General features: G+C 43.4%; 2 protein-coding genes, 2 long non-coding RNA genes and 1 other non-coding gene across 12 annotated transcripts; all 5 read left to right on the top strand.

The window, feature by feature from the left end:
* The first annotated feature begins 43265 nt into the window (after positions 1 to 43265).
* Positions 43266 to 47078, top strand: LOC117048682. Its single transcript, XR_004426865.1, has 2 exons — positions 43266 to 43559; positions 46768 to 47078. It is a non-coding gene; the product is annotated as an uncharacterized LOC117048682 (long non-coding RNA).
* Positions 47079 to 63387: 16309 nt separating this feature from the next.
* LOC117048681 lies at positions 63388 to 68423 on the top strand. Its single transcript, XR_004426864.1, has 2 exons — positions 63388 to 63801; positions 68135 to 68423. It is a non-coding gene; the product is annotated as an uncharacterized LOC117048681 (long non-coding RNA).
* An 11106-nt stretch (positions 68424 to 79529) lies between these two features.
* On the top strand, positions 79530 to 92173 carry LEMD1 (LEM domain containing 1). Of its 5 annotated transcripts, none has more exons than XM_033152820.1 (8): positions 79533 to 79635; positions 83096 to 83282; positions 83975 to 84082; positions 85479 to 85552; positions 87082 to 87165; positions 88394 to 88489; positions 89988 to 90049; positions 91846 to 92173. In XM_033152820.1, the coding sequence occupies exons 2-8, from the start codon at positions 83114 to 83116 to the stop codon at positions 92060 to 92062; spliced, it is 810 nt and encodes a 269-aa protein (XP_033008711.1). In that variant the 5' UTR covers positions 79533 to 79635; positions 83096 to 83113; the 3' UTR covers positions 92063 to 92173. The 5 variants fall into 5 exon arrangements, with proteins under 5 accessions (XP_033008716.1, XP_033008711.1, XP_033008715.1 ...); XM_033152824.1 differs by lacking the exon at positions 79533 to 79635 and adding an exon at positions 79699 to 79758; XM_033152821.1 differs by lacking the exon at positions 79533 to 79635 and adding an exon at positions 79755 to 79856.
* TRNAW-CCA lies at positions 79742 to 79813 on the top strand. The gene has a single exon. It is a non-coding gene; the product is annotated as a tRNA-Trp (tRNA).
* A 5158-nt stretch (positions 92174 to 97331) lies between the features above and the next one.
* On the top strand, positions 97332 to 124035 carry KLHDC8A (kelch domain containing 8A). Of its 4 annotated transcripts, none has more exons than XM_033152816.1 (7): positions 97332 to 97627; positions 115077 to 115129; positions 115845 to 116260; positions 117840 to 118004; positions 121702 to 121917; positions 122531 to 122632; positions 123589 to 123782. In XM_033152816.1, exons 3-7 carry the CDS (start codon positions 115882 to 115884, stop codon positions 123780 to 123782), a joined length of 1056 nt encoding a protein of 351 aa, XP_033008707.1. In that variant the 5' UTR covers positions 97332 to 97627; positions 115077 to 115129; positions 115845 to 115881. The 4 variants fall into 4 exon arrangements, with proteins under 4 accessions (XP_033008707.1, XP_033008710.1, XP_033008708.1 ...); XM_033152819.1 differs by lacking the exon at positions 97332 to 97627 and adding an exon at positions 105021 to 105285 and having other exon boundaries at positions 123589 to 124035; XM_033152817.1 differs by lacking the exon at positions 97332 to 97627 and adding an exon at positions 105021 to 105281.
* The last annotated feature ends 20144 nt before the right edge of the window (positions 124036 to 144179 follow it).

Raw genomic sequence — 144179 nt, 5'->3', positions numbered from 1 at the left:
TTGCCAAGGCCATAGCATTTCCACCACCTAGTCACACTGGTGTGAAGTGTGTCTACTTGAACTGCTGCTGTCTCTCTGGGTTGAGTTTATGGTGCTGTTACAGAGATGAGTGAATATGTCAATGTCAGTTTCTCCCACATTTTTTCAATCTTAAATTGGGTTCTCCATATTTCTCCCATCAGTTTGTGAGTGGTGTGTTTTTTTAAAATCAACCAGCATGAAAATCATGAAAATCAACCAGCATTTCAGCATTAATTTATCCCAATACACCACAATTTTGTTAGCAATTTTACCTAATATACATACTGTTGCAAAGAATTTTTCCCTAATACAGTGAGTTTTTCTGTTATTATTTTCAGTAATATATACATTTATATGCACACTTTACCCTTGTATATGCATTTTGATACACATTACTTGCCTGGAAAACTACATTACAAAATCCATAGCATTGCAAGTTTTGAAGGATTGATGTGTTTCATTTTGCATATTGTGTGGATTAGGTAACTTCTCATTTAAATGTGAATTGAATCAAATTTCTTCCCAATCTCTTTCCAGTTAAAATGTTGGCACATTTTTTTTAAAAAAAAATTAAGGCCCCTCCCTACAATCCAGCCCACCTCATAGTTTAATAATTAAATTGAGCTATTCATTTCCAGGCTGGTTTCAGGCTTAGCCTACTTCACCCAGCCTGTTCCTAGATTCCATCTCTTTGTCACACACTAGCAGGTGGGGCCATGCAGATGTCAACGCTGGAAACAGCACCTTCTTCTGCGTAGTTAGTATTGTGCACTGAATGCTTGGGAACGGCGATATCCCCCACAGCAAATTACAGCCCTAAAGGAACAAGATGGGGCCGTGCACAATGAATGAGAAAAACACATTTATTCTGCAATAAGCTAATAGTGTGAAAGCCCCCAGTCAGTTATGTCTTTTGCAATATATTACATTTTTCCAGCTTCTTCGCCTCATTCAATAGGTGTCCACTTTGCAAGGAAGTCATAAAGAGAAAAACCTGCTCTGGCTTCTGCAAAGGGGTTAATCAGTTTCTCCCACATCAGACTGCAAACTCATCTTGCCATTGTTCTGAACAGCACCCGCCCTGTACCCCTACCTATCCCTTTTCAGCTATGCCTGTGCCTGTGGAGCCACTGAATGCCTTCTGTTCTTTGCTTCATACCCAGCAGCACCAGATGATTGAATCTTGACCTTTATTGTTGTGCTTTATTAACTCTCTGTCTTACTGTGTGAGGACTGAGCACCATGGCAGGTGGACAGGGAGGCAAATGCCATTTCCAGTACATGCGCATACCTGGGGGTTGTTGGACCACAAAACAAGAATTTCAGAGTGAGCTACTGTTGTGGATTTCTCAAAGGCTTTCTTTTAAAGAGGCTTCCAGTTCTTCCTGCCTCATTCTCGGGGCACTTTAGAATGTCTTTAGACCGTCAGTGGCTTTTGAGCTTGTTTTGTTGTTGCAAGGTGGCCGAGAGTGGCATGTGTGTTTTTCTTTCGTGAAAACCAGCACCCTCAAGCATGCATGCTCCTGCAGAGGCCTTCCTTAGCACTCGCAGGGTGCCTCTGTTACTGCTCAAATTAGGCTTGAAAGAAGCATCCTATTATAGTCAATAAGACAGGCTGTAGTTTGTGTTTGGTTGTGGACTGCTTCCTATGCTCAGAATGGCTGAATTGCCCTCATGACAGCAGAACCGGGTGGGAACCTGTGTAGCTACTAGGGCCTACCCTGGTATACCTGATTGCAGTTTGTGCATTGCCCATGGTATTTCTCCAGTTTGCAAATATCCCCACAGACTCAAAAAGGCTTGGCGACCCCTGCAGTAAACATTTCAACAACACTCTCCCGCTTCTCAGTCTTCCTTATTTGAAAAAAGCCCCATGGGTGGAGTTAACACAGGAAGGCTTGCCCTGGTTTTTAACTGAGGGGCAGGAGTGTAAAGTGAGATGATTTGTAGAACGGGAGAAAAGGGCACTCAAAAGCATCCTTCAGCTACCCCATAAATAAGCACGACAAAACCCTTTCATCCCATTTATGGGATTTTCACCAAAATTTTCTCTCCTGTTTGGAGATTGCCTGATGCAATTTCTTTCTCATTAATTGATGGAGAATGGTAGTGCGTGTGTGTGTGTGTGTGTGTGTGTGTGTGTGTGTGTTTGGCACTAGCAAGATTTGTGACTGGAGTGGAACGAAGACACATTTAGGGATTTACTCATTGAATAGGAGGTTCAACTTCAGCAAAATCTTATTGGGTAATTTTAAGCAATCTGTCACAAAAACCATGATTCTGTCTTCTTGGATGTTATTAATGCCCCTTTCATGCATTATGCACATGTAAGAGTTTCGATGAGGGAAAGCAGGACCATGCTCTTCACCTTGCCCCCAGCATTGTTCCTCTTTCCACCAGTGCCCCTTGATGTCTGTATCAGAGCCATAGCTATGGGGAGGCTAGCCGGGATTTTTGCCCCAGGTGAAGCCTCCAGAGGGGTGCCATTGAGGCTCCCAGCCCGTGTGTGTACACAAATGCACATGAATGTGTGTGTGCCAAACCAGGTCTTTGACCTGGGTGAAAAAAGCCTAGTTTCGCCCCTGGCATGCACATTGAGCATGGAAATCTGAAGAGGGGAAGCCTTGCGACTTCTGTTTCTGTGTGATCTGGAATACTGCTCTCACAGGGTTGGAAATGCATAGAGCTCTGTGCACATAGGCCCCGCTTCTTCAGATGTCTATACTCAGGGCAAGTGGCACAGCCCTCTTCCTCTTCATTGCATGAATCTCCCTTCCTACGTCTGGTGCCCCAAGGGGGTTTCAGACCACATTCAGAGAGTAGCTTCCTCCAGAAATCACAGCTCTACATGAGAAAGGGAACCAGGTTTTTCTGCCAAAGTGGTACCTGCCAACTAACACAGTGGTGTTTTTGTTTGCTTCTGTTTTTTTGCTAGTAACTAGTTTAGGCAGTGTTATCTGTGCTTTCGGGGATCAGCACAGATTGTATGCAGCTAATGGTGCCTTGGTTCCATGCACTTGGGACTTTCAAAAGCCTCCCGGAAAAAGCACAGACATTATCACAGCAAATAGAAATGAAAACAGGTAAAAGTAATCCGAGAACCAGAACTGGCTATAGCTCCCTCCCTGTCAAGTGTAAACCCAGGTTTATTGCCCTGTAATGTGTGAAACAGCCAGCTGTAAGCCAGCCCCAGTGCCCCTGTGTTGCACATATTAGTGTTTGTTTTGTCCTTCAGTGTTACCTTTCAGACACTTCCTGCACATGTTGTGCTTCTTCTCACATTGTGGACTGTTAATATGGGTCAGGTGAGTCCAATTCTGACTCGGATTTTTTCACCTCTGAGGGCATCAATCTCATAGCTGGAACCATCCGGAAGAGGAGCAGCCTGTCTGCCAATGGTGCTTGGGCGCCGGCCACATTCAGGGAGATGATATGCAAATTGCCTTAATTATGCAAAATATAATTATATAAAATCAAAATTACATGAAACGGAATTATGCACCTTAGCCGCAGCCCTCCAGCTCATGACAGATTTCAGATATGCTTCTCTGTGCAGAACAAGTTGCCCATTGCTGCTTTAAACTCCAAGCTTCTTTCTGTTATTTAAAAATTCAATTTTCCCCATAGAGGTTTAGAAGTATTAAACAAAAAAGGGAGGGGAGTGGAAGGTCCCAATATGTTTGGAGTCCCAGGACTAAAAAATCTGAGGAACTACATTTTTAGATGATGCAAATCAGATGTAGTGCTTTTGCAAGCCACATCCACTACACTAGAAGCACAGCTATAAAAATAAAATAATAAAATAAAATAAAATAAAATAAAATTCCAGCCAGCTGAAGTAGAATTGGCCTTGTCTCTCATTCCTAGATGCTCTGGGAACCCTAAGATTTTGTATGGTGAGTACTATCCACTCCTCACCCTTCACCACGCTCGGGATCACACCCACACACCCACACCCCTAGCAGGGAAATGGGAGTCAGTTGGGATTCTTTGAATCTTTTAGCAGCACATGATACCATAGTGGTAGCAATTTCACCATGATATTAGCTGTAAAGTAAACTTGTGCCAGCAGGTTTAAATCTGAGACCATGAGGACTAGAAACTAGGATTTTAAAAAAGTATAAAGCTGCAATCTGGGCCCATTTGGCACACATGCTGACTTATACTTGCAGAGTCCCAAGTACTGTCAACAAACCTAAAATTTGACAAATAATTTGACATACACACAAATTCATGAAGAGGCACGCAGACACCTTGCACAATTCTGAACCATCTAACATAACCGTATCATATATTTGTTGGCAGTACTCCAATAACTGACCCAGCACAGTTCCCTTAGTGAGGTACAGCTAAACTTAGTCACATACTGCTGATGAGAGGATGAATGTGTGTGTGTGTGTTTAAAGAGAGAGAGGAGTGAATGTGCCTCTGGGAGCGAAGGCCCCATTCCCACAGGCAATACCAGAGGTGGGGTCTACTTGCTAAAGCATGACAGGCAGCTTGCTGGCCGCAAGGGAATATTGATTACTTTTACAGTGTAAACTGACAGAGCCTATTTGGATGATGTAATGAAGACAGATGATTCTGGTCTCCTCTCTGCTCAGCTTGGAGGAGGAGCTGAGGAGGGGGAAAGGAATCATCAATCAGATCCTGAAGACACACTCCATCGCTTTCTCCACCTTTGCTCCCCCCCCCCCCGCCTGGTCCCTTTCTCCCATCACATTCCCCGAGGCCTCTTTGTTCACACCTCTAGGCTATTCCGCACCCCTCCCTCCCTTAACCTTCTTTTCCATTGCAGCTCATTTTCGCAGAAATGACCTGGCTCCCTATTAATTGCCCTGCCTTCACTGATGCAACAGCCGCTGATCATTCCGTGCTCATTAGTGCAGTCTCTGCCCATGTCTCTGAGAGCTGGGGGAAGCCATCCAAACCCCTTTTTAATAAGCGAGGAGATGAAACAAGGTACTGAACGACTGACCCAAGACCTCACAGCACATGAAAGAAGACAGGGACCTGAACCAATGTCCACTGTGGATCTTGCTCTTGCAGGAAGTAGTGATGACCACCACCTTGGATGGGTTTAAAGGGGGAATTAGACACATTTGTGGACTGTCAATGGCTGTATACCTGTATACCCGAAGAAGTGTCTCCACCCCCATCGTTCAGGCCGGACACTGAGATCCAACGCCAAGGGCCTTCTGGCGGTTCCCTCACTGCGAGAAGCAAAGCTACAGGGAACCAGGCAGAAGGCCTTCTCAGTAGTGGCACCCGTCCTGTGGAATCCCCTCCCATCAGAGGTCAAAGAGATAAGCAACTACTTGACATTCAGAAATAGGGAAGCTTTTAATGTGTGACATTTTAATGTATTTTAATATTTGTTGGAAGCTGCCCAGAGTGGCTTGGGGGACCTAGCCAGATGGGCAGGGTACAAATAAAATATAATAATAATAATAATAATAATAATAATAATAATAATAATATGTCCTTCCTCCACTGTTGGAGGCAGTATTAGTTGCTGGGAATCGGAAGTGGAGAGAGTGCTGTTGCACTCAGGTCCTGCTTTTGGGATTCTCATAGGCATCTGCTTGGCCACTGTGATAACAGGATGCTCAACTAGGTAGATCATTGGTTTAATCTAGCAAGGCTTCCCTTGTGTTTGTGTATAACCTAGGCAGCCATCTTATTTTTGACCAGTGAACTTTTTCTTCACTACTTTGTCAACAATTCCCCTCCCATGAGTATATATGTGTTGTTTGTTTAATAATGGAAATGATTTATAGCCAGCATTTTCACACTGGATGCTCAAGGCAGCTAACATCAATATAAACACAAAAACGCACAGCAAAATGAATGAATAAAAAGGAGAAGATTTGGGGAAATGTCCCCTAGTTCAGTGGTAGACCACCTGGTTGCATGCAGAGGATGCCAGGTTTTAAACCGCTGCCAATCATTGCCGATAATACTGGACTAGATGGGCCAGTGATATTTCACAAGGATAATCTATACCACAAATAAAGTGAGGAGAGGGAATGTGGCCTTCAACAGGAAAGAGGAAAGAGTTCCCCACCCTTGGTGTAAATAATGGGGAAAAGATGGCTCTACCCTCTCTTGGAAACTATTGTCTGTTTCCAGCTTAATGAGGAGATGGGAAGAACTGGAGCAATGATGACACCCCTGTTCCACTGCCCTGTGCAACATGCATGAGACAAATGTTCAGAAAAGTAATGAGTTTGCACATTAATTTCAGGAGCTACCGACCAATTAATACCTAGGATGGGTGGAGGGGATGTGCCTGCAGGGTGGACGGCTGTTCTGCAGCACAAAACCTGCTAAGGATTCTGCAGCTTTTACTGTGGGGGAGACCGATTCTGAAATCTGCCTTTCCTTCCATGTGTGATGGTCAGTACTGAATGCCAGGGATGCATACGTGACTCAGATAATGTCGACCTCATTGGTGTTGTGCAGTGCAACTTAGGACGCACCTTTTCCTTCCAACTTATGATGCAGAAAGAACTATTATTCCTTACTTGCTATCGGCTTCTACCGCGCATGACTGTTAGGACCGAAATTGCATTCCAGCTTCTCCCCAGGTGCCCGTGCTTCCTGATTTCGAAAAGACGCATGGGAAAAGTTACTTTATGGTTCTTCCCCTGAGTTTTATTTGAAGTGTGGGAAGCTGAAGCAGCAAGGACTCCTGAGAGCAGCATACTTGCTGATTTTGTTTCTAAGTTTTTCTTAGAGTGCTGGACTAGGATATGTGAAACCAGGGTTCCAATCCTTACTTGGCCATGGAGCTCACTGGGTGACTTTGGGGCAGTCATTGTCTCTCAGCCTAACCTACCTCACAGGGTTGTTGTTGAGATGAGAATAAGCATGTTTGCCACCTTGAGCTCTTTGGAGAAAAGGTAGGATATAAATGTAATAGCAAATAAATAACAGTGGCAGACCAACTGTATTATGAGGATGGGGCACTGAAAATTCATGCTATGTGTCACATTAGTGACCTTTAGGGGCAGGGAGAACTTCATTGGGGATTACTTAAAGGCCTGGATACCTCTGTCCGTTGTATGCAGGGATTAGGATTCTGCTATAGCTGTGATGCACAGCACTGCTACTAAAGCAGAATTATAAAACCAGACTGTTAAATATCTCTCCATTCCAACTCCTGTTTCAAATAGAGAACAACTAAATATTCATAGACAACTTTCAATCAATCTGATTGCTCTACTGAATTTTCATGGTGCTTCCATCAAGAACTTTAAGTTCAGATTTGCCTCATATGTGCTCATGAATGATGCTTCTGAAAATACCATTATGTTTGCAAATGCTGCCTTTGAAGTTCACAGAGGTGCAATAATTTTGTTGCTCATTAGTTCTCATAGTATTTGAGATGCTTTAATCGGGTGTTGCTGAATGGTTAATTCAGTGTCTACATCTGATTACTTTGGGGACACACAGTCTTGATTATGTACTTTGTGGTAGCTTGACTCCATCTCAGGTGTGCTATGAATATAAAAACAACCTGCCCGCCTTGATTCTAGGTGATGGGAAGTTCTGAAAGAAAATGAATAGGCCACAATTTAGATTTGGGTACTTGTCAAAGAAAACCACAAACTGCACATCTGTACAGCACATTGAACCTCTGGCTGGCATAGTATCTTAAATTATATTCAAATTAGCTAATATCTATGCAAAAAAAAAAGACTTTGACTATTTTATTTAGCCATTGTTAGAGTAGGTTCTTGGATGAGCTATTATACATGGTATAAATTCAGTGGAGAACCTGCTAGTGGAGAGTTTAAGGAAGTTTCAGAGTGTGTCCCTTCACTGAATTCCTGCTCTTTCACTCTTGTCTTGTGAATTTAGTTGATCCACCATTGTACCTTCCCTATTGTGTGCATCATGCCTTCTGCCTTCTGTGCCCTTGGTGCATCAAACAAAGTGGCATGTGTCGAAGGGCATGTTTGTGTGTGTTCAGATGAGACCTTTTCAGAAAGGCATTACAAAAGAGGAGAAGTGCTGCAAGCCAGCTCACTGAGAAACATGAGACATGTAGACAACAAAATACCATGGATAGAGTAAGAGGTCAAAGAGCACACCATCTTGCCAGCCATGCATTGTTGTGGAAGTGTTTCTGGTGAGTGTGTGGAACGTGATGTGGCATGATAGCACAATATCTTTCCTTCTACTGGAAATGTGGCTCCAGGTTTTTCCTTCAATAATACCAAATTTGTGTAATTGTGGCTATGAAATCACACGTTCTTACATAATTTTAATACATTTCTGCAGTGCACCGGGGTGGGGGGGAGGGGTGGGGAGAAGAATCTTGTGATACAGCTGTGCTGAGTTCTGGGACAGGGTGGTGCCTACCATACAAGTTAACAAAGTTAAGGCATGAATGAGCAGATAGAAGAAGGTTACTTAAAGGGCTTTTTCCCCAGCCAGAACTCACCAGAACTCAGTTCCGGCACTTCTCAGGTGGGCGCCATTGCCATTCTAAGAGAACGAGGGAGATGTTTATGGTGAGTTCTGGCACCTCTTTTTCTAGAAAAATAGCACCGGTTACTTCTATTCTGATTCCACTATATTTTTGATGCATCAAGCTTGGGGAGGGGCTGTATGGGGTGTTAGGGGAGGTATAGCACCTCTCTGGTGGGGGACACATCATGCTGTTTCTGGGGTAGTTTGTCCACCTCTGGTCCCCACCCTGCACTCAACTCTCACCTATGGCTCCTAGAAGCTGCCAGCATGCAACAGCGACCACACCCCAGGAATGGCTTTCACTGGCTGGCTATACCAGGTGAGGGTAGCTGATGGGTCTCAAACCTTCGGCGAGTTAGGGACTGCCCCTGCATGTGAAGATGGATTGAGCAGACAAGACCAATAGTGGGTCCAGTCAAGAAGGTGGTTTCTGCATTTGCTATAGATGGAGGTGTGGGGCAGATGGGGCTTGTCAACCTGGGCAGGTAGCTCATCTAGGAGAAGGAAAACTCTGATCCTAAACCTCCACTGCCTTGTGGGATATCTTTGGGAGAGAAAAAAAGGCTAAGGAAGGCTTACACAAATCTGCAGTGGAGTCCCTAAGGTGGTTGGATGGTGCCTTGTATACCTCCCTCTGGTAACTCCTGCAGCCAAACTGGTGCCAAACATATTGCTCTACTTTCCTTTGGACCACAACAGTGAGGCTGAGAGGAGGATCTTGTCATCTGGGCAGCTCATACACACTGAGCTCCATACACACTGCCCAGGCTTGTGCCCCGGGGAGGTCACATTGGTGCTGCTAAAGCAGTAGTTTGGCTTCACCCCGGAGGCACACTCCATGGTCTTTTGAGACAGGCATGAAGGAAAGAGACAGTTCAGCAGGATACAAGCAGGGGTGGAGGAAGGGGGGGTGCATTCCACCCCATGTGTCACCACTGAGGGGAGTGACAAGATGCTGGGTGGCACTCACCGCGGGGCCTGCAGCGCACCCAAGCCACACGTCTCTCTTGGGAGTGATGTGATGGCTTGGGCGTCCTCAGACTCTGCGCTGCCCCAAACGATCCACCCGCCACCTCCCCCTCAGCTGTAGGGCAGCTGAGTGGGAGCAGGCAGGCAGACTCCACGGAGCATCCTGCCCTGGCTCGTCCTGTCCCGCGTGCCGCCCCAGGCGCCCAATTGGCTTGCTCTGCCGCTGGATACAAGATTTTACATTGGAAAAGAGGGCTGTGGACCGAGCATCATAAGCAGACTGCTGGGTGAAATGTGTGAATGAGTCCATTTACTTTTGCAATTATCGGTACCAAATCTCACAAAACAAGCTGTGCCATTTTGGATGCACCCAAAAGTGCCAGAGCCCCTTTTGTAGAGTTCTGCATTCATCTACATCTCCCTTTCCTACCATTTCCTTTGGGTCTGTGGGATGCCAATATTCTGTATGTGCCCTGGAGATAGTGAGATCTGTATCTACAGCCACCAGTGGCAATCGTACTAGGGTCTAGACACTAGATAAGCATCATTCTCCAAACTGTATTCCCCTCTTTGCCAGGTGAGCCATAGGCAGAGCCCTCCATCTCTGGGTAGATCAGCCTGGTTCTGCAGAATTGGGCTCCTATTGCAAAACGTTTCTTAATGGCAATTCACTTGATGAAAAGAATTACAGAAGCAAATCTTCCGCGGCACAGTTATTTTTAGTGACCATTCATCCACTAAGAACAAAAGTTCTGTCGAGCTCCATTGTGAGGATCATGCAAATGAAAGTCACCAAGCCAAATAATAACAATAATTTATTTTTTTTAAAGAAGCCCAGCTAGGAACAAAGTCAAAAAGAATGACCAAGAGCACACAATGTTTGTACCATCATTGCTGCTTCTGAAAGTTGCACAGATGCTGACGGGTAGAAGGGGGAGCGGTGGCTTCTGTTTTTCTGCCCAGCCTAATAAGGAAAGACCCCAGTGTGCATCACTCAGTCTTGAATGTTCACAAGAACACCTTTATGTGAACCAATACATTTCAAAGATGGACCAAATCCTAGATTCCTATCAGGTTCTCTTTACATATTCAACTCCAGAAAAGTGATTTGGATGACCTGTCCTTTAAACAGTCCCCCACAGATCTTGTCACTCTTTACAATCTAGTCAGTGACTGCAAATTGCCACCTCAGAAACAGACCTCAAGGGAAACTAAAAGATACAGAGGAAGTGCTGGTGGTGAACAATAGATGGCTAGCTACATTTTATAAAGGAGGCGCCTGTTGTGTTGAAATCATAAAATAAATTGAGAGTTGTGATTTTTTAAAATCTGGTCGCAGGGAGACAGAAATAATATAGTATGTGTGCCTGAGGGAGAGTGACTGCAAATTAATTTGGTGCTTTTTCACTTTAGAATTAATTAGGTTCTTAATTGAGCTTCCTAACTGGGTAATAATGCCCAGATCCAGCAGCCCCTGCCTTAGCAGAAGGTAACAGTGTGGAACTGTGCGGTGAATGTAAAGATCTCATCATAACACCATTGATGCAGAAGTCTTGCCTGTGCTGCGGCCCAATGAGGAGAGAGCACGGGATGGGGAATAATGTATTCAATAACCTCACTTTCAGGTTGCAAAGCTCCTTTCCATAGCCTATGCAGGAGGGAGGGAGGCCTCTTCATATGCACTCGTCCAAGGGCTTCCCTCCCCCCTTCCTTGCACACACACACACACACTCTTCCCTTACAATTAGGAAGATACCTATTCAACACTGCTCTTATTGCTAGGCTTTGTCTCTCCGTCCTTTCTTTGCTAGCAAGCTCTATCCTGAGTGAATCGGTGTTCTTGCGCTCAACGGTTTGGTTAGTTGCTTTTGTGCAATCTCTGCCCAAGAATTCCAGCTCTGCTGAAGTCTTGAAATTAAGGCACCAGGGAAGAAATCACATAAAGAACGTGAGAGGGGGGAAAAGTAAGGCAGTGTTCTTCTCTTTCTTTGTTTAAAGTCTTGTCTGGTGGAAGAAAGAATGAGTGACATTTTTGTGAATGTGTGTGCACTGTGTACTATATAATGTTACAATCTCTCTCTCTCTCTCTCTCTCTCTCTCTCTCTCTCTCTCTGTGTGTGTGTGTGTGTGTAGCCCTTTATTCTTATTTTAAGCAATGAATCAAATGCCAGTGCCTGTGAATGATAATCATACGTTCTCATTTACGCACACACCCATTTGTTTGAATAGTGTTTTGTTATACCTGCAAGCAGTATGTTCACATAAATCTGTGGATCGTTGATGAATAAGAAGAGCTATATTGTCATTCCCAAGAAAGTCACCCTAAGTGGATGCGAAGACAAGTAGCTGCATGTGGATAGGGTCTTAAACATACCCATATGTCTGCAGTGGAAAGATAAATAATGTGCATATGCACACACAATAAATCTTATTGGATCAGAGCTCTTTGGCTCAATTTAGATTTGTTTTAAATGTAAGAAAATTGTATGTAGGCATATGGGACCATTTGCTTATAATATGTTTACTCTTGCTCATGGTATTATCTTTTTCAGATAATAGTTTTATAGGAGTGTGTGTATACGTGTGGGCTACTAAAATGAATTTGTTTTTAATAAGCTCTCAACTTTTTGATTTTTTGCACTCTATACGTATCTTTGTTTATATGCTATAAAGAAAATTCTTATGTCTGCATGATTAAAATGCTGCTGCCATGTGTGAAGTATGCATGCCTTTATAACCGTAAGTTTATTTCTGTAGAGACATGCAACATATACTAGGTATGTTGCTCTTACATACATTTCTTAGAAGTTATTTCGAAATGAATGCGGTTGACTTTAGACTGAGGTGTGCTCATGGAATCAACCCAATCAGGCACAAGTCCTTGCTTATTGTCAACTACCATCTGTGTGTATGAGCAAAGCCTTTGTTTTTTCTGATGCTGTTTGCAACGAACTGATGGCTGCCTGTATATTTTTGTGATCAGATAAAAAGTTCCTTAATCTGTTGCAGTCAAGTATCCCTCTTTGACTGGAGGTGAAAGAGAAAGACACACAGTTAGCAATTACATCTCTTTAAAGGAGTGTGACCTGGACAATAGATAATGGTAGGTAGCTTGATTTTATTTAAAAAGTAGCATTTCTTTGGTTACAGTTATAGAGAAGGGTGATGACCACCTCTAAAATGTGACATTGTGCTAAGTAAAAGCTAGAACTTCAGCGTAGCAATTGAGATTTTTGAAAGGAAGTCTTTACGAAGCCCAATCAACAGGCATAAACAGGAAAGATGATTTAATTCTCGGAAGGGAGAACCTTGATTAAAGTCATTTAGTTATTATAATTACTTCAAGGGTGTACATAAAGATGCACTCTGGGACAGCCTTCACCAGCCAGGTGTTTGGGACTACAGTTCCCATCAATGATGCTGGTTGAGCTAAGGGGAATTGAAGTCCAATGCAGCTGGAAGGCACCAGCTTGGCAAAAAGATGCTCTAGTCTAGGTGTATTCCCAACTGCCAATTTAAGAGATAACAGTTCGGTGCAAAGAGACTAAAGACTTTTCCTTGATTTACGCTCCTACCAGTAAGGAAAGATAGTCAACATGAAAGCTCATGAGATGAATACCTGTATTCTTTATTGGAAGCTTACTTGAGAAGGACACAAAAGAAAAGGATGAACATGGAGATAAAGAGTGAAGAGAGAGAATGAGAAAGCAAAAAAGAATAGAATTTGAGGCTGCATTAGTAGTGCATCTTGGAAGAGCGTGTGTGTGGGGGGGGGAGGGATCTCACCCACCACAACCCCATGGGGATATTGATTTGTGTTAATAGTGTTTGCCAGCTGGCATGATTGTGAGATGAAAGAGTATGTTCAACTTCAGATAGGATCTCCCTTTTCCCTTGATTTTGCCTCACATTTCCAGATCCTCTGCAGGTTCGCCCAGGATAAGATAGACATGGCATTATTGGTCATTGCCTTGCTTGCTCCCACTGGCTTTATTTGCAATGAAGGTGGAGAAATCTTGTTTGTACTCCATACTGTGCAGTGGAATTTGTCTATTAAAAGCAAGCTAGCTGGGGAGACACCGTAGTCTCGGTGCAGACACATCCCTGCTGGGAAGAAATCTGCACTCCCTTTGTTTCTGCCTTAATATTTTTTTCAATAAGGAGAAACTGCTAGCCATAGATTACAGACAGCTCCGGCACACCTTCTAGGTGAAGAGAAGTGCACTGCTTTGGGGGGGGTACATAGAACATTTGCTAACTATTAATTGTTGAGCTATAGGATCCTAATGTGATGGAGCTGGGTGGGTATGTTTAGACTGGAGAAGAGAAAAGTAAGTATAGAAGGAACAGCGGAAGATGGAGGGGAATTGGTCTGTTTTGTTCCAGAAGGCAGGACTAGACCCAAGAACTGGAAATGGCAGGGAAGCAAATTTTGGCTAAGCATGAGGCAGCACATTCCCCCAATGGTGAGAACTGGTTGGCAGTGGCCCAGTTTGCATGTAACATTGAGCCAAACCATAGCTCAGCAGAAATGAGGAAATACAAATGAATTTCTGGTGTGAATATTTCCGCCACTATGTGCTCTTTCTCTGGTCCTGTTGCTGCCATGCTACTTGGAACTAGTTTGGCGTAGCATTATGACCAAACCCAGGTTTGTGGCTGGTCGCTGAGTCTGGTGTCATGAAGGAGCAGCAAGCTGTTAAATATTTAATTTGTAATTGTGTTTTTTACAGCCAGGAAGGAGAAGATTTTCTGCCTCAGCTGCCGGCCTTGGGTGCCATGCACCTTGACTTAAGGTGGAAACAGGGCACCATTTACTGCTTCATTACAGGCAGCAAAATGTCTTGAGCAGCCCTGGGAGGGGTTTTTTTCCTTCTCGGAGGCATTTCAGCAAGGGCCAGGGAGCCTCCTCTCAGTGGTGATCTGGTTGCACGCATCCTGCACTGCAAATCCTGCACTGAGCAAGGACTTGAACTAGATTATCTCTTAGCTTCCTTCTAACTCCTTGTGTGGTATTCAGCTCAGTTTTACCCAGAGTACGACCGTACAACTGAATGAACACGACTAAGTTAGGTCCATTAATTTCAATGAGTAAAACTTGGTTGAATGCCACCCTGTGGCCCTAATTCAGCTAACCTGGTGTGCTAGTGGAAGCCAGCGCATGAGATCTTGCAAGTGCAATGGGATATCCCCCCTGCACATCCACTGCACCTCTCCTAAATCCACTCTGGAGGGTCAGTAGAACCCCCAGACCAGTGCACAGGCAGGGAGAGGAGAGGGGGGATTGTTCCAGCTGGCTGGGAGAAATGCTTGCACTGAAGAAGCAATCAGAAGGTTATGACATTGAATTCCACCCTGTGTTTCTGTGATTCAAACTTGGGATACAGATCAAGATAAATGTGAAACTCCCGCCCCCCATGCTCAGAAAAGAAGGTTATGAATTCTCTAGAATGAGCTAGATTATAGCTGTGAAAATTAGCAGAGTGAGCCTAAAGATGATTCAGAACAGAGTGTTCATATTTCCAAAACAAAAAAAGAGGATTTGCTGATGTCCCATTGCAAGAAAACTGAAATAGCAAAAGATCTTTGTGTGTGTTTTGAAAATGTATTCTGTAAAAGAAAGGGGGGGGATCTCTGAGTGGTGTGAGATTCCAAGGGTTCGTGTTTCCACCCCCCCCCCCACATTTGCAATCTCACACAGAGCCCCTTTCCTTTGCTCCCTTTAATGGCCCATCACCCAGACCATCGCCTCATCAGGAAGCTATCCTGAGTTATATTTAAACACTTGCTTGATCCAGGGGTTGGAAGGGTCTCACATACAGCCTACCCCCACAAATGAATAACACTACACTCCCCCCAGAACAAGACATTTGTTCCCAGATGTACAAACAAACAGCAAAATACAGATTCTCTGTAGAAATATAACAGGCAAGTAAGCAAAGGCATTAGAACACACATCATTAAATCAGCTAGCAAAACACAATTGCTCTTTTAACCCAATGCCAGTGAAGTAACAGCTTATTCAAGCAAGTTTTCAGTCCATCAGGATCCCTTCAGGCCTTCCTCTTTCTCCTTGGTGCACACTTCCAGCCACATTTCTGCATCTCAGAGCTGCTGTCTCCCACATTTGGCAGCCCCAAATGGTGAGTTTTGACACGTTTAAGCCAGGATGGAAGACTTGGTCCCAGAGCTGCATTGCTCAAAGGCCTTGCTCATTCTTTACACTGTACAGTAAAATTAAACTGGACTCTTGGACAGTGTTCCAAGAGGGGGCTAGGGATCTCTGGCACAGATTCCTATCACCTTTGAACTAAATTCCCAGCATTCTTTGAGGGAAAGCTACAGCAGTTAAAATGGGACAAAGCCTATGTATGTTCTGAAGATGGTGAAGCCTTGTGTATTCTATCCCTTGCCCACCCCCCAGCAGTCCTGATCTTATTGGGGGTTGTTTCGCAGAACTGAGACTCTATTGTCCTCATTGATTCCTAAATGAGTTTATCTGTCCATCCCTCCCTGTCTGCTCTCCCATCTCACCTGCCATTAGTCTGTGTATAAACCTGCTGAAGCTGCACATGCAGACCCTATTTTACAAATATGATGTGGATGCCAGTATGAGAGGCCTCTCTCTCAGTCCTCCTTAGGGTACTACTTACATGTTGTCAGACAAAAAGATGAAAGAGGATGTGAATTTCCTTAACATTTCCGCATGTTAATTCATATGTATCAGTGCAGATTTCAAAATGTTTGCTAACATTTAAATAGAAATACCATGCGTCCTTACCACAGTGGGGAAGCCCCTGGGAACTGAAGTTTACCCCTCACACAGCTACAGTTCCCAGCACTCCTTAACACACTACAATTCTCAGGATTCTTGGCACGGTTGCATGTTTTAAATGCCCTTTAAGTGCATGGTTTGTATGCAGCCTTGGATTAGGGTAGCCCTTCAAATAGCAGACTCCTCCCAAGTGAGGACTGTGCTCTGCAAAGTCAAAATTTTTGGCCAAAAATGTTCCTGGCTTTTAAAATTTTCCTGAAACCTGGATATATTTGCAGTAGACAGATATGTGAGAGAATGGATACAGCTTTTGCAGTTTGCTAACATGCTCTTTGAGGTCCCCTGCACTTATTATCCCTCACCTCCTTTCATCCTGATGCTTCCAGTTCTTAATCCTATCGGGAATTTAGATCTCTTACGTGGATGAAAGAAGGGGAAACTTCTGGTCAGGTCTGGGCCTGGCAGGTGCAGGTCTGCTCTCCTTGCATTTCCATAGCATAAATGTCACCGCTCACTGAGACCTGAGGCCAAACTGCACAATATGTTAGGCACACTTTTGAAAAATGAGCCGACTGTCAGCCATGGCCGGTGAGGAGAGATATTAAACAGAAAACAGTAATTGACAACTTCTCTCCTCTCTTTACTGCAGTGCTGCCTGTTTGCTCATCCTCTTTGTCTCTAGGCCAGGGGTTTCCAAGCCCTAGTTCAAGGGTCTAGTCAAGCAATTTTAACCCCCCACCACCAAAAAACAACAACAACCCACATTGCTCATGGCAGTGGTGGCAAAAATGGCCTGTTTTTTTTTTCACTAGACACAGCATTCTAGTGGGTGGAGCACGTACCCCACAAATCACCCCCTTCCTGGCCAGCAAATCAATCATTTGATGAGTGGAGGGGGAATTGATAACCCTCCTCCTCAGCTGGTTTGCCTGGATCAGTTGAGGAGGTGGGCTATGTGCCTCTGTCTGTGTGGCAGTATGTGTTCAACATTGCTTTGACCACCTGCAACAGTGACATGGGGCCCTGGGAAAATTAGTGAAGGGTGAATTTGGCTGATTTTGGTTTTGGTTAACTTTTGGTTAGCCATCTATGCTCTCGGTGTTGCACAACAGAAGGCTGGTGGTGGAAGGATCAGCCGCAGTTCATCTGCAGTCTCCCTCTGGGTGGCATGGCAAAGACTGAATTCCTCATCCAGCCACCCTGTGGAAGCCTGTTCTTCCCACCAGAATGAAGAGGGTTCATGAGCCTGCCAGAGAAAGAGAGCAAGGAGGCGAGTCATCAGAGGTGGCAGCAGCCCTCACAGAATCCTTGCTGCCCTTGTTTGTGTTCAGTGGCTAGTCTTATCTGATCCAGCTCCAATGTATTAGCGCCAAAATAGCCTTTAAAATTGACAAATGTGCCTTTGTCCCTTAACTCGAACAGTTAAACTTTGTCCCTGCTGATTATAATTGGGTTCCACTGATCATCCAGTTATCAATATATCCAATTATAAGCTTACATGCCTAGCCAATTATGAAATTCATATGCAGTGCAAGGCTGAGCAGTTCTGTATTGCCCACACTAATACAGCTCACAGGGGCTACTCTACCTTTGGGACAACTTTGCAGTGGCATTTTAGCATGAAAAATTCTGCCAGTGACCTTTGGCTGCTCAAACGTCTGCCGAATATTCTCAGGATGTTTGAAAGCTACATTTGAGACCCAGTGATACTTGATTTCATTTTTTTGATCAAACAGTCAATATGTTATAGTATCCAATTGTTACATGCATGGAGCCTTTGGCATACATGCATGCATGCATGCGTGTAGTATTTGACTAGGTATGTCATCATGATATTTCAATGTTGTCAGTCTGTCTACAGAGAACATAAGGAACCCTTTCAACTTTGCACAGGATTTTAGGGTATTCAAATTCAATTTGTGTGGGACACCACTTGTCTTCACCACCAATCATTGTGAAGTGAGAGTATGCTCTAGAGCAGAGCTATGGCTGGTTTGGAGCCCTCCAGTGTGAAGCACACTCTGGCCATGGGAGTTGTGGTCCAACAACATCTGGATGGCCGCAGATTCTCCACCCCTGACTAGAGTGCACCCAACACTCACCTATAGCTGTGCTTTACATGGGAACAGTGGCAGTGATTACGGTAGCTTTCTGTCAAATAATTTATCCCATCAACACTAAGCTTCTCCAAACACCCTACACATAAAGCCAAGTTCCCTAGCAAATACTGTAGCTTGAAAACCACTGTATGTGGGGGGTGGGGGTGGGGGGTGTATGATGGCTAGACAGCAATCATATTTTCAATATGCAACAGATGACATGCAATGGTCACCGGTGTTTGAGAGCCTATGAGATTTCATATTTTGGATCATTCTTTTTGCAGCCAAATTGGGTGCCTTTTATCTAGCAGTTGGTGGGAGTGTCTAATTTTGTGCCCCCCACCCAAGTCACAAAGAGAGTAAAGGTAGCCATGTTGGCTCATAAAAAATATTTCAAATTCCATATTACAACAATACCTTTATTAGGCCTACCAAAATATCACAAAACAGTGTGCAAACTTTCAAATTCCGCAGAACTCTTTGTCAGGCCAGATGGTAAACATGTGTGAGGCGGTGGAGAGCAGGGAGAATTTTTTTTCAATTGATGCTGAAACCATGGAATCTGCATCTGGTCACAGTCTTATGATGGAAGGGGGAAAGAGGTAGCAGACATTCAAATGAGGTTCTTTTGAATGCACACGCAGGGAACAGAATTACTAGGGGAATTGCCATGTGGGTGTTAAACAGCAGCAGTCGGAGCAGGCAAAGGAGGGAGGGAGCACAGCAAAAGCTCAAATCAAGTGAAATGGAGCAAAATGAAATTCATCTAGTATCATTTTAATCCAACGTTCCAGCAGCTGCCTTGGCTAATTATTCTTCAGCTGGTGCTGGTGGAATGTCAGCAGGCGGGCGGTGTCCGCAGGGAGGTTGGTTCGCAGAAAAGGGAGCTCAGAGATTCTGCCAGCATTCTTGTCTTCCCGTTTGCCTTAATTTGCTCTCCTTCCTACTGAAAACTTCTCTCTCTTTTTGTAAGGGATAATGGTACATGAACAGAGGATTTGGGGTCACTATAATGCTGAAAGTTCATGTCATATCAGATTGGATCAGATTTCAGGAAGTGGGGCCAGATTTGTTTTTGAACTAGGAGGTAAACCATTTCCCACCCACCCCACCCCCACCTTTCCTGGTCAAAGTGGTTTAGTAAAAATGCTCCAAATTAGCCTGACTCCCTGTAAGTGCCATAGTTCATCTAATCCAAGATACTCGACTCCAACAGCAGTTCAAAGTAAAGCACACAGGCCAGTTTCATCCTTCGAGATATGTGTGGGAGCACTTAGTTTTCTCATTATTCCCCTTAATTTGTTAGCATTCAGAATTATAGTAAAGATGTAACAACAGAGAAATCATCTGTTGCACTGAGCGCTCAGTTAATTGCCAGTGTCACTTCAATTTCACTCTGGGGGTGTGCAGACATGCATATTTTTGGGCAGGGACCCCACCTTAGAAAAGCACTCGCTGTTTTTCTGACAGGGAAGAGGAGCATATAGCTCTCCAGATGTTGTTGACCTCTCCTTAGGCCCAGCCAGCATGGCCAATGTCCAGGGATGGTGGGATGTGTTACAGCTGAATTAGCTGTAGAATGTGGCCCTCAGGATGATGTGGGACTCCCAGGAGCCACATTAGAAATGAAAGAAGGGCTTGGATCGGGCCAAAGGGAAACCAGATGACCCAACGAGGAGTTTACAAGCAGGACCTTGTGGAATAGTTGGGGGAGTTGAGTATGTTTCAGTCTGAAGAAAAGAAGACTGAGAGATGATATGAGGCCCATCTTCAAATCTCAGAAGGGCTATCAACTGGAAGATGGAGCAAGCTTGTTTTCTGCTGCTCCAGAAGAGAGGACCTGAACCAAAGGATTCAAGTAACAAGAAAGAACTTCTGATGGTAAGAACTGTTTGACAGTGGAATGGACTCCCTCAGAAGGTGGTGGACTCTCCTTCACTGAAGGTTTCTAAACAGATTTTGGATGGCCATCTGTCAGGGATTCTTTAGTAATGATTTCTGCACTGCAGGGCATTGGACTAGATGGCCCTGGGGTTCCTTCCAACTCTACAGCTGTCTGATTCTGTAAACATCGGGAGGGGCACGGGTTCCCCACCCCTTTTCTTCAGGGCCAGGAGGAGCCTGTTGTTCATGTTTGAGTAGAAGCCAGATTTGCACAGTGCTGATTGTTTGAGACTGTATTCAGGCAGCACTTTATTCCATGTTCATGATGTTTCGTTACCTCATAATTTCCGTGCTTTATGGTCCATAGCACATAAAAGGAACATTAGAAACTGGGACAGAAATGCTAGCATTATAATCAGGATAAACTAATGCAATAGACCCCAAGTCTGAATGCAGTTTGTTTGGTTCTCAGAGCAGGGCTGTGCACAGCTTTGATTGGCTGGTCTGTGCGTCAAACATGCTCCCCCATAAGCAGCGGGTTTTAAAGTGTAAAAAGAAGTGAAAATGACAAACAAATAAACATTTGAGCAGATAAACATGCTGTTGCTTGGGGGTGGGGGGGCAAAAACAAAATGCCACCTTGCACAAGGTAGAGTTCATGGTTACTTCTCTAAACTTTCTCTTATCTTAACCCAGATACAACCCAAGCCCACTTTTTAAGTGTGGACATTCCAACCAAGAAATCCATAAACACACCCTGGGTGAGAATTCTAGGCTGGAGGCTGCAGTGCAAGGGTTACGCTTGTTTTCTTTGTTCCGTTCATGGAAGATAAATGGCCAGGTATTGCTAGGAAAATGTTTTCCCTCATTTCCCCTTTCCCTGTTAGACACTCTGGAGATTAAGTTCATGAAAGTGATTCCTTCGCAGTGTGTGCGAGAGTGCAGGTCAGAGGCATCCTCAGAAATAGCTGGAATTTGAACACACAGGGTTCGACCAGTAGCATCGCCATGTTTCCATCCTCTCCCTGGAGTTACTCTCGTTAAGCTTGATATGAAGAAACGGTCATATGCCCTTTGCTTTGGGAAGTATGTGTTTGTGAAAGGGAGGTGGGAGAGAGGGAAAGAAAGAGTGAGTGAGATCTGATGTGCTCCTAGTACAGCAGATGCAGGGGTTTTCAAAACCTTATTTTTCAGCTTCTGAAATGCTTATAACAGAGAAGCCCCAGATACCTCTGTCCCCCAATAAACATTCCATGTATATACAATGTACACCATACAGTCAAACATTAGGCAGGTCCGTACAATAGTTTAGAACTGATTATAACAGTTAAGTGTATTCTACTCTCTGCCTTAACAGACTGTCTCAGAATGAGCCAGAGCCATGCTTAGCTGGCGGTGAAGAGACAACATGGTCATTTCCAGTGTGCTGAATAAACATGAACCATACCGTTTTGAAATTATCTTTGGCCTTTGTGTTCCTTCATGAGCTGTTTTGTTAGTTTCTCCATAACAACTTTGTTCTATAGTGCATCTCACCATACCTCTAGAGACAAGTTAGCAGCCGTTTCCCAATATTGTGTTAATATATTTCCAGCTGCACACATGAAAAAGATCAATAGGTCCTTAAACAATCAGTACTTATGGCCATCTATAAACATATTAGATAACAACCGCCATGATCAGCTCCACCCCCAGCTCCTCCTGACGCCACACGCCTGCAACGTTGCCCCCCACCCCATCGCCCTTGCAAGTGGGCACCTCTGGACAGGTGTAACCTGCAATGTATACTGACATTTTGTCAGTCACACCACTTTGTAGACCTCAGTCTGACTCCTCCTGTGCTCTTCTCCCTCTTTTTAATCCCCTTCTTCTAATCTTCTTTCCTCCCTGCTCTCCTCAGTCACATCCAGATCACTGAAGCATAATTTACAATGTTGCTTCTTCCCTCACTCTCTAGTTGCTAGTCAAAATTAAGAAGCGACCTAACAGTTTAGTCCTTCTTTGCATTTCTCTTTTGGGCACCTGAAAATGACGCCCCTCGTTCCCCAGCTCTTCCTGTCCTTTCCTGTGTTCCTGTTTGACTCCACTGTGTCACTGTGTTCTCAGATGAGCCACAATTTTCCTCCAGGGGACTTGAAACCCAGACTGTTCAGTCTCATGAGGAGAGGTGCTCTTGCTGCTGCAAGGGAAAGACAGAAAAGTTCTCAGCTTGCTGATAGGAATGTAATAGGTACTCAGAGCAGCTTTTCCTTGGGCTGAATTGTTGTGGTGTTTTGGTTGTGCTAAGTAAGGGAAGAGACTGAGGCTGCGTCAACATAAATCATGAGGAGGAGGATGGGCAGGAGATGGGCAATACAACATCCCTCCCTGACCAGATTGGCTTTTGAATCTTATTTCAGCAGCAGGGATGGGACAGCATCTTCCACCACATCTGAGGACAGTAAGTTGCTTAGGGCATAGGAGAGGAACCTGGTCTGACCTTATCTTCCCTATTCCCTGCAGGCCACCCACCTGTCAATCACCTGATGCCATAATGCTACCAGGCTTCAAAGCACCATGCAGGGTATGGAAAGAGCCTGATCAGCAGCCTTGAAGTCTTGATCCAGCAGCTGATGGGTGGTGATTTCCAGCCTGTTTTCTGCATGGATTGGCTATGCAATTGAGTTTCCCACTCCTGACATCATGCCTTATCTTTAAAAACTTGTTGGCATACCATCATCTCTTTCGAACTTCTCTCCTTTCCCCTGAATTCCTGGATTGTGACCAGGGGCATTCCTAGCCCCTTGGCTGCCCGGGGCGGAAAGCCAAGAGGCACCCCTGGGGGCGGGGCATCGTGATGTGTGCGTGCGTCATGATGTCATGACGCACGTTCACAGCGCAAAGCCACGCCCCCAGGAAAAAAGAAAGAAACATAGCAGGCACTTGAGCGCGCCCGCTTTGCTTCCCCCCTTCCCTTTCGGCTTCTTTCAGCGCCGAAAGGGGAGAAAAAAAGGGAGCAAAGCGGGGCGTTCAAGCGCCGGCTTTGTTCCCCCCCTTTCCCCCTCGGCTGCTTCTTTTGGCGCTGGCTGGACTCCGCAGCCCAGCCAGTGCCGAAAGAAGCAGCCGAAAGGAGAGAGAAAAAGGAAGCAGCTTTTTTCTCCCCTTTCGGTTGCTTCTTTCGGTGTGAGGGGCGGGCCAGTGAGGAGGGGGTGTCACGCTTGTCGCTGGCATGACACCTCCTCGCTGGCCCATCCCTCGCGCCGAAAAAAGCCGCTAGAAGGGGGGAAAGGCGGCATGCCCCCATTTGGGGCCCGCCTGGCGGGGCGGGGTGAAGTGGGGGAGGCCAAAGTGTCACCCCCCTCCCCTGGAACCCGGGGCGGCTAGCCCCCCGCCCCCCTTGCTATGCCCCTGATTGTGACTCCCGAGTCTGTGGTTCAGCCTGTGCCATTACTTGCTTGAACAAAACCCTCCTTCTTACTATAAGTAAGAGCCTTTGTTTGCATGTTTTGAGGGAGGAGCCAAGACCTGCTTCTCCATGGTCTAGTGGCAGCATACATGCAGAAGAACCACAAAGATGGTCTACAAACCCCTGCTATCTGAATGAGTCTGGATTTGGAGAAAAGCATGTTAATAAGGGGATGCGGGTGGCGTTGTGGGTTAAACCACAGAGCCTAGGGCTTGCTGATCAGAAGGCTGGCAGTTCGAATCCCCGCAATGGGGTGAGCTCCCGTTTCTCGGTCCCAGCTCCTGCCCACCTAGCAGTTTGAAAGCACGTCAAAAGTACAAGTAGATAAACAGGTACTGCTCCAGCGGGAAGGTAAACGGTGTTTCCGTACGCTGCTCTGGTTCGCCAGAAGCGGCTTTGTCATGCTGGCCACATGACCCAGAAGCTGTATGCCGGCTCCCTCGGCCATTAACACGAGATGAGCGCCGCAACCCCAGAGTTGGACACGATTGGACCTAATGGTCAGGTGTACCTTTACCTTTACCTATGTTAATAATGGGGGGGGGGGTGTTACGGTTCCTTAATGGTCAATGGCCAAACTGTGCATGTTATGTCTTTTATCAGGGAATTGACAGGCAAATGGCTCAGAATAGGTGGTGGCTGTCTCTTTATTGGAGCTAACTGCTAGCAGAAAACAGTTGTGGGTGGCATGCTCACCTGACTGCTGGTTGGTTACATTGCTGCTGCTTACTTGGAGGTAGAGCAAGCAGCAAGGTCAGTGTGGCACAAATGGATCAGTGGGCTTTCAAGTCTGAGTACTAGTTAAAAATATGAGATTAAAGGAAAAACAGGAATTACAGATTCAGAAAAAAGTAAAATATCTGGGAATCTGGCTGTCAAATATATATATCAATTTATACCAAGACAATTATGTTAATTTATGGAAGGACATAGGACGCAGGTGGCACTGTGGTCTAAACCACTGAGCCTTGGGCTTGCCGATCGGAAGGTCGGTGGTTCGAATCCCTGCGACGGGGTGAGCTCACGTTGCTCAGTCCCAGCTCCTGCCCACCTAGCAGTTCAAAAGCACGTCAAAGTGCCAGTAGATAAATAGGCACCGCTCTGGTGGGAAGGTAAACAGCGTTTCTGTGCGCTGCTCTGGTTTGCCAGAAGCAGCTTAGTCATGCTGCCCCCATGACCCGGAAGCTGTCTGCGGACAAACGCCGGTTCCCTCGGCCTATAGAGCAAGATGAGGACCACAACCCCAGAGTTGTCCACGACTGGACCTAATGGCCAGGGGTACCTTTACCTTTTATGGAAGGACATAAAGAGGGACTTGGAAATTTGGAGTAGGCTCCATCTCTCCTTTTGGGGCAAAATTTCTGTAATTAAAATGAGTGTTTTGCCAAAACTGATATTTTTTGTTTCAAACCATCCCAATTTTGGGAGGTATGAACTGTTTTAAAAATTGGAAAAAGGATATAGCAAAATTCATCTGGAATGGCAAAAAACCAAGACTTAAACATCAAATTTTAATAGACCAAAAGGAGAGAGGAGGATTCGCCCTTCCCGACTTGGAATTGTACCATGCGGCAGCTGGGTTAGTGTGGACCAGAGAGTGGATTGTCTTGAGAGATACAGATTTACTTGATTTAGAGGGCCAAAACTATCGTTTTGGATGGCATGTGTATATGATATATGATAAAGTGAAGGTCCACAGGGGATTCTTGAATCATATAGTAAGAAAATCACTACATAAGATATGGAACAAATACAAAGATCTTTTGGAACCCAAGACCCCCTGGTGGACCTCCCCACTGGAAGCAATGGCTGTTAAAAAGAATATGCTAGGAGAATGGGCAACATATGGAATGGTCCTGGAAGAGAGCAATAATAAATTAATGCTGAAAAAAATTGAAAAAATTAGGCCATATTTAACAGACGGGTTACAATATTTTCAACTGAACGAGAGATTTAGCTTAGTTTTTTTTTAAAAAAGGATTTGCCTATGAGACCTCTAAATTCGAAAAAGAACTCCTCCAAACTAAGAATAAATATATCACAAAGATGTATAACCTCCTTTTAAGTTGGGAAGTAGCCTAAAGGAGGAGGAAGTGAAAGGATCTATGATACACTGCACCCAGGATCTATATTTACATGAATCAATGGGAAAAATTATGGAGAATGGATATTAAATTTATGGTCTGTATCAATTTAAGAGAAAATGTTATGAAAATATTATATAGATGGCACCTGACACCAGCAAAGTTAGTCAAAATGTATAAGAACATGTCAGAGTTATGTTGGAGATGCAAGAAAGGAATTGGAACATACATGCATATGTGGTGGGATTACGAAAAGATTAAAGGTTTCTGGGACACTGTCTATAATGAGTTAAAGAAAATGTTTAAGATCCCATTCACTAAAAGACTCGAGACATTTTTATTAGGAATCATTACATCAGAAATCAAGAATAAAATTAGACCATTATTCATGTATTCAACAACTGCATCAAGGATTCTAATAGCAAGAAATTGGAAAAGCGATACCATCGCTTCAAAGATTGATTGGCAAGCCAAATTAATAGAGTATTTACAGCTAACAAGGAGAACTGGGACAGTGAGAGGAAACTCAACACAAGATGTTAATAAGGAATGGATAATAATTAAGGAATATCTCAAAGGGTACTGTTATAATAAATGTTTTCTGGCAGATATCGAATGAGTTTTGTGATATAAGGAAGTGTTAGAAAAAGTTTAAACTAAGATATAGAAAAATATTAATAAGAAATTTTGTAAAAAAATTGAATGCAAAATAGTACAATGGGTTTAGTCGGAAGTTTCTTTTCTTTTACTATTTTTTATTCTATATGTAATTAAGTTCTTTTTTCTTTTTTCTTATAGAATGTTAGTACTGTATGTATGACTGAACAACAACAACAACTGTATGTTTGTTTTGTTTGTATTTTAAGATATTTTCTTGTTTAATAAAGTTTATTTTTTTTAAAAGAGCTCAGAGGGATTTACATAAAGTTCCTCTTACTAGCCCACCATCCAGGCAGTTGACAGTCTTTAGAGTTCCTTAGCTTCTTCAACTCAGTAGAGGTAAGTGATGTACCTGCAGACCATTTTCTGGGTCCTCAGTAGGGAAGGGAGAAAATCTGCCCCCCATTTAAAGGCACTGTTTACCTAATTTGCGTTTTCTGAAACAATATGAGAACTGAAACAGTCATCCTTCAAAATATGTGCTTCTCTGAATTATGCAGCAAAGTACTATGAAGAAAATGCATAATCTGGGGCAAAGTATGCATTTATTATTGAAAATAACATACAAAATGCATAATCTGGGGCATAAATATGCATTTATTATTGAAAATAACGTACAAAATTAGGAAGTGCTTCTTTCTTAAAAAAAAGTTTAGGGGCACTCTCATTTTCCTACTCATATTGAAATACTGCCCCGCAATGAGGCCAAACATAGATTCACAAAATGTTTAGGGGTATGCATACCCCTGCGTCGTCGTCCCCCCCCAAAAAAACACTGATTTTATGGGATTATGGCTTTGCAGAGATATGTCTATTGGGTGAAATTGCATAACATGTACCGGTATATATTAGGAGAAATTCACACTAAAATGCTGATGAATTTCCACAAGGACTTCCTTTTTAAAGAAATCACAAATTGATGTGAAAATGTGGATGACTCAATCTGAAATTAGAAAAATGATAAATTGTGATTGTAGCACTGAAAATAACCTTTACAGAACAGAAAAAAGGTTACTGCTATTGGGGAGAATATAATTTTGAAGTGTTTTATTTGATGTGGTAATTACAGGGATTTTCAAAGAGGAGACATTTCAGGCAAATGGCTCCCCATATGAAAATAAGGTGGGAAACACCTCGTGTGAGAGTTTTACCACTTAAAAATAAATGTGTGAACCAGTCCTTTGCTCTAGTTCCCTCCTAGGGCAGATCCATTCATATGCCTTGGCTCACATCCCTTGTTTAGTTGCTAGTAGTATATGAAAGAAACAGTATTTGTGGCCATTTTCTCCTCTAGGTGGTAAATTTTGCCGTCATAATGCAGTGTGCTTCCCAAGGTACCAGGTAATCATCTGAAATGGACCGATGTATATGGGGCTTAGTGTCACTTTATCCAGTGGTGGCGAACCTTTTGGAGACCGAGTGCCCAAACTGCAACCCAAAATCTACTAATTTATCGCAAAGTGCCAACACGGCAATTTAATATGGGATAATAATTAATATACTGTAATAAAATGAGTGGGGGGCTGCCCTGAGTTGTTGAGGGGGGGGGCTTGGAACACAGTTGTTTTTTGGGGGGAGAGAAAAACACTCACATGCCTTATAAACGCGGAGCAGAAACAACACATAGAGCTTGGGGAGGGCATTGCCCAGAGTTTTTTGGGGGGAGGGGGTTGCCAAGACTAGCAGAGCTTTTGGGGGGGCTTGGATCACAGTTTTTTTGGGGGGGGGAGAAGAACACTCACACGAATTATAAACGCTTCCTATGGCACAAGGAGCAGAAACAACACATAGTCTCAAGGATCGCAGGCAGCAACCAATCAACGAAAACCCTTGACAAAGCCACCAATCACATGAACTACAGCCTGCTGGCTGTAAAAAAAATCCCACCAATGGCGGGGGCGGGGGGCGGGGAGGCAGGAATATAGCTGCTTTGGGGAGATAAACTGCCTCTAAGCTGCTGCCTGCCGGCTGGGAGCAATTTACTGATAAGGAGGTGTGGGGGGAAGCTGCTGGCCAATTTGAAAACCCCAAACAATGGCACTGCTGGTGTGATGGCGCGTGCCAACAGAGAGGGCTCTGCATGCCCACTCTGGCACCCGTGCCATAGGTTCGCCACCACTGCTCTATCCCATTTGGGGCAAGCTAGATTGTTTCATTGGTTGTTTATAGGAGAGTTCTCAAAACTCTAATCTTTTATTGCAGAGCATTACCCTCAGTATTTTTAGGCTATGTCAGAATCTGCAATGCAATTTAGAAGAATTGTTTCACCCCAATGAAAGACACTCTAGAAGAGAGGTGGTTGGCCTTCGTTGGCCTTATACGGTCACATATGCCTTTGGCAACCTTCTGAGGCCTGCATGCTTGTGGTGGATGTGGCCAATATGGAGGGGTGGGGAGAATGTTCCATTGCGCAAGCAAAAATATTTGTAGTGATTTGTACGGTGTACATTGCAGCATGTACCTTCATTCTACATTGGACCTTAGGGGAGTCAAGAAGGTGGAAAGGAACCTGCCTTTTTATTGGAACAAAGGGAGCTGCCTGACACAGAGTCAGACCATTGGTCCATGTAGCTCAGCATTGTCTGCAGTGTCTCTCCAGCATTTCAGATGGGGAGTCTTTCCCCAATTCTACTAGGAGCTGCCAGGGGTTGAACCTGGGACCTTCTGCATGCAAGGTGGAGGATCTTGCACTGAGCTGTGATCATTCCCTTTTATTTCGCAGGGATGGCCCTACTGTTAGGCAGAATGAGGATGTCTCAGAGGCTGGATGCAGGGGTGGGGTGGCAGTGGCTTCCAAGTCTAGCTTGTACAGGCCCCCCTTGACTAGCTTACTGCCCTCATCTATCTCAGCACCAGTACTGAAGTAAGGGTTGGTTGCTGATCTGCGCAGCCTTTTTACATGGAATTGAGGGAGGTTCTGGCGCCATCTTGTCCTCCACCTCAGGCCAGCCCTGAGGAATCAACACAAAGGACCGTGTGTGCATATAACTGAAAACTGAGAATCTGGGAAGCTCTCATTATGCTTAGACCAGGATTAAGGTGCTCATGAAACTGATGCAAATGTGCTTTTGAAGATTTAACAGCCTGGCAGCCTTTTAAGAAAAAAAAATGCATCGATGCCTCCAGAATATCAGCATGTGGCTTCAGGAGTCAGCCAGGCATGGTGGGAAGCGGGACTAGGAAGCCTTTAATCTCTGAAAGAACCAATGTGGCTAGAGGGTTGGACTAGAGTAGACCCGTCACAATTAATGGCCCCAGCTTAGGACAGGATTCACCTAATGAACCCTGAGAACAGAAGCCCTGAGAAAGGTGTTCCCCTTGTGCCACAGCGATTTCCCCATGTCCTCCCCTGCATGCTCCCCAAATGGGCCCTGGGGGAGTCAGGAGAACCCCCAAAATGCCACACGGGGCGGGTATTGTTCCATTTGGCAAGCTGAAATGCTTGCACAGACAGAACATTCACCATAGCAGTATGATGAATTCCATCCATAGTCGAGTTCATTTCGGTGTGTGACCCCTGTGTAAAAGCCCTGTCTCTCAGCTTACTCCTCACAGGGCTGTCACAAGGCTAAAAGGCAGGACATACAGTAATATGCTTTAGAGGAAATATTGGACACAAATCTAATAGATAAAACATCTTTATCCTCTCTGGCCCCACCACACACAACTCATTAAGAACAACGTGGGAAACTGAGCACCCTCCTCCACTTCAGATACCTGAATAATATGCACCTCCCAAGCCCCCTTGGTAACGTCAGCATCCCATGTGCTGTTTGCGTGTATTGGGGGAGGCAGGCTGCATTTCCATTCAGTACTGGGAGAGCTTGGCTGCCTTGTGTAGGTGGTCTGCTCCAGACAGCCCACCAGTTGATTGTTTAGAGCGTTAATCAAAAGGGGATGCTTTCCCTTGCACAAAGATTTGTGTGAGGCAGCCTCTGACTCCCCTCTCCTCCCCACTTTTAAGGAGCTTAAAATCTTTAGTAGCTCATTGTTGTCATTCTCTGTATTAGAGTCCATTACTCATCAGGGCTCTTTTGTGCTGTTCCTGCAGATCTAGGTGAATTCCCCACTGGTTGTATCATCTGGTATTGCATTTCCTAACTCGCCGCCTAGATTTAATTACAGGCAGTGCTGCAGAGAGATGAAATGTCTGAAAGACAAAGCAGCGCTGAGAGACACCGGGGCATCCTGACAGACTGGGCCTGGGCCTGCTGCTGCTGCTACTACTTTGAGCCAGCAGGAAACATGACAGGGTTCCTTGTGTCTTGAAAGCCAGAGATGGTGTAGCCAGGGTATACAGGTATATATACCGGTACATATTGAGCAAATATATACACATTTCAGTGCTGATGGTACCACTTTTGTGTGAGCCTGTGATTATGCTGGACTGCTATACAGAGTGCCTCCAAGCACATCTATTTATTTGTTTGTTTGTTTGTTTATTGAATTTCTATTCCACCTTTTTCTCCAAGGAGCTCAAGGCGGCGTACATGGTTCTCCCTCTCCTGCATTTTATTCTCCCAACAACCCTGTGAGGTAGAATAGCCTGAGAGACCATGGTGAGCATCATGGCCAAATGGGGATTTGAACCCTGGTCTCCCAGGCCATACTCTGGAATTCTAACCACTGTACCACACTGGCTGTCATGTTTGGCCAAAGCAGAACTGTTGTAGTTGTTACAACATGACTAACCAACACAGATATTGTTGAACCACAATTCCCATTATCCCTGATGGTTGGCCATGCTGGGTGTTGGTACAACAATATCTGGAGGGCAAAAAAAAGCTAACCTGGGTTATGCTGTTAGACCAGGGCTAGGGACATCCAAATTTAAATTCAGCTGCAAAGCCCACAGCCAGTCCCATCTGACACAGCACAATCCTATGCATCTCTAGCTCAGTGGGGCTTACAACCAACACAAGTGAGTATAGGATTGTGGCCTTAGCCTAATCTATGGTACAGGGTTGCTATGAAAATGGAACAGAGATGAGGACACTTTGTTTGCAGTCCTGAGATCCTTGGAGGAAGGGTGAGATCAAGATGGAATATTTTTTTGAAGATGTACAGCCAAGATACTGTAGAAGTGTTGCAGTGGTGGAGACCCCTGGCTTTACTGGTCTGCTAGAGGCGTGCTCTGTTTCACACAAGTAACAAGCTAATGGCATGGTTTGACCTCTGCCTTGTCCTGTAGGTACACCTTGAGGGGGAAGTAGCTAAGCATTGTAGCATACTCTGTTATTTATCAAACAAAGTGTGGAATTTAACACTTCTCCTTGTTGCACTGAAATAGTAACACCTTCAGCAAGCACAAGCAAGTCTACTAAAAGTTGCTTTAAGGCATGCCTGATGAAGACTGAATAAATCCACGCTTAGTGGGTGAGATGCATCTAATTTACACAGGGAAATTGGTGCCCAAATTAAAGTAAACAATTGTTTGGGTTTTCATTTAATTGGGGATGTTGTTCTTTCAGCTTTGACCACAGATTACCAGGAACAACATTTACTGATTTTACTTACTGACAATGAAAAGGTGATTTGGCATATTTTATATCATCAATTATTTCTAAAGGTCTTTTGATGTGGAAATGGGTTTTGGAGGAATGCTCTCTTGGCAGGATATCAGCCAGCCTTCTTACTCAAAGATCTTTCCTGCAACCACCTACCTACCCACCCCGCTCCCAAGTGTTATTGTTGGAGCAAAACAGTTTTTACATATATTCCTCTGTGGGAATTATTTTAAGGCACTCCACTGGAGCAACTGACCTGTGTTTTGTCAAAACACAAGGAACCTGAGCATAGTAAAGAGGTTACAAGTAGAAATCCAATGGCTTGCTGACCCAAATGGCAGAGGTAGCTTGAGCAAGTATATGGCAAATAGGTGTCCTGCTTTCTGTTTACTTTTATTCCAAGTTTCTAAATGTCAGATGGGGGCTAACTTCCATGATATCCTAGGTCCACTCTATTAATCTTCAGGTTTTGTGAGTCATGCTGCGCTCTTATGCCAAATACCTATTATTGTACAGGAAAGCAGAGTTCTAAATCTTCTAACAGAGTGCAGCCCTCTGGATATTGTGGACTACAGTTCTCATCTTCCCTGATCGTTGGCTATGCTGGCAGGGGTTGATGGGAGTTGTGGCCCCAAACTTCTGGTGGGTACCACATCAGCTGCTCCAGGAATATATATGCCATCTATATTTCAAAAGTTTGGGAGACGAGAAGAACGCTGCTGTCTCAAGGACAACTTCTATTCTTTTGTGCTAATATGAAGTCATTTGTTAGGAAGTGCCACAGGAGTGATAGCAGCTTGCACTCTGACCCTGGATTACTTGTGACCAAACTTAGTTGCAAGGCTTCTCTCGCTGGCATCTCCTAAGCAGGACCACAAAGCAGCTGGCAGGGAAAGATATCACGGCCTAATAGACAGATAAAGTGTCAGGCTGAGGCAGCCTTCATCAACTTGGTGCCCATCAGCCCCGACTTCATTCAACACCTTACCCAGCCATGTTACTCCTTAGGTGAAACTGAGCCACTCACACACACTCAGCTTAACTTACCTCATAGGGTAGTTATGAGGATAGTATGTTATGCATGCCACCCTGGGGGAAGGATCGGAGCCAGCTAAAATGAGAAGCTTGTTACAAGTTCGTTAAGGTTATTGCCACTGTTTCACAGTAACAGCTATCTAATTTGGTTTTCGCAATTAGCATATGTATTAAACCTCTTGATGACTATTATCTTTATTGTTCTCATAACATGCACATTTGGGGAAATACTACATAATGGCTGCTCAGCCTGTGCAGTCTGTGCACACATTAGAAAGATTTGACAATCTTTGAGTGGCCAGTGGACCAAATCCTTTTTGAGGGTGCCTCCGAACTGTCACTGTTTTGCATGAGAGATTCAAGCACACACCAGATTGAGGGTGTCACTGTTTTGCATGAGAGATTCAAGCACACACCAGAACTTTAGATTTGAGCCATTGAATTGGATTAAGGTGTTCTGTGCTCTGGTGCTACAAATCTACTCCCCCCCAAACAACAACAACAACAACAACAACAACTGGGAAATGCACTGAAAAGTGTGGGGCGAATAGATAGATGATTAACAGGAAGACGTATAAACACTTCACACAAGCAAATCACGATGGATGCTCTTTGCCATATAACTGCCCTGTAAACAAATCAGAATGAATGTTCAACAAACACCAGACATTCAGTGAAAGAGTTCCAGTAGTGCAAGGCCTTTTAGCTGTGCAGTAGCATTTCCCTGCCCTCTTCCCTGCCATGTGCTGTTAAAAGGATCAGGTAGTGGGAAATGGGAAAGAGATCTGCCTGATATTCTGGGGAGCTGCTGCTGGTCGGAACAGGCAGTGCTGGACTAGAGGGACAAAGAGTCTGACCTGGTAAAGCAGCTTCCTAACTAGTGCTGAGGCTTGGTATGGACTGGTCATAGTTGGCAGAGAGTGGACTCTAACGGGGAATTAGGCTGATCTCGCTTGCAGGTGGGTTTGATTACTCTAGGAGTAGTCAACATGGTGCTCTCCAGATGTTTCAGACCATAGTTCCCATCGTTTCTGGCTTTTGACCACACTGACTCAAACCCACTTGCAAATCTGATTATTTGGGGAGTAATCAATGTGGCGCTCATTGTCATCTGATTAGACACTGTGAAAGTAGGATGCTGGACTAGGCGGGCCTTTGCAGACCTCCCAAGTGTCCCTATTTTCAAGGGATGTCCCTGATTTAGAGAAGCTGTCCAGGTTTCTTATTTGATCCTGGAACGTCCCGCTTTTCCTTAGGACGCCCCTATTTTCATTGGAGAAATGTTGGAAGGAATGGAGTTATCCGACCCCCCCAAACCACCTGAAGGCAATCCTGTATAGAGAAGGTTTATTAGGTTTTTATATATGTTGGAAGTTGCTCAGAGTGGCTGGGCCAACCCAGTAAGATGTGTGGGATATGAACAGTAAAATAATCATTATGGAATGGGACGTCCCTATTTCCATCAGAGAAATATTGGAGGGTATGCCTTTGGTCTGATGCAGCAGGGTTCTCCTTGTATTATTATGAATTTAATATAATATAAGGATATGATCCTGCTGGATCAGACCAATAGCCCATCTTATTCAGCATCCTCTTCTCACTGGAACCAAAGAGATTCTTGTGGGAAACCTGCACACAAGTGAACTCTCCCCTTTTGTGGTTTCTAGAAACTGGTATAGCAATACTTGGATTTGGGTAGGAGACAGCTGTTTTGGGTTTTACGAAATGGGACAGACAATGTGCTGGGAATAGCACTGCCTGCCTGTTTGCAAGCTTCTGCACCTCATAATTACATAAACGTTTCCAACGTTTACAGCCTCAAAGTGATTCTTATTCTTTAGCCTGGATTTCTCACTGCTTGAGGAAGGGAAACCATCTTTAGAAGGTATACACCTCCCTAAAATGACTGGATGGGAAAGTAATACGGATAGTCAACAATACCACTATTCTATACCACTTTTCAATGTACAGAATGCTTTGCCGTTCTTATCTCGCCACTCTGTTATGAATCTGTCACATGAACCTTGCAAACCACTTTGCTTGTCAATGAATAATTCAGCTTTGTCAGCCAAAAAGTGGGCATCCCTCCTAAAATAAACAATCTCAGCTGGTTTTCTTCCAATAATAATTCACAGCCTAATGTGTTGATTCAGATCTGCGATGGTGAAATGTGACATTATTATGCTACTGTACTGCAGTATGGTGCGCAGTGGTTCGATAGATCCACTTTATCTTTTGTCAAGTTAGACAGGAGATTCACTGTTGTCTAGGGTCGGTCTGTACTACGTTTTTATGATGGATTAGTTTTTACTTGAGGAAGGGCTGTCGCTCAGTGGCAGAGTACATGCTTTGCATGCAGAAGGTCCCCAGTGTACCAGCAGGCATGACTAGGAAAGATTCCTGCCTGGAACCCTGCCACACAGTAGACAATATTGAGCTAGATGGTTGATGTGGCAAGTGCTAAGATTAAGAAAGATCATGCCAGGGCATATTATCTTCAGTTGCTGACCTTTCTCCAGGGCCTTCACAAAACTTAGATTTCAAGTAATGCCATCTGTATATCTTGAAGGGAATAAACAGTAGGAGCAAAAACCTTTTGGGATGTAATCATATTGGGCATATAATTCACTATTTGCTATTCTGTCCCTTATATGACCACAGCAATATGACAAGTATTTCTTGATTTCTATGTAGACTGATGTGATAATGAAGGTACTATACAGATGTACCACTATGCATAAGGAGGAAATTTAGTGTCCTCCAATAATAATAATAATAATATAATTATTTTTCTCTTTCTCCTCTTGCCCTTTCCCCTTTTTGTTATTGCCTTCCTTCTGGGTGTGTCCTGGTTAACATATCCTTTCACCTAGTTTTCCTCTTGGTTGGAAGATTTCAGTTTCAGCTTTATATATATATATATAGATATGGTTTGCTTAGCCAGAGCTCACACAAATGAGCAGGTTCCTGGGCTGAAGATCACAGCTGCTGCACTTCTCCTCTGGTCCTGCTGCTGGTTTGGCTTAGTGTTACTTTCAAAGCTGGGCAAGTGGTTTGTCTCAGTCCAGACCAGGTGTCCCCAGACTTACCTGGCCTTGGGCCGCTTCCTCCAGCGCCGATCGCATGGCGGGCCGGAGGGCAGGGGAGCACTCGCCCACATGCTATTTCTGGTGCACTTCCGGGTCGACGGAGCGCCGAGAATAGCTTGTGCGCATGCGCAAGCATCATTTCTGGTGCACTTTTGGGTCAGCGCAACACCAGAAATAGCTTGTGCGCGTGTGCACGGGCCTCCGCAGACCCAGAAGTGCGCCGGAAATGACGCTTGCCCATGCACACAAGCTATTTCCATCACTCCGCTGACCCAAAAGTGGGCAGCTGCACCGCACTGCACCAGTAAGAGCAGGGGGTCGCTGGGGGCCGGATAAATGAGCCCCTCGGGCCGCATCCAGCCCATGGGCCTTAGTCTGGGGACCCCTGCTCCAGACAATCTGCAAGCCGCCATCAGTGTTTGTTCTTGGGTTATCACTTGTGATTTGTCTGGGAGGACACAAACCATGAGGTTGGGTTCAGATGTAATGCTAAGCCAAACCATGGTTTAACTCTGGGTAGTGAGGCAGCAGCAGGACTGGGGGAGAAGTGCTATGGGGAATTGGTTAAGGGGTGTGTTGGGGATGAAGAGTGGACATGGCAACATTGCAGCTCCTCTTATTTACAGCATCTCTGCACCACAGTGGAAAGTTCTGCTTAATTTTTTTTAATCAATAAAATGTTAATAATAACAACAAAAATCAAGTATTTCCCCACAGTATTGGGTTAAAACATAACAATAAATTATTTGTAAATAACCAGGTTTATATTACCTATATGCTGCCAGGAAACAATGCATACTTTTTTCAAAATATGGCTTTTTTATAATAGATGTTTAATGAATATTGTAAATCTGCATTATATCTTGCTGTTTGCTACTCTGTTGAGGTTTCGTTTTTGGTTAGATGCAATAAAGTACATATCAAAACTGCCTCGGACCAAGACAGCTTCCTCGGTTTAATGTACTCCTAGCTTTTGGAGACTAATGTGTTAACTTGCGCTTCCTTGATGTGGTTCTGTAGAAATTTTTCTTCATCCACCACCCATGCTTTAAAAATTGTTCTGAACATTGGTTTTAGATTTCCCCCACCCACCTTGATTATGTTTTGTGCAGCTGCATTAATTAGACCCCAATTGTGAGCATCCCGAGAGATTTAAATATAAAAGAAAAAGAAGCCTGTGACAATACATTTTGCTGTGTAGTTGCATTCCTCCTTCCATTTCTTTGCCTTAAACATATTCTGTGTTTAATTTGTTAAATATATTCTTTGTTTAATGCTTAATTTCCCAGATGTTGGGACTCAAGCCTCGTTTGAAAACTGTATGCTCCGACATGGGATCCCTTCTCTCTAATCCTAGATGAGAAAGGGTTACCTATGATGATTCGGAGGGTGGAGGGAAGTGAATATGGCCTGCCCTTTCCCACAGTGTGTCATGTCTGAACACTGGCACTGAAAACCAGTGAGCCCAGGAGGGACGGGTTGTGACTCAGTGGCATAGCTGTCACCTTTTCCCTTTTCTTGTGAGAAATCCTATTCAGAATAAGGGAATTTCCCTTAAAAAAGGGGGAAAGTTGACAGCTATGCTCAGTGGCACATCTCCAGGTAGGGCTGGAAGAGAAACCTGTCTGAAATCCTGGAGACCCGTTGCTAATCAATTTTATCTATCTATTTATCTATTGCATTTATACCCCGTATTTTTCTCTAAGGAGCTCAAGACACGATTCTCTCCCTCCTTATTTAATCCCCACAACAACCTTGTGAGGTAGGTTTGGCTGCAAGGCACTGAGTGGCCCAAGGTCAACTGAAGAGTTTCATGGCCAAGTGGGGATTTGAACCCTGGGTCTCTCAGCTCCTAGTCGAACACTCTAACCACTACACCACTCTGGCTCTCAGTCAATGTAGACAATGCTGAGCTAGATGGACCCAGCAGTCTGACTCCGTATACAGCAGCTTCTTGTGTTCCTATTTTCCTATCCCCTTTTGCTCCCAGCTCATTATGTACTTCAAGCTCAGCCTTTTATCGTAAGAAGAGAATACAGACAGATTCCTCCCCTCCCTTCTAAATAGATGTCGTCCCCCCCCATCCTTTTCTTCTGAAGCTCGGGGAGCTCTACAGCGAGAGGAAAGAGCTCTGGTGGGTGGCTGTTGATGTGGGCCCAGTACGACTGTCAGTTGCGTTGCCAGGAGTTCTTTTCCTCCCTTGGCATGTACTGTTTAACCTGCCTCTGGATGGTAACAAGGGTCTCATCAGAAGCTCAAGAATGTGTGTAGTCATGGTAAACAATGAGCTCTCAGAGGGGACAGAGCTGGGAGAAGAATGGGCATTCTGTCACACTCCCTGCAATCTCTCAGCTCCTTGGAGACCAGGCGTAACCTGTGGAATGAAAGCACCTGAGAGGCTGGAGGGAGAAGGGAGAAGGCAGCTGGGGACTAAATTAACTGGTGCCTCACAATATTTGGGGCACACAATAGGACTTGAGTTTTAGAAACTAGAAACTCACACCCCCAGCTGCCATGGAACAAAACTGCTGGGGGCTCAAGACGTTCTTGCTGACTGAAGGCCTCATGAAAGCCTTATAATGTCAGAGACTCAGAGCACGTATATAATCTGTGAGATTTTTGATGTCCAGTTTTACACACAGTTTTGCTATTTTATATCCCAGCCCCTCAAAAGGAGGCAGTGAAAGCTTGTGGATGCCCTAAACCTAAAGGCTGATAAATCACCTGGGCAGTTTTCAAAGCACACATGGGTAGGCCATCCATATATTTCAAATATACAGGAAGCTGCCTTATACCAAGACAGACCACTGGTCTGTCTATCTTAAGTACTGTCTACACTGGCTGGCAGCATCTCTCCAGGTTATCAGGCAGGAGTCCTTTCCAACCCTAACTGGAGATGCCATGGATTGAACCTGTGGTCTTTTTCAAGAAAAACATGTGCTCTACCACTGAGCTATGGCCCATGCATATACAAGTGAGATGGCCAGCGTGGTACAATTTTACTTTTCTTTTTTGGCAGACAGGAATTATAGCCAAATTCCCCTAAAGGGCATCTTCATTGCATCCTCAGAATAAAGCTTGGTAGCGCATCCTCCTCTGACAGCCAAAATAGTGGATAGCAAGCTATTAACAAAAGTAGGATTTCTATTTCTCCTAATTTTATGCTGTTTTAGACAGTAGAAAACAGCTTTACATAGTCCAGCACAAAGGTCCATCTAGCTTAATTATAATCTTCTGTACTGAGAAGGTAACTGGGAAAACAGATAAGAGCCTTTCTCTTCTCCTCCTTTCAATTGCAGATGTATGTTAGGAAAAAGCAATGGAATAAATATGCAGAGAATGCTGCAACTGAAATTGCATTGCAAAAACACCATGTCCAAACACAGATTTTATTCCATTCTTTTTTTGGACTATGCACTATTCTCCTCCTCAGACTGGCCAAGTTTTATTTAATGCTCCCACTTGAGTTTTGATACGGATGTTTTGACTAGGGATATGCAAGCTTTCTCTGGTTCACTCAAAAAAATGACTTGAGCTTTTGAAATGTTCAAGCTGAATGTCCGGGGGGTGGGGGGAGCCCCTGATGTCTCTTCAAGCATTTAACTGTGAACACTTGAAAAGCCCAATATCCTGCTGCTCTGCCACCCATTCTGCAAGTCCTCCCACCCATGGGGTGTCCATGGGTGTGGACAGAAGACAAGGGGACAATTGCCCCCTCCCAGATCTCAGGACTCTTCCTCATCGACTGAAATGGGGAAATCAGCAAATACCTTTAACTTTTTCTTTTCTTTTCTTTTTTACAGAAATGGTCAACATTAGCAGGCATGCCAAGGCCTTTAGAGGTCATCTTATGAGATCAAGTCTGTCAAATTCTACACAACTAGATACAGAGTTTTTGTGTGTGTGTGTGTGTGTGTTTCTGTGAGACACCTTGACAAAATCCGAGGCTTTTAGAAAAAGAGAGAATAAAAGAAATGACTGTAACTTTTTAATGAATCAGATGAAATGGTGTCAATATTGGAATAAACAACCTGGGTACAGAAAGTTTCAGTATGTGACATTTTAGAACTGCATATCATCATTCTTGCCACCATCCATTTTCTTCATTGCCACCACCAGGGGACTAAGGCTGCAGCCCTACGCCAGCTTACCTAGGAGTAAGCCTAGCTGAACTTAATGGGCCTTCCTTCTGAGTAGGCATGTATAGGAATGTGCTGTGAGGGGCAGCATTGGGATCCTGCAGGGTCTGCATTTCATGTTTATCTTACAAGTCTATCCAACTGAATCATGAAAAAGTTTTCAGGCAGACACCATAATTGTGAAAGGTTGTCCTCAGCTTAGATCTGTGAACTTCATGGAAAGTGGATTAGTGCCAGCTATTCGCAGAGTTTAGTTCTGATGACATAGGCAAGGTACTTTCCATGCATTTTCCAGGAATAAGAGAATTTTTAAATGGGGCTAGTTTAGCCTAGCAATGAGTAGTCTTTCTGGACTTCACACCTGAATGTTACCAAAATCCCCTCTCCTCAAACAGGTTTCTTATTTCCATAACTGATGTTGTGGGGAAGACATTATGGACTCCCAGCCTTCCTTGCCTAACCTGATTCTTTGGGCACACATTAATGGTACCGGTATATTTTCCATTGTGGAACTTAATCTTCTTTGCCAGGCTGAAGTGGTGGCAGCATTTCCAGCTCTCACAATGCAATGCAGTCTACATGAGGCTTACGCCCATGTAAGTGCATGAGCTTTTCTTGGAACACATTGGCTACAAGCATTAGTTAAAGGCGTATTGGTGGTTCAGTGGTAGAATTCTTGACTGCCATTCGGGAGGCCCAGGCTTAATTCTTGGTCAATGCAACTCCCATTTGAGCGACCCTCACGTGGCACAGTGTATCAGTGGATCTGGCTATTAACCAGAAGTTTGGCAGTTTGAGCCCACCCAGGGACGACTGTGGGCAGGGACTTAAACTAGATTACCATTGGGGGCCCTTCCAATACTACAGCTCTTTGATTCTGTGCTCCTAAGATCACTGAAATAAATGGGCTTGGATGCACTTGACTATATGTTGAACTGAGACGTCTAGGTCAACAGAGTTAATGGAGGAATTAAGTGTTGTGGCTGGTAGGAGTGGGAGGTTTGGAAGTCACATTCTTAACTACCCGGTACATTCTCCTCCAGTTCTGAAGTTCCCCTGTGGGACATCTTAAAAGCTGTGTGCAAAAATAAAAAGTATGCGCCCAAGCAATCCAAATCCTGCACCAAGAAAAACTGAATACGTTTAGGGTGTAGTGGGCCCAAACCTGTGGACCTTCTTCCATGCAGGGACCGTCCTTGCTGAACTTCAGACCCATGACTTAGACCTGCTTGTTCCAGCAGGCATGTTAAGGTAGTGTTCTGTTTTATGATAAGTTTGCATTATTCTGTTATTTCATTCTCTGTATGTTCTGTTTTTATGTACCCTGCTTAGAAATGTGAATGATTAAGTGGTATATAAACATTATAAATAAATACAATATCCCACCTTTCTGCCAAGGAATTCAAGGTGGCCTGCATGGTGTTCTTCCCCTTCTTGTTTTTCCATCACAACAACCTTGTGAAGCAGGACTAAAGAGATCATGCCATGCTCCGTCCCACAACCTAACCTACCTCACAGGTGTGCTGTCAGGATAAATGCTCTCTTTGAACTTTCTGTTTACTATTTTAAAGCACATTTTATACCATCCTTCCTCTAAGGACCTCATGGAATTGTTATTTCCTACCCTTAGTTCATCCTTACAACAATCTTGTTAGGTAGATTAGGTTGAGAGACAGTGACTGGTCCAAGGTCATCCAGTGGACAATCCAGATGTCACCCAGATGACCATCAAGCCACTATACCAGCCCTACCCAATCTAGATGTTTAGATGGGACTACAACTCCCATAACCCCAGGCCTGCATAGCCAATGGTCAGGGATGGTGGGAGTTGTAGTCCAACAACATCTGGAAGGCACTAGAGGTTGGGGAAGACTTCACTGCACCATACTAGCTCTCAGTTTTTTCTTTTCTGCACTGGAAATAAGACAGTGTAGGAGGGTGCCAAAAGAACGGAATAACTCTAAAATTCTGAGGGACTTGCCTGCACTTGGTCAATGGAAAACATAAATGTGTTCTCAATCATTGACAATACACTGATCTAAGCTATTAAGGCATTTGTTATCAGTGGGGGGAAATTCTGGTAGCTGTTGGAGGTTAGCTCTGCTTATTGGGTCCCATAATCCAGAAACCACATCCTCTTAAGATATATCTCCCCACAATGCCTTTACCCTCCCCCCCAAAAAAAGTTTTTTTTTGTGATAAAGGAGGCACATCAGAGGATCTTCGCAAGGCAAGAGTTTAAAAAGCACATTCAGTACCAGAAGATCTAGGCACCCAGTCAAATATTTCCTTTGTTTGCCCCTTGTCCAGCTGCCAGTAAAGCCCTTTTGGAAAAAAGAAACGCATCCACCAGCTTCAATGTTCTCAGGATGCTAAGCCAGGACTGAATGGATTTTGCAAGGTGCTTAGTCACAGCAAGGGGAAAAAAAGCTCATAATAAAAGGGGGCTCTAAGACATAGCGGAATATTGATGCTGTCACTTCAATGGTTGGGCGAGTGATAAAAGGCAGGGATAAGTGTCTGTATCTCATCCTTGAAAATCTCAAGGCTCGGAAAGCGCTGCCTCCTGTTTGGGGCAAGGGAAGGAGAGGCTGTAGGGCAGGGAAACAGCTGTGACCAGACAGGGATGGGTGAGCCCTTTCTGCCATGCCTCCACGGAGCAGGAGAGGCCTTCCAAAACAGGGGAAGCTGGGGAGGGGTGGAGGGGAGCTTACACCCCAGGTTTTTGGCTGCAACAGCTTAGCAGGAGGGACATGACTAATACACATCCCACTGGGGGAGTTAGATCAAAGGCAGTGAAGTAGATACAAGAGGTTTCTGCTTCACAGGATCTGGTTAAATAGAGCCTTTGTTACCAGGGCCCTCCAGAGTCAGGAATGGAGAAATACCTGAACTCTCCCAGCCTCCCCCCACCCAGCCGCCTCCACCACCGCCAAGAGCCTTGATGCGGAATCAGTTGAAGTATGAAGCACAACAGTAGCTGCTTGGCTACTGCTGGAGGAACCCAGAGGGAGGGGAGAGGAGGGGGGGGGATGGCGGGAAGGGAGGGGTCCGGGGCTTCACCACACACACACACACACACACAAAATGAGTCAGGTTTAGTTGGACACACAGCTCAGATTTCTGAAGCTGGAGTGGAAAGCAGCATGCTCAGGGCTAGCCACCAGCTGGATTGCTTGGGTGCTTACAAGCGGGACAATCTTTTTCTGAAGCTTTGATGGGAGGTCTAGGAAGGACAAAGCCTGGCCTGGCTTCTTGTCACCAGCTTGAGGGCTTGATGCTGCTACCTGGTGCTGTCCTTAAGGCCTGCATCCTTCCCACCTGCCTTCCTTGGCACCTTCTCCGCTGCCAGGGGGTTTTGTCTGCTGAAGGTGAGATCATCTGCATCTACTGGTCAGACCAGAGACTTTAGAATAAGTCTCAGGTTCAGTCCTTTTATTTGGAGAGGGGAGTGCATGTTGTTGTATGTGCAGCGTGGCTGCGAATGGTTTGGCAGCAGGGGGGAAGTGGAGGTGGTGGTGAAAGGTGCGAGAGCTTAGACAGCACCAGGTTTGAGATAAACTCTGGTTAGTTTATGCCTTGACCCGCTGTATCTACCCTTACTTGCAACTGCACAGCCAATACATGGGGGCTGAAGTGTGGCAAAATTGCTGGAGGGTTTGTCGGCTTTCTGTGTATGTTTAGGTGCAGAGCTGGAGGGTTTATTCTTTTTCACACAAAACATTTCTATACTGCCTTCTATACAGTACTGCCGCAAGGCGGTTTACAGTAAAAAGAATAAGAACAAATAAATATTAAAATTACGATACAAACTAAAACAGCAGCCGACAGACCAGGGAAGGAATAAAATTAAGAAATACAACCAACTGGTACTAATGGCCAGCAAACATCAGAGAAATTAACTGAGTTTTTAGCGAGGCCTTTAGAGGGGAGATGGCTCCATAGAGAAGACTAATCTGTGTTAGTAATTGAACATAGAGTTGCAGGTCATTTGCAGCTAATTAATCTGAAATAAAAGGCTATGAATTTTGGTGTTTTCACAAATGATGCTAAGATGACTTTTTGTGCATTGAACAAGCTGTATGTCCCACTATATCCAGTGGTTTTATTCACAGGTAAGTGTGAATACAGATTGTAGCTTAAGGTTTTGAACACTTACCAGTACTTGGGACTAAGCTCCAATGGACTTAGCGGGACTTTCTTCTGAGTAAGCATATATGATTGTACTGTTAATTCATGGGTCATCCTGTTGTGATTAATGGTGCCAAAGTGTCATATTTAATATATGAGCTGAGTCAAAGTAGTTTTTTTTATTTGGTTTATAGTGGGAAATCCAAAAATGTTCAAGCATCACTTGTGAAACTGGCCTTTATGTATGCATTGCTGAAATTCCCTTCAGGCTGTATCTATGCATGTACAATTGTTTGTCTGAAAGGGTGTACACTTGGTGACTTGTACAGCCAACTGTTGAGTACACAGACTGCACACCCACTGCACATTATGTTACATGAGAATAACTGAGCATACAGCTCAGCTATTTGTGTACACAGTTACACATATAGTACACTTGATGAAGGTAATTCTTGAACACCCCTACTGAGAAGGCAGGAGGAGCAGAATGGGAAGCCTCCATTTTTTCTTTTCCCCTCTGTACAACCATAGTGCAGAATACTGCCATCTTTGACTATGCAGGCCGTAAAGTAAAGGAGCCAATTTCACTGCTATACTTGCTCCTGGTGGTTGCATGGCTGGTAGCAGTGGTATCATCAGGATAGGTCTCTGGGGCAGAAGTCCAGGACACCATGAATCAGAATGAACGGGAGAGGAGGACCCAAAACACTGTGGGCTTAGCTAACCACATTTTATTTATTTTTTAAAGTAAGGGATATAACACACACCACCATTCAAAAGAGAGCAGTCCCCCTAAATACATAAAGTTCAGAGTCTAAAATTACCGAACTGCACTATGAGCTGGTAGAAGTGGGAAGTTTTCAGAGAGACCTCACTTTAAGCTTGCATGACTCCTCTGGAAAACAGGAGCTGCACTCTGTGGTTCATTCCCATGACCTTTTAGTGGGGTGAAATATATCATACATATAGCATATTATGCATGCCCTGAGGACACCACACAAGGCCACTGCCCATACAAATGCAGCTAGACATGTGTAAAAGCTAGCCTGTGTAAAAGGAGAGAATAAAGTTTACAGATTTTGCAGTGAAATGGAAGGTGCATATATAAGACAGAGATCCTCTTAGCAGCTGTTGGAATTATGATTGGACACATAGTTTGAAACACAGAGCATGCACAGAAGATTACAGCTTTTTACTGAGTGTTTCATAGGACATTGTCCATGATACATGACCTTAAAAAAGCCTATGGTGAGGGCACTCACAGCCGTGTCTCCTGTGATCGACACAACAAAACCACCCTAATTTCTGCACTTAAATGAACCATGAACTAATCAAAGTTTTAAAACAAAATGTTAAACAAGAAAGGGTATCTTGTGTTGTGTTCGTTCATGATCAATTCAGCTTTTTTTTTAGCACTATGGAGTGAGCTAGTGAGAAGCACCCACTGCAGCTATGAAAGGTATGCATATTTATTTATTTATTTCCCCATCTTCCACCAAAGAGATCAAGGCACTATACATAGTTTTCACACACACACAGAATTCTCACAACAATCCTATAAGGTAGATCAAACTGAGAGACAGTAACTGACCTAAAATCAACCTTTGGCTGAGCTTCATGGCTGAATGGGGATTTGAATCCAGGTCTCTCCTCTTAAGCCAAACACTTCATCTACCACATCATACTGGCTGTCATGTATTTGTGATAGGTGTTTATGGATGATGGGGATCATTCATCTGAGCTTGCCTAGATTTTGCAGCAGGTCATGCACTGGACATCTTCCCAGCACACGCACACACACACACACACACACACACACACTGTTGCTTATTGCTCTCATAGAGGTAATGACTTTCCTCTAAATACACATATATACATACCGGTACTTTTTCTGGCTTTGGGAGGGAATAGTTAGATCAGAATTGAGAGCCCATGTGCTTTGATAGCCAGTATGTTAGGCAAAGTCATACCAGATGTTCCACATTGTAGAATGCAAGGTTCACTGCCGAGACAGACAGACAGACAGATAGACAAGACAGACAGACAGAGCGCTAGCTTTCTGAGGTTGCTTGAAAATAGCAATTTCAGAAGTCTTGAAAAAATATATATAGATGGAAGTTCTTCCCCTACCAGCCATCCTCCTGTCTTGGTTAAGTTAGTAAATAAGCACTGTTGTTGAGCAAGCATGAGTCAGAGCAGTGTTTGTACAGAGAGAAAAGTAAAAGGCAGAGAGCCAAACCTTCAGCTGGCCAAACTCATGTAAGTTCATTGATTTCCACAGGCGCTCGGCAGATTTAGCCCACAAATCCCATCTTGAGCACAAGGTGCAGACACATTCATTAAAGAGCAGGAACTGTTCCCATCTGTAGGAAGGAGCACTGGGGAGATTTTGTTCTTCTCTAATTAAAGCATTTTCCTTATTCCAAGAGCCCTTCTTTCTTTTTGTAGTTTCCCCGGCCTAAGCACCGAGAGAGGTTCCTTTGAAAAGGCAGCTGAGGAGAGAGACCATCCACCTGAAACGCGGGAGGCGGAAATCGTACACTCAGTACAACTCTCTTTATCCCTTTTGTCTGGGAACTACAAAAAGAGAGAGAGAGAGTCTTGTTTTGTACACCTTTCAGAGCTCCACAGGCTGGCATTCATTCATTTCGGGCCATTTTCATGAGTGATGCTTAAATCAGGTCTCGCATTTCTTGTGTCTGTAAATGGAATTAAAACCTACATTGACTGGAAAATGTACATTTGGTTAAAAAAAAGTATTTCCCCCTCCCTTTCTGACTTGCAATACATTCACAGAGGACACATTTCAGGCTGAAAGGCAGCATTGCATATTTGTGCAAACACTCAAGTTGTGGACTTTTATTTAAAGTTGCTTTTTTCTTATATGCCTGCTGCCTCTGCCATGCCCACAAAGGGGCATTTGAAATGCATGCTTATGGGAAAACGCCGGAAAATAATTCACTGCTGAAAGAATAGCAAGTGGCTTCTCTTTCACCGACGTATTATCTTTCCGTATCTTGCAGAAAATTGCCAGCAGTTGTGCGCCTCTTCATGAGCCGCTGAGCATCATAGACATAAAACCTACAGTTGTGAGCATAGGGAGTGCCTATCTGAAATTGGCCTTGCTTGCCTCACTCTGTCTTATAGGAAAAATACAAATGCAGAACAATTGGGCTACAGTAAATTTTCAAACTCAATTTGGCATATCCAGATTTCAGTGTGCAGCATGGTGCAATGTTACTCAAATGTAGCCAGCTGTGACTGGTTTGGGGGCTATTTGTCATATAATACTTTGAGAGCTGGCTTTTTCAGAGGCTTGGCAATTCCTCTTCCCTTTGTGTCACGGTTAGCAAACAGATCCCTTGCAGTGATGTTTCATGAAAGGGGCAACGATCAAGCAAATTATGCATGTTTATACCTGCAAATGTTTTAAATGTAAACTTTTAAATTCTTAAGAGAGATTGTTGAATTGAATTGGAGAATCTGAGGTGAATACAAAAATATTTGAAGGTTGATTTCAAATTTAATTCATCCAGTGAAAATACCTGGGCTCAATCCTAGAGACTTGCGCTATATGATCTTTGTCAAATCCATTTTACTCCTCTTCTTTCAGGAGAGCTTGGAGTGCATCATTATTTTCAGAAGTTCTTCAAAGTATAGCCAGTTCCCCCAAGTGTCTAGCGGTCAACATGCTCTGCTGATCCTTTAGCCAAATCCTAGCAGTGCTGGATACTTTTATACGGGCTGTGCTATCTGGCTCCACATGTGTCTGGGGGGCTTGCTGGAGCAATCAGGAACTTGTGGATTTCACTTTTGAATTTATTGAGACTCATTCTAAGATATCCCCTGCTCTGCAAAAGCAGGATGAGGCCACTAAAAGCTTATCTCAAGAGATGAGCGCAAACAGACAAAGGAAATTTCATTAGGGTTGAGCTTAGAGTAGACTGGAAACTATCAAAGTGGATCAATTACTGAGGACATGACTAGCCAAGGTAGCATTTCCTGGAATGCCTCTGTAATGTGGAACACTGGAAACGCAGTCAAGGTGGCCCCTTTTCATCCCCTTCTTTTGTATTTTTCTAAAGTCGTTCAGCTTATCTGCCTTAAGCCCTCTGCTGTGGTCTATGGCTTTTTATTCCTATGTGATTGCTTTTCATAACTCATGTAGGGCTAAAAGCCATGGGCTACACAGAGGAATAATCCACTTTCTTGGGCACCTCAGCAAGGCTGTGTGAAATACAGATCCCTTAATGCTATCCCTCCTTCATTTAATAAAACCAAACATCCATATTTATTTTGTAACCGATGGTGAATGAAAAAGAGGCTAGGGTATAGCGAGGCTTAGCTTGGGTGAATGTGGCAAGGAATACTTAGCAAATGAACGTACAGAGGTGAAGGGACTGGTCTCTATACTTCTGGGTCTCTTCTCTCCATCCAGAGGTCAGAACAGCTACTGCAGTGCTCAGGGTACAGCTCAGTTGCTGTGAGATGTTTCCTTTTTTAAGAAAAACACACACCAAACCTCTGTTTTCAACCTCAGGGCACAAAGATTCCATTGCCTCGCAAAAACCCCATTATAATAATTCTCTGAGCAGAATGCAGAGCTATTTCCATGAAAGATACACCGAGTGATGGTAGTTAACTAGGCGTGCCGAGAGCAGCTACCAGGTAATTAGAGATACTTTCTCACAGTCAGGTTCCACAGGTGTCCCAGCCAACAGCTGAGGGAAGCTAAGAAATCGAAAAGTTTTGACTTTTCAGCCCACAGCACAGTTACAATAGTTTTTAGACCAGCACTCCAGAAGACATGGATTTGCTGCCACTAGGGAATCTGCAAATGAAGACTGATTCCTTTTAAAAGTGCATACCAGCCACATAAAAACCTCCTTAATATGCATGTGGCACCAAACTCACAGGTACGAACATACATGTGGAGTTCTGATTTCTGATGACACTCTCACAGCACAGTCCTAAACGTGTTTCTTATGTCCCACTGAGTACAACGGATCTCCCTCTGCTTAGAAAGGATTGTTGCTTTTAAGTGTACTCTGCCAAAAAGGCAATCAGCTGGATTTTGATAGCATATTGTTGGAAAGAGCCACTTCACAGGTACATTTGGAGAGCCTGACATACCAAAATCTGGGTATTTTAGCATGGTCTTATCAGCTTCTCAACCGACTTCACCAGCTGTGCCTTTGGCAGCCGTTGGGTGTCCAAACACCAGCAGGTGATAATATTTATCTCCATGCTGTTACATATATAAAAAAATCACCTGCTGATTTCTGCAGACAGGAGCAGCCAATAACACTTTCCTCCGGGCTATAGAAAGTTCCACTTGCTAATTTTTGCAGATCAAGCAGCTAATAAAAGCAAATGAGGCAGACAAAGCCAATTTGGGGTTTTCTGGTCAGTTGGCAATCCAGCTGTGGTTAGTGCCTCTGAGAAGCACATGTTGCTGTAGCAAGGAGCTACATTTTACTTGCTGTAAACAGCTGCCAGTCTTATCACTGAATGCACTGGGTAGTTGTGTATTTGTGTATGGATAGGTTATTTTGAAAAGTGGGTGGATGGAGGTCTTCCTCCACCTCCTACTCCTTTATATCTAGGCGTATGATATCTGAGACTTCTTTCTAACACGACCACCCTAGAAAATGCGCCTCTGCTCCTAAGGCAGACACTCCCTTTGTGTGCTGCAGTGCCAACTGCAAAGGTCATACCACACACCTGCTTTTCTGATTGTATTTCTTGTAGCGGTGAATGAAGGGGACTTGGATGGCCAGTGCCTAATTAACTAGCAATAATAGGAAAAGGGATGGAGGGGGATAAAGAACCTATTTAACCAGCTTCTTTGTTGCAAACCAAAATGTTTTCTTGTGCTGGGAAAGTAATGAGCAAAATCCCCTTTGCCTTTAGCCGAGCCTGAATTGGAACAAAACCCCTATGGAATGTACAGGCCTGTTTTCGCTTCTTCCGCCCCCCCCCATTGTATCCCTTAATGATCAGGGCAGCTGCATTGGGGGCCCAGGAGCTTTTGAAGGCCAGACTTTTAAATGGTCGACATTACTGAAAAGGATTGAGGAGCAGCTCTTCTCCAACCCTCAACCTTCCCTGTGTGGCGCTTGCTCACTTCTGCTATTTTCTGATCCCCAAGTTAGTTCATCTGGAAGAGGTAGCCAACACAGTCCATTAAAATGATGATGATGATGATGATGATAGAATCCATAGGGACAGTAATCCTTTTGTGAGGATCAAAGGGGCACTTCCAGAATGAATCCCATTCCAAAATAATGACAACTACATACCAGCAAATTCAGGTTGTGTAATTAAAGCTGGCTTAGAGCTCTTGTGAAACAAAATTGCTTCCCCAAGAGACTCTGCAGTAAGGGAAGGGATGGGGGAATGCAGTGGAAAGTGTGTGGCAACTTTTGCTTTGTCGCAATGTCATCGAGCCTCTCCACAAACCAATCAGAATGAATGCTCTACAACAAGGTTATCTAGAAGCACCCTAGAACTCTGTATGTATTCTGGGGCTTGACAGATGGCTAGGAAAATGTCCCACTTGGCCAACTCTTGTGTCTTTAAAGGCAGCTAGCTGAGCAAAAATCAGTAGGTGAAGCTTTTCATGACCATCAGATATGTATCATTGGTGTTTCATGTCTGCTGGTGAAGGTGCTGTTAAATGCACAGGAGCAGTGGCCAGTAAATAAGTAGCAATCCTGGTTGGAACAGAGAAGAAAGGAAGATCTTCTCCTTGGGGTGGGGGGAATATATTAGCTGTATCCATTAAGCAGGACTCACAAAACCCTTGTAAAGCAGACAATGAACTAAACTGATAATCTGGTGATCTCTGTAACAGCCAAGCGAGATATTGATTTTAGAAACAACATGCTAAGCATACAGGGACAATAGAATTGGAATTGAACAGTGTTGCTGAGTGGTTGCAGGACTGCATATAGTTCCACCTTAGACAGCCCTGTCTCAGATGGCAGAAGGTCTGGACTGCGTATTCTAATTGCTTGTAATTGTAATGCTTCTCCTGCTAATCTAAGAGATAGGGATAATTTGTTTCTCTGTTTAATTAAATATTGAGCGCCCAACATCCTTTTTTATATTCCAGACACAGGAGACAGGCAATTGTATGTAAGAGCAATTTTTTATATTCGTATATCAACAGATTCAAGAAACAGTAAGTAAGGTTGTCCCCAATAAATATTCGTTTGTTTAGCAGAGAGGCTCTGAACAAATTTATCTCCGAGTTTTTGTAATGTAGGTTAGATCTTTGTCCCTCACACTTTGTGTCGCTCTTCTTTATACTATTGATTTTCCTTTTAGCAAAGCAGATACCAAAAGAAGCACTCTGTTCCTGCAATGCTCCTCCCATCGGACGGCAAGGACGGCGAGAAAAAGCGTTTCGTTTTGTGTAGGGCTTTGTCAATAGGGTGGATAAATTCGTGTGACAATGTCATCTAATGGTTGAAATTATATGGGGAAAGGGAGGGGGACCTTAATGGAATACGTGAGCCATTGCCCCCGAATCTGCCAAATTGTACAAAAAACAATAAGTATATATATTAAAAAGTCCTGCTGGATAAGACCCAATACAATTTAGTCCAGCATTCTCAGAGCCCCTGCATGGTGTTGCTGGAGGGGCCTCTCATTCCCTCACAGCCATGACTGCACAGTATTTTTCTGTAGTGGTAGTGCCACTGCTACCCGCCATCTTCCCCACTGGGCACTCAGGTGGCGTTTTAGCAGTAAGTGGCAATGCCACTGTTGAAGGGGGGTTGAAGCTCAGCTGAGAAAAAGAGTTTAAAGCAGCAAAGTGAGGCAGGGTGGGCTTAACTCCTTGTTTGAAGGTGCTCTCATTAGTCTGTATACAGTATTGATCCTTCCACCAAGGCGCGACCAGGGCGGCTTGCTGCTTGAGCCCCCCCCCCCGGTCTTGCAGGCACAACATGCTGTTGCCTCCTTCTCTGTGGGTGCTCCACACCACTGCCTCTTCTCTCTCTCTCTCTCTCTGTCTCTCTCTCTCTCTCTCTCTCTCTCTCTCTCTCTCTCTGTGTGTGTGTGTGTGTGGTGGTAAGCAGCATGTTCCTTGGGCCCAGATCTGCCACCTGAGGTGACGACCACCCTTCGTGTCATGGGAAGGTCAGCTGTGCCTCTCACTGGTACCTTATAGCCATATGAATGAGCACATGTATAATCAGCAAGTCTGCTTGGGCCATTATGGAAGAGCTGGTCTAGTGGAACTAAAAAATGAACCAGGGAAGTCCCCACAGTTAGTGTCCCCTCCAATAGGTGTCCTACCTCACAACCTGTATAATGGACATTGTTCTTGAAATCTCTCAGCAAAGCAGGGCTAGGGAACCTGTTTTTAATGACAAGGGTTGAATTCACTGAATTCAGCTGGAACAGGAGGACTCCACAGCGCAACATGGTGTTGCTGGGCCCACTTTGTTATTTATTATGGACTCCCCCCCCCCCACGTATGCACAATTGACTCGTGCATGACAGCATAACATGCACAAACACCAGGGAATAATTAAATAATTCAATTCAAACCAGGAAATGGTGTGTGAGAGCTGGAGAGTCCTTGTGGCTCGTGAGGAGACCCCCCCCCCCAGAGCCCAAAGAGGACGTCAGCGAGGGCGGAGGAAGTCTTGAAGAGACTGGAGGTGCAGCTGCTCAGCCTTCCCTCTAACAACTGACATGCGGGGCAGCGCTGTCGTCGTCACCGCTTTCCCACACATCCTTCAGCCTCTTGCCGGCTGTAGAGCTTCAATTCTAGTTGTGGATATTTTTGGATACAGCATTTTTGGTATGGATGGAAGAGAGAGTGGCAGAGAGAGCATTTGGAAAGTACTCCTCACTTTATGTGATTTCACTTATGCTCGCAGAGGCCCCAAAACGTAACCCCTGCACAAGTATTAAAGATACAGGAGCCCTGGTCCTACAGGAAACCTAATCACAATAGTGGTGTACTTTGCTGCTGAAACTTAAGACGGAAGCAGATGTCTGTTGTTTGAAAAGGTAGCTAGTAGATACACTGCATTAACCAACTTCCTTATGCTCAGCAATACCTCAAGCATGTCAGGCTTTTATTTTTACCTCCTTGGAGCTGACAGTTAACAACTGCGCTGTCCTTAGTTGTAACTAATGATACACTGGATTTTTTTTCTTGTGTGTGTGTGAGTGTGTGGTTTTTTTTTTTTAAAGTGATCTGGCCAAATCGTTGCAGGTGGCTGTGTACGATGGCCTGTTGGCTAACATACAATCTGGATTGCCCTGTCTCATTCTTACGCAACTGGGGCAAGCAGGTGTGTCCAAAAGGAGGTTGTTCTCTGCAAATTATTTACTCAGCTCTGACTGTCTCTTTTTGGCAAGTGAGACGAGAGAATTCTGGTTGTGTTGAACCATAGCCGGGTGGGTCGAACCCTCCCCACCCTCTCTTTCAGTTAGTTAGAAAATGGGTTATTAAGTAACAGGCTACCCCACTGGTGCTGACTCAGGCTGAAACTAATGAACACCCTGGCTGGCCATTTGAAATTTATTGCACCTATTAATTACAACCATTAGCTGCAGCCAGTGAAATTTTTATAATGAGGACCCTTGCGACTTTGCTTTCCTAGCAGCAAATTAACTGTGTGTATATGAAGGCTGGGGTTGGGGGGTTGGAATCAATGGGATCAGCATACTTTACAGAAGCAATGTTTTAATTAGTGGTTCTCTGCAAACACTGCAACCTGAAACGCCAGCTGTATAGGCACCATTATTTCCTCTTAAAGAGCCAGTGCTTCCCTTTGCTAATTGAGTTTATTTCTTTTTTAAGGCTTTTTTTTAACGCAAGAGGTGGGTGGTATGCGCTTTTGTGATATGTGTGTGTATTTCTTAGGCTGGCAGTTAATACAAGAAGGCCAGGAAAAGAAAGGGAAATAGAAATTAAGAATAGGAAGGTCGGGGTAAAAGAATGCTGAAAGAGGGGGAAATGTTAGCACTGTAGCCTTCCTTGAAGGAGCTCAGAGCAGCATGTGTAGGCGTTACCGGTATTTCATGTTATCATCGCAATGATCCAGAGAGGCAAAATTAGACTGAGAGAGTCTCCCCCATTGATCTAGCCCTCAAACCACTATTCCTGCAAGCGTGCCCAAACACAAAAGGAAGCCGGGCTCCTGTACCTTGAAGACTTGTTTAGAAGAGGGGATTTCAACAGGTGTAGCTTTTATTGCTGCACCTGTTGGATTTCCCTTTTCTACAGTTTAAAGTGCAGGAGCCCTGCTTCCTTTGGTGGTTGGACACACTCGCTCTGACTCGGATAGTACATTGTTCTATCCTCTGCTCCCTGTTTCAGACTGAATAGAATCAAGGTGGTTTGGTTGTGACTGCTTTTTATGTGTGACCGGATACATGAGAGGCTGGGTCTCTTGCATCACAAATATTTATTTATTATCTGCCCTTCACCAAAAGGTCCTAGGGTGAGTTACATGGCAATCAAACAGTAAAATGTGATACATACCGGTAAATAATCAGCAAACTAAAATGACAACTAATAAAACCACTCCTATTATTACACTGAATAGGGAATTTATTTTTCTTTATCCTTTAAATTTGTATACCGCTTTTCCATTTAAAGTACTCAAAGCAGCTCACATCAGGGGTGGGGTAGGGAAAACAAATCAGTACAATTTCAACTCAGGCAAGTTGCAGCTGGCAATAATAAGAATGATGGTGATAATAAATTGCATCTAGGTACCTTAACTTTGTATACTTTTTATGAGTAGCCATCTGAGGGAGCACATGCCCTTTCTTGCAGTAGAATCTACCACAGTTCTAGAGGTGCCTAACATTTCACTATCACTTGACTTTCTTGGTTAATATTCAACAACTGAATCCTGGAGGAGGTGCTGTGTCTCAGTGGCAGACCACATATTTTTCATGCCCAAAGTCCCAAGTTCAGTTTTTGTTTCCTCCAGGTAAGGCTGGGGGAAATTCCTGATGGAAATCCTGGAGAATCAGTATAGAGACAATGCCATTCAGAATAGACAAGGCTGAGCCAGATAGACCCAATAGTCTGACTCGGTGTAAGACAGTACCTATTTTGTCTGCAATTTTCTTGGTCAAATGTTGATACAGCTAAAGTTTATTTTGTGTTTCCTTTATTGCTTGGCAGTTCAAACATACAGGTTTATAGACCCAGGTCACCATGCAGGTGAGGAAACAAGCCCATGGGCCTATGTCGGCTTATCATTTCCTTCTCTCCAAACAAACCCTCAGCCCAGGTTTGCACACTGTGACAATCCTGATTCTGGTTTGTGAAGAGAAGGACAAGAACAAAAGTGTATGTGCTCATTGTTTATTTTGAATGGTTGTGTAATGTTACGTACCAACAACCTCATATTCCTGGATTTTTAAAATAGCATCCAGGCATAGGGATGAACCCTTAAATTATACAGGACTGTAATCACCTGATACAAAACAATCATTTCTGTGGTTGAATATTTGATGGCTGGCTAGTCTAATCCTTGCAGGGTAGATCTTAGAGAGATTGATGCACTTGTGTGATCAAGACTAAATATGTGGTCATGACATCACACTCTGCTTGTATGACTATTACCCATGGTTTGGTCAGAGCAGGCTCCTTTGAAGGAGTCCATTTATATTCTAATGTTTGCTCCTGCACTTTTCCTGGACACATATTAGATATGCCCTAAGAAGGCGGGTGGCCCTGTGGTCTAAACCACAGAGCCTAGGGCTTGCAGATCAGAAGGTCAGCAGTTCGAATCCCCGCGATGGGGTGATCTCCCATTGCTCGGCCCCTGCTCCTGCCTACCTAGCAGTTCGAAAGCACGTCATAGTGCAAGTAGATAAATAGGTACTGCTCCGGCGGGAAGGTAAACAGCGTTTCCGTGTGCTGCTCTGTTTCTCCAGAAGCGGCTTAGTCATGCTGGCCACATGACCCGGAAGCTGTCTGTTGACAAACGCTGGCTTCCTCAGTCTATAGAGCGAGATGAGCGCCGCAACCCCAGAGTCGTCCTGACCTAATGGTCAGGGGTACCTTTCCCTTTAAGAAGGCATACCCCAAAAGAAGAATAGTTCCCATACCAATATAAATTTTTTGTGTCGGTGGTTGAAACGGGAAATAAAAATCAGTCAATTTCCTTGCTCTTTCCATGGGACAATTTCCCTCTAATTCCTTGTGTAGGGCTTTAACAAACTGCATCTCCTCCTTTCCTCATGGCTGGGAGAATGTGTGAAAATGGATAAAGATTTCCAATTTCAGCAGCGGGGACCTAACTGTTAAGAAGAGCAAAAACCTGGTGAAATCGGTAATTGTTGGTCTAAGGAATTGGTTCTGTCCAGCTGGTTCAGAAAGACATTTATTAGGGCTCAGGGAAAGTGACATTATTAAAGTGAGCATGCTGATTTCAGACAGCTCCCAATTCATCACTCTGACAGTGACAAACACAGTCTGAGGTTAAGCAAATGACTAAAGAGAATTCTCTGGCTTTACATTTTTAATGCTCACTGCATTTTCTTGGCTGCAGAGGGTTCTATTCAAAGGATCCTCTCCCTTGAATAGAAAGGGCAGAACAGGGCCATGAAACATGCTTGGATTTTGCAAATCAAGTAGGGCATCTGTCACTCCACTAGCACTAGTTCATTTATTTTTTAATTATTCCTCACTCCTTAAAAGATCCCTTTTCTCCATTTTCAAGAAGAACAGGAGCATTTGACTCAACTGTGCTGCCTCTGTTCTTCCAGGCTCGTTCATCATTGTCTGCCCCCTGAATGGAAAGTGGAGGGTCAGTTTTAAAAGGCTCCATGCTACAAGCTTTCCTAAATACATCAATAGCTCCCTAATGGAATTGGGACTCTTGTCATTCAGACCACCCAGGTCTTCCGGCAAGCAAATGTACCTCAGGTACTTTGGTATACTCCATCCCATTAGCAGGCAATCTCATGCTACAATGTAAGCAGACTATTGTCTTTGCCATGGCTTCCCTTTCAACAGTAACATGATGTTGGACTACTGTAAGGAGCTCTACATGGGGCTGAACTTGAAGACATTTCAGAAACTTCAATTGGTCCAGAAAGCTGCCACTAGGATGTTAGCAGGGATTGGGAGATTGGTGCATATAACTTGGGTGGGATGTTTTTAATGTATTTCTCTTTCCTTATGGCTTTGGGTTGCCTTGGGCAAGATAAGCGACTGATATATATATATATATATATATATATATATATATATATATATATACAGCCTAGGAACTTTAAAGCCTTAAATCACCTGATACCAGAGTATCTTCAGATTTGCCACTTCTTGTGAGAACATGCCCAAGAATTGCATTGCACTGTAGCGTAGCAGGTGGACACAAAAGAGGGGTCCATCAGGTGTGGTGCTCAGGTTGAGGAACAGCTTACTTACAAAGGTTCACCTGAGCAATCCCTTGGCCCCAATGAGTGGCAATGAAGGCAATTCATCTAAGTACATTTTATTAACTTGACCTCTCATATGTACGTTTCTAATCTTATGATATTTATATTTTGATTGTTTTATTGATTACTTGTTTAGTGAGCTGCCTTGAGTAGAGATTGACAAATTCGTCCATTTTGTGTTGTTCAGTTTTCATTTTTCTCATCTTGAGTCCAGTTCATCACATTTCCACATCAGGCTATGCACAATCCTTTTGATCTTAATCTTTTTTTTTCCTAAAAAGAAAAAGAAAAAAAGAAAAAGAACCATGGCAATGTATTTATTTTTTAAAAAAATTGTCTACATGTCATAGAGTTGGAAGGGACAAGAAGGTGATCCAATCCACCCACCTGCTCCAAAACAGGAACTCTTAAGTTGTTTTAAATTGTTTTTTAAATTGTTTTTAATGCTGTAACACACCCTGGAGGGACGGAGAGAAGGAATAAATAAAATAAAATAAAATAAAATAAAATGTCTCTTCATCCAAACTACTCTCTCACACCAGATCACAGTGTTCTACTAGTACTATTTAATGAGCCTATGAAGAAAATAGTTCCAGATGCTCAGGTAAAAGTGGAGAGCCACATTCAGCTGGGGAAAGCAAACAAATAAAATAAAAATACTTTTCCTCTTTCAAATCCAAAAGCAGCAGGGCATCTATCCTGAATACTTAGTTGAAAAATATATTAACTTTGGAAACCAAAGCTTCCAGAATTATTTAGCAGGACATGTTAGCATTGAGCCCAGTGGAAGCAATTTGTTTGCATCATTTACGTGCCAACCAATTCTGATGAGTTATGCTCTCTTATGACACTTGATACACACGTACTTTAAATTACCAGTATATATTTATTAACAGCAGGTGCGTATTGCAGGCCATGGACAACTTGAAACCCACCACAGCCCTTCAGACTGTCAAATAAGGACGTGAAGACCAGGTGGAAAGTGCCTGATATTGCAGGTGCAAACATGAAATTTTCAAGTATTTTTACTTTTGTTAAAATAAAAATAATCTTATGCCAGCTTTTAAACAAAGTAATGATTTGCAGACATTTATAGTAAAAGAAGTTTTGAAACTATTTCAGAACACAATAAAAAAAGTATGTGACACACTTTCTTTCTGGGTGTATGCATGGAATTTAAATACACTTTCCCTTATGCTATGTATTCAATATATGCAATAAAAAACTTAAGAAAATAAAGAAAATGGTTTAAAAACTGATTTTTTTTCCCTGGTGATTTGTGATGTTTGGCATTCATTTTATTCCCCTACTTTGCTTTCAGCAAGTGTTTTTGTTTTTAACATGAAAACCCGAGGAAAAAAATATAAACGCAGAAGCTGAAAATTTAAGGATGTCCATAGAAAGTGGGTTTCCTTTTTCCTATTTCCTTTGCCTTCCTTTAATGGAATCTGGTGTCGACTGAGGTATTTTAATACTTTCTGACAATACCATTTACCTAGAGAGGATTGACAGCGAAATTGCAGGCAGAAAGCAAAGAACGAGTTCACTTTTTGTGGCTGCATAACTAGCCTTGCAACAGCTTCATTTGGTTAAACTGGCTCTTTCCTGGCCATTACCCCCAGAAAACTCTTTTGCACGCATGCAATAAAAGCAGCTGAGAGAGGCACAGAGCTGGCGGGTCTGCTCACAAACCTTGCAGACAGGAAGACTCATTAAGGAGTCCCTAGTCGTTGCTTTGTGAGTCTCAGAGGAAGCATCAGGGGCCTTATTTAAACTAGGTGTCTGGCAGACAGGTATACCAAAACCTGTCAAATGAAACTGGGGGTGGGGGTGGTGAGCGTGCAGCTGAATAAGTGAGTTCAATGGGAGGTGTGCATTTGTCTTGCTTATCTGCGCAGGGACTGCTTTGTGCTGAAGGCAGGGCCTGTCACTGCAAAGACAAGGTCAGGCTGAAACAGAAAGGATAAAGCGAGCCTCCTCTGGTTCCCAGGTTACAGGATGGGAGGGATGCAATTTTTATTGCCATGTGGAACTGACTGTTCTGAGGTGCTGAAGGGTTATTTAATGAATGCCGAGCGGCTGTGTTTGAAGTTAGAAGGTCAGTCAAATATTCGCTGTAACCTTGGAGGGCTTAATCATGCCCTGAGTGCTAGCCGAGCTATTGAAGAGCAACCATCGCAAACGGGGGATTTTGGCTTTCGCCTTTTCTTTTTCATCTGGCTGAGGTAATTCGCAGATTGGAATGCTGTGATTCAGTGGGGGTAGGAGTGCAAATGGTGGCGGGGGGCGGGCGGGGAGAAGAAACAAGTCATTTGGACTCTGTATGTTTGTTAGGGCTTTGCTGGAGTCTCTATGATCCCCAACGAGAAGTTCAGGCCCTAGACATTTTTTCATCTTAAGATGAAACCTCATTTTAAAAGCAACATCACAGAGATGGAGCGAGGGAAATGACTGGTGCCCACATTGCTTCACATTGCTCTGCAATAAGGCCAACCCCAAAGCTGTCGCTTAGTAGTTCATATTCTTCGTGCTTAAGTTGGCCTCCAAGCCGTTGCTTAACGTTGATTCATGATCATGCGTTTTGCTTGCCTGGATGGAGGATTGAGAGTTTTTTTGGGGGGGAATGCTGTGTTATTTTTCTAGAAAAAGAGGTGCCAGAACTCACTATGAACAGCCTCCCTTGTTCTCTTAATATGGCAATGAGACCCACCTGAGAGATGCCAGGACTGAGTTCCACCAAGTTCCAGCTGAAAAATAGCCATGGGGGGTGTACATGTATGTCGAATTTAGCCTCATTTACAAAGGTAACCTTTACACTCATTGCTCCACTTATCTTTTGAGGTGATGTTATTGTTTTATTGACTGGTTTCATTGCATCTTTTATTTGAGTGTGACCTGCCTTGAGATAGTTTGCAAGAAAGGCTGGGATATAAAACGTGTGAATGAAGGGATGAATGAGTCAATACATACCAAATTCATGATACCAATTCTTCATGCCCAATGTTGGGCTCAAACCTACAATGATGAAGCTGTACTCTGCTGCCTCAGCTAGCCACGCTGATGTAGGAAAGGTGAACGATTAGAACATCTATACATTACTGATGCCAAGTGGAAGCCAGAAGTGGGTGAGTGGCTTTGCAGCAACAACCATACCACAAAGATAACACTGGAGCATAGTCAGAAGCAATGAGGCCGAATGATGGAGATGAGGGGCAGCCGCCCAGTGCTTAATTTCTAATATGAGAGATGCAAGGCGACCAGGGCCGTCTCGTCCATTTGGGCTGGTGGCGCAGCGCACCAGAGCACCGGGCCCCCGAGGCACCCCCGCAAGCCCGCCGGCATACCGGCCTCCCCCTCCCCAACCCGACCCCACAGGTGGGTGGGCGCTTGCGTGCTGGCGGCACAGCCCCGTCTTCGAGCGCAGCGAGCGGGGGGGAGTAGCGCGGCCCCGCCGGCAGCCTCCCCCCTGCCCCCATGGGCGGCTGGATGCTTGCGCCGCCAGCGTTCTCCCCTGGACGCCCTGGACGCATGGGGGCGCTGGAAGGATCGAGCCCACCAGCATACCGGCCGCCCCCCTCCTCAACCCGCTCCCGCCCCCAAGGGCGGGCTGTCGGCTGGGTGCTCACGTGCCAGCAGCGCAGCTGCTGCCCATGCCGGTCCCGGGCGGGCTGCGAGCCGGCCGCCTTCGCCTCCCGTCCCGGGAGCACTGGAAGGGCGCGCAGAGCCCCGCGCCGCTCCAGCGCCACTCCCCTCATCCCCTGCTCGCCCACCCCGCCTCCCGAGGGGTGGCAAGCGCGAGAGGGAGGCAGCGGAGAGGCGGTACGGCGGGGGCGCTGGAGGGATCACTGCGCCACGGCGGCTGATCTCCTTAAGATGGCCCTGAAGGCGACCCATACCTAAACTGTTTTCATGAAAGGCATATGTGGTTTCATGTGTGCATGGGGGGGGGGGTGCCGCTGGCAAACCCAGCTACAGTGTGCATTTCATATTGAAGTGTTTGCAAATGAAATCCTTTCCACATAATATTATTTACAAAAACAGCTTTTTCAAATATGAGTTTCTGGTGGCCTTTGTTGGGAACAAAACAACAAAAAAGTGGGGAGTGTCAAAACTATATATTGGCGGGAGGAATCGTGGAGTGAATCCAGGGGTGGATGTACTATGAAATTTAGCTTCAGGGCCCCTAATCCCAGAGAAGCCCCAGAAGCGACCTTAGTCCACATGATTTTAAAAATTTGCTTTAAAAAGTGCATCATCATGCTTATATGTAACATTTCCCTAATTTCCATCCCCTCCCTCCAATAACTGAAATTGTAAGACATAGGAAATTTTTGTCCACACCAGTGACTTTGACATGTGAGATAATCCAGTACAGCAATTTTAATGAAAGACTGAGATGTAGTAGTTAATTAAAAAACAACATGTGGTGATGTGTTGTAGAATAACCCAACTGAAGAAGATAGCAGTGGTTACCCAGACCTCATCGCTGGTTGCGAAGGGCTCCTCCCCCATAACAGTTTAAACATCAGGGGCCCCCAAATGTAGGTCCACCCCTGATTAGATGTGATTATGGATGACAGCAGCTATCCATATTCAAGGAACATAGGATGCTGCCTTCTACCAACCAGGTGAGGCCTTGCCCATCTGGTGCAGGACGATCTTCTCTGATTATTTGCAGGGAAAGATGTTTAACTGGAGATGCTTAGGACTGAACCCTGGGACCTTTTGTTTGCAAAGCATATGCCTCATCACTGAGCTTCGGCCCCCTGTCCCCCCCTCCCAAATATGTAGAGGTTTTAGGTGGGGGAACCGAGATTCATTCTAGGCAGAAAACCTGCCGTTCTCTAATGCACTGAGCTTTTGGAACGCTGCTCTAAAGTGAAAGTAAGAGATGTTCTGATGGAAAGCGGGGAAAGAAACCCAAGCTTTTCTCTCCTCTCACCTTACTTTGTATAGATTTCCTTGGATGCTCCTGTCCTTTGCCTGTCCCAGGGGATGCCCCAGTTCACCTTTGCTTGCTTCTGTGGGCTCCATGGCTTCTGCAAGATGAAGAGGAAGAAGGAAGAGCCCAGCGCTGAGCAAGAGACAGCAGTGTGACCTTTCCTTTGTGCATCATCTTCTCTCTGTTGAGTTGGAGGAGCACAGCAACTGTGGTATGATGCTGTTACCCTTGTAGGCTACCTTGCATGCCCGCTCCTGCCCACTCTCATGGCTCTGCTCTGGGGGGGACGGGGACTGAAGGGTGCAGCACAGGGCTGCATGTGGCCTCCAGACAAATTTTCTAGAGCCCTTGACTTAATTTCAAAAGCCCTCTGCAAGCTATTAGTTTAGACCTCTGGGAAGAGCAAACTTTCCCTCCACCAACAGCCTGGTGTGTAGGGAGACAGGACACAGAGAGAAAGTGAGAGAGAGAGAAAAAGGGGTGCCAGAAAAAAGAGAGAGAAAAGGGGTGACTCCACTCATTTTTTTGGTCTGTCCTTTTCTGGCCCTACCCATAATAATCATGTGTACACTAACAGGGTTACCCCTGACAGAATGTGGCCCTCAGCAGGAAAAAGGGTTGCCCGCTCCTGCACTAGCATCTCTGCATTGTCATAATTATTTGTAACATCACCACAGATTTGCAGAGGTGTCAACGGAGAGGTTGGACCAAACCAAAGGAATGGTGTTTCTGGTAGAGGCTGAGTGGGCAGAACCTAGCTCCATGTCCCCCACAGAGATGCTGCCCCTCTCCTTTCGGCTCTCCCATGGAGCTTGATGGATTAGCTCAGGAAGGAATACTGGCAGGAAGAGATGAACCCATTATGTGAATGATAGCCTCTCTCATCAGTGCCGGCAGTGGGAAGAGGAGAATGTGGAAGACGTTAATCTGCTTTATTACATTTATTTCTCTCTCCTTGTTTTTCTCCCCTGGAGACTTTGCAGGCTTGGGGGGGAAAACCTTGCTCTGTGCAGATAGGAATGTAACTGAGGATCCAGAAGCCAAGCTGGGCAAAATGGCAATTCTGCACGGTGTCCTATTTGGAATTACCCTGAGCCTTAGAGACGGTGTGTATCATGACTTAAAAGATACTGTTAGCTTCTTAAGATACCACTTTATTGGTTTTTAAAAATCTATTGTGTAAGAAAGCTGTCTGCAAAATCCTCCGGATATAATCAAAATTAATTTGAAAGTTCTTTTAGAAACAAAGCACTAATGTGCTCATATTGGATTATCTTAATGAACATTTTGTCATACACTTTCATATAAAATCTAGTAGATGCCCTTCTTTCTATTGAAGCGTTGCCACTTGCACATTGAAAAAGAAGAATAAATTCATAACCAAAAAAAAAAAAAAAATAGATGTGGTAAGTACAGCTATTTAGAGATACAATGCATCACAGCACAATGGGAAAGACTGTGACCAGGTGACCTTATGTGCCTGCTCAGTCTGCTGTCCCAGGTCCTCACAGTTGAGGGGCAAGTTGAAGACCTTGCAGCTCCTCCTCTTTATGGTTTTAAACTTAACTTGGACTGGCTAGTCCTCCCAAGAGAGGATGTCCTCAAACAGAAGATTGTCCTATGTAAAGTAGGACACATGGCCATGTAAATAACTGTTGAGCCCATTTCAATTATTCAGTAAAACCAAAAAAAGGCATGAGGGAGAAGGGAGCCTTTTAACTATATAAATATACATGTTTTAACTGATTTTAATATTGTATTTTTCCATTGTTGTAACTCAGCTTGGGACTTATAATTAAGTGTGAGATGCGAGATCTAATTAATAATAATGAATGAATGAATACTACTGCTATTACTACTACTGCAAGTCGCCTGACCCTTGACAGTGTAAAATTTCCTGAGCTGGAACCATAATTCTAATGCATGGTGTTCCAGTGTGCTTATATTAGGGGTGAGGAACTGGATCTGGCTAAAGAGTCAGATGCATAGGGGCCAATCCTCCATGGGCCACTTGGACAGATGGGAAGGGTTGCATACCTGTCAGTCACCTGACATCAGCTGACTGAAACGGCAGAGGAAGATTGTTCCTTCATTTGTGATCCCGAATTGAATTAGATACTTTTAAAATTCAAGCTATGGCTGCAAAGGAAGACTCAGGAATGCACCCCTGATGCTTTCTTTGTAGCCTTGGCTTGAATTCTGCCCTTTTTGAATATAACATCTTTTTCTGTCATCAGGCACAGGAAAAGTGGGCACGGTTCACCCAAGACAGCCTGGTGGGCCGACTTCTGGGACCATTACTGCTTTTTACCATGAGGGCATGATTTGATGGATGTCACATCACATCTCTTTATTCTATGGGTGCCCAGGAGATTAATACAGAATAAATCTAGCCCTGGAAGTATCCGTTCAGCTGACTGTGGGTGGCATGCAAGTTTATCTTATGATAAACTCTCTTAACCTTTCCAAGCTTCTCATCTCTGCCAAGAGACCAGATTTGCACCATAGTAGCAAAGCTGTACATGCGGGTGACTTGAGCTCCTTTTAGGAGGACTTACAAGTCTGGCTGATTGCCAAGAACCCCACAGCAATTGTTCTATTTTCTTATCCCATAATAGGAATGTAAAATTTGTGTCCAGTAAAGATGACCAACTATGAGCTAAATATGATGTCATTCCAGGGAAGGGGTCCCCCCCCCCGTTTTTGTAAAGAAAAAAATAGAAACTAAATAGGTTATAATCAATCTTTGTCAAGTTCTAGGGAACGATGTTGCTGTAGGAGATGGTTGAAATGCTCCAAACCTGTAATTCTAAAGAGCAGTAAAATAATGGGCATGAAGCCACAATGAGGATTCATCTCCTCACATAATCAGTTTTTAAAGTTCACAGGAGTCCTTTTCTCCTTCTCATTGCCATGGAGCTGAATGAAGACACTCATACAAGACTTTGGCTAGTTCAAATACACACAAAAACAAGGCTAGGAAAGCAGCCTAACTCATCTAACAATGGAAGTCACCCTGGTGCAATTTGGCCATCACAACAAAGAGTGCTGCTCTCTTGATACCACCACCTTATACATTGTTACTTTGGAGCAAGTCCCACTGAACTCAGTGGAAGCTTATTTCTGATGTAGGATCAATATATTTTAGATTCATTGTCTTCTCAAAGAACATTCAAAATGCATTCTAAGCACATTTTAGCCACAAAAAGTGTGCAAGTCTCATCTCCATAAGGGCCATTCCATTGTCACGGGTGGGACACTTTGACCATGTTTTTTGGTATTCACACATGTGTAACAATGTAAATATACATAAAAATTAACAACCAAAATTTAAACTATGTTCTTAATAAGATGCTGAACATTTTACTAATTTTTTATTATTTTTATGGATATTTTTGACAATTTTATTAAATGTTAAAAGTGTTGTCACGGGTGGGACAAGAAAAGGACATGGAGCTTGAGTTAAGTTTGATTTATGGAAAAACTCTCTGAGTTGGGAGGTGAATCAATGATAAACTCAGCATATCTATTTAAATCAATGTTTATTGGTTACAACTATGCAATCAGGAATTAAGTTTAAGAAATTTAATGATACAAAATTAAGGAAAAAATGCTGTCACGGGTGGGACAATCATCAGAAAACTTTTAACTTGAACACTTCTATGAAGACTACATGGGTGGACTTTTGAAAAGAAGGCCCATAAAATAAACTTCTTTTGTCTTTAGCTTTTAAAAAAATGGTTAGACTGCACGTTTGGAATCTTCCTCACCAAAGTCCAGCGCTCATCTAGCATTCTTATCAGACTCATTTTTCATGGAATGGCCCATAAAATAAGTGCCTTGCTGCCATTAACCCCCCACCCACTTTAAGATGTTGAGCTATCTATGCCGCCTTGTACAAATCTGGGGGTGCTAACCAATAGGCATCCACCAGAGCTGACATTTCTGCAGTTTAGATTGAACCATGCTGAAAACTGCATAACTGGGATTTTTTCCTCCAAAGCTTGCACCAGGACAAACATACACATTTACTTGGAACTACCTAACGGTCAGGGTTCCCTTTACCTTTTACCAAACTATCTCCCATCACGCTTAATAAGTCTGCCCCCCCCCAACATACATAACTATATATCCCTTGTTGTTTTCCAGACAAACTGCTCACTACCATTTTCAAGGTAAGTTCTTACCCTCTAAGGAAGCCATTTCCAACAAAACTTATTTAATATGTTCATCCATATGGAAGGCAATAATGCAAGCAGAGTGCATTATCCCCAGTTTCCACATACTGCACACGTACATTCAGACAAGGCTGTATCAGAACTAATCAAGCAGTGACATTGTTTTTGCCCTCTCATCTTTGTCTCTAGAATTACTGGTACATTGGCAGGTTTCAGTGTCGACTCTAAATCATATGGCTTAGAGTTGCTTAACCAGCTAGTTTATATTTTCCAAGTATCAATACTGCAATGTATGGATGCAAATGACTCATTTTTTTGGTTGGAAACATGTACATCCGAAAGAAACATAATATTTGCAGTTTTTCAATGTTGAGAAAGATGTTTAAAAATGAATGAGCATCAACAGCAGAGCCGTCTTAAGGGGATCTGCCGCCCTGGCGCGGCTATCCCTCTGGCGCCCCCGCCATGCCGCCTCTCCGCCGCCTCCCTCCCTCGCTTGCCGCCCCTTGGGAGGGGGGTGGGCGAGCGGGGGGTGAGGGGCGTGGCGCTGGAGCGGCGCGGGGCTCTGCGCGCCCTTCCAGCGCTTCCGGGATGGGAGGCGAGGGCGGCCGGCTCGCGCTCCCGCGCAGCTCGCGCTCCGCGCGCAGCTGGACGGCGCGGCGCTGCTGGGCAGCTCGCGCTGCATTGGGCGGGCGGCCGGCTGCGCGCGGGAGCGCGAGCCGGCCGCCCTCGCCTCCCAGAGCCCCAGCTGGAGTGCTGGAAGGTCGCGCAAAGCCCCGCGCCGCTCCAGCGCTCCAGCTGGGGCTCTGGGAGGCGAGGGCGGGCGGCTTACAGCCCGCCCGCCGGCGCGCGAGTGCCCGCCTGCCCGTGGGGGCGGGGGCGGGTTGGGGAGGAGGAGCCCGGTATGCCGGCGGGCTCGCGGGGGCGCCCCTGGGGCGCCCAGCGCCCTGGCGCACCGCGCCACCGGCTTCTATGGATGAGACGGCTCTGATCAACAGTCAATATAGGTGAGTGGGAAGTTAGTCGGGGGTTGTGTGTGTGTGTGTGTGTGTGTATGAAGAGTTTTAGCATTAAAACTAATTGCCTACAACTTTGCTTCAGGGTATCTTTCAAGATAGATAATATATTGTCTGTCTGGATAAATATTAGTCTTGCTCGGAGCCAGAATGTCTCCCAAATGTTTAATGGTAGGGTAGGAAACAAAACTGTGTGTGTGATGAAGCTTTCTTCAAAGTTGTGCTTTGTTTTGATCTTTTGACAGAGGTGATATTGCCAAGACAACTTTCATTGCACCCGTTTAAGGTAAATGACAAGCTTTTGTGACCAGCTGGATGGGTGCAGGACATGCACAAATTGCAGGAATGAAGCCAAGGAAAGGAGAATGAGTCAAATACCTTGTTGTACAGCTTCCTGAAGACCCCCAAGAAGAAACTGTGTTAATTATAAACGTGAACATCTTTCCCAACCTAAACCTCTCTGCTATGTACACTTGCACTACTAATGCTAGAATCTTAAACTGTGAAATAGGAATAAATCCAATAATTGTGTTATTTCTGACTGGCATTTAAAGGTATTACAAAAATATACGTATCAGGTTAATTTCAGGTTGTACAGTTACTGCATTCCAGTATTACCTAAAGTAGAAAGGATACTTTTAAAAATCATAATACAGCTGTATGGGGTTTTTTGCACTGAGGCTGATATGGCTATAAGAAGCACTTTATTTCTACAGGGTCAGTAGATATATGTTTTGGGATGAGGTTAGACCAACGTCTAAACATTCATGGCTTTATTGCTCACAAGGATACAGTCCCTCAGGAGATAGAAACAAAGAAAACCAAACATCTACTCAGTAACTCTTACCTTCTACTTATAGCCTATTGCTATAACCATATGATGTGTTCTCTGAATTTCAAAGCTGAATGCTTGGGTGGTCAGTGAATTTATGAATTTTTCAGAGGGCAGCTGAAAATGTTTTATATTATTTTCTAGCCATAGAAAATACCGCAGTGACCAAATCTTGTCATAATTAACATTGTAAGCAATAGGCACTATATTGAAATTGGTTGAAATCCTGTGCATATTTATGTATGCAGTATACAAAACTGTGGGCTGGATTGGTTCTGCATCTCTGATTAATGGAAATAATTGTTACCTACCCCAACCACCGGTATTTATTGAATGTACCTGCAGTCAATTCGCACAGTCACATTTATGAGTGACCACACGTGTATATAGACCGCTAATGATTCAAGTAAAGTCTATATAGATTTTAATATTTATCTATATACACATATAGTCTAAGTTTACTCTTAATTATGCTGGAGCCTAGCTAGTGCACAGCAATTTATTTTTATTTCAAAATGTCCTACGTTCTCTGAAATACATATGTATAACCTACCGTAGAAGTGGGCATCGGTCAAACCCAGCAGCTTTGAGATCCTTGGATGTACACACCTTGGACCTACCGGAAACATTACAAGGCAATTATATATCTTTGTGAAATAAACTCAAATGTTTCTTTAGTTAGGCTCATGAAAGCTGTTTTTCCCACAGGGCGGAGAACTTGCTGAGAAGTTACAAAGACACACAGATAACTCTTTCTGTCTTTGCTATATGACTCCAACAAGTTCCTCTTCTGGGAACGATGACACTGATTGTATGTATTCAGGGTCAAAGGTGCTATACAAAAGCTAAATGTTAGCGATAAAGCACAAGCTTCAGTCCATTCCTTTTGACAAACCACTTAAATACATACTTATATCTAGCTGTAGGCTTTGAGAATCACAGCTACCTTGGAAGTTAGTTCTTTGAACAACTTGAGCACAGAGTCATTGAAAAGGGGCGGAATTAAGTGTGCCTCCAAACACTTGCTAGGCCAGACCTAATGATATTGGTCCATATTCACCATTACTGTAATTCCCACGACCTCCATGGATGTTCAAAACTCTCCACATTTAAACGTACTGATGTTTCCTTATCAGCCACCCAAACCTCCTCTGAGCAGTGCATAAGATTCCAGGGGTCTTGGCACTTAACCAAGGTTTGTGTTTCACTTGGAAAATTAAGGCACATATACAGTCACAGTGTATTGACATCCTGAACAGGATAAGCTGAACAGGCATAGCCTGTATTTTTACATTGCTCTTTGTATCTTCCCTTAATACTCCAAATATGAGCTAAATGATAACATTTACTAATTTAAGAATTTAGGGGTATCTGCCTGACAAACCTATAACAATATGTTTACTGCCATTAACCGACAACCAGGGTATTGAGACTCATTATATATAGTCATTTTCAAATAGCTACCTGTATTCATTTAAAACACTGGGGAATTTAACTCATCCAGAATGCATGTATCATCCTTGGGGAATATGCCACTGGAAACCCCTGCAGTTCCTAGATGTAAATCTATGTCATGGGCATCAGAAATGGTAGGGATTGTGGTATTGGAATGGCTGAAGAAACAGATAAGGGGAGCAAATAAGAGTACTTGAGGGCACGGGCAGAAATACAACTTGGCATAGACCTTGATGCCTTTGCAAGGCACTCCATCTGAAAAAGTCTGATGCCTCCAAGTTCATTCTAAAGGATATCACGTTTAGGAAGCTTTCTTCTGCCATAATTATAGGTCGTGCCCCAAATTAAACCTTCACCTGCCCCCATCAGTGGTAGCTGTTATCTGTTACATATGTTCTGTTCATCTGCGATACTTTGGCCAACTTTTGGAGCTGGTAAGACCAAACTGTGTAGTAGTTAACAAAAGACAGTCAGTTGGGTCATGTCAGGACATATCTCTGCAGTGGGGACAAGCGAGTCTTAAATGTTCCTAGCATAGCCCCACAATCCATCCCCCTCTGCTGTGGACGATTTGTTCAGATCTTACTGCATGGAAAATCTTGACCCTATCTTGAAGACTGAATGCCTTCTGTGTCTTGTTTTGTTTGCTCACATTGCATTTCCCCCCTAAAACTCTGAAATGTCTATTCAGGCTTCTTTGTGGGAAACCCCCTGGACATAATGGTAGATGAAAATAGATGTTGTTATATTAACTATTTTTAGATCTCATTGTAATTGTGCCTATCGTGCAGAAAGTTCTTGCTTTGCTATGCCATACTGGTTGGTCTGATCTGGATCTCCAGCTCTTGTCAGTAAAAAGGAGTCTTACTTGAATTAAGGACAGGGAAACACTAAGGCAGAAAATGTCCCCAAAGCAGGCTGCATTTGTTTCTTCTCCCCTTTTTGCTCTCTAGATTCCATCATATAGGAACCTTAATAGAAATGTTCCTCAGTAGTCTTCCAGCCTCAGTAGCCATAGAAACCAGCTATTTTTATCTATTTTGCATGATATCAATAAATGACTTTTTTCTACACTGGATAGACAGGTCAACTCAGCTTCCTGCTAACTGGATATCCTTAATAAGCCATGCATATCTGTTGTATAATATTGTGCACTGAGAAGAGAAAACAGGATTGTTTGCAAGTGCACAAAGGATTCTGCTATGTAGATAATTCACATTCTATTACATACCCTTTCAGAGAGAGAAAATATTTATGAGAATTTTTAGAATACACCCTTTGCAGTATTGATTTTTTTATATATAATGTATTGAGAACCAGGTGGTGGTGGTCATTTATCCTTGGTACACAAGCATTCACTTTTAACTAAGATGACAGCTTAAAAAAAAGACACACCACAGTGTCTCCTTAAAATTAAATTAATGACTGTGAGAATATCATTGTAACATTAAAGAAAGCCAGCCAAAAATAGTGTAATTGTTTTATGAAATCAAGTCTGTATTTGCTAAAAGAGGCTTTTATAAAGCAGGGTAAATAATCAAATTTGTATGCTCAATAATCAAGTGCACTTCACAAAAGAACATAATTGCAATTTGTAATGCAGGATGGTTCACCTAGAGGATTTATAGTCCCACAATTGGTTGATTATGGTAGTCTGCCATATCTCTTTGGAGTCCTAAATGTTTATCCATTTATTTACATTGCAGAGATTAAGGCATTGCATTACATGTAACACATTTATTTGAAACCTATACAGTAGAGTCTCCTTTGTCAAAACCTTAATTGAAAAGCTGTTATCCGAATTCACTGTGTACTTCAGAACTTTTGTATCCCTCTGAAAATAATATTTCCATTTATGTGGCCCACTGAGTATTTGAATGCTTTGGGTGACTCCAAGGCCATTTCAACACACATATCTGTACAGAATTGCTGTATGTGCCCTTAAATTCCTATGAGCCTTTTGGTTGGGGAAATTTTTCTGGTGAAAAAAATGGTGCTAAAAATACATATTCATGGATTGTATGTGATATATATTGACACAAAGTAAGGCTCATCGACATCTTGCTGGATGTTACCGAGATTACCTTGCTAAAATGAAATCATTTTACATGACCCAAAACCTTAGCTAAGGTAAAATCAGAGAAGCCCCACTGACTTTATTACTGATGCAAGCCTGCTGAGCATGTTCTCTATACATTCCAGTGCTTCTCAACACTGACACAGCAGGACCCTCTTCCAATTGGATCAGTAAAACCCTCACGGCACAGCTGATTTTCTTTTAGCACTTAACAGATATATTTTGGGTTGTAACAACATAAAGCCCAAAGACTTCTGCTCTAACAAGGTGGTTTACAAGGTTGTATTATAAATTATAGATGCCTATCATGTCTGTATCTTTCACTGAAATACTTGCTGATCGATTGGCCTTCTGGCTGATTAATTCCCTTTTCTTCCCAATGCCCGTTTTCGAACCAGCTTGCTTGACTTTAGTTCCTTCCTTTGTATTTTCTTTGTGTAAACTATGCACTTGAAGTAAGCACTTTTTTGCTCTAACTGTGAAAGCATGCTTAGGAGAGCAGATATGTTAATTGCTGTAATAAACAGACTTTATTATTACGTCTCTTTGCAGTCTATAAATTACATCTGCTGTTGCTTGATGATATGTTTATTGCTGCTATGGATGAACTGAAATACACCCCTAACCTGAACCACTGCTTATTTAAACAAGTGAAAGGAGCACAAAGGTGGAAACACTTGCTGACTATGATCAGGAATAGAATGCAAAAGGGTGGCTGAAAGGGAAGGCAAATGAGGCCACTTTGCTGGAAAATGAGCTGTCCACCCTCCTTTTTATTCTTCCATATGATGAAAACAACACAGAAATAGCACAGCCACAGCCATTACAATGTTTTCAGTTAACAAGCTTTTAGATCTATATACACTACCCTGGCAGTCTAGAATATCCAAGATGTTTGGGCCACTGGGCCAGGAAATCCAAAAGGTGCCCTCCAAAGTGGCACATGCCTAACACTTTGCTGTTCTTTAAAGCCATCTCCAAATCTGATGCTTAATGGTAAGATGAACTCTGTATGAAGAAGAAGAAAAAGAGTTTGGATTTGATATCCCGCTTTATCACTACCCAAAGGAGTCTCAAAGTGGCTAACATTCTCCTTTCCCTTCCTCCCCCACAACAAACACTCTGTGAGGTGAGTGGGGCTGAGAGACTTCAGAGAAGTGTGACTAGCCCAAGGTCACCCAGCAGCTGCATGTGGAGGAGCGTAGACACGAACCCGGTTCCCCAGATTACGAGTCTACCACTCTTAACCACTACACCACACTGACAATGTGGAAAGGAAATAGACTGAGTGGGAAGGTCCTCTTAAATCCCTGTTGACGATTCTAGGTATATCTACCCTGGCACCTCCAGGCAGAGATGAAGAAAAACCTGTAGGGCCACTGTCAGTTAGTGTCCAGGGGTGCCCAAAGAGGGCCAGATTTGATGAAGTGAACATGTGTGGGGGTCAACTGAAGTTGTTGAGTGGCCATGGGGGCTGGATTAAATCAACCGGGGGGCCGGATTAGGCCTCCAAAACGGACTTTGGACATGACTGGTATAGACCAAGGATGAGGAATCACAGACCAGGAGGCCGATGTAAAAGCCTCTTCCAAGCCCTTAAGACTCTTCCTTGGCCATACATGCTTTCCAGGCCACAGGCCTCACCAGCCCTGCTTTGTACTCTCCTAGGGTGTAGTTGCCTGGCTGGAATATGAATGCAAACTCGGATTAGGATTGCCTGGATGGAAGATAGAGGGAGAAACTAGTCTACCGTACAAACATAATAAATTCACATATGTTGCTGTGCCCACTCTTGTATCTGGTCTGCTCCATTGGCAATGCTTTTTACTAGAACCAATTAAAATGTCACCAAATCATGACAAGCTTTCTAACAGAAGTCTATCAGGCGACATACTACACAAAGTATGGGGGAGGGGAGGGGGAAATACAAAAATTAGTCTGGATGTTGTAACCAGGTCAGCTTACAGATTCAGTTCAAGATGGAGATTGCAGAGTGACTGGCCTCTCCCAGGTGTCAGAGTCATGAGGACCCCCCCCCCCACCCACTCTCCTCGTATGTTGTATAACATATTTGAGTTCTGGGGAACTCACAAATTTTGTTAGAATTTTGTGACATTTTGGTTGGTCCTAAGAAAGCTTTTGCTCAGGGAGATCTTGAGATGAAGATTGAAACCAAGGAAGCATCCAAAAGACGAAATGTTGTAGTTACAGATAACCTCGGCTACCCTCACAGGTCTTATTCCAGCATCTAATCTACTGGATCAATGGTTCTCTAGTAAAATGGGTGTGTTCCCTAATATCTTTTATTGCCTCAGATATTACAGGTTCTAAAAATAAAACTGCAAAAGTTGTCACCAGTTTTAAATAGACTTGAAGGGTTTATTTAAACATGATGGTTTGTTTATATATTTACTGTATATATCTGTATATATGTATAACTTTATTTTCAAGGTCTTGGCCTTCATAAGACATACCTGAATGTATTAAAACAATACAAATACAATAAAAAAATCAATAGAAAGATAACCAACACAAATCAGATTAAAGCAGCAAAAAGAATATAGACAGCCTCCTTTTGAAAAAACCCATTCTGTCTAAGTAAAAAGAAACCAGCCTTTTATAATATTTCTAGATCACTTGTCTTTTTTGTTATTTCACAAAGAGAGCAACCCTAGTATGAGAAAAGGACATATGAAACACTATCATCTATATCATCCAGGAAGGTCACTTGAAACTCAGATTTAAGCCTTATTTGATGTGGAGAGCTACAAATCTAGTAATCTAATCCAAAATGAAAAATAAATGTGTGAACCAACCTAAAGATGAAGAGTAAAAGAACCACAAATCCTTTTACACTCAAATCCCTTTCTCTGCTTTAATGGTAAGATATATTCCTGTGAATTATTAGATCAGCTTCCTATTCCTTAGGTAAGATATAAAGAACAAAGTAGCAGCAGTCTGTATCAAAACAAGTACATGTTTCATAAAGCTTTTTCCTGGGATATAAAATGTCAAGACAAACTTCATTATCTATTGCAGTGGTGGGCAGAATTCAAACATGCAAGATCTACTTGTTTTTCCCCCTAGAAATCAAGAGCTGGAGCAAAGTGCAAAATATTGGCTTAGAAAGAGGGACAGAAACACATTTAGAACTAACAAACAGGGCACCTCTGGGAATAACCCATCCCAGAATATTTTTCAGTGTCAGAACTGAAATAAAAGTCATTTCACACAAAAATCCATTCTTTTTGTTGTTGTTTGTTTTGTTTCAGTAGCCTAATTTCAGGAGGAAAGCTGAAGTTATGGGAGTCAGAAATCTTTGCTAATGACCTGGTAGATCTAGATCTACGTTTTGCCTACCCCTGACTTAATGTGGGTCATTAAAAGTTGAATAAATTATACCGGAAACTTCAACAAACATGTTAAAACCCCCATTTATTATAAGATACAAGGCATTTAGAGATATCCTAAGGTAAAGCTTCAATACGGTAGGGGCTCTTCCAGAAATCAGCTTTCATAGGGACAGCAGCTGCTGATCTGAAAGTACATTTTAACAACAAACAAACAAAAGTGCTGGTAAAAGTGCTAAAGAAGTATTTAAAAAGCAAAGAATTCAGAGAATGGGTACATAATAGCCTTAAGAAGATGTGGTATGCATGGGGCAACTGAGATTATGACCCCAGAGCAGAGGTCCAGGCCACTTCCAGCTGTTGAGGATGCTAGTGATGAGAACAATAAAAAAGATGAAACATGAAAACAATTAGATATCAAAAATTGGTTTTGCTTATACAGTATAAACAGCAGATCTGAGAAGACGTGTTCATCAAGGTCCAATTTTGTGCCATCAGAACCGATGTATTTTTATGAATATTTGTGAGCATTTTAAACTCTTTAAGAGGACAAAATCTGTATCAGTTAACAACAACAAAAATTACATTTCATTTGCTTAAATTTGCAGCCCTAATCGGACAGAGTGCGCCACTTTTTTTTGGGGGGGGGGGTCTGATGCACATAAAGACAAGTTGTGAAACTTATCTAATGCCAAAAAACAAACAACTGTGAGGTGCCCACACTAAATCAATATGTGTCTAAATTTAATGCCTTAGCAAAATGGCCTTCCTGGGTCCCCCTCTGCTTGGCCTTTGCCCTGAGTGCACCAAAAAACATGGCCCTGGAACTTGCCTTTTACTTCACAAAACAGTTAGAAAGAAGTGATTGGTGCCAAAGCTTGATAAATAGCAGCTTAGATAAGAAAAAATATATATACCTGAAATGGAGTCAGCGGAAGCTATTATTTCAATGGCACACCCATGTAAGCTTTTGTTGGTTTGTACCTTTATTATTATTTAGGGATGCAGATGGCACTGTGGTCTAAACCACTGAGCCTAGGGCTTGCCGATCAGAAGGTCAGCGGTTCAAATCTCCGCAACAGGGTGAGCTCCCATTGCTTGGTCCCAGCTCCTGCCAACCTAGCAGTTCAAAAGCATGTCAAAGTGCAAGTAGATAAATAGGTACCGCTCTGGCGGGAAGGTAAATGCCGTTTCTGTGTGCTGCTCTGGTTTGCCAGAAGCGGCTTAGTCATGCTGGCCTAATGACATGGAAGCTGTCTGCGGACAAACGCAGGCTCCCTCAGCCAGTAAAGCGAGATGAGCGCTGCAACCTCAGAGTTGTCCGCGACTGGACTTAACAGACAGGGGTCCCTTTACCTTTACTATTTAACCCAGCCCCACTTCACATATAGGTTAGTTTTCATATATCTTTTCCCCCAAAACACCAATGTCTCTTTGGTCAGAGGTTTGCACATTTAATTTTATGGCAGCCAGCAGCAGCAGGCTGCCCTCAGTTTAAAAATAACTATTTTGACAGTTTTGATGCAGCTATGTGAACTACACAATTTTTGCATTCTGTACTGCCTGGAGCTATATGAGCTGAGAATAAGGTAGTAAGGAAAAAGATCAGACAGTGCCATCTGCAGGGCTTTCCCTCAGCTTTTTTTTCACAGAACACAGCAGCTAGCAAAGCAGCACTTTGGAAACTTACCGGTAATTCCTTCCACGAGGGCACTTCGCCGCAGCAGGAGTCTAAGATCCACAGTAGGCTGAAGATAGGCCAGGTTTTTGGGATATAAGTGAAAGCAATGAATGGTGTCATAAATATCATTTACCGAGATCCCTGATGAGGAAGAAAGGATAAAAGGGAGAATCGTCACTTAACCCTCGGGCTGCAACCTTATTGATCAAGCAGTTAAATTAACCCTTTTAAATTAATTGCAGAAGCATCCCTGATTACTCAGACATCTGGAGAAAAGTTAATGATTTTGGAGATTTTCAGTGCAAAAAAAAAAGTATAAATTTCATACAGCACCATCTTAGAAGTATTCTCTTTACTAAAGATCCACCTTCTTCAAATGGGATGTATGGGGTGTGTCAGGACAGGAGTAGTACCTCTACTGGTAGGGGACATGTTGTGCTCCTCCTGGGGTAGTTTCTCCATCTTTGGTCCCCACCCTGCACTCAGCTCCCACCTGTGGCTCCTGGAAGCTGTCAGCATTTGACAGCAGCCACACCCCAGGAACAGCTTCAACTGACCAGCTAAACCAGGTGAGAGTAGCTGATGGGTCTCAAACCATCAGTGAGTTAGGGACTTCCCCAGCATGTGAAGACAGGTTCCGGCAGAATGATGGATGAGACCAATAGTAAGTCCAATGGTCAAGAAGGTGGTTTCTGCATGTGCTGTAGAAGGGAGGGGCAGATGGGGCTCATCAACCTGGGAAGGGAGTCCATCTAGGAGAAGAAAAACTCTGATCCTAGATCTCTGCTGCCTTTTAGGATATCTGGGGGGGGGGGGAGGTAAAGGAGTAAACCCTACACAAATCTGGAGTGGAGTCCTTAAGACGGTTGGATGGTGCCTTGTATGCCTCCTTCCGGCAACTCCAGCAGCCAAGCTGGTGCCAAACATATTGCTCTTCTTTCATTTGGACAACATCAGTGAAGCTGAGAGGAGGGTCTTGTCATCTGGGCAGCCCAGGACCTCCATACACACTGCACAGGCTTATGGCCTGGAGAGGTCACTTTGGTGCTACTATTGCAGCAATTTGACTTCACCCCTGGAGGCACACTCCATTGTGTCTTGAAGCAGAGGGATGCCAACAGACATCTTAAAATAGTGCCTGATGAGAAATATACAAGTGGCTTTAAAAAAAACCAACACTATTTTTTCCCTTTCAGAACCATTGCCTCATGGAAACTGATACAGATTTAGTCAATTATTTTATCAAGTAGCAACCTAATCCTATGCATGTTTACTAGAAATATTTCAGTGTTCAGTGTTGTAGGTGGCCAGTCCTGTGCCATTAGGTGAGCTAAAAAGCACATTGATTTGGATGGGTTGGTGTGCGCTATTGTTGCCTAGAATGCAGTTTCACATATGCACAGGGATTTCCGTGGTGACAATCCTGTGCACACCTATTTGGTGGTGGTGTTTATCTGATGAAGCAGACTCAGTTCACAAAGAAGCTTGTACCATACTAAATTTGGGGTCAGTCTTCAAGGAACTACAGCACTGTAGCTTTTACTTGGGAGTAAGTCCCATTGAACTACCGGTAATTATTTCCTTCAGTTGGCAGGTGTCAGCTATGAGATTTATTGGCGTGGGTTACGTAGACTCAAATCTTCCGTGGCATCATTGTTATCGACCTGTTTACATGCAGTTTACATCTTCATTAAATTACAGACAGAGGTGAAGTCAATATGGAGACAACAAAATGAAGAGTCTTGATGTGCATTAAAGACTTTAACCATTCACGAGAGAGGTAAGAAGTGTTGGGTCTATCTATAAACTGAGGACTTCTCATCCCTCAGAAGACTCGGTCCACAAAATAGCTACACTTTTTGTTGTATTTTCCTATCAACAGCGACAGCTCGCTCTGGAGGCATTGCCTTCCCTGCCCAGAGACAGCCACTTCGAAGCTTACCACTTATTGCTCCCCCCTCCAGCAGGACCTTTAGTGGACCTGTCCAGTAAAAGTATGTTCCCCACAAGGTAGAAGCAGGTGGTAGCTCCCAGCGTAACTGCCTTCTCCTCAGTCTGTTTCCCGTGTAGGTTCCACCCATAAAGAGGCGTGGTCCGCCTGGTGGTTGGCTGGGTAAACGCATAGGGGCTGTCCTTCAAAACGGCGGTTTCAAAACAGCCCGGGAGGGCGCGAAGCTGTTGCTCCACCTACTAGCTCAGCTGCCTTGACATCTGTTTCTGTAACGGGGTTCTGAGGGGGGCTTAGAGTAGGGGTTTGAAGGGAAGATAAGTAAGGCTATGTAATTTCTTTTTTTCCTCTAGCAAAGGGTAGCCAGTCTAGGAATGCAGAAAAAGCAAGGCGCCCCACCTCGGTGAGTGTTTCCCAAACAGGGTAGAGCGCATGCGCAAGGGAAAAAAAAAAGCAAGCCGAAGAGCGGCGGCAGACTCTTCAAGCTGAGCTTTCGAAGAGCTTCCTAAGACCTCGTGGCGCAACGGTAGCGCGTCTGACTCCAGATCAGAAGGCTGCGTGTTCGAATCACGTCGGGGTCACGGGTCCCCGGGAGGGGATTTATTTTACCCCTTCGATGAGGTTGTAAGCAAGCGGAGTCGAAGGTTTAAAAATACCTTATGTTTAGAAACACGCCGTTCTCTCTACGCCGGCCGTTTAAGAGCAGGGGGGGCCCCCTCAGGGTTTGCAGTGCAGGGTGGGGAACCCAGACACGGGTGAAAACACAGGCGCAAAAGGCGCGGGGGTGGGAGGGGCGTCGCGTTCCGCGTGGGATGTGGCGAGTGGAGCTCCACAGCTTCGTGAGAGCGAGGAGACTGAAGAGAAAAGTGAGGCAGGAAAGCAAAAGGGCGAGGCCCAGTTTGCTACCGTCCAGGATGAGTTAACCGGACCGAGGGGCAGTCCAGATTCATTTGCCTTTTCTTTTCCAAGGAAGGGAGGAGGCAAGTTTGAAAAGTAATAGCCATTTGGCGAAACTACCGGTACCTCACAGAGCCCTGTGAATTTTTATCGGGCGTTATTGAAGCCCCTCAATGAGATAAATATAGAGCAAAACAAGGTGCAGGAGATGCTTTTGGGGAAGCCCTACACAGTGCTTTTTTCTAAAAATTACTCTCATTTTGACTCAAGAAAATCACAATTTTATAATTCAAATCGGGGGAAATAAATACAGTAAATGGACAAAAGTACAAAGATTCACAAAATGTTTAGGGGTATGCATACCCCCAGAAAAAAGCGCCGGCCCTATCCCTTTTTATATTGCATTCTGTTACTTGCTGTTTATTCACAATATTGAAAACGTGGCCATTTTCATTTTTAAAAACCCAGGTGTTATATATCCCAAGGAAAAAGAGAAAGGTGAATCTGAAATTTTATCCTCTTTCCAGCCCCTCACTTTCACATAGATTTTTAAGAACACGGCATTCAGATATATATATATATATATACACACACACACACACACACACACACATATAGGTGAAATAGAAAATTAGGAACCGGCAGGGTTGGCTCCAGATTTGAGAAACTCCAGGGCAAAAGTGTGCTCTGGTGGAGCTGGCAGGAGGCTTACCTACCTGTATGTGTCAGCTGGTTGGAATCCAGCCTCCCTTTTAATTTTTCACAACATTTGTGATCTAGCATTAATCTGGGGGAATTGTGGGGAATTAAAAGGTTGTCCCGATGCAGCTATACGGACCAGATGTACTGACACTGATGCATGTGGGACACCCTGACCCACATTGCCCAGGACCTCCTCAAACTTGGAGCTGGTCCTATCATTCCCCAATTTTTCATTCCATAAAAAGTGTTCCTAGCCGCCACCACCCAAAAAAAGGCATAGGGACCTGGTGTGTGTGAGCGTGAGCTGCTGGCTTCCCAAGGATGCCAAATGCTTGTGCCAGTTCTTCGGGTGATTTAATTGGAAACACCTAAAAGATGTGAAGATGCTCACTTCAAGGGTATTCCTGGGTGCCTCCTGACTTGCTGCTTTACAGAAAAAAAATTCAAGTGCATTCTGGAAATACTGGTTTCTGCAGTTAAAAATGTTCCGTTGTGCTAGCAGGCATGTCCAACAGGTAGATCGTGATCTACCAGTAGATCACTGGACATCTGCAGTAGATCACTGGCAGACCATTGGCTCTCCCCAAAGAAGCCGAACAACTGTGGCTGCCCTTAAAAAAGCTCAACATTCTATCTCCTCCCTGAAAAAAACTCAGCAACAACTTTGGGCCTTCCTCCTTTACTAAAAAAAGCTCAACAACTTTGACCTGAACCCCCAGAAAGGGGGTAGATCACTGCCAGTTTTAAACTGTGAGTAGATCGCAGTCTCTTGGGAGTTGGCCACCCCTGTGCTAGTACAACAAATCCACTTTCTTTTTAACCTGGACTTCTTATGGTTAGGAAAGTGGCAGAGGAAAGTATTCAAAGTGTGGCAAGAATGAATGATTGACAGGAAGATGGGTAAGCATCCCACAAACAAATAACAAATGGTCAATTTATACACACACACACACACACACACACACACACACAAACACACACATATATATACACATACATACGCTGCAGTTTCACAGAAAATATTTCACAGAAAATTCAACAAGGTAGTGTGACATAAAAGCAGAATACTACAGTAACAACAGTAAAAATCTGTGAAAGCCAGTTGGTAAAAATATAAAAAGCAATGAAGACCAGAAATAGTCTGCCCTCCCTTTAAACTTTGTACAAGTAAATCGGGAGGAATGCTCAATAAACAGGTTGTGTGGAGGAGCCCTTGGTATGATTTATATGGGGATAATAAGAGTTTTGAGGACAAAATGTATTCTGAGAGCTGATTTTAGAATATATACTGATAATCTTATACAATAAAAACTCCTGCCTTTAATCATTTACTGTATTTTCAGAGTGGGTTACAATAGAAAAGGTCATAAAATAAGCTGGAACAGCACATTGATGCATCCGATAATATTGGCTTGAGAGCAGGAAAATATGCATATGTAAATCTGAAAAGCAGTTTTGTTCTTTGCAATGCTAGTGTACAATAGTAGTTGGAATCTATTTTCTCTACTTAGCTGTGTTACTAATCAGATCATACTTCTATGGGGGGATGATGTAATTCTAAACACCAGTTTACTTAGGAATTTTCAAGGGCATGCAGTGTGCCTTCCTGTCCAATAGGAGGTGCACCGCCTCTTGACTAGTATTTTGCAGAGAGCGCCAGGAAGACAATGAGGGTTGTTTTTTTTTGCACTCTGCCATTGCTGCCCACCTCCTCCTTGCACAAACAGTTTATCTTGCATAACTGCAGTCCTGTTGAAAGAAATGTTTATTTGCTTCTATAGGGCAGGCTAGTATAGCATGTTACTTGGTGAGTTTCACAAAATGTGGAGGGGAGTATTAGACAGGGGGGCAGTAATCTCTCCTCTGCTGAACCGTCTAGTTTTGCCCAAAATATATCCAATCATTCTGGCAGTCACTTTTATTGGTTCCCGACACTCTTTCTAGTTATATATACTTTCATTTTTGGAGCACTTAAACTGAAATTTTGGCAGAATCATTTTTGTTGGTGTTAGTTGTCAGTGAGATATGTCACTTTATACTTAATTTGGTTTCTACATTTTTATGAATATGCATATAAACATTGTAATACTGTTCATCTGATCATTCTTTTAAGCCCTTAAGAAATCATTCCAAAGCTGGCACAAATCCAGATGCAGCACTTGAGCTAATTCATGTTTACTTGTCTGATTCAAAAGTGATTAATGGGGGGGGGGAATACTGCAATAAAGAGAATATTCTTAACCAGTGTTGTGTTTTTTTCATAGACTCTACCATTAGGAGATATGGAGAAGGTTACTGTTGATGTGCACATAGAAAACAAGGGAAAAGATTCTGCAGAACAAGGCTTTGTGGAACAAGACTCCAAAGATGAAATTGATGTTACAGCTCTGAGTGACACTGAGCTATGGGAGCTTCTCTGTGCATATGGAATCACCCCTGGACCAATATTACGTATGCTTCAGAAGAGTGATCACTAAAACAGTGATATAAAGCGCAACTGAGTCTAATATTGTAGTGAGCAGTTGAAATTGCAGTAACAGATGAGTGACTTCCAGATTAAGGCAAATAGTTGTCAATCCCAGCTAGAGGCAATCCAGTTCTGGGCAGGGAGAGCATATGCAATTGATTTGAGGTTCTTTTTCTCTGGACAGAATGAATGTTTGGTTGCTGCAGGTCAGTGTGGGCACATGGCTTCACCGCTGTGCCCATGGTGTCTTGTCCTTGCCACCACTCCCTCGGTAATTGGCAGCAGCCTCTGTGTTGGGAAACTAGGTGAGCAATGCCTCTGCCCTGCCAACAGCTACTGCATAGGAGAAGGCAAAGATTTGTTCTCTGCTGCTTCAACGGGCAGATCCAGCATAAGTCAATGGAGGGTAGGTCTTAATTGGACATTAGGAGAAACTTCTTAACAGTAATAGCAGTTTAATAATGGAAACAATTTAGTGGATACTGGATAGCCCTCTGTTGGGAATCCCCCAGCTCTAGATTTCCTGCGTTGGTTAAAGCCCCATCCAGCTCTTGACTATGATTATCAACCATTCTGAGTATGCAAAATTTCCCATTCAATGCAAACAATTTAATAGCACTTTGAAATGCAGCAAGCTATTGCTAAAAACATTTGTGCTTTGGCCTGTTTCTTTTAGCTTCTACAAGGACCATTTATGAGAACAAGCTCCTGCAGTTGATGAAGCAGTGCCCAGGAACAGCAGCTGAGTTGAACAGTGAGGTTAATTCTGAAAATGATGGAGAAGGTAGTACATAGTAATCATTCCCTAAATGAAATGCTTTGAAACAACCCCCCCCAAATATATAGTACAGTACTAATGGCTAATTGATATACTTATTGTGTTTAAATTACTGCTAATAGTTTTATATTTTAGTGAGAAGCTCTTTTAGTAGAAATAGATGGTTCAGTAGTTCAGCGAGTTTTTGTAGTGTGGAATATAGAGTAACCACGAGGGAAGAAATTAGACTTCAATGTGGTCTCCTTAAATTATATTTAGAAATCAGATGTGGTCTCCTTAGATCTCTTTGGATTTCTCCAAACTGCTTAAGCCAAAGCCTCTTTTCTCCTTTCTCGCTATGATACAAGTACAGTCGTACCTTGGTTTTCGAACAGAATGTGTTCCGGAAGTCCATTCAACTTCTGAAATGTTTGGAAACCAAGGCGGGGCTTCTGATTGGCTGCAGGAGTGCCCTGCAGCCAGTTGAAAGCAGCACCGGATGTTTGGCTTCCAAGGCAAAGTTCACAAACCGGAACACCTACTTCTGGGTTTGCAACGTTAGAGTTCCGAGTTGTTCATGAACTAAGCTGTTTGGAAACCAAGGTACACCTGTAAGTTAATTTTGAAAGCTGTTAGTCACTTTAGAGTTGGAGCTACTGTAGAGAATCAGAATTGACCTTGACATTAAGAGTCTCATGCTGTACCAACTGCAAGTGTTCAAAAAGATTGCATGTGGGATTCCCTTGCTCACATACAAATGCTGCCTTAAAGAGCAGCTTTTGACTATAAAATGTTAAAGCTCATTAGTTTATTTCAAAGGGACTTCATATGTCCAACCTAAAAGAGACACATTCCAAATACGTGTAGCAATGAAGTAGTTTTTTCATAGATTTGTTGTAGTTTCAAATGATGACGTTCTTAATTAAAGTAAGCATTTTGTGGGGATCTCATTATGGAGCAATCTCATGAAGTGTTGGTGTGTGTTTGAACCATTCTCAGGATTCAGTTTTGTGTGCTTTTCAGGTTTCACCCATGCACATTATTTGCATGCATAGTTCCCCATCCTGTTAGGGATGCATGTGCGGAAGACTACTTTCATGAGCATATGGCTGGCACCAGGCGCCTGGATTCTGTAAATTCAGAAAACAGGATTACTGAAAGTACAATGGCTTGGGAAACAAAGGGATGCTTTCCCTATTTGAATAGTAAAGTGTGGGGAGGGATGTTCTAGAAATCTACCTGAGAAAACATCAGGAAAGCATATCACTTTCATAACATCCCATATCCTAGCATTCTGCACAGTAAATTCAGCTACTTCAGAACTCTTTTGAGTTTGGAACTCCATTTTTGAAAGTATTGTGTTGTATAATGTGGCATAGATGAATCAGTGACAGTTACTAAAAAAAAAAATATTCTCACCTAGGAAAAACCACAGAAGTAGTCATCCAAACAAATGGCCTCAAAGTGACAACTGAACATACCTCTGGGTCTGAAAACGTAAGTAACCCAAGGCATGAATATTTTATGGATATAGCTAAATTGTGAGCTAATATAAACTGATGTACTATGTGTCAGACTCCTGACAAGTGAAGCAATTACTCCAATCACATAATTAGAATGTTCTTCTGTGGCTTCTGTTAATGCACTAGAGCCTTAGGAAATCTGATGCAAAATAGATTTCTCAGATAGTTATGAATATTCAACTTTATTTACAGATAGAAAATACACATCAGAGGAATTATAACTGGGAATGTAGAAGAATTTCAGGTATATTTAAATGGGACAGAACAGCATTCATATCCATGCAGTGAATTGTTACATGATAGATCTAATAATCAAATTGGCTACTTTTGGCTGTTGGCCTAATGAAGATAAATTTTGGAGAAGCGATCATGGCAGAAATTGATTTTCTGGCAACCCACCAAACCCCCTACGGATGCCAACCTTGTACTTAAGCACTGGTCAGTTCCAACAATGTGTGTGTTTGGGGGGAATCGCTAGATACAAGTCACACCTGACACATGCTTATCTAATCTGTTATTCTTTCACAAAGAGTTTACAAACTCAAGAGTAACCTGTTACAATGCCAGCCATACTTCACTCCCTCAGTTGATTTTTCCTGAGGTCAGCTGCTGGGTTGTCTGTAGGAGCAGCACTTGAAACACAAACTTTTAAGTCTCTTTTGGAAGAGTTTATTGGACAACCCCAAGGGGCAACCCCAATATTCTGTGGTGTTTATGATGCTGACTATTAAAACAAAACAAAAAATGCTGCTTGCTAACTCAGGAGTTACCCAGATAACCCATGTTAGTAACTTATTTGTAGGAAAACATCTCTTTAAAATTATGCATTAATTTTATTTAATCCTTCTATTGTATAGAGTAGTTGACTCTTTGTGGTCTCTGGTCAAGCACACTTTGGTTTTTCACCTGTCCAAAACACTGCTGAGAACTCTCTAGAGTAAAAGTCTATAAGCTGATACCTCCTCTCAAGAGGGAAAGTCCTCCCACTACACATATCTCATAGGGCAAAGCACACACTATCATTTTTGTGTTTTTTTCCGCCACTGAAGCATCATTGTGGAAATGTTTATTTCTTAATGAATTTTGTTAGCCGTTTTTCATAGTTATGGGCTCATTTGTTTTCAGTTTTCTTTCAGTTACAGTCTCTGGCCTGTTAATTTTTATCAGGATTTGCATTTTACTTTTTATTTGCTTTTCCTACTGCCCTGGTCACTTATTGTGCAGCAGACTTCGTTTAAGAAATGTCATGGTAGAAAATGTCCAGTCAACAGAGAACACAATAACTACCACCACTGTTTAGGTGAAGAACACAAAATTGATTCCTGCCTCTTCTTCCAAAAATTTACTAAGCATTCTGATCGCTGAACTCTGTAGAGCAGCCAACTGGTTGCATAGTTTCATGTTTGTAAAGCATTATGCCCATCCTCACCCACACATAATATCATATGGCGTTCTTTATCTTCAGTTCCAGTCATAGTTTTTGTGGTTTCTTTTTTATTTCAGAAATCACCTGCAGATGTGGCAGAACGTCAGAAAAAACTCTTGTCATCTGATGTTGAACATAGTTTAGCTAAAATAGTGGCAGAAGTAAGTAGCTACTGTTGCAGCCCTTTGATTTAGTCAGGCTGGTGCAACTTTCATTGTCTGGGTGATTCACCATATTTTTCTGTCTATAAGACGCACCCATGTATAAGACGCCCCCTTTTTGGGGACTCAGATTTAAGAAAATGGGGGGAGATGCATCCGTGTATAACACGCCCCCTAATTTTTGGCATTATTTATTAGGGAAAAGGGACCCAGGTGGCGCTGTGGGTTAAACCACAGAGTCTAGGGCTTGCTGATCAGAAGGTTGGCGGTTTGAATCCCTGCCACGGGGTGAGCTCCTGTTGCTCGGTCCCAGCTCCTGCCCACCTAGCAGTTCGAAAGCACGTCAAAGTGCAAGTAGATAAATAGGGACCACTCCAGCGGGAAGGTAAACGGCGTTTCCGTGCGCTGCTCTGGTTTGCCAGAAGTGGCTTTGTCATGCTGGCCACATGACCCGGAATCTGTCTGCGGACAAACGCCGGCTCCCTCGGCCTATAGAGCGAGATGAGCACTGCAACCCCAGAGTTGGACACGACTGGACCTGATGGTCAGTGGTCCCTTTACCTTTACTATTAGGGAAAAAACCTAAGTCTTATACACGGAAAAATATGGTAACTCACAGTTCTTCAACTTTGGGTCCCCAGATGATGTTGGACTACAGCTCAGATCATTCCTGAGCATTGATTGAGGATTATGGGAGTTGTAGTCCAACAATATCTGGAGACTTAGGGTAGAAGAACATTGATTTAAATAATAATCTTGCAATACTGTTTGTTGTACTTACTTTCCATGGTTGCTAATTCTGAAGGATTTCTACTTTGACTTAACTAATTTATTTCCAATTTAGTTTTTGTTATCCTCTGTGAGGGTGGGAAACTGATTCTCTTATTTTCCTAAAGAAAAAATTAATTTTCAAATTTTGGTCAGATTTGTCAAATGTTTAAGTTGGCTGTAATTAATGATAAAGCAGTGTCTCTTTTTGCATCAACAGTGTCTCCATTTTTAAAACTCTCAGAGTGAAAGTGTGCAGTGACTGCTGCTAAAGGAATTGTAGCAAGCAAACTTTTTTTAGCAGTTTTTTTTGCAATTTACAGATGAATGATACTGTGCATGTAACATGCCTGAACTTTTTCCAAAGACGATAGATCATCTTTGCTATGAAGGCTTTCAGCTTTCATCCTTTTCTTCTTCCCCACACATTTTAAATTAATGTCATCTTGTGTATTAACAGCTGCAGGAAATATTGCCAGAGGGTAAAGTGGCACTGCATCGGTCACAAGGACCAAGGAAGAAACCTTGCAGTCCTGAAAGGAATTACAGACAAAAGGTATTTTTGCAATAATGGTACAACACACTCAAATGTTAAATCTGGCACTAAATGTGCCATTCTTGAAAGCAGAGTTCTAGAAGCAAAGACATAAAATATCACTTGTGAACAGCACACCACTCTATAAGTCTGAATATTTATATATAGTCTTCTCTTGTTCTTTGCCCAGATACTGAAACTTGATATATATTTGCTAGCCCAAAGTTGTCAAACGTTAGATATCTGTTCTTGCTGTAGATGCTAGCTAACCATGATTACATTGCTTATTTGTGGATGAACTAGAATTTGACCTTTTTTCAAGGTGACATTTCTGAAAAGCTATTATAAACTGTTAGGACATTCAGATTATGTGTAAGACAGAGTAAACAACAGGCAACCAGCATTTTTATTTGAACTCTTGGGTTGCCATAAATGTTTCACAGGTTTTCATCTGACTTCTTTACTTCCTTTTCGCTTTATTGGCACATAAGCGTTTTGATCACAATGTGTCAGATGGCCTTGCTTCTAAAAAAAGTATAAAAAGGATTCTTTTTCTTAAGATGTTGCCTGCTGTTAAACAGATTTTTAAACATGTATTTTACTTCTAGTTAAGGCTGCGCAGATTGAAAAGTTTTGTTGCCAGTTTTTTTGTCAGTTGCTCCTCCAGATTTCCCTTAGCAAGTAACATGCCCTCTGACAGCTTTCAAGGTAGGAATAATTTAGGAATTTAGGAATAATTTAGGTTGTGGAGGACTTGAAACCAAGAATTGGCCATAGTTTTATTTATAACCTTAGAAAAGCAATTCCTGTGTCTGATCTTCATGTCAGATATGTCTGTGCATTTTAGGGCCAGTAAAGAAAATATGTAACTCGCCTACATGCGCGTAGGCAGCGAAGGGCAGCTGCCCCCCAATCAAGTAAAACAACAGAAATAACTAACTGACCAATCACGTCAGTTGTGCCCCCCCCCCATGAAAATCCTGGCTACATCCATGCTGGCCTATATGCTTACGATTTCATACTTGCTTGGAAGCAAGCGTTTTCATTAATCAAAAGTGATTCACATAAGTGGGACAATGAATTTGGAAACCTGGACACTCTCTGGAAGTTGCTTCTGGTTCATCACATCAAACCACAGAAAGCCAAATGTTTCACCTTCCCCATATAGAACTCGGGGAAAGTTGTGTGCAGACAATTCATGATGAACTAACATATTTGAGTTTGTATCTAAGATTATTATAATTAATAAGAAAGGAACACAGTTGTCTTTTTTTAAAAAAAGAGCTTATGCCAGTAACCATTGGGAACAAGAGAGAGATGTAGTATATTTGACTATGTTTAGAGAATCAGATTGATAAAAGCACAAACCTTATAGCGGGGAACTTTCACATAATATGATCTAAAATAGAATATTATTATTCCTACATGACAGTACCATTCAACTACAAGCTTTCACCATGCCCACAAAAGGAGGTAACTGCTAGGATGCCTATGAAACAAACCTTTTTCCTTTTTGCAGACAAGTGATCTACCACAGCAAGACTATGGCTATCCTGATGTTAATGTTACTGTAGGACAAAGGTAAAAATATTCAAAAACTGCCTGACAAAGCATCTCTCTCCACCCCCCTCTCTCTCCACCCCCCCTATCTCTCTGACACACACACAGAGAGAGAGAGATCAACAGTTCCTTAGAATTCCTAGTCTTGGAAGTAAACTAAAGAAGTTATGGCTTTCCATATGTTGTGGAAAAGAAACCCATTGAACATACTGAGTTTGTAAATATTTACAGCACAGCAGAGGTAAGGAACTGGATCAAGCCATTGGACCAGGTCTTTATCTTCACAAGCCCCTGTGGGCCAAGTTAGACTGGTGGGCAGAGCCCGCCACCTATTAATCATTTGATGTTACTATGATGTCAGATTACCTGTTTTTTCCCCAGGAGAAAAAAGTATACGTCACTTCCCAGGCATCAACAATCAGCTGATTGTTGGCACTTGAGAAGCAGCTGTGCAAGGCCTGTGCTTGGCAGTTGAGATTATAGGGGTTTGGGAAGCACTCAGCACAGGACCTCCAGAGCCTCCTACACAGCACCTCTCAAGTACCAATAACCAGCTGATTATCATCACTTGGGAAGCATTGCACTGGGGGCCTTGGTTGGTCATTGATGCAAAGCCCCTGTCATCAAGCCCTGCCTTTACCTTCCTCACACCTGCTATTACCTATGATGGGAAGTGTAGAGCAGATGGATGTGGCTTGGCCAAATCAGCCTCATGAACCAAATGAGGATTCCTGGAATTCCTGATGAGGCCTATGGGCTGGAAGTTTCTCACCCGATTTAGAGCTTACTAGGTTGCATAGGTCAGTAATTTTACTTAGCAGATATAAGACAATTGTGTGTTATATTAGTTTCAAGGGAGGTCAGTAGCTTAACACATTGACCCATGGCTTAGCATAAATGAGCAAACATGGATTCCCAGGGTGAAGATGGGGACTGCAACACTTTTCCCCTGGTCTTGCTGCTGCTGTGCAATATGGGGTTAAGCCATGATTTGGCTTAGCATTGTACGCAAACCCTGGTTTGTACCCAAGCCACAAGTAGTAAACCAAGAAGAAACCTTGGTTCTAACACCTAAACTAGTCAATTATTCCAGCTTTTCTTCACAATCAACTTATCTGTGGTGCAAGCAGGTGGTAATACTTTCAGCTTTTCAGAGCACTTAATTTTAACGATAGAGGACAGAATTCACCTAACCAGCCCTGTCAGTCGAAGCCTTGCATAAGGACTGTTGCTTGCATTGTGGGACTTCCCTCCCCCCCTCCAAAAAAAGAGGCTTTGGTAGGGATTGGGAGAACTCACAGGAGAGTTGGGAATCATTCACAAGGTGAAATGTTTGTAGAATTGGAAGAGTGCAATGCTTAAATCTGTTAGTCTGAGGTAGGGGAACAATTGATTGCTGGGAGGGGGGGGGGAAACAAGCAACAATCGAATAAACCTTTGGAAGATACTTATGTATTTATTGGGATGGGACTTTACTGTTAGTTCATCAATTGGCCTAACAAATGTGCTGTTAGAAAGCTTGTCTTGAATGGTTTCCAGAAAAGTTAGGACAGAGACTTTTCAACAGCATGAAGCTGCCCAGCCCCTGCCATTCAGAATACAAAGTTCCCACCCAGTACCACTCCTGCACCTGTTCTATACAGCTAATTATTCACAGTATTTCCTTTCACAAAAATGTTATTCTGATTTACAGTGCTGTAGTTTAGTAATCTAGTTTCCTGTTTTTCCAGGCTAGGATGCTGATCTAGTGTGAAAGTGTTAGGCAATGTTTCTCTTTTTAAAAGTATGATCAGCAATATTGCTTCTTGTGTTTCTAGTGCTAGAAGAAGAAAAGCAGTAAAGGAGAATCCTCCCTCTGTGAAACAAGATCCTGAAACCAAATGCCATGTAGTACCGGGGAGATCAAGAGAAGGACGTATACCAATACGTGTAAAGATTGCTGCTTTTGCCATCTTCATGTTCCTTCTCTTTGTGTATGTAACTATGGAAACTAATTTTCATAATCCATTCACAAGCTTTACCAAGGGCAAATGAGTGTATCCTGGAATGGAGGAATGGAGTTGTTAGACCAGAGAGGGTGGTTCTGTCTAGTTGCTTATGAATTAAGTGATTTGGGGGTAGCTGATTAAAACACAAAAAGAATTATCCTGTGTGTGTGTTTTCTTCCTTTAGAGTTTGTATTAAACCAGTTTCTCTTGACTTAAACATCTGGTAGCATCACCTTTCTTTATAATACCACTCCTCATTGTTGAGTTCATATATGGACATTTCTTTAGAAAGTTGAACTAAAATTGCTCACTTTGGCATGTTGTGCCATTTTTTGGGGGGGGGGAATCATAGAAGGTTGCGTTATCTCTTAGCAGTCAATTTTTCATTCTAGTTATTAGACTATTTGCCCAGAAAATACTGTTTAAGCTGATGAACCAAACAGTGAGGGATATGAACCCAGAAAAGCAATATGCCAGCAGTCTTGCTCCCCCAGTGTGTGTTCATGCCTATAAATTTTGTTGCAGAGTGGTTCTCTGTAGGTGCTGAGCAGGACGTGTCCCCCCGTCCATACTGATGAGCTGAGGTCATGTCTGCATGTTACAGCACAGCCAGGCACTTTATCTCAAGCAGAAGCCCTTATTACTTCATATAGGATAAGCTTGCAGACTTCTCCCAGGAGGAGCTGGACCACACAGAGAGCCTGAGAAGGAGCAAGCTACTAAATGGTCCAGGGCAAAGGACAGAAGAGCTCCTATTTCTGGTAAGGTGCCCATCTGTAATGAAATGTGGGTATGCAGTTGTAGCTCATTCAGCTCAGAATAGACTGGTTTTATTGCCATTTCCCCTTCTGATTGGCATTCTGACATCGGTATTGAGAGTTTAATTACACCAGATTCTTTTTGTTTGTTTACACAAATTAGACCAAAGCTTTTCTTACTCATTTAAGGCTTTGTTTTGTGAAGCATGGAAGTGATTACATTATCAGTTTCAACTCACCTTGTTATAGGTTGAATACCGAGAAACCAGAATACTGGGTAATGGAGTCACAGATTTTGTAATCATGGTTTTTGAAAAGCATAAAGTAGCTCACAAATGGTGAAAGCTCAAAAGTTGCTTTGAGACAAATTTTAACTTTTCAGCAAATGCCAAGTTACCTGTGTAATTTCTACAATCTTTGTTAAAGTGCTTTATTACATTTCTCTCATCTTCCTAAATTGTATGCCTTATGATTTTGTTCTGTGGTAACAAAGGGGCACAAGCAGCAATCAAGTTGTCATTCCTCTCATTCAATGAATGTTTCCTGTGATTACTTCCTGACATATGATTTAGTAAGAATGAGATGGTTTGGTTTGATATCTTCTAACGTATCCATGAAAATGATATTGTACAATTACCTATACTTATGTGCAGGAAGCCCAGAGTAAAGAAAGTTGACTAGTGAAGCTCAAAATCTCATGGGTTTTTTTGGGGTGGGTATGAGACATCTTTATTATTGTGCATTCGTGATTATTTTATGCTTGGTATCTTGTTGGTTGTGTGTGATCCCACTTTTAGTGCTATTTGCACCTGATAAACTTTCAGGGTGATAATACAGCTTTATTTTCAATCAGTGCATTTCCCATAGTTCCTGCTCAAATCCTGTAACATTTAATACCAGAAATGGGGTGGGGTGGGGGTTGTTTTGCTTTAGTTGTGCAGTGCAAGAGTACTATTGACATGAGTAGATGGAGTTGGATTTTGAGGTACCTGAACTATTTTCATTTTTTAAAAAAAGTTCCTATGTGCTGTAGTTCATAAGACAAAATGAGAGCTCGCCACCCCCACCCCTCACAGTTTGTGTAAAATACTGGCTGGTAGTCCCTGCTTACAGGGTTTCATCCAGTGAGTGAAGTCAAAGCTGGAATTGGTGAGTGATCTTTTTGGACACCAAGAGCTAGGCATTACTAAGTAGCTGCCATTTCTGAATTTATCTCATTGTTGCCCATCTCAGGCATTGCATATTGGGCAAATCATTTCTAGAATGTATTAATTTTGGGACACCCTTCCAAGTTTGAGGTGGTCTTGGACAGTGTGTTAGCTTCCACTCATGTATCTCAACAGCCTCAGTTCACAATATCTATACTCTGTATAGAGTGTAGCGCAGCTTTCTTTTCCTTTGACCACAAAATTTTTCAACCTATTTTGCATATATTATCACAGTGAGGCCTAGATGGCCCTCATGTTCTTGAAAGAGACTGGTTGCCTAAGGCAGTTTATTTACATTGTTAAATTTGGTATCACAGCTTTCCACCGATGCTCAAGGTGGCCAAGAGCAATAAAATACAAATACAATAAGGCAACACAAGTTCAAAGTCAATGTGAGATTTAAACAGATGGTGTCTTCTGGCTCCATACCTCATCTTAGCCACAACACTGTAGAGGTCTAAACTTCTGTATGGCTAGCCAAATTATTTTATTCTAGTTTCTTTATGAAGCAATGCCAATATCCAAGTTAGAGTTTCACCAGCCAGAAAAAGACTTCCTTTTAATATAGGAATGGATGGATCACATATAGTTTCCCTTTGATGTTCATGTAAATGATCAAGGTGAATTCTTGGCTTCCTGAATGTCTAATGAACAGACCAGTCAACTGCCTGGCTTATTTCTCTCTGCTTCTGTTGGTCTGGAAAAATACATGTGAAACAAGAAGGAATTAGGGGTTTCTTTTTGAGATCAAGCAGCTTATCCTGGCTGTTAATAAAGACATGTGGCTTCTTTTTCATTCCATTAATACCTGCTAGTTTGAATACAGCTTTAAGCTCTTCTGTGTCTAAACACCTAAATTACAGCTGCTAAGGACTGTGTGCATGTGTGGGCCAGCCTGTACATTTTATTTTATTTTATTTTTCCCAGGCCTTGTCTTTTCACAGCAGCTGTCTTTTCTGAAATGATGCCTCTCCATGTTTTGTCAAACGGTCAGGCACAGCTGGTGAACTTCTTCCCTTGGGTTATGTACCAGCCAGAATCTCAGCTTGATCCACATCTTCAGATGTTGACCTGACTCGATGTGGCAATAACTGTCAGAGCACATGGTAGAATTCCATTTATCAAGTCCTTTTTAAATCAATTGTGCCACAGGACTAGACTAAACCAGCAATTATCAAGCCTTCTAGACTAACAGAATGCTGTGCCAAATCTCTGTGGTATCACTATCACGAGAGCGTGCTCTGTATTCAAATCCCAACTAACTGAATTTGAAACTGAGGCACGAAAACCAGATTGTTCAGAGACCAGTACAATCAGAGCAGGCAATCTCATTTCACAAAACAGCCATGGACAAGATTCAGAGATTGATCAACTGCCATTGCCTCCTTTTAAAAATAATAATTAGACTTTCCCATTGCATTAACAAACAAACAAATCAAAGATGTGAGATCCTATCCTGGAATTTCTGGTTTGCATCTTGGTGCTTAAGCTGGACACTGGAGATCACAACAGAAGTTGCAAAAATTGGGTTGAATTCAGAGCGAGGAATTTTTGACACATTTGGGTATCTCAAAAGGCATATTTGTTGTTTTATTCTGACTGGAGACTTGACTTTATATATATCCCACTCTGCTCCGTGGGCTCAGAGTAGCTTTTACAGCAGCTTTCCTTGATTATAAATCCTTAACTGTCCTATCCTCATGGGGTTTGTAATCTATTATACAAAGAAACTATACATTCAAAGAGGAAACAGCTTGCCACCCCTTCCCGGTGCCAGTAGCGGCTGCAGCCTGAAGACCATTTTGCACCTCACATGGTCTAAGTCTGCAGGTGGGGAACCTGCAGCCCTCCCAATGCTGTTGGACTCCAACTCACATCAGCGATTGTGTTGTCAGTGATGATGGGGTTTGTAGTCCAACAGCACCTGGAGGGCCACAGATTCCACTTTCCTGGTCCATGCTAATTATTGCCACGTAACTGTCCTACATTCCATCTTGAGACGTTTACAAGCTGCAGGGGGTGGAACCTTTCGATCATGACCTGAAAGATCTTTCTGCCTTTAGCACCAACATTCTGCACCACTTCTGTCCTGAAGCACTGCAGCATTCACAAATCCTGTCTCATTTCAAATGCATGGCCCCAGAATGAGAAAGCTCATGTGGTGTAGCTATTAAGAGTGATGGACTAGGATTGCAGAGACACATGTTCAACTCCTCACCCAGCTTTGAAGCTCACTGATGAACTTGGACCAGCCTAGTGTACCTCACAGGATTGTTGTAAGACAGCGAAACAAGACATACTGCATTCCTTCGCTTCATTTCCATCCCAGCTATTCAACATAACCTGCTTCACAGCAGCCCTGTTGGATAGGCCAGGCTGAGCTCCTTGGAGGGTGCTTGGGGTGTAAATGTAGTGCAATCTGTCTTGTTTCACTTAAAATATAGAGCTGCCCACAAGATGATAATAAATAGCTTTAATATAGAGCATTTCAAATGTTTACATCATGTCACATATTATTCAATAGTCCTTACAACAATCCTGCAAGGTGTGGTAAGCTAACTGTTTTCAGCAGAAGTGGCAGATACATGTGTGTATATTTAACATAATAGCAACTGGGAGGAGAAATGTACATTCTCTGTTAATGGCACACATTCTACGCCAGAAGCCAGCTGTATCATCAAATGCAGCATATTCTGTGGGGAAAGGAATATGCAGCATCCGGCGTTCAAGCCATGTTTAATTTACAAGTCCAAAGAACCTTTCCGCTCTTGTTCCCATGGAAACAGATGCTGGCCTGTAAAAAAAAAAAATCCTCACAGCTTTGTGCTTTGCCTTTACACCACAGCTGCTTAAATTTATCTGTCATTTTTAGCTGGATGTTCAGAATTCCATAGATTTTTGCTCATGGCCTGTTTTTTAAGGGCTAGCTGTGGTGATTGCCGAGCCCCTTTTTGTGCAACGGGAGCATCTTGCAACACATTTAGCTCTACCTCAGTGTCACGAGGAAGCAAAGCCCATTTGCAAGACCAAGCAGCAGCTGGAGACCAGAAGGCCTGCCCTTTTAGCTGTGCACAGCTCTCTCGATTATATTTCAGCTTAATAAGCTGCTACACAAACCTCTCTCTGCTACAAACATCTTGCTTCCCCCCCCCCCTTCAACAGTCTGCAACAGTCTGACTCCTTAAATCTCTTTGATGGGGTTGTTTCCATGGCATTAACTGCATCTCTCTTTGTACACAAAGCAGCATTCCCCCCTCCGCCCCCAGCCTTCAAGGTAGGGGAAGCTCCGGAGACTGTCATTTGGCGGTGTGTGTGTGTGTGTGTGTGTGTGTGTGTGTGGCCTTTTGAAATGGACCAGCTAGACAAAGCCAACTTCTGCCCCCACCTCCTTTTTTTGTATTGAGAGCCTCATATTATATAAGCATGGCTCTCAAGCGTCAATTCGTATCCAGCTTGTCAGCTCTGAGCTGAGTGCCAGGGAAATCATTAACTGTGCACACACTGTACACCTTGGATTTTGTATTGTGACAGAGATTATCATCTTCCTCTGCAATTCAGTCCTTCATCCAGAACCTCCCTACCCTTGAAATGTCCCTTTTGTATTTTCCAGTTGATAGTCTGGGGTCCTGCCTTCTCAGTGTTAAGGTAAGCCCATTTAAACAATCTTTTTGGTAACTGTTGCCCTTGACGCAAATGACTGCAAGATTTAATTATCTGTTTGAGTGAGGTGAACTCGCTGCTTAGGAAGGCAAGGGATATAAATTCTCTTTAGCATCTGCTCAAATTAGACCCTGCTAATAAGTTTACTCACATGTATGACCTATAGTTTGAGATGCTGGGATATTGGGCAGACCTTTTTTGGTATGAGGTGCAGGGGAGATTTCTGGCCCTACTGACAGCTTAACAATGATAGGGTTGTGAGGGTGCCATTGGTATGTGTTTACACCAGCCTCTCTCTATTTTCCATTTGTGCCAGGTTTTCAACCTCGTGTATAGCTAAAGGTAAGGATAGGTCGTCTGTCCATTGCAAATAATGGAGCAGCATTTTTATTGCACAGCATGTTTATTTCCTGCATTGCAGGGGGGTTGGACTAGATTGTCCTTGGGGTCCCTTCCAATTCTATGATGCTAGGGGTAACAATGACCACAGCTGCTTATAGAGTCTATGATATAGACTGAGCAGTTGACTGTGGCAATGGCCTATTTCATCAGATGCATGAAGTGGACTGAGAGTGGGAGCATATGCCTATATGCTTATAGGGTAAGTTGCAATTCTTTGTGAAGGATACCTCCATACACATGGAGCATAACACATCAACCCAATGCGTGCTAAAGAAAATGGATATGCAAAAACCGCATGGTGGTGGTAAGACATTAAGTCCTACATTTCATTTTAGGGGAAATTCTGTTATGTTTAATCTTCTTATGGGTGTTTTGTCCACCTTCTAAATTCTTAAGCTGGTGCTTACAATGTGCTGTTCTTGCTTACTGGTATTTTTTTTAAATCCATTTTCCCCCCTGACAAATCTCTGGGGACTAATCCAGGATCTTCCCTCCCCCCACTCTCTTCAGCAGTTGGGAAATTTCATTCAAACCCAAATAGGAATTTGGGGAGACAACTGTACACTGTTGCTTACCTATGAGAGAGGTACTTTTGTAAATATTGATTATAAATGGTACAAGTTTGACGGCTTGAGCAACTTGGCGTTATTCCTTCCTACAACATCCCTTGTAGTGCTTGTTCAGAGTACCCAAAAAGAAAACTGGTGAGTTGCATCTTCATATGGTGGGTTGCAGCAGGAATATCTCTACCTTTTCCCAAGAGAAGGTAAAACACCACTTGTCCTCCCTGTTCCCTATTAATCCTTGCATGAGTGGGTAGGCTTCCTGGGAGGTCCACAGGAAAGCATCTTGTCCAGGGCTTCCTCAGCCCTGGTCCTGGACAAGAGTCATTGCTTCCTCAGTTCTTGGCATGGTCTGTCTGTAGGAGCTGTCCAGCAGTCCTGATGCTGCCTTGAATTCTATGCCGAAAGACAACTCAGAATTTAAATAGAGATACCCATTTACACCAGTCATTTTGGATTTCAGTCCAGCACAGGCTTTTAGCAACAACTATAAAGAGGTTCACTCCAATTTAATGTTGTTTTGACTAGTGTATGAGGCTCTATGTGCATGTACACAACTCTTGAATAGTCATTCGGTTTAGTGTGCATGTGATATGTATAGCACCTGCTTATGCGTATCTATATAACTGCACAGATATGTCTGCATAATCCCATACAGGACTGTAGTGTCAATAACATCAAAACTCTACAATCTACCCTGCCTAAATGCAGCTGGAGAGTTTTTAAATTTTATTTCTTAAGCGGCAAATGCACTCACTTTAATTAGCATTTTAACATTAGATTAGTTCGGTTCCTAAATATCCTATTTGTATGCAAATTAAATCCTCCCTTTGGATAGTTAGGAGATTAAAATAGCCATTAGGGGATGGAAGGATGCCCTGGTATGGAAAGTGCTGCAGACGTCTTGCTTATTGACTTGCACATTTTTCATGACCTGCTTTCCTTTAAAAACAACAACAGCAGAGCAGCTCTGTTTTGAACTCTGCAACTCCTTCCAAATAAGCCTCACTGGACGGAAAGCAGAAGAGAGCTGGTGTCATATTAGCTCCTTTAAAAACTTGCCCCTTGGCTACTGTAACTGCAGAGTGGTAATAGTTTATAGCATCTGACCTCATGTTCAGTCTGGTATGACCACCCTCTTAAAACACTCAGGAGACCAAGCTGTGGCAGGCGGGGAAAGTGGTCACAACAATGGTCATGCTGGACTTACCCAGTGACCAGAGACTATATGCTGCCCTGTCTCCATGCCCTTAAAGCTACCACATAGTGTGTTATAAATGCAGGCCAGAGTAACCTGGGCAGCTCCAGATACTCCTAGACTACAACTCCCATGCTGGTGGAGGCTGATGGGAGTTAGAGTCCAATAACACCCGGAAAATCACAGGTTCTATGACCTTGTATAAAGTGATTAAAGGTAAAGGACCCCCGGACGATTAAGTCCAGTCAAAGGCAACTATGGGGTTGCGGCACTCATCTCGCTTTCAGGCCTTGGGAGCCGGCATTTGTCCACAGACAGTTTTCCAGGTCATGTGGCCAGCATGACCAAACCGCTTCTGGCGCACGGAGGACCGTGACGAGTGCCAGAGCGCACGGAAACACCGTTTACCTTCCTGCCGCAGCGGTACCTATTTATCTACTTGCACTGGCGTGCTTTCGAACTGCTAGGTTGGCAGGAGCTGGGACAGAACAATGGGAGCTCACCCCGTTGCAGGGATTTGAACCGCTGACCTTCCATTCAGCAAGCCCAAGAGGCTCAGTGGTTTAGACCACAGCGTCACCCGCATCCCTACTCTGCTGCTTGCTGGGCTGAATGAAAACTATTTGCACTTCCATTTTCAGTGTATTCATTTCATTTCAGCTTATTCATTTTATCCTGCTCTGCAGCCAAAAAGGGCTCCTTGGGCAGCTTACAGATGTGAGTGGCACAAGATAAGCCCTGCCCCTGGGTTTACAAGCTGAAATGCATGACACAAAAGGGAAAGAGATTGGGGGGAGGAGGGGAGGGGGGACATTGGGTACTAGTTCTTAGTTATAAAGCTCTTGAAGTCACTAGCTGGGATGAAAAAGTTTTGTTAAGAGCAGGAGCCAAAAGTTCCTAAGTTGATGGATAGGCCCTTTCCCCTCCATCTCTCTCCCTCTATGGTAACTGATGACAGTTGAGAGCAGAGACTGATGGTGCTTGAGAGAACTACTGTCAGTGCATGAAAGTGACAAATGAGGGGTGGAAGGGGGGAAACACTCTTCTCCTCCCACACCTGCTGTTGCAGATCCTGCCACCTCCACTTGCCAGGGGAATCGGGAAGTGTGTTCTTGGGGCTTGGGTGGTGCAAAGAGTTCCTTTCTTTTCTTTAAGTGTATTTCAGTTTTCATAATAATGTTAAATAACCGTACAAAGTAACAACCATTCAGTACAGAGCAGTCTTCAGATTGGCTTAGAAAGTGAAATTTATCCCCTCCCCCGGGAGAAATAATCTAAGTCCCAAGAGAAACCAAAGTGAGCATGGGAGAACTCACCCCTCTCCAGTTTCAAAGGAGATTGTAAGGATTATTGTGGGTAATGTAAACTGGTAGGTTAATTTTATCCCCATACTGTAGATGTGGTGGTGCTGGCAAGGAACAGCTTTCTCAATGCCTCTAGTGAGTTTGCAGCATGGGTGACATCCAAACCAAGGACATTCTGGTTCACAGCCCAGTCAGAATTGGATGCATCCCTACCCTCCATCTCCACATCATAAGTGGCATGCAGAACATTTCCCAGGCTGCATAGTGAAAAGCTGTATCTGAATAACTTAACAGGAGGCAGCTGCAAAAGGGGAAACTTAAAAGCAGCCATCAGATGGGACCCCTCAGAAATAAAGAAAGCTGCCTTATAGTGAGCCAAACCATTGGTCCGTCTTGCTTAGCATTGTCTCTATTGACTTGCAGCAGCTCTCCGGGATTTTGGACAGGGGTCTCAGCCAGCCCTAAAGATGCTGGACAGATACTCCACCACTGACCCACAGCCCTATCCATTCATTGACCTCTGGCCCTCAGTCATCACTTAAAACTGCCATGAAATCTATTTACATCCGGTCACAAGCACTTACATACATTGACAGGTTTTTAACAAAGCTGCCAGTGCAGAATTCCCTGAATAAAAGGCTTGCTCTAATATTTTTCTTAAGTATGGTTCAACATTTCCCCATTATCTTTAAAATAGTAACTGCTGTGTGGATAATTTGAGTAAGTGCGATGAAATCTTTGCTATCAATCACTTATTATGCATAATTTTTTGTTATTATACTTATTCTTATTACTTAGTATTGGGCAAAAGGGAATTACATATGCACTGGGGAGAAAGGCTTGCTGAGTCTCAGCAGGAGACTATGCCCCTTGAGGAATGGAGGCCAAATTGCAAAAGATAAACATTGCTTGCTTCTGATCGTAAGTTAACTCAGCGATGTCAGTTAACTTGAGTGTTATTGCCTCATAAAGTCTATCTTTGAAGCAATCCGATCCAAATGCGACAAATTCTCCTATCCCTCAGCTGTGGCAGACAAACATAGAGTATACTGTATCCATGCCAATGGGGATTCACTGAAAGTAAAAAGTGAACACACACAATAGCTGAAGGCTGCTAGGTTATTTGACTGTGATTTCATGATCTACAACAGAACCAACTGCTAGCATTTGTCTTAAGAGCACCATCCCATAATGTCTTTCCGAAGCAACTTCCACTGACTTTACACCCAGGTAAGTGTGTAAAGCATTGCAGCCTAACTATTCTAATTTACCATATAGGGACAGTATCTGGCAGGGAAAGCTGAAATACCAGCCAAAAGGTCAGTATATAAATTGGTATTCCCCACCCACACAGTCCATATTACAAAGGGTGTCATATTCAAGTTTGGTTCATTTTTATTTCTTTTTACATGAAATATGGCTTCAGGAGGGAAACACAGAACAGGTATATTTTTTGTATCTTCATCATGGTGCAAAGGGTAGCATGTCTTGCCAACATATATTGAGAAGCCGATATACTGTACTTGGCATATGAATTCTTTTTTTTTAAGGCATTTGTTTTCAATCAACATTCATGCCTAACAGGGCCCATATTTTTGTCTTGATTCATTTTGTGGTAGAGAAAGGAACATGTATGGTGAGGCTGGCTCATATGTCACAGTACCAAATGCCACCCATGGCTCTTCTGATCTTTCCATCCATACCTTGCTTCATCTTGGGGCATAGGAGCCCCAGCCCTTGGATGAGGACACCAAGAGGTGGTTGACATCACTGCAGGCATGTTCAATGCTGCATTGTGTATCGGTCACTTCCTTGCAAGAATTGCAAGTGGCCAGGAGCTGTGAACCAAGGAGGAAGATGGGGAACGTATCTTAGGCCACCCATAGCCTCAGGGAATGACTGCCATCATGCAATGCAGCTTCTGAGCCCTACCAACTACTTGTGTGTGCCTGCCATGGTGGAGGAGAACTTTGGGAAGGAGAGGGAGGCTGTCAAAGGAGCCTCCAAATTAGTTGAGCAGCTCGGGTGGCTCTGGCAAAGTAATGCAAGAGGAGCATGTTGGTGGCTTATTGTTGAAACAAAATCGAAAATTCTTTCTAGTAGCACCTTAGAGACCAACTGAGTTTGTTCCTGGTATGAGCTTTCGTGTGCATGCACACTTCTTCAGATACACTGAAACAGAAGTCACCAGATCCTTAAATATAGTGGGGGAGTGGGGAGGGGTATTACTCAGAAGGGTGGTGGGAATGGGTGATAGGCTGATAAGTGTGGAAAACCTGTTGACGACTCTAAACGGCTGCAATTAGTCTTGCAGGGAAAGGCAAGGGGTGAGATGGCTAAAGATGGCTTTGTTATGTATAATGAGATAAGAATCCAATGTCTTTGTTCAAACCAGGTTTCTCCATGGTTTTAAGTTTGGTGATTAGTTGCAATTCAGCCACTTCTCTTTCCAGTCTATTTCTGAAATTTCTTTGTATTAAGACAGCTACTTTGAGATCTTTTATAGAATGTCCTGGGAGATTGAAGTGTTCTCCTACTGGTTTCTCTGTCTTGTGATTCCTGATATCAGATTTATGTCCATTTATCCTTTGGCGTAGGGTTTGGCCTGTTTGTCCAATATAGAGAGCTGAAGGGCATTGTTGGCATTTGATTGCATACACAATGTTGGAAGATGAGCAATTAAATAGTCCTGAGATGGTGTGTTGATGTTGTTGGGACCAGTAATGGTGTTATCCGGGTTTATGTGGCAGCAAAGTTGGCATCTGGGTTTATTGCAGGCTCTGGTACCAGTGTCCATGTTGAGTCCTGTTTTTGTATTATTGTGGGTGAGGAGCTGTTTGAGATTGGGTGGCTGTTTGTATGCGATGAAGGGTCTTCCTCCCAGAGCTTGAGAAAGAGAACTGTCATTGTCTAGGAGAAGTTGTAGATCTCTGATGATGCGTTGTACTGTTTTAACTTGGGAGCTGTATGTGATGACTAGTGGTGTTCTGTTATTTTCTTTTTTGGGTCTGTCTTGCAGCAAGTTCTCTCTGGGCTTATTGTTGAGTCTGCATTATCATCACTAGTCAGATACGTTTGGAGTCAATTTGGACAGCTTTAAAAGGGGATTGGACAAAATAACAGGAGATAAGTATCAATGACTGCTAGTCACAATGGCAGCATATCATCTCCCATACCAGAGGCAGTATGCATCTGAGAGTGCTATGGTGATTGTTTTCTGCTTATGGGTTTCCCAGATGCATCAGGCAGGCCATAGCAGGGACAGGATCCTGACTTGGATGAACCTTGGATCTGATCCAGTGGTGCTCTTATGGTGCTTTTACGAGCCAAAGGTCTGTGAGATGAAAGTGAAGCAGAGATCACAACTGTATAGCACTGATTTGCTTGTTATGGAAAGGGAAGGATTGACATTTGCTAGGGTGCTTGTGCCATGACCCTAATGACTTTGCGGTGGCTTCTGCTGCTGCTGCTGCTGTTAAAATAATAATATTGTGATCTACGTCTTCAGTGCATCAGTCACTGTGAAGTGCAGGTGGATAGTTTGCATCATTTGAGCACAGAGTTGGCATAATTATTCCCAGGCAATTGGGGCAAAGGCAGGAGTGGAAAACCATTTGATTTTAGGAATGGATTTGTTTGGACAAAAGTAACTGATGTAAGCAGATATTATTAACATCAGTGTTATCACTCAGAATATCTTAGTTTCTTCCAAGGCTGCCTGTAGGCACTTCTTGGCATTTTGAAAATAGCTCCTATGCCTTCATCAGAATTTCTGCCATTTTCACCCATCCCTGCCTTGCATTTCCAACCAAGCCCCCCTTCCTCCCTGCAATTTGCCACGCGAGAGGCTGCTGGAAAACTTCCTGTGCAAGCATGGTAGCCATAAAAGGCTTATTCTGGCTTTTATAATCCAGTGCGGAGACACACACCCTCCTCTAGCTGACTCTAGGCAACTGAGAAAATACAGGTCACTCCAGCAGATGGGGATTCCTCTGCACGTGATTGTATTTCAGCTCCTGTAGAGAAAAGTGAATATTAGGAGAGTTGGATTGATGCAGCTGGGCGATCCGTTTGCCTGGCTCCTGCTTTGCAAACATACAGCCGTCATCTCTTTTGGGTTTCCTTCCTCCTTAACCATGGACTACAGCCTCCAGGGAACGGAGATCACAGATGTATGTGAGTAATTACATTTAAATAGATTGGAGGGGGTGAGGGAAAGGGAGAGAGAGAGAGAAATAAAAAATCAGGCTTACTATGTAAGAATTCTAGTGTTAAACATGATTTCCCCTCCCCCTCCAAGAAAGAGCCTGGTTTTGTCAGAACATACAGCTGTCTTTTTAAAACAGTAAATATAAAACTATCTTAAAACATTCTTCAGCAGCCAAGCAAAAAATCCCACGCTTTGTGCGTGAATGGCTGTATGTTTTGCATACAGAGTAGCTTTCTTCTGAGTGCAGCTTTTAGGATGCAATCTGAGATTAATCATCATCATTACTGACAAGTATGTGGGTCAGTTTGTCGAGTTATTCCTCTGATGGTGTCATAGCTTAAGGTTGCACTGTATCATAAACTGTCAAATGTGCTGTTATTTATTGCTTCCCGCAGTGGTCCAAGAGACTGCATGACATATTTCTGGATACGTGAAGTCAGATATAATAATTTAAAACGTACACATCTGCATACTATTGCTCAGGAAACAATTTATAAGGAAGTGAGGTTGTGCTTCTATGTGAACAGAAAAACATGCAGTAGTGCCGATCCTCTGCTGGGTGGCTTCTAAATGTCAGAGAATAGGATGTGATATCCTGATAGGTGCTATATGAATATTATGCCCAGATTATGCCAAAAGTGAATTGAGTAAATGGTTAATTCTATACAAAGTACAATCCTTTCACCTTGCAGAAGGCATCTGTGGTATCAAGAGTGGAAGAAAGACACAAAATACTAATAAAATGAGGAGAAGGTTTGGTATTCGAGAACAAAATGATTTCTCTTCTGCAGGAATTGTGTTTCCTAGATTCTCAAACACACCCTGGCAGGAAGTTACCATAATAATCCATCAAATCCCATACTGTTCTGAAAGGTCATGCAAAAGAGCAAAAGAGGAGATGTAGGAAGAGATGCTTCCTAACTAGGGTAATAGGCCTTAGTGGGATCCATTGCTTGACATCAAAACTTGGTATTTGTCTCCTTTCAGTCTTGTGAAGTGGGCGGCTGCAGGGAGAGAATATGAAATTGCTGTGTTGAGTCAACTCCCTTCATCCATCTAGACCAGTATTGACTATTTTGACTGGTAGAAGCCCTCAAAGGCCTCTGGCAGAGCTCTTTCTCAGCTCTGCTTTCTCATATGATTTGTCAGGAGATGGTAGAGATAGAACCTGAGACGTTTTGCACACAAACCATGTATCCTACAACTGAGCTATGGCCCTTCCTTATATGTGTGCACATCAAATAATTTACAGCAGGGCGGGATATATTGGCCTAGTCTGCACAACACACTGAGCCAAACTGGTATACAACAGGAGTCAGCAAGGTTTATCTTGCCTGGGCTGGATCGGTCCCACAGGCCCGTGATTTTTGACATCTGTGCGTGCTGACCCCTGGTATACAAGCTTCATTCAGGTGGTCCACAGAATGTCTGGAAAAATAAAATTGAAAATCATATAGCAGCTGGCACAGTCCATTACAACGGCTAACAATAGGCAGGGAAATAAATAAGTGGTCCACCCAGACCCTCAGCAGTTTTCAAGTGGTCCACAGGGAGAAAGATTTGAGCTTAGTGAGACAATACAAATAGAAAGAAGATCACAATTACTTTGCTGCTCCCTAGTTGTTTTTGCTGCCACATTAAATGAAGCCAAAGTTTGGTTTAGCACGTTGTCCAAACTAGGGCTCATGGTTAAGCTCTCTCCCTGCTAACCATGAGCTGTAGCTACAGATCTGACATCAGAACGGTCAATAGTCAGAAACAGGTGGGGGGGGGACATTTCAGCCTCTCGGGGGCCTTAAAGTGGGCATTCTGAATCAAAGCAACTTCGAAGGGGGGACTTCGAAGTATGAAACTGCTGAATTACAACCTATTAAGAAGTTCAGTTAATTAGCTGTTATCTGTGTTATCATCAACACTGTTTTGTGAATGGTCACGGAACTTATTCAACATAATTGTCACATTGTATTTTTTATTATTCCTCTCTGAAATCATTGTTTTACAATTTGTTTTACGTGTGTGTGTGTGTGTGTGTGTGTGTGTGTGCATCAGCTTAAAATAGGAAAATGCTTAATGCATCTGATGAAGCTGATTGTAGCATAATCATTGTGTAGTATTTAAAGTATTATAGAACTCTTTGCTGATATATACATGCCATCATAATTTTGAAAATCCAGTGGACACAAAGTGGGTGGGGGAAGCTGGTGGAGTATGCTGGTGGAGTAGTCCCAAAAAAACTAATAAAGAATTAAGATCATTTGGAGCAACAAATTTGATGGCAACAAATAGTCTGACAAGTCATAATTTCTGCCTGCATTAGTACTTTCTGGTTAGTCGTGGGAAGCAAACGGTATGAAAGAAAACTGGAATTAAAACAACATTGGAAATTCTCAGTCATGTCCTCACCTTGCCTGAAATTATGTAAACTCTGGGCCTCACTTTCATCAAGCTTTACAGAAAAATTAAAAGTAGATATTCTACTTGTGGATATGCTTCACAGCAGGCCGGGGTCACAGCAAACCTTTAAGCCAAGGCTACAGATCAGCCTGTCCCAACCCATTGCCCTCTAGATGTGTGGGACTACAACTTCTATCATTCCTGACGATGGGTTATGCTGTGTGGAATGATGGAAGTGGTAGTCCAAAACATCTGGAGGATACCAGATTAGAGAAGGCTGTTGTAGATGAACCCATTCTGGCAGGATGTATATCCATGTTTTGTGCGACTAAGCATGTTATTTTAAGCAAACTCTAGGGAAGCTCACAGTGCAAAAAAAACATAAACAATTATTCTCTTGCCATGAACTGCATTGTTAAGCACCAATAAAAAACAGCAACGGTCGCTAACCAGCAACCTTCTTCCCTAGACATTTTATTTCATTTGGACTTTGAAAGGCAATTGAGGGCACATGTCACATTACATGCAAATGTATTTAAGAAAGTGCTGTTGGACATTTAAAAAAAATCTTCAGGATGAGGCTATTTTGAGGGTAGAAATGGTGGCGTATGTGTGTATGCTTAAGCCTTTCCCTGCAAGGCCATTGTTCTGCTCGAAATCATTCCCTAAGCAGCTTCCCCTCCTGTTGGTAGGATTTCAGATGCTTTTTTAAGGAAGATAAACAAATATCAGGAACTCATGGGACAGAGGGATGCTTTTGAGCAGAAAAATGGAAAGCAGGAAAGGGGTGAAACACCCCCATTTTCCTCCACTTAGCAGCTTTTACCCTGATGTTAAAAGTGGCCAGTGGTGCTTGGGATGGTTGAGGAATTTGATATGTGTGTGTTCCGATAAGAGCTGACCTAATCCGCAGCTCCCAGACTCATGTGTGGATCAGAACACAGTCATAATTTGGATTTTGCAGTTCTCCAAGTTTTGCAATGCAACAGTCAGCTCAAAAATATATTAAAAATGCGTTTTTAAAATTGTACTTTTGGAGAGGAAATACATTCGAAAATATGTGTGCACAAAATTTCATGCAGATTTTTTTAAAATTACAAATGAACTTTTGAACAAGCAGTTGAGAAAGTGACATAGTATGGAAATATTGATCCATTCATCCCTAACTGATTTCCTTAAATGGGTTTGAAGGCAACATGGTCTACATAGCAGTCTGTTCTGACTGGCAAACTCCACTCAATTCTTCAGTCAATATGGAATTTGTCCTGCAGATTTAGTGGTTTCTGCATCAGACTGTTAACCCTGCTTATATTAATATTTAAATTTCCTGTGTTGTTCAACCAAAATCATTCACTTTCTTACTGTCATAGGTCACTCACCACTGTCTTGCCTTATCATACACATTTCAACTTAGCCGATCACATAATACTTTTTAGGTCCTGCACTGAGAAGGCAGCTAATGAGACACAGCTGGAGATCAACTACTCTTCCTGGGTAAAGTGGTTCATTTGCCTTAATTGGATTTGTGTAACACATTCCTCCAAAATTTCCAGTTCAGTTAAGGCTAAGAATAGCATGGAACCAAATGATAAATGTGAAGAAGAAGAAGAAGAAGAAGATGAAGAATAAGAAAATATGGAAAGAGAATCATGAGTCTAGGTATAGAATTGTAACAAGAGAATTTAAAGCAGGATTGAGTGTAGGCAGACATAGTCTGGAATTATCTACAAGATCCTTTCCTCAAATTCTGCCTGCAATTTTGCACTCAGTATTATTCAGTTTCCTCCTTGAGCAGGGAAGGAGAACCAATGGTCATCTAAGTGTTGAACCACAACTCTCATCATCCCTTGTCCATTGGCCATGCTGGATGAGGACATGGGGCTGATGGGAATTGGAGTTCAGTGACATCTGGAGGGACACAGACTTCCTAGCCCTGTCTAGACATATATCCCAGGTTTGACTTTAGCATTCTGGCAGAGCCTATAACTGTGCTAACATCGGTCTTGTACTGCACCCCTTGCACTGAATTGCTGCATCTGGGAATAGCCTTGGATTTTGATTTCCCACAATGCCCTGAAGTAACACTTTGTTGGAGGTATAATGGGAAATTAAAATGGAGGTTCCAAGCTGCCCTGTCCTCATTGTAGCCCTCCTGTTGCCCACCACCAGACCCACTGAAGTACCCCCCTTCCAATCTGGCCCTGCGTATAATTCACCTGCTTACCTAGTGGCGCAGTGGTCTAAGCCACAGAGCCTAGGGCCTGCCAATCAGAAGGTCAGCGGTTTGAATCCCCGCGACGGGGTGAGCTCCCATTGCTCGGTCCCTGCTCCTGCCAACCTAGCAGTTTGAAAGCACGGCAAAGTGCAAGTAGATAAATAGGTACTGTTCCAGTGGGAAGATAAACAGCATTTCTGTGCGCTGCTCTGGTTCGCCAGAAGCAGCTTAGTCATGCTGTACACCGGCTCCCTCAGCCAGTAAAGCGAGATGAGAGCCACAACCCCAGAGTCCGCGACTGGACCTAACGGTCAGGGGCCCTTTTACCTTTACCTTACCTAGTGCCAGTAGCAAACAGGCAGGAAACTCAAGTTGCAAGGCAAATCCAGTTTGGTGTAGCAGTCAGAGTGTTGGACTAGGACATGGGTGACCAAAGTTCAAATCCCCACTCAGTCTTAAAGCTCAATAGGTGACTTTGGGCCAGTCACAGTTTCTCATCTTAACCTACCACACATTTATTGTGAGGATAAAGTGGTGGTGGTGGTAGGAGAGAAACTTGTTTTCCATCTTCAGCTCCTTGGAGGAAATAAGAGATATAAATGCAATAAATGAAATAATAAGGTAAAGCCAGGACCTCAGGAAAGGCCATGGAAGAAAGAAGGGAGATGGACAAGTGTGTTGGAGCTTTCTCCTATTTCTCTGCAGCTCAAGATGGGAATGGGCTCAAGCTCAGTAGAAGAGCATCAGTGTTGCATGCAGAAGGTCCCATGTTCAATCCTTGGCATCTCAAAGTAGGGCTAGGAGGGACCCTGACTGAAATGCTGGAGAGCCACTGCCAGTCAGTGCAGACGGTGCTGAGGTAAAGGTACAGGGACCCCTGACTGTTAGGTCCAGTCGTGGATGACTCGGGTTGTGGCGCTCATTTCACTTTATTGGCCAAGAGAGTCGTCGTGCAGATTCCGGGTCATGTGGCCAGCATGACTAAGCTGCTTCTGGCAAACCAGAGCAGTGCACAGAAACGCCGTTTACCTTCCTGCCAGAGAGGTACCTATTTATCTACTTGCACTTTGACGTGCTTTCGAACTGCTAGATGGGCCCAATTAATCTGATTCAGTATAAGGCAGCTTCCTGTGCTGATTTCTTCCTTCACCTGAACCTTTTGTTTACGTCACACAGTATTTTCCAGGTTTTGAAAAAAGGTGGCCTGACTTGTTCTTCGCGTAGTGGTTGCCATGGCAGGGGAACTGTTCATTCTGATGCAAGGTCAGAAAATGTCAGGCACAAACTTACATTAAACCACACCGGCTGCTTGATTCACGCAACTGAGAAACACTGTCAGTGCCAGAGTCCCAGTTTCGGAAAGATGCAGAACCATTTGAACTAAGACATTAGCCTCACCGTGGGTTCCTTGCATATTAGTGCTGTTGCAGGTGATGAGGAATTACCACCTGGTTAAGTGTCCTGAAGACTGTGTCCTTGAGGTATAATTATTACACATTATACCTGCCAACTCTTGCCACTTGAACAGGAACACAGGGTTGGGTGAAGCATTTTGCAGGGGAGGTCAGCATACAAGAGGGGGAACTTAACCCTCCCCCTACCTGCAAGTTCTCACTTCATATGCCCTGCCAGGCCATTTTCCTCTGCAGCTCTGCTTTCTCTGGTTTGACTGAAGGGAGAGGGACAGTAGAAAATAAACAAAAACCCTGGTAGAGATAAGAGCATTTGCAGGTGAAAATAGGTAAGCGAGAAAGGTTGAAGTACCTGTATCTCCTCAACCACCAAGTCCTTTGTTCCTACAACCCCCACCCCCAAATCTGTTTTGGAGGTTCCCCCAACCCTCTGGAGCAGAACTGGGGAGGGCACGAGGCATGGGTGGGTGGAAGAAGGGAGGAATCCCATTGTGCAAGTGGGAATCCTTGCACTGGCAGGCCGTTTGCTTAGTGCTGCTTGCAAAGGTTTGGAAACAAGGTCTTTTAAAAAAAATGTAGCATGAAATTCAGCCCCTGACTTTATCACGTAGCCTGGTGCCTTCAAAGCCAATGAAAAGTTGCTTAAAAGATGCAAAAAAACCAAAAAAAAACCTGAAGTGCAAGCAGCTACTTGGGGAAAATGTTTTGTTGTAATGCTGGCTTTGGGGACAGAGCCATCATCACTGTAATTGAATCTAGGCCATAGCATTAGGCTTAAAAGCTCTTTATGAAATAAGATGCTCGCGAATCCCGTGAGAAAACTATGCTTTTCTCAGAAAGAAAGAATTCCAAGTATATGATGATAGTGCTTAACAGCTGGATGGTGAAGATAATGTTTGAGTATCTACCAGGAGTCACCACTTAATAAATGGAGATTTTAAGGCAGGGTTGGCGAAGCAGTAGCCTTCCAGATGATACTGGACTATAACTCCCATTGTCCTTGACCACTAACCATGCTGGTTGGGGCTGATGGGAGTTGGAGTACCACAGGTTACTCCACAGAGGGCCACAGCTTCCCCATATCTGCTTTGGGAAAGGGGATATGATAATTACCCACCCTTTTTCAACCTGCCCCATAACCTCCCTGTTTTCAGAGGTAGACAGGCGACAACTGAATGATGGTATTGAAAACACCTCATAGTAAATGATCATTTATATTCACCCATTAATGTATAGGTTGTAACCCTATACTTACTGACTTGGGAACAAGTTCCACTGAAGTCACTGGGGCTAACTTCTAAGTAGGCATTTATAGGATTGTGCTAACAATGCATATAGCCCCTTGGGCAGATTGTTAACCTACTGCACAATGAAAATGGGCGCAGAAGTGTGTTAGCTTGGTATGTTGTTTACCAGCTTCTCAAATACTGTAGTTATATGCATACCCTAGGAACCTACCACATGATAATCATCTGACTTCACTATAACTTGGAAACAGGCCTTGGGGGGAAAAATCTGACCTCCAACTGCTCTGCATTTGAGATTGTACATTTGTGCCCTTGCCATTATGGTATTTTTCGATAGCTTGTCACTTGCTGCGAGCTGAAATTGTGCCCAGGGACCTGAGGACACAGCACAGCTAGGAGCTGCGATTGTATTTGTTTCTGGATAATAACAGATGAGGTAATGCCAGAATCTGTCTTGAATCAAAGGAAAGAAACTTTCATCCCTGATTTTTTGGGGGGCGGGGGAGAATATTGCCATTGTGGTTTGGTTTGAGATGGCTATTTGGGGAAAATATTTCCCCCCTTCATGTTTTAATATTTTTAATACACAAATGATACATGATACTATAATGTTTTTGCTTTTGCAATTTGCTTTGTGTTTTCTCAGGAAAGGTGTGATATGCATTTTTTAAAAATGAATAAAATATAAACAAGACCCCAATAGCATTGGGTAGGCAAATATATTCCAATTCACTTGCAGGAGTGCCCACTTCACACTTCCCTCACTCCTGCCTTTTCCTAGCAGGGGGAAATGGTCATTTGGAGGCAGGAATGATTCTGGTTTCTGAGTCCTGCTTGCTTCTTTCCCACAGGCGTCTGGTTGGCCAATGGGAGGACAGGATGCTGGACTCAATGGGTCCATTGGCCTGATCCAGCAGGCTCTGCTTATGCTCTTATGAAACAAACCAAAGTGTGTTACGTGCAAAGCAGTGCTCCTGTTTGGTTTCCTCCAGAGTGGGTTGTGCAACATTCATCTCCCTTGACTTTTAAAGCCCTTTTTAGTCTTGTCAATGTCATTTGCCTACTGTTGTTGATGGAACAAGTGGAACTGACAAAGCTCCCTTGAGCTCAGGGGTCTGAAAGAAGATCACTCAAAGCAAAGAAATGGCTTGGATCCTGCTTTGCAGAATCATGTGAATTAAAGCCCTCTGTCTTAAAATGCCTGGACTTTCTATTGGGAATACTTCCTATTGGAAAAGGTCATGTCAACTCAGGAAGGAGAGGCTGGGTGGAATTCAAAATCCACTGCAACCATACAATGGTGTGTCAGTGTTCCAAATTATGTGGACATCTTCTGCTCATGTGAACAAGGTACCTTGATTTGGGATAAGAGCACAGCATCAACAATCTCTGAAACAACATTGAGTGATCCTCGTGTAAACAGGACAGGCTCTTGGGAGTCCCATGAAAACAGTGCTTAGGGGCCTCATCATCTCCATTCTAACATTCACATTCCAACTTAGTGGTTTCCAAAGTGGGTGGTAACCAGTGCTTTTGGGGGGGGTATGCAGGGGTACGCATACCCCTAAACATTTTGTGAATCTTTGTACTTTTGTCCATTTACTGCATTTATTTTTCCCGATTTGAACTGTAAAATTGTGATTTTCTTGGATCAAAATGAGGGTACCCCTAAACATTTTTTAAAGGAAAAAAAAGCCCTGGTTGTACCACCCCATGAGGGGTGGGATTACCTAGCAGGGCCCTAAGAAGCAAGGTAGGTTCTGAAGATGTAAATGACTATCAGACACTGGGAACCATCGCACAGCAAGGATCTTTTAAATTTTGCAGTGCCACTGCCTGCAACATTACAGATGCAAGACCTTTATTTTGGCCTGTGTGCGTGACAGTTAAATTAGACCTTAGTGACCACTATAGTATAGTACATGCAAGAGGCCAGAGGAGCATATAAAAGCATGGCTACTTAGTTCTTTAAAGCAAGTTCAATTTTTAAAAAGAGAATTTTGTTCTATAATAAAGCTTTGCTGTGTGTGTGCTCAGGCTCAGGTGTGGAGAATGCAGCTGCCGCTCTCCATATGTACACTCAGCTTTCCATCTACCTAAATTTATTCACCTCTTCTACATACTTGTCAGCTGTTCAGAGAAAGAGAGCAAAAAATAACCGCTTGGCTTGCGATAGGTGCTTGTGACTCTGTGTTCTAACTAATGGGCTGTTCTGTAGCAGGCATACAGTTCAGCACACTGCTGCTGCATGAGGCAGAGTCAAGTTATGGAGGATGGGATTGAGGTGCGTCTCCTGCAGCTGGTCCAGGAAGACCCAGAGGGAGACAGAAGGATTTGGGAAGAGAGGCCCTTGAGAGAGAGAAAGTTCAAGGGACAAAAGCCTTGGAAGCAGGAGAGGCTCTGACGTATCTGATTGTCCCTGTTAAGAAGCAGAAACAAGGGATTGAATCCAACCTTACTACCGTTATTTCTTTCCTTTATTTATTTAGGATCAGGATCCAGCAGATGCAGAAATGGAAGATTAACAGATACTCAGTGAAAGGTATGAGCACTGCTTTGTGTGCCTGTAATAGGATATTGTTGTTGATGGCTGCTGGAACAGTGATCTATTGCTTGTTAAGATGTCGGTTTCTGGGCTTTTCCAGATGAATGTTTATGGAGCATTTTTCCTGAAGAGCTTACACAATAGGAAGCCTTCTTCATTGAGCATTTGTCCTGATTTGTTTGCTTGCAGGGAGGTTTGGTGGCAATGAACATTCATCCTGATTTGCTTGGGCAGAGTTTATATGTCTTCCTGTTGACCTTTGATTTATCCCACACTTTGCAGAATATTTCCTCATCACTTACCTAAACATGGAGGGAGGAATTCAAAGTTGCGCTAAGGCTATCTGATAACACAAGTATTTTGTCTTGCCAGGTGGAACAATCTCACCTCTTCCCCCCCTCACTTATCTGGGGGTTCTTTCAATGCTCCCAAGCAGATTTTTTTTGGGGGGGGGGGTCTGAGGGCTTTCACCCACTCTTTAGCTCTAAATCAGAGTGCTTCAGAGCGCTTTCCCCTGGAGGTGAGCACCAGGACCAGAGGAAATGTGAGTAAGCCCAAACTACCGGTATGCAGTCCTAAATTTCCAGTAGGTGTTTGAATCAAAACGCTGACTACCCAGAGGTGTCCTCTAACTATTTGGAATCTCTATTTCTGATTTGCCTTGTTATGCCTGAATGACACTTGCTCTGATTTGCATCCTTTCATTTTGCAGTACAAGCGAGCTGCCTAACAGATGCCGTCTTGCTCCCATGATGGATGTGCCTAGCATCAAAGACTTCCAGTGGAAAACTCTGGCACCTCTGCCCAGCCGGAGGGTCTATTGCTCGCTGGTGGAGGCTGGTGGTCAGGTCTATGCCATTGGGGGCTGTGATGACAATGGTGTCCCAATGGACTGTTTTGAGGTGTACTCCCCTGAAGCCAACCAATGGAATTCTCTCCCCCCAATGCCTACAGCCAGGGCTGGGGTAGCTGTAGCAACACTGGGCAAGAGGATAATGGTGATTGGGGGTGTTGGTGCCAACCAGACACCCTTGAAGATTGTGGAGATGTACAACATAGACGAGGGCAAATGGAAGAAAAGGAACTCCTTGCGGGAAGCCTCGATGGGGATCTCTGTGACGGCGAAAGGCAAGGAGGATTCTTTTTCTAAAAGGCACTGGTGGCAAAAAATAGGGTTGCCTTTTAGGGAAGCTCCCCAGTGCATTTCTCCTAATTAATTTGATGGGAAGGGTGGAGTAAATTTCTTCTTACATGGAAACAGATCTGCCCAGTGGGGAGCACTTAGCCAATTTCTGCTACGCTGTGAATGTGTCCTGGCTTTCACCCTTGCGCACTGGTTGTTGGAATGACCATCTTTGAATTGCTGTGGGTAAAATTAGGTGATTTTCAGCAGCCCAGTCTAGAACGGGCTGTGAAGGCTGCCTTGTAATTGGAGCGTGCCATCTGTTTCTGTGACCTCCTCTTTGCTTGTAAAAAAAATGACAATACAGTCAGCACGTTCTGTATTCCTGCCAAATGTAGGAGAGCCTGGTGGGTTTTTTTGCTTTGCAGAACTGCTTTTGCAGTTCTTGAAGGACAAATCATCGAGGGCACAAGCGATGTGAAAGCATCAGGTCACTGCCCAGAAATCTGAATGAAAGGTTGCCTCTATATAGTAGAGCTTCAGACTCCACATATCCCCCTCCACCAAATACACCCATATCATTTTGCTACTTGTGACAAGTTGCTTTAGCAATAAGCATTGCCAGATTGGCTTGCGCTGCAATGTGATGAACTGTTGTTGGGAAGGGAAGGTTTCCATCTCAAGTGGCCGTGTGCCTTGCTTTACGGAGGGCTGCCAGACCAAACTCTTATCTGAAAGAGTCCTCTATTTGAAGGGTTGTCCAGTTTAAAAATAATGAACTAGAAGAAGCTGCTCATCAATAGGTAGCACCCAGAATGCATATTCAGGAAGCACGCAGGAAGCCACTGTCTTCCCACTGGAAAGAGATTTGTTTCTGTTTTAATTATAGCAGCTGCATATATATTGGCAGGCATTCTTATCAGTTAGCACACTGGTCTTCAGCTGGTGGGTTGCAGCCTGATCCAAGGTGGCTCTCAACAGGATTATTACCACCATGCAAATACATGGTAAAAGATTAAGAAGAAGAGTTTGGATTTGATATCCCGCTTTTCACTACCCGAAGGAGTCTCAAAGCGGCTAACATTCCCCTTTCCTTTCCTCTCCCACAACAAACACTCTGTGAGGTGAGTGAGGCTGAGAGACTTCAGAGAAGTGTGACTAGCCCAAGGTCACCCAGCAGCTGCATGTGGAGGAGTGGAGACACGAACCCGGTCCCCCAGATTACGAGTTTACCACTCTTAACCACTACACCACACTGGCTCTCCAAAGAAATTGGACTGAATGCATGTTTGGGTTAAAAGTTACTCCTAGGTCTGAAGGTCTTTTGCCTTGTTTGGGGATGATGCAGTTCCTCTTTTGGGGTGATATTTCCATCCTTTGGGTAGAAATATATGGAATCCCAGGCAAAAAATGAAAGTTTGGGTGGGAACGAGATAGTTCTGCTTTCTATTTCTGCTAGTAATGCACCTCAACTTTTTTTTTTTAGTTGTGGAACCTATTTAGGAACTACTGTGATAAAGCAGAATCGAGATTCTTGTTTGGATTTATCCTTTTGCTTTTCCTCTCTCTCGCTGTCCTTTTCAGACTATAGAATCTACGCAGCTGGCGGAATGGGAGGAGACCTTCGCCCTCACAATTACATGCAGCATTACGACATGCTCAAGGACATCTGGGTGTCGCTGGCAACCATGCCCACACCCAGGTATGCCGCAACTTCCTTCCTACGGGGCACAAAGATCTATGTGCTGGGTAAGAATGAGCCTCCAGCCTATTCCTCCGACCATTATTCCTTTGACTGGAGAGTCGCGTAATGCTCCCTCCTGCAGAAGTTCTAGAAGCTGCTCTCTTCCATAACCTCTCTGAAAGTGCTAGGCATTCTCTGGGATTAGCAATGTCAGCTCTATAGCTGGGTCTCCGGGTCCATTTTTTATGCCTAAGACCATGGGCTGCATTTATTGCACAGGAGAGATAAAATAATATTGCATGAACGGAGCTCTGCCTTTACAATATTTTTTAATTAAAGGGCAAGCAAGACATGACTGACACAGAAGGAGGTATTTGTTCACACAGAACATAGTTAAATTGTAGAATTCATTACCACAATATTATTTTTAGAATGTTTTAACTGTTTTAAAATGCTTTTCCGCTTTTGTTTTTAAATTGTGGAGCAGTTTGCTGCTCCCTGGCTTCTTCAGAAGGATGGCCATGAGATAAATTCAACAAATAAAAAAAAATAGGGTGTTGGCCTTTGGCCTGACCGGACTGTGGTGTACTTACATAGGCCTACTCACAAACTGTTCACTGTTTAAAGGGGTTCAAATCTGCTGCCTGAGGGGACTACCGCACTCTGTGGTAAATCCAAAAGGTAAATTCACACCCTTTGGCACACAAATGGACTGCTTATGCTCCCGTTTCATTTTCTGACTCTTTTGCAAATTGCTCAAACCCTGTGTGTTTTGGTTCCCAGCTCTGTCAGTGTAAAGCAAAGCTAAACAGAAGTAGAGACTGCCTGACTTGGTCTAGTATCCGTAATATTAAGATATATCAAGGTTGTTTGTTTTTAATCAAATTAATTAAAAATAATCAAATTAATGGCCTTTAAAAAAGTTTTTAAAAGAAACAAGCAGGTTGAGAGATGGAACGTTATTGCTTTGAGATAAAATATTTCCACTAAGCTTGGCATGACACCGTCCCAAATGCACACGTACTTTGAGAAACTGTAAACATTCCTTCTAGGAGGGATCCAGAGGTAAAAAAACAAAACACCAAAACTTGGTGCTTTGTTTGGGTGCCAGACTTCCACTGGCTTTTATTTTTAGCCTTTCATAGTTTACCCCAGCTGATCATGGCAGAACAACAGAAGCAAAAGAGACTTGTAGAACTGTAAAGCCTAACAGATTTATGGCAACATCAGCATGGATGTTTATGCTACAATAAATCTGCTAGTTTTTAAGGTGCCACAAGGTGCCTTTTTGTTTTTGCATAACTGTTTCCAAAAGACCTTTCTGTTTACTTCTTCCCTCTGGCTGTATAAATAGCTTTGTTAGGTTCTATATTCAGCCCTATTCCAAGGGCTCAGGGTAGGGCACCCTTTTACTGGCCCTGCTTTTGTGCCTTTGGGTTCCTCCCATTGACTCTCTTTGGGGGCCTTCATCCTGATTTGCTTGCACAAAGCATAAGAGCATACGAAGAGCCTGCTGGATCAGGCCAATGGCTCATCTAGTCCAGCATCTTGTTCTCACAATGGCCAATCAAATACCTGTAGGACGTCTGCATGCCAGACATGAGCCCAACAGCACTCTGCCCACCTGAGATTCTCAGAGACTGATATTCAGATGCAAAATGCCTCTAAGAGTGAAGGTAGAACATAGCGTATGTGCTTGTTAGGCCATGCCTGGTTTTCATTGAGCCTTTGTTTTGTTCTGTTCTGTTGGTAGGATGATTATATGACAAGGAACACTCATCTTGCATTCATCCTCATTTTTCTGGGATGTGTTTATATGTCTTCCCATTAGACATTAGTTCATCCGACACTTTTCAGTGCTTTCCCCCATCACTTTTACTTCCTGTAAAAGTCCATTTTTATGTTTGTTGCACTAGGATGACAGAGTGCTTTAATCCACTTTAATTGTGCATACCTAAATTTCCAAATGGGTCTCCTTTACAACCCATCACCTTCTTTCCCTTCTTTCTGATCATTGCCTCTACTGTACTTAGAAGCATGACTTTCTGTATGCTACTCTCTGAATGAACCAGTACTCTGTGGCAACCATGCATGATGTAAAGAGTGCTTTGGTGATCAAATTGCATTTTGAAACTTGTGCAGGGAACCATGTTATTTTTGTTTACTTTACCATAAGGAATCATTTCCAGCTGAACTGGAGAGGGGGTGAAATGTACTGAACTAACAAAGATGGACAGTGTTTGTCTATCAGCAAAAAACACAAAAAACACCCTAATGCTATTCTAGGCTGTATCAACAGAAGTGTAGTGTACCAATCAAGGGAAGTAATAGTTCCACTCTATTCTGCCTTGGTCAAACCATACCTGGAGTATTGTGTCCAGTTTTAGGCACCACAGTTTAAGATGAATATTGGCAAGCTTGGAACATGTGCAGAGGAGGGAGACCAAGATGATCAAGGGTCTGGAAACCAAGGCTTATGAGGAACGGTTGAAGGAGCTGGGTATGTTTAGGCTGGAAAAGAGAAGACTAGAGGAGATGATAGTCATCTTCAAATATCTAAAGGGCTATCACATGGAGGATGGAGCAAGCTCCTTTTCTCCTGCTCTGGAGGGTAGGACCCAAACCAATGGATTGAAGCTGCAAGAGATTCCAACTAAACATTAGGGAGAACTGTCTGACAGTAAGAGCTGCTTGACAGTGGAACAGACACCCATGAGAGGTGGTAGATTCTCCTTCCTACTGTCATGAATGATCTAGTTGAGATTCCTGCATTGCAGGGGGTTGGACTAGAAGGGGTCCCTTGTAACTGTAATTCTATGGTTCTATGAACCCAAAGGTCATGCTTCCTGCATAAGCCCCTTACGCGAATGGACTTTGCCCCTTATTTACTGAGCCCTCACAGCCAGGAATAGAGGCAGCTGGTGCCCTATGGAGGGAGTGCTTGGAGGTCACAGGGCAAGGGCAAATGAGTGGTCACAGGGGTATGGGCAAGTTGTCATTGTTTTCTCCCCACCCACCTCTTTTGCAAAGCTACCTTTACAATTTCACGAAGAGCACATGTGTTTTCATTTGGTTCACAGGGGTCCCTACTGTCGCAGTTGCTTCTCTGCTGGGAGATAAGTCGTATGGCCTCCATCCTATTCTGGTTCTCTTCCTATCTATCTTCCTTTGCAAAGAAACAGCGGGCACTTAAAACACTGCAGATTTGTTAATACTCCACATTTAAGTGTGGTTCAGAAGGGGGCCCTGCCATGACAGTTACTAGTGAGGAGGGTTCATACCATTGAAACTGTACATTACTTAGAAGTAAGCTCCACCAAATTCCATGGGAGATTACTCCATGATAAGTATGTACAGGATTGCTGTCTTGAAGGTTTCATACAGGACTGTAAATAAGGGACCCCATAAACCACCAAATCTGTAAGAAAATATTATTCCCCTATCTCCATGGATATCCCTTCTACATCTCCCCCCCCCCAGAATGTGGAATTAAGTGTAGAGTTTTAAGTGCACTGCGACCTGAGAGACCAGGGTTAAATCAGCCATGAAACTCCCTATGTGACCTTGAGCCAGTCACCGTCTACTGTTTTACATTTGGGTAAATTGCAGGGGGCAGAGACTCAATGGCTCTTTGCCATAGCTTCAGTATAGGTACTTTTGGATTAGGAGTGGCTGTGCGCTCCAGAGACCTGCTTAGCAAGAGAATAGTAGACTCCCAGTTGTTGCTGCACATTCTTCACTATACTCCCTTCTCCATCCTAGGAGGAAGGCAATCCAAATATGCCGTGAATGCCTTTGAAGTCTTTGACATCGAGACCAGGTCATGGACCAAATTCCCCAACATCCCCAGCAAACGAGCTTTCTCCAGCTTCGTGTGTGCAGAGAACAACATCTTCAGCCTGGGGGGGTTGCGGCAGGGCAGGCTCTACCGTCAGCCCAAGTTTATGAAGAACGTGGATGTGTTTGACATTGAACAGGGTGAGTTCTTCCTGGTTCTCCATCTGCTTTCCAGCATGTATTCCTTAAGGGCAAGATGCAGGGCGGGAAATCAATTTCAAAAATTTCAGATTCTGCTACTCAGGGCTAGCTTCAGATTTTATAGAGAGTCCTGTGCAAAGGGTCATCAGGTGGCCCCACTAGTGAGATGCCTTCAGTGGGAGCTCCCTCCAGCAACCTACCTCTGCAGTGGTTCAGGAGTGGGCATATGCACAGCCTTGCATTCTTGAGAAATCGAGGTGCTTATAGTGTGCGTTCAGTTACACAAGTCTCTGTGCTCTTGTCTGCTCCCAATCAAATGATAAAAGGGAAGGGCTTGACCAAACCCAAGCATCAGCAGTGGTGGGCCTTGCTGAGGCCTTAGAGCCCTGGCATTTGCCTTAATGTGTTGTGCATTGGCTCTTGGAACCTCATTACTTCAACAGTTTGTGCCCAGTATTCTGGTAGTCAGACACATATACCCCAAACCCTCTCTTAGTTCCCCAATTTTAGGATTATAGAACACACCCTTGATTTCTCTCTGAAGGAATCCAAATGCTTCAGAACAGTAATGGAAAATCATGATTATTTAGCAGGTGTTCTTGTTAATTTTCAGGGGGCTGGATGAAGATTGAGCGCTCATTCTTTCTGAAGAAACGACGGGCAGATTTCATATCCGGCTACTTGAAAGGAAGAATTGTCATAGCTGGAGGCCTAGGTGAGGGTGACTCCTGTCCTGTTTCAATGTGAAGTCATTATTCTATAGCTTGTGGAACTATATTACCATATAAAATTATTGCTGCTATGAGGATGGCAGTGTGGTGTGGTGGTTAAGAGCGGTAGACTCGTAATCTGGTGAACCGTGTTCGTGTCTCCGCTCCTCCACATGCAGCTGCTGGGTGACCTTGGGCTAGTCACACTTCTCTGAAGTCTCTCAGCCCCACTCACCTCACAGAGTGTTTGTTGTGGGGGAGGAAGGGAAAGGAGAATGTTAGCCACTTTGAGACTCCTTTGGGTAGTGATAAAGCGGGATATCAAATCCAAACTCTTCTCTTCTTCTTCTTCTTCTATATTCAAGGCCCTTCTCATGTCCCTTTCTATGCAAAAAAAGACAGAAAATGATAATGCATGCTAATGTGGTATGAACATTTTTTAGACATAATCCTACATACTCCATCAGTTTTTTGAAGAATTAGACTGAGGCTAGACAGTGCAGTGTCCCCCCCAATATTTTGGACTAGAACTCTCATCACTTTGATCAGACCACACTGGGTGAGACTGATGGGAATTGATGGGTAGAAGTAGAGAAGGGGACAAATGAGGAAGAACAAAAGAGAGAGAGCTGAAGATCATTGGAACTCTAAAACCAAGCCAAACTAAACTTGAATCATCATCCTCATAAACATGTAGAGTAAGTGAACACAATCGCTATCATTCATATGTGTGTGTATACACAAACACATATATACACACACAGAGAGATGCACACGCATGCACACAAATGCGCACATATACACATATATACCTGCATACACACTAGAGGCAGCAAAGGTTGGTGGTTTATTCTTTACAAACAAACCCTTAGTTTAAATTAGCTGTGTAGACATGTGGAATCAAGTATCCGTGTGTGCTCACATGTTCTCTTGATGGTCTTCATGTTTTCTCGCTTATTAGGAAACCAACCAACTGTACTGGAATCAGCTGAGGCCTTTCATCCTGGAAAAAACAAATGGGAGAGCCTTCCACCTATGCCCACCCCACGATGTGCCTGCTCTAACATTGTGGTAAAAAACTGTCTTCTGGCTGTAGGTGGAGTGAATCAGGGCCTGAGTGATGCAGTGGAAGCTCTGTGTGTCTCTGACTCCTAGGCAGCCTGTCTCCAGATGCCACAGCAAGCACCCAAGAAAGCGATTAGCCTGCAGTTTTGAGCGGTGGGCCTACACCATCCCTCTCACTCACTACTATGCTGCTTTCCTGTAACTCCCTTCACTGTGTGTTTTGGAGAAGGTAGTTTCTTCAGGCAGCTGCACAATTTCATGGCTCTGGTGGCTAGCAGAGGCCCTGTGGCAATGTCATTCTTGCAAGCTCTGTCGAGCTCCACCACCTGATGAATCTATGGTCGACTCTGAACGGCTAAGGAACATGCTAGCTTTGCTTCCAAACAGAAAAGATGCATAGAATGGTGTGGGATATTCCAGGCAAGAATTAGGAAGCATTACCTAGGAACTATGTGATGGTTTTGCCTTCCTCTGAAATACCATGTTCTAGATACAGTTGTTGAACCCACTACAAAAGTCTCCACTGGGTTTTTCACAGGTAAACAAAGAGAGTGCTGAATCCCAGAGGCAGGGGGGGAGAGAGAGCTTCCTGGTGCTCTTTGAAATGGACCCCAAAAGTTCTGGCTGTGGCGTTGGGTTTCAAAGTGTTCAGGGTTTAAAGCATCCTGAATGAATTTCCAGGGTGCTTCCTCATCATGTAGCTAGAGGGATGATGAACCAACCCAATTTGATGCCTTGATTGACAGTTCCTGCAATTAAAAGTTCCATATTGCCTCTGTCAGAGGCTGAGGGCTAGAAGGCCATAGTTAAGAAACCAATTTATGGACAAGATTGCGCCATGGACCAAGATTGCAATACCTGCAATGCACACTCTCATGAAGTCTCTCTCTCTCTGTGTGTGCCCAGAGACACACACACACTTTTCAAGTTGTTCATATCCTGTGTTTTTGGCTCAGTCCATTATACTCAAGGGGCCAGCTGTAAAACCTGCAGTGAGCTTATTGTAGCCCATGTTTGGAGAGCAGGAATGTTATGGGGTCTGCTCATAACAGCTTTCACACAGCGCCCACGGCAACAGCAAGGCTTTGAGTACCTGCTGTTTTTATTGTATTTCATATATTGTTTTCTTTATTACTTTGGCACAGAGGTTGAACTTGCCAGTGTCATCTGAATTATGTATGATGGATCAGTTGTAGCAGTTCTGCTTAGGTATTAGTAAATAGCACAATTAAACTATTCATATCGTAACCTCTGAGCACTTTTTCTATACAGCTAGGGCTGTTACAAATCCAAAAGAGGGCTGTGAACGTGTTTTGAGCTATCTTTTTAATCAACGTGAGGGCATTTCCAGACTGTCACTATTTTCAGGTGCGTTTCAGTCGCATTCAGGCAAATTACAGCTGACTGAATGTACTTCCTCCTAAAACACTGGACTTTTTGTGATAAGGAAAGAGATGAGGAAATGGACTAGAACATCTAGGGTGACATTTGCTTGATGCAATGTCAGGCTTGTCCACAGAGGAGCAAAATGTGGATTTGCACCAGTTTGTCTCCCCATTAATTTAGGGGTGTCCACATTATATCCTTCTCATCCCAGTGTTGTCCTGGATCTTTGATCCATAGAAAGTCTGAGACGGCATCCTACAATGTGGTGTAGACACCTTGTTCCTTGGTTTTGTTCCTGATTTTCTTTTGGCAGCTTCTCTTTCCATGCCTACTCTTTGATCGTGTGAACTTCTGGCTTGCTGCTTTCGGAACCCTTTTCCTCCTCTCAGGCAAGAGGCTTCTACTGCTACCTAGGGGTGAACACTTTGGGAAAAGGCTCCCCCAACCTGTTTCTCTTTGCCAGTACCACAGGGAGGGGGAGGGGTTGTGGGTGTAAGGGGGGGGACTGTCTCACCCTCTTGCCCCATCCATATTTCAGCTTAATGTGGATTGTGGGCCCCTTTTCCCTTCCTAAATCCGGAGATTCCCTATGCTTTGAAAATCTGCGTAGGAGAGCTACATCTTTGGATCCAGGAAATCTTGGGAACCAGATCTGGCTGGTAGGCCAGATTCTTACCTCTCCCACCTGCTGTGAATCAACTTACAGATTAGTGGGGTCACCTACCTGTCAATCAACTGCTGCTGCTGTTTTATTAAGCCATTTGCCAGCTGACTGCAGAAGAGAGTACTTGCTGTTGCAAGCCGCGGAATGAGAGTAGCTTCAAATAATTACAACCCCTAGTCCATGGGTAGGTAAACTAAGGCCCAGGGGCCGGATCCGGCCCAATCGCTTTCTAAATCCGACCTGGAGATGTTCCAGGTATCAGCGTGTTTTTACATGAGTAGAATGTGTCCTTTTATTTAAAATGCATCTCTGGGGTATTTGTGGGGCCTGCCTGGTGTTTTTACATGAGTAGAATGTGTGCTTTTATTTAAAATGCATCTCTGGATTATTTGTGGGGCATAGGAATTCGTTCATTTTTTATCTCTTCAAAATATAGTCCGGCCCTCCACAAGGTCTGAGGGACAGTGGACCGGTCCCCTGCTGAAAAAGTTTGCTGACCCCTGCCCTAGTCTCTATAATGCAGATGCTACGTCCTAGCCCACAGGTGATAACACTGATCTAGTGTTCTTACTCCTGCCAAAATTAAGTCCCACTAGTTTCAAGTGTAAAATAGTGTAAAAAGTGTAAAAAAGTGTAAAAATAAGCACATGCTTAAATCTTGCACTGAAATAAATGGGGCTTACGAGTGCTTAACTGTGTTTGAATTGTGCCATGTATGATAATGGGGACCAGATGCATATGTACCCCAGGGAGTACACATAGCCGAGAAGTAAGTTAACAAAAAATGTGTTGTGTAACCATAGCGTTGGCACAGGGGAATAACCTTCATGCTTTCCCAAGTGGCAGCATTCAGTCTTCTTATCATGTTGTACATGTAATAATAAAGTCACTTGGCCTAGAAGGAAAATAGGATTTAGCACACTGCAGTCTCAGCCCATGTGGTGCAGAACAAGTTGCGGAGGTGAAAGGGGCGGAGGAAGCTGTGCGGTGGCTTAGCGAGGAGAACCGATCTGGAGTGTAAATGGTCTAAGCCTCTTGCCGCCTTTAGAACACTGTCGCTTTTAATCCGTGTTTCTAATATGGCAGGAGCTGTAGTGAGAGCTTCTGATGTGGCATACAAAGGCCGGCTTTCCTCTGGCACACCGATAGATCCATCTGTGCTAATCCTCTGCCCATCCTGAACTAGCAGATGATGCAAATGCTGGCAGCGAATGCCTCTGAGAAACCTATTCCCGTGGCACAGAACTCTCCAGCAAGCAAACCTTCCCTCTGCTTTCCTGCTGCTATTCAATGGCACCCCAAACAGAGGGAGAGATGGGAGGAAATATCGGATATACCAGTACTTATCTTGGAGAAAGAAGATTAAAGGATGCTTTGTACAGAAGAAAATTTCCCTACCAAAATGTTGGAGGGGTGTGTGAATATTAGTGGTTTGTATCCATTGTTAATCCTACACAGGGTATACCCACTGAAATGAATTGAAACAACTAACTTAGGCCCATTAATTTAAATGGATCTACCCTGAGTTTGTTGGACACAACTCAGTGTGAGAATATTGTGTTTTTCTATACCACACATACACATGTTGGTTGCACTATGATCCTGCTATACTTCTGCAGTCTGCTGAAGGTACCAACTAAGAGTCGGACATGACTAAACGACTAAACAAGAACAACAAAAGACCTTGGCAGATTTTAGCTGTGGATAAACTGATGATGCCCCACATGGCCCCATTTGCTTCAGAGAGCAGTGAAGTGCCACCAGGGTTTTCTAGGACCAACTCATAAACTACTGGTAGTTATTTCCTATTACCCACAGGTGTGATAAAGGATACTGTTCTGTCTTGAAGTAAGATTCAACAGACAATCCAGCCATGGCTGTGGGGAGGGGGACATTGTTCTGTGCCTGAGGCAGGAACAGGTATTGAGTGAGCAGTGCAAATATGGCATTGTTTCAGCTCTTCAGCTACTCATTAGCTGTGCTTTGTATAGTTACTCAGCTGACCCTCCACCCAAAGACTACTCTGAGATTCCCTCCTGTTCCATAATGTACCTTTTGGCTATAGGTGAGTGGCACTGGAGCATTGCCTATTTGGCTTTTCAGATACAACAGACTATGCAATACTTCCCACCCCACCCCCCAAGGGTAAATTAAAACGAGGAAGCAAGATGGAGCAGTAATTCTAGACAGTAGCAGAGGAAATCTGCAGGTGATGGGTTTGGCTTCAACAAGGAGATTGAAAAAACTGTCATGGGACAACAACTTGCATTAGTTGGGCTGGAAAGAGAAACTTTCCCAAGTCTGAAGGAACTGGCTCAAGGCTTGCAAGACTCTAAATATTGCTGTAAGTTTGAGGAGTTAGAATTTCTATATTACAAGCTACTAATTTAGTAGAGGGATGGGGAACATTTGCATATCCTCTAACATTTCTCTAATGAAAATAGGTACACCCTATTCCATAATAATAATAATTTTATTATTTGTACCAACCACATCTTACTGTGTTGCCCCAGCCACTCTGGACATCTTCCAACATATATAAAAACATAACAAAACATTAAGCCTTAAAAAAACTTCCCTATACAAGGCTGCCTTCAGATGTCTTTGAAAGGTTGTATAGTTACTTAACTCCTTGGCTCGGGGGTCACATAACTCCATGCCCTCCAACGTTTATCCAATGAAAATAGGGACAATGTCTCCTGGGAATTTATGACAAGACAAATAGAAAAAAATGGACTAAAGGATAATATGAGGAGGGCTATAGAGGCAATCTACAATCAACAGAGAGCGAGGTTAATAATAAATGGGAACGTAACGGACAGCTTCAAAATAACTAAAGGAACTAGGCAAGGGTGTCCTCTTTCACCCTTGCTTTTTGTAATAGTACTAGAGGTCCTATTGAATAACATCAGAAAAGAAAGAAAACTAAAAGGAATTGTAGTGGGAAAGAACATATATAAAGTAAGGGCATTCGCCGATGATTTAATAATTACGACGCAAGATCCAAAAGAGAATATACCGATAGCATTAGATATAATCAAGGAATATGGTAAGGTGGCGGGGCTAAAAATAAATTATCAAAAAACCACCCTGATGACTAAAAATTTGGATAAATATGAGAAAGAAGAATTACATCAATTAACAGGATTGGAAATTAAAAATAAAGCCAAATATCTAGGAATAAACATAACACCTAAAAGTATCAATCTCGTGGATGATAATTACAAAAAAGCATGGAGAGAAATAAAGACAAATATGGAGGTCTGGAATAAACTAAATCTTTCACTATGGGGAAGAATATCGGTGGTTAAGATGAACATCCTCCCCAAAATGTTATTTCTATTTCAGGCAATACTGATATTGGGGGGTATGAAAGTCTTTAAAGAATGGAAGAAAGATCTAGCGAAATTTGTATGGAATGGAAAAAGACCAAGAATAAAGTTTGAGTTACTGACTGACAGGAAAGAAAGGGGAGGATTTGCCATGCCTAATCTAGAACTATATCATGCGGCTGCAGCACTAAATTGGATAAGGGATTGGATACTACTAAAAGATTACGAGTTATTGGACTTGGAAGGTGCTGAAAACAGATATGGCTGGCACTCCTACCTTCTATATGAAAAGGTGAAGGTCCACAAAGGCTTTCTGAATCATTTGATCCGGAAATCACTATATTTAGTCTGGACAAAATATAAAGGAATTTTAGAGCCAAAAATCCCGCTCTGGACATCACCTTTAGAGGTAATAACAATCAAAAAAACAAATATGGAGGGAGGAAGGGCCACCTATCGAATGTTATTAGAAGAAAAAGAGAATGAGTTCCATCTGAAAAAATATGAAGAAATAAAGGAACACCTAAATGATTGGCTGCAATACTTTCAAATTTACCAAAGATTTACAATAGATAAAAGAAATGGTTTGGCAAAAGAAAAATCCAGATTTGAGAAAGAAGTACTCCAAAGCAAGGGGAAGCATATTTTGTTGATCTATAATATACTGTTAGAATGGGATTTGAAAGAAGAGGAGGTAAAATCTGTAATGGTGAGGTGGGCGCAAGACTTTGGGTATAATATACTAATGGAACAATGGGAAAGATTGTGGCGGGAGGACTTAAAGTTCACAGCCTGTTACAATCTAAAAGAACATATACTGAAAATGATGTATAGGTGGCATCTCACCCCAGAAAAAATAACGAAAATGTACAAGAATGGATCCCCATTGTGTTGGAGGTGCGGAAATGAAATCGGGTCTTACAAACATATGTGGTGGGCGTGTCCAAAAATAAACAACTACTGGAACCTGATTTATGAAGAACTGAAAAAATTGACAAAAATTAATTTTAAAAAAGACCAGAAATATTCCTGATAAGTATTTTGCCAGAGGAGATTAAAAAAGAGAAGAGAATATTATGTATCTATGGCACCACAACCGCGAGAATGCTAGTGGCCAGAAATTGGAAAAGTAAGGAAATACCATCTATAGTCGATTGGCAAAACCTAATGATTGAATATTTACAACTAACCAAAATAACGGGCAAATTAAGAGGACAGACGAAACAGGTAGTCTGGAGGGAATGGAGGATATTTAAAGAGTACTTAGCAGAGAGTGGTTTAACTGAAATCCTAAAGGCAGACCAAGATTGAACCTTAAAATCAAATGGAGAGTATGTGAAAACAGTAAGAGGAAAGAAAAAGAATAAAAACTGTACGTAATGTTATAAATTAAACAAGAAATACAAGAAGGATAATTGGAAGTTTAGAGATCGAATGAAGTAGTGCAAGATAGGTAAGAATAAATGGGTTTCTATAGGATGTTCGAAGATATGAATGTAATGTATGTATATAGGTATGTATTCATGTATGAATGTAATCATGTATGTATGTAATCATGTGTGTTAATGTTTGATGATGTGTTATTAGTTATGATTTTAAACAATAAAGAGATAAAATTAAAAAAAAGAAAAAGAAAATAGGGACATCCTAAGGAAAAGTGGGACATTCCAGGATCAAATCAGAAACAGGGATGGTTTCTGCAAATCCAGGGCTGTCCCTGGAAAACAGGCACATTTGCCCTGCTTCCCAAGATGTTGCTGAGCTCCAACTCTCATCAGCCCCAGACAACTTGGCCAACAGTCAGGGATGATGGGAGTTGTAGTCCAGCAACATCTGAAGAGCCACAGGCCCTCCAGCCCTAAATCAGTGCCTCCTCATTTCTATTGCAGCTTTATAGCCTGAACTTCACAACTGCTAAAGAAACAAATACATAAACTAACCAGAACCCAAATGGAGATTTTTCGTTTCCTCCCCCCCCCCGCCCGCCCCAAATTCAGACTGGTAGCTAAAAATATCCAGGGCTGTAAGAAACTAGTGTGTCTCTAAGGTGGCATTCTTGTGAAGCTCTGAGGACATCTTGTGGAGTTTCTCGCCAACAACAACTGAAAGCTTAGTTCAGGATATTTACAATTCAAGCAACGATGGATAACTAGCAGCCCCTCCTGCCTCCCTTAATCAGAAATGGACAGTAGGACTCAATCCAGTTCCAGAATGCAGAATCCAGTCTTCGCCTGGAGATTTGATAGCTTTGACTAAGCTAGAATTGCCTTCCCATGTAGTTTTCCTGTGATACATGGTGGAACCGTTTCATTGTCATTTATTAGCAAAATACCCATCATTATGAGAATCATAGAACTGTAGAGTTGGAAGGGACCCTGCGGCTAAGTCAGGAATATGCAGCTACCCCATACGGGGATCAAACCTGCAAACTTGACATTGTCAGCACCTTGCTCTAATCAACTGAGCTCTCTAGGCTGTCAGCAGCATTTAATCAACCCTGTGAGGTAGGTTAGGCTGAGGAGGCAGGGATTGGCCCAAGGTAACCCAGTGAGCTTCATGGCCCAGCGGGGGTTTGAACCCTGGTCTCCCAGGTCCTAGTCTAGCACTCTAACCACTACACCACACTGGCACAAGTATACTGGCACATACTGCTCCCCCTCATGAGCCATTGCAATCCTATACATGAGTACACTCGGTTGAACTCGGTGGTGCTTACTTCCAGCTGCACATGTTCACTTTGTAAAATACATTGAACCATAACAAAAGATCTTCAGCCAACTTTAGCCTTTTATGTAGAAATGCACACCAACTTGCAAAGAAGCATTGCCATTTAAATGTGATACACGAACCCCATTGAAGTACAGGAAAGAATTATACAGCCTCTGCTTGATGATCTTCCGCAGCCTCTGACTTCCACCATGCTAAACTGTCACAAACCTGTTACAGGTGGGTAGCCGTGTTGGTCTGCCATAGTCGAAACAAAATAGGAAATTCTTTCCAGTAGCACCTTAGAGACCAACTGAGTTTGTTCTTGGTATGAGCTTTCGTGTGCATGCACACTTCTTCAGATACTTCTTCAGATGTCACAAACCTGAAAGCCTCGTTATCACCTCATTCAGTTACCAGAGCAAGAAGATTCCATCAACTTCCACAATGTTCCAGCTGATGATATCACACCAGCTCTGGAAAAAAACAAACCCTGGAGCTGGACTTCTCTACACATTCCCTCCACTACACTGTCCCACTGTCCCACTACACTATCCCACTTAGACTACTGCAATGTGCTCTATGTGGGGCTACCTTTGAAGGTTACCCAGAAACTACAACTAATCCAGAATGCGGCAGCTAGGCTGGTGACTGGGAGTGGCTGCCGAGACCATATAACACCAGTCTTGAAAGACCTACATTGGCTCCAAGTATGTTTCCGAGCACAATTCAAAATGTTGGTGCTGAGCTTTAAAGCCCTAAACAGTCTCGGCCCAGTATACCTGAAGGAGCATCTCCACCGCCATCATTCAGCCCGGACACTGAGGTCCAGCTCTGAGGGCCTTCTGGCGGTTCCCTCACTGCGAGAAGCAAAGTTACAGGGATCCAGGCAGACGGCCTTCTCAGTAGTGGCACGCCCCCCCCCCCGTGGAACACCCTCCCATCAGATGTCAAGTAAATAAACAACTACCTGACTTTTAGAAGGCAGCCCTGTTTAGAGAAGTTTTTAATATTTGATGTTTTATTGTGTTTTTAATATTCTGTTGGAAGCCACCCAGAGTGGCTGGTGAAATGCAGCCAGATGGGTGGGGTATAAACAAACAAACAACAACAATAATAATCCCTACCCAATCAATGCTGTGTTGTTTTTCAATATCCCATGTTTGTGGACTTGTGCTGCAAGAAGGATGGTTATCGCATAATTATATACCACAGTAAACTAGCACTAAGTTGCTAGTCCTCTTGGACCTCATGACTACCTAGAGAGGCACACTGTGGCAGCATTAATTTCTAACTGCTTCTGTGGAGCATATGCTCTAATTGGGAATCCAGAAGGTGAATGACAGGAGAAAGTAGACAGTGGGCTGAGAAAACAGGACCTGGTATCCCTTTTATAAATATATAGGTCCAGTTTTCTGACATACCAATCCCCATGAGCATCAGTTAGCTTGATGAGAGCTGCTTTAATTGGGTTTTCCAGCTCAGTCAGTCCAACAAAACAACTGAGACACTGAAACAGCCAGTGGAAGCAGAAGTTAGCTTTGCTAGTTTCCATCTCCAGAACAACAATTCAGAGCAAGAGGGAAAGTATCCCAGTCTGTTTGTTTTTGCCACCAAAAACTAAAATAAAATAAATCACCTCAGTGTGCTGCTGCAGCTGGTATATCTGTCTGATCTTCACCCAACACCTCAGATGGATAAAGGGCAAAAGAGGTTTGCTCTGCAACTGGCAACATCATTATTCATTATTAATTCCCCACCTGTTCTGCTTTGGTTTAAATCAACTGACATCAGACATGGCCTTTGTTTTCACACCTGGTGTGACATGCTCTCAGACATTTAATCTACTGGAGATTTCAGAGAGCCATCTCCTTAAACACCAGAAAAGATGTCTTCGTAGCAGCAGGATGGAAAAAGGATGCTCCAGTCCTTTAGGTTTAGGGGTCTCAAAAGTATAGGACAGGACACCTGGAGTTGATCCTTGAGGTTCTTCAAAGGAGTGGGCAGAGGTGTAGCAAGGGGGGTGGGCCACCCCAGGCAGCGCCCTGCTGGGGGTGACACTTTGGGCAGTGCCCCCCCCCCAGGCTTTTTCTTTCTTTTTCTTTCTTTCTTTCTTTCTTTCTTTCTTTCTTTCTTTCTTTCTTTCTTTCTTTCTTTCTTTCTTTTTTAAGGCTATTTTCGGCACTGCCAGGGTGGAGCCGCAGGGGCGGCCAGCGCGGGGGTGTGAGCGCCCCGGCAGCGCTGAAAATAGCCCCCCCCCCTTCCAGCGGCTTTTTTCACTGCAACATGGAGGCAAGGGGCAGGACGCACGAAGGGGTGCCAGGCAGAGACTCCCGAAACCGCCACCCGGCCCCCCTTCGTGCTGCGGCTGCTCATTTCATTTTTCCCCCAGGCCTGTTTCTTTTTTCCCCCTAGGACCCCAAGTTCCACCAACCTGAGCCAGGTGCAAGATAGTGGCTCAGGCAGGTGAACATGTGCTAAAGTAGGAGGAGCAGTATTCCTCTGAGCACATGCTCAGCCCAGGAATTTGTGAACCATACTAGAACCAAGTCCTATCAAGCAAAAACCATGATTCATCTGCAACCTAATTTAGGAGGAAAGCTTTTTAGTGGCTGTGATCTTTAGACAATTGGAAGTCAGAAACCGTGGTTGGTCTACTCTATTGCGATTCATCCACAGATGCAGTTCCTGATCTCCCTACAGCCCACTTTGGGCTCGAATGATACATCCTATCTGGTTAATTCTCTGAATGAAACCAAAGGAACTTAAAACTATATCACATTAATGTGCTTTAAGCTTTTCTAAAGTGCTGAGAATGAAAGGAGTGCTCAGAATGAAAGGATATCGCCAACACCACACCTTAAAGCACCACTTGGATGAGCATCGGTTTCAGATGAGCTTTGGTTTGTCTGTGGACCAGAGACAGGGAATCTGTGGGCCTCCAGTTGCTGGGGTTTTTGGTCCTCCAGTTGTTTGACTCCATCAGCCCCAGCCTGCATGGCAAATGGTCAGGAATTATTGCAGTTATATCCAACAACATCTGGAGGGCATCAGGTTCTCCATCCTTGCCCAATACAATTCTTCTCAAAGGCTGCAATCCTAAACATAGTTACTTGGTACCTAGTCCTCAGTGGGACTTTATGTCTGAGAACTCAGTGGGATTTTCCTCCTAAGAAAATTTCCATAGGACTGTGCTGTATGTTCTGAGCAGACACAGTTTTTGCTTATCAGAAGAGGGATGATGAGTTTCTAAGCTGTGCTGGTCACAAGCAGAATCAAAGGGAAGGGGAGGAAAATGTCAACTAATTATTCAAGGTAGCAAGAAGGAAATAACAGCAGTGTTTGCAAAAGGACAGTGGATTAGGGCTGGTGCTGGGTGCTTGGGCTTCTAATTTGCTAAGTCGTATGTGAAACTAATTAGATGCCTTCTCTAAACATATCCTGGGAAGATCTGTGGATTGCCTCTCCCAGGTCAACAACAGCTTACCAGTTGGGGACACAGTGGACTCATTTCCATGGCATTTTGACACTGGGTGAATTAAATGCACGTTAGTTTAAATGCATTTGTTAACACAAATGAACAAACATTGAATAACCCTGGATGGCACCAAGGTGGAAGAAACATTCATTATCCATTTTCTCAGGAAGGAGTTTTGAAAAGATGCAGACCAGACAATGTTCTCCCTGAATCACAATCCAAGAGTCTGGAGAGATTGTTGGCTGTTAGGCATCACAGACTCTATGCCACTGAATACAGGACTATTGCCGTCAATTGCCAATTATGAGTTTTCCAGGGACCTCTTGTGGGCCACATGTGAAGCAGCATGTTTGACAGAACAGGCCTTTATTCAGATTCAGCAGAATTCTTCTTCAGTTCTTATGAAAGTGGATATGAGGAAAAGATTCACTGTATTCATAACAAGGCCAATTCACACATCTGTGATAATATGGCTACATTCACACTACATTTATACCAATTTAAACAATCATGGCTTCCCTTCAAAGAATCCTGGGAACTGTACTTTATTAAGGGTGCTGAAAAGTTATTAGGAGACCCCTATTTCCCTCACAGATCTACGATTTCCAGAGTGATTTAAAAAGTGTTTGCTTTTCACAGGGAACTCTGGGAATCGTAGCTCTGTGAGGTGAATGGTCTCCTAACAACTCTTAGCACCCTTAAGAGCACCCAACAGCTTCTAGAATTCTTTGGGGGAAACCATGACTGTTCAAAGTGGTACCATAGTGCTTTAAATATATGTTGTGAATGTGGCTTAAGAGGGACTCTAGGCTGAACCTGAAATCAACTTGATGTGTGCATGGCAGAACAGACAGAACAGATGAGGGAGGTTCAAAAAGTGGTCAACTTATCACAGACTCGTGATAAGAGGGTGGAGGGTGGGGAGTTGAGTAAAGCCAGATGATTCTTTGAGTTATGCCAGAGGTTTTTTTTGTTTGTTTTTAGTAAAGTTAGCAGCAGCCTTTTTACCTAATGTGCATGTTTGGAGGAACTATGGAGCCCACACACTAAGGCAGGGCCAGTCAGCTCAAGACACTTTGCTGCCTGGGGCAAAAAACAAGATGGCACCTCCTTGCAATCCATGTATAAAAGCCAACCACGCTAGTATTTGAATTTGAATTTAATGCTGGCAATGAGGCAGCAGCCTCTACTGCACCTGAGTGTAGCGGGCTAGCTTAGTGGCACCCCACCCCTCAACACCTGTCCCCTAAGGCGAATGCCTCACTCTGCCGAATGATAGGACCATGAGTAAACAAACCAACCCCTGTGTTGCAAAATGTGAGTCAGCAATATCAAAAGCAACACGATGATCAGAAACAAATACAATATGAAAAACTTTATGGAATGATTCAAAACTAACAAACTGAAGTCTCTGGAAGTCTCTGAAATTCCTTAAATGAATCACGATGCCAGACTTTGCCCGGCGGAGAACAAGCTGTGAAGCTTTGTATAATCAGCTAATGTCCAATTCTGATGTCCAATCTGAACAGTGTTTCCGGATAACAACTACTGTTTTATTGAATTCTTCATCAACACTTGTTAGTAGAAAGATATGTAATTTCTTCATTAACCAATCTTTTTTTGAATAGATATAATATACATGAAAATGAAAAATACTCTGGAACAGTGCTCATGCAATTATGTAGTCATAACTGGGAGCCTGGTGCACTGCCCAAAGGGGCGTGGCGCACATTCTGGGAGTGGGGCACACCGCCTGCAGAGGCATGGTACGTGTCCTAGGGTGGGGCGTGCTGCCCGCAGGGGTGTGGCATGCGTCCTGGTGGTGGTGGGCCCCATCTGCAGGGGCGCAGGTGGGGAGACAGCTGCGATGGCATCGTACCAGGAACCCGCTGCTGGGGGTGGTGCGCTCCCCCCGCACTCTTCTTCCTCCGCCAGTGAAAACATGTGATGACATATACCTTAGGGGTTTTCTTATACTGTATCCCCTTCTGTGCACAATTTTGCACCTCACATACTACAGCCCAAAGGAGAAAAGAGAAAGCTGTTTCCATTAGCCCTCTTACCACTGGTGTCGATAGGTTCCACCCGTTGACATGTTCAGGTTTCCATCCCTGCTGGTTGTTTGCCATAATAAACATTGATTGATTGATTGATTGATTGATTGATCCCTGCCAGGTACCAGAATTTTTGAAGTCATAATTTGGCAACCCTACTGGTGTTTTGCTAACAGTTTTGCAAACGTGAATATTTTTTGTTTTAATTTTAACTGAAACGTGGGAAGTTCAACACTGTTAAAGGGGAGTACCTTTTTGCGCAAGTTCTAATTAGCTGCTGGAATGTGTATTGGATTAAGTTCAAGAATGTCCTTAGATATTAAAAAAAAATTAACATTTGCATGAATGGCAAGGCTATATAAAATTAGAATAGCTTAATGCTACAATTGTATAGTTTGAGAGTAATTGCTTGCTATAATTTTGGGGATTAAACAAAAACCTACATAGAGACGATTTCACACAGAGTTGGTGGTCACAAACCTTCTTGCAAAACATCTGGTGCTTAGTACTGAGGAAGACAGGGAATTGGACTACAGTAGCTCAGCCTTGAACTTGATGTAAAATGGCCATGTGGCTATGATCAAGGAGGCTTACTTCCAGTGGTGAGCTCCAGCTGAAAAAATGCCCGGCTTACCTCCATATAACATGGTGATCCTCGGGCTGTAACTTCTTGCACATAGTACTCAAAACTATGGAGGAAGGTCACTGTAGCTCAGCAAAAGGGCACATGCTCTGCATAACCAAAGTCAAAAGTATCTTCAGTTAAAGTAGGAGTGGGGAACCTATGGCTCGCCAGATGTTGTTGGACTCCAACTTCCATCATTCTTGACTATTGGCTATGCTGGCAGGGGCTGAGACTGTAGTGTCCCTATCCTGTGGTAACTTCCTAGCTACTCCAACAGGCTCTAGAGGAGTCAACTGACAAAGCAAAATGGTGGCAGTAGGCATTGTTCTTATACCCATTTCCTGTGTGGCCCTGCCAGGGATTTTTTTTTTTCCAGCTAGAACTCACTGGAACTCAGTTCTGGCACTTCTCAGGTGGGCAGCATTGCCATTATAAGAGAACAAAGGAGGTGTTCATGGTGAGTTCTGTCACCTCTTTTTCTAGAAAAAATAGCCAAGATATCAAATTTCCATTTTTAAAAAACATTGGCAATCCTGCCTCTGTCATGCCCATTTTTATTTCATATATGATGCAATATGTTGCTGTGTTAATACTGTGTTGCCTTGGCTGATAAGACATTGTTAGTTTTTAAAAAATAATGGTTCTGCTTAGCAAAACTCGTTTCGTCATTTTCCTTCCCACCCCCCAGAACAGCAAAGCATCCCTTCTCATCCATTTCTATTTATCTGCACATAATGAAATGCTTCCCTTTGTCCTGAAAGGACCTTGTCCCCAGGAGGACGCAACCTTGGCGCCAGTGACTCTTCTCATTAGCACCAAGCTGCAGTCCTTTACAATGGGACCCGTCTGCTGGCATGAAGCTCCAGGGCGCCATTCTTCCTTTACTTGCATCAGTGCAGGGTCTGTCAGCATCATCAGGGCTGCACACTCCACATTCAGGAGAGGAAAACCCAGGTCTCCTGGTGGAATGCCAAGGCAGAAGAACGCAGGCTGGATTCTCCTCTTGTTGAAAAATTAGAGAAGTATTCAAGAAGTTCCAAAAACCAACAACCCAGAGTCACAGCGGATTCCCCCCCCCCAAGCTAGGTGAAAAGCCAGCCCCCCTCTCTTTTTGAAATGCAAATGACAGATTGAAAGACAAATTGAATGCTGAATCAGACTCCCCCCCTTTTTTGCCCTTCTCTCACACTCATTATCTCTCCCTTACATTTTTAATCCACTGTGTATATGTTTATTATATTAAATTAAATGGACATCCATCCACTTAAATAAAAAAAAGCACAGTAATTTTTAAGATAGAAAAAGAAAGAAAACCTGTCTGGGGAAGGGAAGATGTTTTTGTTTGTAGTGATTTGGTTTGGTTTTATTTGGAGTTTAATTTGCAGGTTTTCTGTGGGGATTTCCCTCCCCATTTTGTTGGTCTATATTGTGCGATTAATTGTCAGCATTTGCAGATGGGATTTGTGGTAAAGTGTTGCTAGGAGCAGAACTTGTTAGGGTGGAGTGGACCTCCAGGGGTGAAGTCAAACGCCTGCATTAGGAGCACCTCTTGGCCTATCCAGAAAAAGCAGGGTACCAAAGTTCTCCCGGTCTGTCCATCAAGGAACAGCCTTCCCAGCCTTCTAATGAGACTGAATCCCAAGAGATTTATCTCTTTCCCTTCAAGAGCTTGGCTGGCTCTGTGGCTTTCTTATTAAGACTTGCAATGAGAGAGGTAGATTGATCCGAAAGAGGTTCACACCATGTTATTTACTGAGATGTGCAGGGCAAAGCATGAGCTCCGCAAGTTATAAATAGCTGCAAATGCCTCTGGCAGAGCAATCCTGATGCTTGATGAATTCTAACTAGAGGACAGAGAAATCCAATTGCACCTCTTGGGTAGAAGGACATATGCAATGCCATCACAGAATGCTTGTGTGCATTGTGCAAAAATGCCTGATTTCCAGTGCTGCAGGTATGCATTGAGTCCTGAGGAAGCACGGGGAGAAAAGTCTGCTCACCTGTGCTCTGATATACAGTTTTTCCCTCATTCAGATCTTCTACAGAATCTCCTTCCTTGGAAAGGGTAATATTCCCTCATCACATTTATTAGGGAAACCAAGTGTATCTACTCTCTAATCATTCTCTGTTTATGCCCAGGAAATATTCCAGGCGTTTCCACACTTTTCCTATCCAAGGCTGACTCAAGACGAACTGTTTATTAATCAATGTGTGGGAGATGTAATTAATACATTGCTGAGAGAGCTGACAGCAACTTAAATTGCACCAACAGTTCATCAAGTATCTGTGACTCAGCTCTTCACTTGCTGCTACTGTTGTTGTTGGGTTCAATACAGGGCAAAGCTCTTTTGCTGTTGCATAGCTATATAACTTCACTCAGAAGGCTGAAGTAGCGAGAGAAGCTTTGCAGGCAAATGTCAAACAGATGAAGCTGTTTGTGGCAGCTGGTCACTACTGGTCCTGATGGGACACCAGGGCAGCTAACGATAGGTGGAGCCAACTTCTTCTGGGTTTTCCCCCCTCCTCCATCCTCCCTTGGACACTTAAGCAATGCAGCAGTACAGCTCCTTAGCATCTAACAGTGTGACTCTAACCTTGTCTTCTCAGAAGGAAATCCCACTGAGTTCAGTAAGTTTGAATCTGCGTGAAGGGGTGAGCTCCCATTGCTTTGTCCCAGCTTCTGCCAACCTAGCAGTTCGAAAGCACACCATTGTAAGTAGATAGAGATACCACTGCAGCGGGAAGGTAAATGGCGTTTCCATGTGCTCTGGCACTCATCACAGATGGTCCTCCATGCGCCAGTAACAATGGCTCCCTCAGCCTGAAAAGCAAGATGAGCGCTGCACCCCATAGTCGCCTTTGACTGGACTTAACCATCCAGGGGTCCTTTACCTTACCTTTTACTCCAGGCTAAGTGGGGTTAGAGTTGTAGTCGAAGTAAACTGGACCATGGGTTGTTTGCTTTGGTTGCCTGCTGACCCACTTGGTTCTGTGCTGCAGGGGAAAGGTTTGTGGTCTCTAACTGTTCTTGTTTTCTTTCCATCCCTCCTCCCTTGCAGCTGTACAGTGGACAATTAAACAGGTCACAAAATGCTTCCCAGAACTCTTCATTAGGATGTTTATTAATTTATTAAATTTCCTCAAGGTGGCATACATGTTTCCTGGGAGGGCATGAACACCTTTGCATAAGCCAACACTTCGACCAGTGAGCACGCACAAATGACATTGACTATGGGGGAGGTAAACCCCCCCCCCCACAAAAAACCACTGCCTATCTGATGTGAACATTCGCAGAAATGAATCAAGTGTGAACAGACAGTGTATTTGTGTTGGGCAGAACTGGAGTAGGACTCTTCCATGCAGAGAGGCAGAACTGAATATTCTTCTTGCTATGGCATTTTCAAGCCAAGAAAAAATCTTCACCTGTTAAACGGATGGCTGTGATTTACGTCTCTTTAAGGATGCGGCAGCCAAAACATAAAGGTGGCAAGTCTGGCAGCAGAGCAGGATGTCACTTTGCAACCTTCCATTTGCTACTATTCCTGCTGTCTTGTGGAGAGCTTTGCAGCTGCAATTCTGTGCTGGGTTTGAAGGACACTATCCCTTTCTCCTTCTGCCCTCCATTTTCTCCCGGCCTAGTGCTAGTCTTTTACACTGCTGTGTGCTTCAGCAGAGATCTCGGTAGTGTATTCACTCAGAAGAGGCAGGAATGTGGTGAAGCCATCAGATGTGTTGAAAACTAGGGAGAACTGGTGTCAGTTGGCACTGTGCTGCAAAGGTGCAAATTGCACCTCTTTGAAGAGGAGAAGTTCCCTCTGCTATGCATAAGAGGGGGGGGGAATCAAGAATCCACATTTGGTCAGTGCCTTTATTACACCCATAAATTGTCACCAAATAGCGAAGAAGCTTTTCAGTTCTCCAGAGCTCTTCATCAGGTTAAGAGAATGGGGAAGGGCAGGGGTGGGAGGGAGGAAAAAGTTGTGGGTGTTAAAGTAATAAAGTCTGTACTGGTATCAGTCTTAAGAAGGAGTGTGGGAAGAAGTAGCAGACTTAATAGATTAGGTGCTATGTTGGTTTCGGGTTACACCTAGGGTTGCTGGGATGGAAAAAAAGACACAACAGTTAATTCCTCATTTAAAAAATATATATAATCCAGCAGCCCTGTAGCCCACACTAATCTTCAATGTGTGTGGGCTGTGTCTGGCTTTCTTTGTGCTGCCCGGTTCCTTTGTCCAAACCCCAGCATGAATGGCAATGCATCTGCCAAGATGAATCTAGTTTAAGAGATGTATGTGTGCCGTTGCTTTGGTACAAGTGTCCCATTTACAGTACTGCATTATTGGAATATTTATTATATGGAAATTATGTATTGATAGAGCCACTGAGTCAAGTTATAAAGATGGCTTTCAATAAAATGATTAAAACAAAATGAAGCAGAATATGAAAACCAAGTTCTTAATTTACACAGCGGGCAGAACAGTTGTGACCCAAGAGGGCCCAAGAGACAAAAATCTGTTCAGAAAGATTTATTTTACAGAAGAGCAGGGAATTTATTTCAGCTTATGAAAAATACGAGCAACAATATATGAGTATAATAGCAAATATAAATCAAGCACATTATACATGGATAAATCTCAGGGAATGGTCACCTTTACGGTACAAGTAGATTTGCCTGAGTAAAACAGCAGATCTTTAAAACGGATCAACTCTTTTAAATGTATATGGCTTTTTAAGTGTACAACTGCCAGAAATCAGTAGGGGAAGCTTTTCTCCTCACTCTAGCTATGTCAGAAATTGGTTTGCCTGCTCATCTGCTGTTGGGCAGCTGGAGTAACTGTTCTGTTTTCCTTTAAAAAAAAAAAAAGGTACGAGCCCTAGCAGCAAGAATTTGCATCTTGACACTGTTACAGTGTGACCAGAAGGTGTGTTTCTCCCAAGATAGGCAACATAAAGTGTGGTGTAGTGGTTAGAGAGCTGGACCGGCGGGGGAGCCCCCACCCAGATTCAAATCCCTGCTCAGTTATGAAGCTCATTGTGTGTGACCTTGGGGTACTGTTAAACTAAGTTTTCTCAGAGTACACCCTTTGAAATCAATAAACAACTAATTTAGGGGCATTCATTTCAATGGATATACTCCAAGTAAAACATAGTTGAATGCCACCCTTTGAGTCTGGACCAGTCTCTGCCTCAAGAACTGCTTAATCCCTTATATCCCTGCCTACTCACTCACTGAGGTCTTCTGGGGAACTGCTGTTTGTGGAGGCAGGACTCGTATCTACCAAGAGCTGTGCATTTATACTGTGGGTTCAATTTCCACTTGACGTCAGACATCTCCCCTCCCCACCGAACTTTCAGTGCCTGTTGAATGCTTTCTTGTTCCAGCAGCATTTCAATTATAGTTTTAACTGGTTTTAAATTTTTGGTATTGTACATTTGTAAACTGCTTGACTACTGTAGTTAAAGTAGTACATGAGTTGTTTCAATAAACAAATAATATCTCAAACTAACCTACCTTACTGAAGTCTTCTGGGGACAAAAGAAGGTTGAGTATGAACACAGCCCTGAATGGGAAGGAAATCAACCAAATAGAAAATAAAGGAATAACCTGGGACATCCAATAAAATCATCCCCTTTTTCCCACCCAGCAGGATCCCAGTGCCTTATAACAGCGGTTTGTCCAGCAAAAACCCAGCAGCTGAGTTCCTCCTGCTACCTCATCTTTGTGGATGCTGACAAAAGTGAAGCATCATCGGCTGAATTTCTGCTAGTCCTACAGCTGTTAAATGCAACAGCAGGAATCCTCGGAGAGCACCCAGGGAAGGAGCAAGGAAGGTTCAGGATGACATGGCCAAAGGCCAGGTGCTTGAGCAACTTGTAGACATGAGCTCAGCAAGCAAGGTGGGTGGGCACCAGAGGGGGGGGGGGGTTGCCTGGAAATTAGAGAATGAAAGGAAAGACTGAAAAAATGAGACAAAAGAGAGGAAAGATCAGAGGCTGCAAACCACAGGAATGTTGCTGGATTAAGGAATGTGTCAAAATGTTTCCCCCAATAAACTTATATGAACTGTCAGCCACTGGCAGCAAATTGGCAACGCGATCAAAAGTTGTGTTCAAACTTTAAAGAGCTTGGGACGGGGAGGTGGGGGGGGGCACAAATCAAGGTCTGTAAGGAATTGCCGTGATATGTTTTTATAAAGAACAATGCATTAGGAGAGGAGGTGAGCAAACTACCTATCCTGCCC

The sequence above is a fragment of the Lacerta agilis genome, chromosome 6 (assembly GCF_009819535.1).
Source record: "Lacerta agilis isolate rLacAgi1 chromosome 6, rLacAgi1.pri, whole genome shotgun sequence".
In the NCBI taxonomy this organism is placed as follows: Eukaryota; Metazoa; Chordata; class Lepidosauria; order Squamata; family Lacertidae; genus Lacerta; species Lacerta agilis.
This window is presented reverse-complemented; position numbering and strand designations above follow the sequence as displayed.

What these genes read in the sequence shown, in the direction of transcription:
- LEMD1 (XM_033152820.1), top strand. Translation starts at nt 83,114, where the DNA reads ATGGAGAAGGTTACTGTTGATGTGCACATAGAAAACAAGGGAAAAGAT. An exon ending in TTCTGAAAATGATGGAGAAG is followed by an intron (nt 84,083 to 85,478) that starts GTAGTACATAGT and finishes ATTCTCACCTAG; the next exon opens with GAAAAACCACAGAAGTAGTC. An exon ending in TAGCTAAAATAGTGGCAGAA is followed by an intron (nt 87,166 to 88,393) that starts GTAAGTAGCTAC and finishes GTGTATTAACAG; the next exon opens with CTGCAGGAAATATTGCCAGA.
- KLHDC8A (XM_033152819.1), top strand. Translation starts at nt 115,882, where the DNA reads ATGATGGATGTGCCTAGCATCAAAGACTTCCAGTGGAAAACTCTGGCA. An exon ending in GATCTCTGTGACGGCGAAAG is followed by an intron (nt 116,261 to 117,839) that starts GCAAGGAGGATT and finishes TGTCCTTTTCAG; the next exon opens with ACTATAGAATCTACGCAGCT. An exon ending in TGTGTTTGACATTGAACAGG is followed by an intron (nt 121,918 to 122,530) that starts GTGAGTTCTTCC and finishes GTTAATTTTCAG; the next exon opens with GGGGCTGGATGAAGATTGAG.